At 47.2% G+C, this 144,179-nt stretch overlaps 1 non-coding gene across 1 annotated transcript; it reads right to left on the minus strand.

Annotated features, from left to right (window-relative positions):
• Positions 1-6,064: 6,064 nt before the first annotated feature.
• Positions 6,065-6,137, minus strand: Trnat-agu (transfer RNA threonine (anticodon AGU)). Its single transcript has one exon. It is a non-coding gene; the product is annotated as a tRNA-Thr (tRNA).
• Between the last annotated feature and the right edge of the window lie 138,042 nt (positions 6,138-144,179).

Below are 144,179 nucleotides of genomic sequence, written 5' to 3' on the forward strand. Positions count from 1 at the left end.
CCTGAGGAAAGCAAGTTCTCTTTGCTGAAACGTAGGCCACAATCGTGCTTTTACCTTGTTCGAAGTTTTTCTTCTCTTAATATATATATATATATATATATATATAGGGAGCAGAAAAACTTTGAAGATGGTAGAGAACGCAAGAAAAGAAAACTTCGAACAAGATAGAAACCACGATTGTTGCCAACGTTTCAGCAAAGAGACTTGCCTTCGTCAGGGCAACCTCTCGCCTTGCTGGCACGATTTATATAGGGGTAGGTCCCCAGGTGAGAGGAGAGAAGGAAAGAAGGAAGTATAATTGAGAAATTGGATTGGTTTGGGAGTATGTCGGGGGAGACATTGAGGGGGAAAAAAGGTTGCATAGTTTGAGCCGCGAAGTAGGTCAGACGGAAGTCCGCCGGTGGTTGATATTCCGGGAAATTTTTGGAGAGAAAGGATGAAAGGGTGTTTGTTGACCCGCCGCGCGGTATACCGAAAGGTTCTCAGAACCGGCGGAAGAAGAACAGGTGGTGAGAGGGGTCCTCATCAGAAACTACCTGCAAGCCTCAGGTCAAAAGAAAAGCTAGAGAAGGGGCGAATAACTAGGTCACAGAAAAAAGAAAGGAAAACCGGGAGGAAAACCACACAAACACACACACAAAAGGAAAATAACCCCACAACTAAATGGCACGTGTCGCCAACAGCAACATTCCTGGAACAGCCCTGTCCTGAAACTCAAAAACGAAAAGATAAAGTTAGAGTGACGTACAGGGTGCAAGACACAGCCGAGCAAAAAAAAAGAAATAAAATAGAATTCCACAGAAAAGGTTGGAGGGATGTGGGCGCGTAATAAACTGGAAGCGAAGGAATGAAAACAAAAAGAATTAGGTGACCAAGTAAGGAGCAGAGATAGGGGTCATAGTCTTTGGATAAGGTATATGCAAGACAATGTCTAATGCAGTATTCCCTGCGAATATCGCAAGGATTCCAAGTTCCCCTAGACGCATTAATTCCAGCAGATTCCATGGAGTTGAATTTGTGAAATAAATGGGATTCTCGGTATTTCCTGTCCCTAGGAGACTTAAAGTTTGACTGAAGTATATACAACTTAAGGTCCTCACAACTGTGGCCTGGTTGGTTGAAATGCTGCGCTACAGCTATGGAGGATTTGCTAAGAGTATCTGCCGGGTGGCCGTTAAGACGTAGGCTCATAGGCTGACTCGTTTCACCTATATACTGTTTGTGGCACATTGAGCATTCCATCATATACACATTGTTGGATGAAGTGTACGTAAAACTTGAAATAATCTTGTGGACATATTTACTGGCTGTGCTTTTTACAATGCAGTCGGTCTGCAGGTGTCTGCAAGTCTTGCATCTGGGACGGGAGCAGCTGGCTATGACTGGTTTCTTTGAAGGCCCGGTTTCAGCACGCACTAAAATATCTTTTAGAGTCCTGTTTCTCTGGTAGGTAACCCTTGGTGCTTCCGGGAATGTGTTTTTAAGTCGGTCGTTACTGGCTAAAACGGGGTAGTACTTCCGCAGTATATTCTTTACGTATGGGAGGGCGTTTGAAAATTTAGTGATTAGGGCAGGCGGCCTGGCGCTTTTGTTTTGTTTTGTCGCTGTTTGTTGAGCACGTCATGCCTTTTGAGATTAGATGCACGTTGGTACGCCTGATCGAGCCAGTTTTTGGGGTGGTTCCTGTTCATAAGGGTGGCCTTGAGTTCGTCAAGATGCTTTACATAGTCACTGTCATCACTGTCATCACTGCATACTCTTCTAAGCCTGGTTTCTTGTCCTACAAAGATCCCTTGCTTGCAGTGTCTCGGGTGATGGATTTTATAATCTAGGTACTGCTGTCTGTCTGTTGGTTTTCTAAAAAAGTGTGGTTTTAAGTTTACCGTTGTCTAGAATGACGGTAGTATCCAGGAAGTTCACTTCTTTTTCGGAATACCGGCACGAGAATTTAATAGTCGGATGCGAAGAACTGAGATGAGACATACAAGTTTCTAGAGTCCCGCGACCGTGTTCACAAATCATGAAGATGTCGTCTATGTAGGGGAGGTAAACCTGAGGTTTATGCGGAAAAGAGCTTCATAGGGTGGCTTCAAGTTGCCCCATGAAAATATTGGCATAGGTCAGCGCGAATGGAGTACCCATGCTTGTTCGAAAAACTTGCAAAAAGTATGGCGATTCAGATTCAAAATAATTGAGAGTTAAACTAGTTTTAACAAAGTTATGTACACTTCTGGCCATATTGGTGCGGGTTATGTGATAAAGCTTTTGAAATAGCTTCGATTCCTTCGACGAAAGGGATGCTTGTATACAATGCTAATACGTCAAGAGTAACCAGGAGTGTTCCACTGGGTAGGCGCCAACCCTTATTTATCTCTTCTATTATGCGGAGGAAGTGGGGGGTGTCTTGAACGAATGAAGAAAGAGCCGGAATGTCGGATACGTAATAATTCAGAAACAGACACAATGCTTCGGTTGGGGTATTGTTTTTCGAAACTATGGGTCTGCCAGGAATGTCGGCAGTGAACAATAATTCTACGGGGACTTTGTGGACTTTTGGGAAGAGGTAAAAGCATCCTGCATGCTTATTATTCGGTTTCATGAATTTTAAGTCAGTGGTCGTTATTAATTCTCCAGATCGCAGATCTGTGAGTCTCTGAAGGATTTTTAGGCTGTACTCCTGGCTAGGATCGTTATCTAAAGGCTTCTAGTAGCAAGGGTTATTGAGCTGGCTATAAGCTTCATCTTTGTATTTTCCTATAGGTAAAACAACTACGCTACCACTTTTGTCAGCTGGATTTATGACTATGTCGGTTCTGGCTGATAGGCTATTCAGGGTAATTTCTTCCGACGGAGTTAGGTTCTTGCGCTTGTTTGATCGTAGTTGTGGCGAAAGTGGTTAAAAGTGGTGAAAAATGCCCACCGGCAGCACTTTCCTTCTGAATAAAAAAATTCTTCATCTCTTTCCATCACCTAACGCATTTTCCCGTTTGCATTAACATAATAGTTTGAAGCTGTGTTGGCGGCGCGCTGTGTTGTGGTCATTTGTGGGCATACCTTAGACGGTGGTTTGTTACAGGGCATGCAACCAGTAGTGTGTCTTCGGCTCATGCTAGATTTAGTGAGAACATCGCCCAAATTTTTGCTGCGTCTATAAACAATTATTATGTTAATGTGAAAGGGAACTTTAACTGTGATTCCGCCAACGTCGTATACCTGCTGGAATGCACCCTCTGCGGCAAACAATACATCGGCCAGACTGAAACACCCTTTCGTTTGAGGTTTCACAATCACCGTTCTCATGCAAAAACCTGCCCTTCTTTGCCTCTGTCAAAGCATGTTAACACTCATGGTCATTCTTTTGAACAACTGAAGGCAACAATTATTGAATCTAGTTTTAAAACGCATCACGATCGCGAGATTCGCGAGTCCTACCTCATCTATAAGTTTAAGTCAGCGTCGTTTGGCATCAATGAAAGTTATGGGAAATTAACGTGTCTTTCTTTCGATTAAAATTTCGGCTGAATTTCTCAGGCTAGTGTTACGCCTGTTCAGTTCTTTCCCTCTATAATATTCTCCTATCAGTTGGCGAGCTCCCGTAGATGGGTATAGTTTCGTGCTAGCACCGCGTTTTTTAGCACAATGGCTTCACTAAACCAAATCTTACAAACAAGTCTGGACATTGTGATCTGGGTAGAAGGCTGCAGTACCGTTCTTTGATACTCTCACCTGATATTCTCACCTTGATATTCTCAGCTTTGATATTCTCACCTTGTAATCAATTTGTGTACGCGAGCGTGTGTGATTGCTCTCGTGTCCTCTTTCTTTGTAATTGTTGTTTTCTAATATTCGTTGCTGACCGCCTCGACATTCCCGGAACTGGTACCATGTGCCGGCCAGATGCATACGCGTGCACCTGCCTGTTTCCTTTCTTTTCATGACTTGTTTGACCTGTCCTTTTTTTTTCTTCCCCGCTATTTGTATACCAATGTACACTCATTTCCTGTCAAAACTGCCTGTCCTACTGCTTTTGAGCGTGACTCTTGCCTCCCACCAACAGAAGCGAAATGTCTCATTTTTCAATGACCTTACCGTGATTCTTAGAACGGGTGTGTATGGGCAGATGTTCGCCCTTTGTGTGCATGGGCATATCTTCTTTGGACCTTCTTCGTTCCGCGTGACTAATTTTTTTGCCCTTGTCAAACATGTGCATGGGCATATCTTGTTTTGACCCCTCTTTCCCCCCTGTTGTCACGGGGGAGGGGGCAATTACCTTGTTAATTTTTTCTGTTTGGTTCTTCTCTTTCTTTCCCATGTGCGTACCGCGTGACTGTGTGTTCTTATTATCCTTTTCATAATTTTTTTCCCGCTCTCTCTCTTCATTCTTTTACTACACACCAACCATGAACCAATTGAACAAACAGTCCCTTCTCTTACCTTGCCCTCGCCCTTTCTACATTTTTTTATATATATAACTCTGAAACGAACTTATTCTGTACTTTGAAGAAAGGAAGTCCTCTTCCTGAAACGTTAGTAAACTTAGGTCTGTTTCCTACGTCTTTCTCGTGTGTCTCTGTCTCTACTAACCTTATTTTTTTCGCGCTCTGTGTGAGTTTTTATCTTTCCAGACTCTCTCTCTCTCTATATATATATATATATATATATATATATATATATATATATATATATACAGAAAGATAGGTCGGCAGTCTAAAATGCCAAAGGAGGCATAGGGGTGCGGTTAGGCTCTTTTCTTTTTCACTACGGTTAATTAAGTAAACATTTTTTTTAAATATACAAAAGAAAGAAAGAAACAAAAACACGCGCACAGAGTGGGGACCGAGCCCACGCCTTTCGATTACATGTCGAATGCCTTACCAATTCGGCTATCTGGGCGACTGTATATTTAAAAAAAAATGTTTACTTAATTAACCGTAGTGAAAAAGAAAAGAGCCTAACCACACCCTTATGCCTCCTTTGGCATTTTAGACTGCCGACCTATCTTTCTGTATTTCGTCAACGAGCCCCTCATTTCCTTACTATATATATATATATATATATATATATATATATATATATATATAAATATATATATATATATATATATATATATATATATATATATATATATATATATATATATATATATATATATATATATATATATATATATATATATATATATGGGGTTTGGAAATGAGGGGCTCGTTAGAAAATACAGAAAGAAATGCCGGCAGTCTACAACGCCAAAGAAATCATAGGGGAAGGTTAGACTATCTTTTTTACCGTTAGTGACGTTACATTATTATTATTTTTTTATTAATTATGTGAGAAAGAAAGAAAAGAAAAACACGCGCCCAGAGTGGGGACCGAACCCACGCCTTTCGATTAGATCTCGAATGCCTTACCAATTCGGCTATCTGGGCGACTGTGTTCTGCTTCACTTTCTGGGGTATTTATATTTACTACAACTGTATCTGACGCTTGAGGGTGGTAGCCAGCGCCACTCAGACTACACGGGGAGAAGGGGACCTTCTTTTTCAACCCCCGGGGCGTGACGCGAACGTCTACAGCCTGTCATGAGCGGTCAACTGGCGGGAAACCCTCTTATGCTACCGTGGCAACAAGGCTGCCAGAACCGAGGCCCTCTCTAAGCTTTCGCGCGATAATAGGGTTTGGAAATGAGGGGCTCGTTAGGAAATACAGAAAGAAATGCCGGCAGTCTACAACGCCAAAGAAATCATAGGGGAAGGTTAGACTATCTTTTATATATTTATAAATATATATATATATATATATATATATATATATATATGTATATATATATATATATAAATATATATAAATATATATATACATATATATATATATATATATATATATATATATATATATATATATATATATATATATATATATATATATAATGGGTAATGAGGGGCTCATTGAAAATAAGACAGAAATAAGAGTTGGCAGTCAAGAAAACCTCGAAAGCAAAGGGGAGGATGTGGCAGGTCATTGAAACAGATAAGAATTTGGAAAAGAAGAAACAAAGTGGAGAAAAATGCCCGCCAGGTGGGATCCGAACCCACGACCTCCAGAATACTGGTCTGGTGCGATAGCCACTACGCTACCGGTGGTGGGATCAGATAACACCCGGCGGGCATTTTTTCTCCACTTTCTTATTTTCGAAATTCTTTATCTTGAGCTACTACATCCTCCCCTTTGCTTTCCGAGGTCTTCTTGAGTGCCAATTCTTATTTCTGTCTTATTTTCAATGAGCCCCTCATTTCCTATTCTGATTCACTACATGCATAGCGAGGGCCTCTGTTCTGGCAGTCTTGGTGCCATAGGGAGCTTAAGAGGGTTCAAGGCTGGTCGACCACTCTCGACATGTCGTAGACGCTCGAGTCACGGCCCGGGGGTTAAAAAGAAGGTCCCCTTCACCCCTAGTAGTCCAAATAGCGCGGGCTACCACCCCCAATTGCAGGGTACAAAAAATACCTTAACAAAAATACCTAAAAAAGAGGTGGGGAAACAGCCCCACCGGTAGAGTAGTGGTTATCCCCAGACCGGTATTCTGGAGGTCGTGGGTTCGAATGCCACCCGGTGGGCATTTTTTCACCACTTTCTTTGTGACTAAAAAAATTCTTCATCTGCTTCTATGACCTACCGCATTCACGCCTTTCTTTCCGAGGATTTCTTGACTGCCAAGCCTTATTCTGTCTTAGTTCACCGAGCCCCTCATTTCCCATCTCCGATTCGCTACAGGCATAGCGAGGGCCTCTGTTAAGGCAGTCTTGGTGCCAAAGGTAACTTAGGAGGGTTTAACGCTGGTCGACCACTCTCGACATGTCTTAGACACTCCAGTCACGGCCCGGGGGTTAAAAAGAAGGACCCCTACACCCCTCGTAGTGCGACTGGCGCTGGCTACCACCCCCAATTGCAGGAAACAAAAGATACCTTTAAAACATTCCCGAGAAAGAGGTGGGGAAACAGCCCCGCCGGTAGCGTAGTCGTCATTGCACCAGACGAGTATTCTGGAGGTCGTGGGTTCGGATCCCACCCGGCGGGTATTTTTTATTCACTTTCCTTTTGACTCAAAAAGTTCTTCATCTGTTTCTATGATTTGCGAGGTTTTCTTGACTGCCAACACTTATTCTGTCTTAAATAACTGAGCCCCTAATTTCGCATTTCTGATTCGCTAATGCATAGCGAGGGCAGCTGTTCTGGCAGTCTTCGTGCAAAGGGAGCTTTAAGAGGGTTCAAAGCCTGTCAACCAGTCTCGACATGTCGTAGACACTCCAGTCACGTCCCGGGGGTTAAAAAGAAGGTCCCGTTAACACCGATTAGTCCGAGTGGCGCTGGCTACCGACCCTAAGTGCAGGAAATACGAAATACCTGAACACAAATACCCGAAAAAGTGGTGGGGAAACAGCCCCACAAGTTGCGTAGTGGTCATCACTAGACAGGTATTATCGAGGTATTGGGTTCGGATCCCACCCTGCGGGTATTTTTCCACCACTTTCTTTCTGACTCACAAAATTATTGATCTGTTTCTATAACCTAGCACCTTCCCCCCTTTGCTTTCCGAGGTTTTTTTGACTGGCAACCCTTATTCTGTCTAAATTCACCGAGCCCTTCATTTCCCATTTCTGATTCGCTACATGCATGGCGAGGGCCTCCCTTCTGGCAGTCTTGGTGACAAAGGTAGCTTTAAGAGGGTTCAAAGCTGGCTGACACGTCTCGACATGTTGTAGAAACTCAGATCACGGCTCGGGGATTACAAAAAAGGTCCCCTTCACCCCCACTAGTCCGAGTGCCACTGGTTGCCACCCCCAAGGGCCGGAAACAAAAAAATATCTTAACAGACATACCCGGGAACGTGGTGGGAAAACATCCTCATCGGTACGTAGTGGTCATCACCAGACAGGTATCCTGGAGGTCGTGGGTTCGGATGCCACCCGGAGGGCATTTGTTCTCCACTCTCTTTCTGACTAAAAAAAATCTTCATCTTTTTCTATGACCTACTGCAATCCCTCCTCTGATTCCCGAGGTTTTTTTGACTGCCAAAATTTATTCTGTCTTAATTCACCGAGCCCCTCATTGCCTATTGCTGATTCGCTAGATGCAACGCGAGTACCTGTGTTCTAACAGTCTTGGTGCCAAAGCTAGCTTAAGAGGGTTCAATTCTGGTCGACCACTATCGATATATCGTAGACACTGGAGTCACGACCCGGGGGTTACAAAGAAGGTTCCCTTCACCCTGAGTAGTCCGAGTGGCGCTGGCTACCACCCCCAAGTGCAGGAAATAAAAAATACATTAACATAAATGCCCGAGAACGTGGTTAGGAAACCGCTTCCCCGGTAGCGTAGTGGTCATCGAAACAGACCGATTCTGGAGGACGGGGGCTCGGATCCCACCCGGCGGGCAGTTTTTCACCACTTTCTGACTAAAAAAATTCTTATTTGTTTCTATGACCTACCGCATTCCCAACTTCGCTTTCCGACGTTTCGTTGACTGCCAACCCTTATTACGTCTTAATCCACCGAGACCCTCATTTCCCATTTCTGATTCGCAACATGCCTCTATCCTAATAATCTTGGTGCCAAAGATAGCTTAAGAGGGTTCAACGCTGGTCGACCACTGTTGACATTTCGTAGACATTCCAGGCATGGCCCGGGGGTTAAAAAGGAGGTCCCATTCACCCCTAGTACTCCGAGTGGCGCTGGCTACCGCCCCCAATTGCAGGAAACAAAAAATACCATAATAAAAATACCCGAAAAAGAGGAGGGGAAACAGCCCAGCCGGTAGCGTAGTTGTCATCGCACCAGACTGGTATTCTGGAGGTCGTGGGTTCAGATCACACCTGGGGGTATTTTTTCACCACTTTCCTTCTGACTCAAAAAATTCTTCATCTGTTTCTATGACCTACCGAATTCCCCCCTTTGATTTCCGAGGTTTTCTTGACTGCCAACACTTATTCTTTCGTAATTACCCGAGCCCCATATTTCGCATTTCTGATTCGCTACATGCATTGCGAGTGCCTCTGTTCTGGCAGTCTTCGTGCAAAGTTAGTTTAAGAGGGTTCAAAGCGGGTCGACCAGTCTCGACATGTGGTACACACTCGGGTCACGGCTCGGGGGTTACAAAGAAGACCCCCTTCACCCCGTGTAGTCCGAGTGGCGCTGGCTACCCCCCCCCCCCCCCCCCCCCCCCAAGTGCCGGAAACAAAAAATACATTAACAGATATACCCGAGAACGTGGTGGGGAAAAAGCCCCAGCAGTAGTGTAGTGGTCATTACCAGGCCGGTAGTCTGGAGGTCGTGGTTTCAGGTCCCACCCGGCGGCAATTTTTTCACCACTTTGTTCCTCAGTAAAAAAATTCTTCATCTGTTTCTATACCCTACGGCATTCCCCCTTTGATTTCCGAGGGTTTCTTGACTGCCAACACTCATTGTCTTAATTTACCGAGCCTATCATTTCCCATTTCTGATTCGCTACATGTATAGCGAGAGCCTCTGTTCTGGAGGTCTTGGAGCCAAGGGTAGCTTAAGGGGGTTCAACGCTGGTCGATCACTCTCGACATGTCGTAGACACTCGAGTCACGGCTCGGGAGTTAAAAAGAAGGTCCCCTACACCCATCGTAGTCCGAGTGGCGCTGGCTACCGCCCCCAATTGCAGGAAACAAAAGATACCTTTGAAAAATTCCCGAGAAAGAGGTGGGGGAAACAGCTCCGCCGGTAGCGTAGTGGTCATTGTACCAGACGGGTATTCTGGAGGTCGTGGGTTTAGATCCCACCCGGCGGGCGTTTTTTCACCACTTTCCTTCTGACTCAAAAAATTCTTCATCTGTTGCTACGACCTACCCTATTCACCCCTTAATTTCCGAGGATTTCTTGACTGTCAACCCCTATTCTGTCTTAATTCACCGAGCCCCTCATTTCCCATTTCTCATTCGCTGCATGCATAGCGAGGTCCTCTGTTCTGGCAGTCTTGGCAACAAAGGTATCTTAAGAGGGTTCAACGCTGGTCGACCACTCTCGACATGTCGTACATACTCCAGTCACGGCCCGGGGTTAAAAAGGAGGCCCCTTCACCCGAGTAGCCCGGGTGGCGCTGGTTACCACCCCCAAGGGCCGGAAACAAAAAATACCTTACAGAAATGCCCGAGAACGTGGTGGGGAAGCAGCCCCACCGGTAGCGTAGTGGTCATCACCAGACGGTATTCTGGAGGTCGTGGGTTCGGATCCCACCTGGCGGGCATTTTTCACCACTTTCTTTCTGACTAAAAAAATTCTTCATCTGTTTCTATGACCTACCGCATTCCCTTTTGGATTTCCGAGGTTTTCTTTACTGCCAACACTCATTTTGTCTTAATTCACCGAGCCCCTCATTTCCCATTTCTGATTCGCTACATGTATAGCGAGGGCCTTTGTTCTGGTAGTCTTGGTGCAAAGATAGCTTAAGAGGGTTCACGCTGGTCGACCACTCTCGACATGTCGTAGAAACTGAGTCACAGCCCCGGGGTTAAAAAGAAGGTCCCTTTCACTCCTAGTAGTCCGAGTTGCGCTGGCCTACCACCCCACAATTGTAGGAAACAAAAAAATACCTTAAACAAATACCCGAAAAAGAGGTGGGGAAACAGCCCCGCCGGTTGCATAGTGGTCATCACTAGACAGGTTATTATGGAGGTGTTGGGTTGGGATCCCACCCTGCGGGTATTTTTTCCCCATTTTCTTTTCTGACTCAAAAAAGTTTTCGTCTGTTTCTGTGACCTAGCGCATTCTCCCCTTTGCTTCCGAGGTTTTTTGACTGCCAACCCTTATTCTGTGCTAATTCACCGAGCCCCTCATTTCCCATTTCTGATTCGCTACATGCATAGCGAGGGCCTCCCTTCTGGCAGTCTTGGTGCCAAAGGTAGCTTAAGAGGGTTCAACGTTGGTCGACCACTCTCGACATGTCGTAGACAGTCTAGTCACGGCCCGGGGGTAAATAGAAGATCCCCTTCACCCCGAGTAGTCCGAGTGGCGCTATCTACTACCCTTATGTGCAGGAAACAAAAAGTTCTGTAACATAAATACCCGAGAAAGTGGTGGGAAACCGCCCCGCCGGTTGCATTGTGGTCATCACTAGACCGGTGTTATGGAGGTGTTGGGTTCGGATCCAACAGGCGGGGCATTTTTCATCACTTTCTTTCTGACTCAAAAAATCTTTATCTGTTTCTATGACCTACCGCATTCCCCCCTTTGATTTTCAAGGTTTTGTTGCCTGCCATCCTTTATTCTGTCCTAATTCACCGAGCCCCGCATTTCCCATTTCTGATTCGCTACATGCTTAGCGAGGGTCTCTGTTGTGGTAGTCTTTGTGCCAAAGGTAGCTTAAGAGGGTTCAACGCCAGCCAACCACTCTCGACATGTCGTACACACTCTAGTCACGGCCCGGGGGTTAAAAAGAAGGCCTTCTTCACCCAGAATAGACCGAGTGGCACTGGATACCAACCCCAAGTGTAGGAAACAAAAACTACCTGAACACAGATACCCGAGAATGTGGTGGGGAAACAGCCCCGCCAGTTGGGTAGTGGTCATCCCTAGACCGGTAATATGGAGGTGTTGGGTTCGGATCCAACCCTGCGGGTATTTTTTCACCATTTTCTTCCTGATTCAAAAAATTCTTCACCTGTTTCTATGACCTAGCGCATTCCCCCCTTTGCTTTCCGAGGTTTCGTTGACTGAAAACCCTTATTCTGTCTTAATTCACCGAGCGCCTCATTCCCATTTCTGATTCGCTACATGCATAGCGATGGCCTCCCTTCTGGCAGTCTTGGTGCCAAAGGTAGCTTAAGAGAGTTCAAACGCTGGTCAACCACTCTCGACATGTCGTACACACTCAGTCACAGCCCGGGGGTTTAAAAAGAAGGCATCCTTCACCCAAATAGACCGAGTGGCACTGGATACCAACCCCAAGTGTAGGAAACAAAAAAATACCTGAACGCAAATACCCGAGAATGTGGTGGGGAAACAGCCCCGCCAGTTGCGTAGTGGTCCATCCCTAGACCGGTCATATGGAGGTGTTGGTTTCGGATCCCATCCTGCGGGTATTTTTTTCACCATTTTCTTCCTGATTCAAAAAATTCTTCACCTGTTTCTATCACCTAGCGCATTCCCCCCTTTAGCTTTCCGAGGTTTCGTTGACTGCCAACACTTATTCTGTCTTAATTCACCGAGCCCCTCATTTCCCATTTCTGATTCGCTACATGCATAGCGATGGCCTCCCTTCTGGCAGTCTTGGTGCCAAACTTAGCTTAAGAGAGTTCAACGTTCGTCAACCCACTCTCAACATGTTGTACACCACTCCAGTCACGGCCGGGGGTTTAAAAAGGAGACCCCCTTCATCCCGAATAGGCCGAGTGGCACTGGCTACCAACCCCAAGGGGAGGAAACAAAAAATACCTGAACACAATACCCGAGAATGTGGCGGGGAAACAGCCCCGCCAGTTGCATAGTGGTCATCACTAGACCGGCATTATGTAGGTGTCGGGTTCGGATCCCACCCTGCGGGTATTTTTTCACCATTTTCTTCTGACTCAAAAAATTCATCTGTTTCTATGACCTAGTGCATTCCCCCTTTGCATTCAGAGGTTTTGTTGACTGCCAACCCTTATTCTGTCTTAATTCACCGAGCCCCTCATTTCCCATTTCTGATTCGCTACATGCATAGCGAGGGCCTCCCTTCTGGCAGTCTTGGTGCCCAAGGTAGCTTAAGAGGGTTCAATGCTGGTCGACCACTCTCGACATGTCGCAGACACTCGAGTCACGGCTCGGGGGTGAAAAGAAGGTCCCCTTCACCCGGAGTAGTCCGAGTGGCGGTGGATACCACACCCAAGTGCCCGATACAAAAAATACCATAACATAAATACCCGAGAACGTGGTGGGGAAACAGCTCCGCCGGTAGCGTAGTGGTCATCTCCAAACCGGTATTCTGGAGGTCGTGGGTTCGGATCCCACCGGGCGGGCATTTTTTCACCACTTTCTTTCTCACTCAAAAAATTCATCGGTCTCTACGACCTACCCATTCCCCCATTGCCTTCCGAGGTTTTCGCGACTTCCATACGTTATTCTGTTTATATATATATAATGAAAGAATTTGACTGACACGTTTCTTGTTTTTGTCGCCAACAGTTTCGGAGTTAGAAACTCCTTCTTCAGGGCTGTATTTTAATTTCTCACACTTCGCATTTATACAAAAACTTCTGTGAGGGAGGGTTACTTCCCTCATCCCTGCAGGAGAGGTCGCGCGTGAGAGGTGTTTCAAACAGTTTGAGCAAGTGAGGCATTCCGATTGGCTAGAAAGGAGTAAGGTGAGGGAAGGAGAAAGAAGACGGACGAAAAGGCAGCACGAAAAAACGATAACAAGAAGCACACAAGCAAACACAAAATGAAAAACAAGAGTGAGTCCTTCGCGCTCCGTAAATGGTGTAAAAGTAGTCAGTGGGAAATGAAAAGGGGCAAAAAAGGGGGGTGAAGGGAGACGGACATAAGATGGCGGCACAGGCATAAATCTTTGATTCGGTCAAACTGCAAGGCCGCATGCATGCACGCCCCGCCCAGTCGACACATGGTCCCCGCGCCATACTCGGAATTTCCTGTCCCATTTTCGGTTTTGTTTTACTCCTGGTCAAGCCTGCAGCAGCTCTCGTCGTGGCGGCACTTCGACGAAACCGAGTGGTGCATTAAAGCTTTGCCGCGCGGCCAGCGAGCCGCGGAACGAGTAACACTAGGATTTGGCTTCGTTTGCGGCGCATTCTTCGGCAGTTTGTCTGTCAGCGGTGCGGTGGTCATAATTCAGGCCACTGTGCGTCGGCGGGCCCGCGGAGCACGCTCACAGCTGTTCAAGGTCACTGATGAGACGAGGGTACGGACGACTCGTCGAAAGACAATTCGTAATAGGGCAATTTGTAGCAGGTCAATCGGTCGCGTACGACAATTCGTCATAGGGCTACTCGTCGCTTGGGCATTTATTCGCTCAGAAAAAAACTTTTTTGTTACATTTCCAGGCTTACAACATAACGGAATTCGGGAAAGAGGGGCATGGTACGTGCCTGCACAAAAGAAAATGCTCAGAAGCCATCCCAGAAAAGTCCAATTCACCCTGAAACTGACAGTGCACTGGAGGCTGCGCGTTCGCCGAACCAATCTTATCATTCAAGGCCGAAAATTCAATGGACCTTCCAGTACGAACTATCAAGGCTTACGCGATAAAGTTCCCCAGCGAAATACTATAACATGACTGGTTGAAGCGCTCGTTTTCGCAGTCGCTATGGAAGTTATCAGGACAGAAAGATGGGGGGAAATGCTGGTTTGCAAAGGATTTTTATATACTGTTAACCGAAGGACTGAGCAAAGAATTTACTGGGTGTGTAGAAAAAGAGAGACCTGCAAAGCAAAGATCGTGACTGACGTCTCGAAGCTACGCGTTCTTAGATTCTCAAATGACCACAGCCATGCTCCAGACCCAACCGAGATTAGCTGCCTGAAAATTCGTTTAGAAATGAAGGCGAGCGCCGGTGAGAACGCATGAATATTCGTCAGTGTGTTTTGTTGTGAGGGCAATTTTTGTTGGATAGTCATCGCATACTGCCTTGTTAGTTGGGGGACGGGTGTCAGTACAGCAGATTCTTCTGGACGCGGCAGCAAATGTCACGGACAGCACCTCATCCTCGCTGCCCTCTACGTCAACGCTTCGACGAACAGTTAGAAGGCAAAGGCAACGTGCAACGTTTGTCTACGATATTCCTCCCCGCAGAGAATACATACATCTCCCGCCTGAATTCAAGGTTCGTGTACTAAAACTGTAAAAAAATAGTTTTAATGAGTTGTTTATGCAGGTGAATTTCAAACAAGGGGCGCTCTTACTGCATCATAGTGGCTAGAGTGACGTCAACCGCATCATTGTGTTTGCAACTAACCGGAACTTGGAGTGCTTAAGGAGAGCAGGTGCATGGTTCTGTAATGGGACGTTTAAGGAAGTGCCCTCGCTATTCTACCAGTTTTACATAGTCCAGGCTCTTTGTAACGGGATTGTCGTGCCCTTGGTGTACGGCCTACTGCCCAACAAAACTGAAGAAACCTATCGGAGGTACGTCACTATTCATTGTTACCTTATCAACTGCTGTTCCAATGCGTAGTGATTGGTTGGTTGTTGAAATCGTTTTCGTTCCGTGTTACCTTACCAGGTTTTTCTCAGTCATCATCGACAACGTCGGGCCGATCGCTGTTCGCATTCTGTACAAGGATTTTGAGGCTGCTGCTATTAACGCTGCTCGGGTACGTGATTTCAGACATCCGGATTCAAGGGTGTTTTTTTCACCTGGCCCAGCCGGCTTATCGCAAGCTGTGCGCGTTGCGATTCCAAACACTTTATGGCATAGACGAGTCATTTGCAGTCAATGTGAGTTTGTTGTTATAGGCCTCCTGCGCCGAAGTTTGCCTCAGGAGCAGCAGCGCCAATTCGCACATCCTGGTGGCTCGAGGCGTCATTAGATGGATAGTACATCAAGCGTTCGTTATAGCCGTCTTTCATTGAATTCAGAAAACGTGAACATCAGCACATTTTCCTAGATAGGAATCGAGAGAGTTATCAACAGCCAAGCCACCAATGCATTAAGTGCAAGGCGCCCGTGATAACGTCCTGAAAACGTAATATGCAACAAAACTGCTACCATGTTTTGCTCTTGCTCTGCTCTTACGAATCGGCACTGTCATTCATCGGGGTGTACAGCACCGATCGGGGTGCACTACACCAATCGGGGTGCATCCCGCCATAATCTGGGCGATAGTAGGTTGAGAAGTTAGCGCATAGCGCTGGGTGGTGCATGTCTGGATTAGCAATGGTCTCTGTCCACCGCAAGATGCCTATATATAGATATATACCGTTTTCTTTAACACAGCTCACGTAACAGCTGTTTTATTTCCAGATGAAAATGCTCCCGGCCTTGGCGTTTCTGCCTGTTGGTGCTATCCTTGAGGCTTTTCAAGATATGTTAGAAGTCTTTCCACAGGAGGCGATCGAACTCGCCGACTACTTTGAGGACCTGTACGTCGGAAGGCCTCGTCGGAACGGCACCTGCTCGGCTCAGTGTCCTCCAAAACTGTGGTCCGTGTACGAGTCGGCACTTTATGGAATGCCCCGTACAAACAACAGTGGGGAGGCGTGGCACTATGTGCTGCAGGTAATTGTTCATAATTTGTATGAGACTAACTTTATCGCGCAAACTCCACTGACAATTTTAATATTGTATTTCTTATGGTCCTATTCTCGTTTTTCAGAGCAACGTGAGGTGCGCTTCACCGAACTGGTGGGTGTTCCTGCACAGTCTGAAGAAAGAGCAGGCCCTTAGCGAAATGAAGCTCAGTCAAGCGACAAGCGGGATCACTGCTACAAGGGTGTCGCGGAAGCAGCAAACCTACAACAAGCGCCTTCAAGAATTCTTCAACGCTTCGATGGAACAGACAACATGGGTATCCTAGAGGCTTGCGCCAGAAGTATTACGTTGTAAGCGGAAAGTTATATCCAGAGTTGCGGACGCAAATAGAACTCTTCGTGATCTGACACCAGTTTATTGCAGGGCACAAGTTCACGCCAATAAACGTCATTTCACCAAAATCTTGTATCGTCACTGTGTGACAATCTTCTCGATAGCAGCGAGATAGCTCTTCGTGATTCAGGATATAGGAATAAGGGTACCTCGTGATGTATTTGCGTCGCAGCATGATGTATATAGTTTGAATAATTGTTCATGTTTTTAATGTACGACGCGGTCATTTTGCGCACGCCCGAAGGAATTGATTTTCTTAAATTGTTTTCCCTAAATAAAAATCCCTTGTTAACCTGCACTGTGTCCTATGTTGTGTATGCCTAGGTCTTTGTTGTTTCGCGTAGTCTTAGAATGAATCCCTACAAACTAGTCCAGTTCACAGCACTCCCAAACACACAAGACACTTATAATAGGGTGAAGAATTGTCATCTTGATGAATTGCCCTATTACGAATTGCCCTATGCAACGAATTGCCCTACTACGAGTTGACCTGCTACGAATAGCCTTTCGACAAAATGTCCTAGAGCCGATGAGACGGGTGGTGGTTGCCGAATGGGCGGGGAAGGGGGGGGGGGGGGCGTTTTACACGTTTGTTTTGCTTGACTTAGTCCCTAAAGCGGGGTTTCCTTTTTTCCTTCTTGCTTTCTTTTTTTAAGTTGTATGCACGGTCCCGGTTCCGCGCTCACCCCCTCCATCGCCCGCAAGGCCCCGATATTTCCGTCTAAGGCACAGCTTTTTGCCGCAAGAATGAGAGGCGGCCCGGGTCCTCATTGATGCCATGGGTGAATCCCTGGAATCTATGTATAAAGTAGGACTCCCTCTGCTCGCGTTCGAGGGAAAAGCGAAAGCCGGACTGCAGGAGAGTAATTCTGATATGCTCAATGGAATGCTCCAGCGGGCGCATATGTTCGGAAAATGGTAGATCCGGCTGTGAGGTGGCGTGGGATTTGTGGTTGTTGAATCTGAGCCAGAATGCATTCTCGTTCTGGCCTATATAGTCCTTGCCACACATTTCGCATTGCAGTCTGTATACAACGTTACTGGAATCACAGTCGACGCTTTCACTTATTCGGAAGGAAAATTTGGAAAAGTTAGATTTTGCCGTGTCGGTTGGGGTGATGAGGGGACAGATTTTGCAGCGCGTTTTCCCGCATGGGCGGCGCGCCTGAGTTTGTTTCGTGACCCCAATTTTAGCCTTAAGAAGCATATCTCTTAAGTTCTTGTCTTTACGATACACTACACGGGGTGGTTCGGGGAAGATAAAAAATATAGTCTGAAACAAAGTGCGACACTATAAAGTAAAAGAAACAACAAAAAATATCTAAAAAATAATGAGAAAAGAAGAAAAGACGTGCCGTGCTACAGAAACGATAGATTCTTGGGTTGTTCAAGCAGAAAAAAGTTAAGTACATAACAAATTTACAGGATATGGCAGAAGAGACAAAAAAGTGGAATGAATGAAAAAATGTGGAAACAATTAGTGGGAAAAAAATGCCCGAATGCAATCCGGAACTAAGAAGAGCCCCTTAGTTGAACTCAGCAAGAGTTTTATCTCTATGTCGGAGTCAGACAGACGAACCCGTTTTTTCGTCAACACTTCATTGGCAATGTTGAAGAGCCGTTCAACGGAAACGCTTGAGGGTACTGACGTGTTGTACTTGAAGGAGAGTTGGTTCAGTCCCTCGAAATTTTTCATCTGCGACAGCGGGTAGACATCAGGTACCAGGAGATACCGCGACAGCTCATCCTGTGCCTCGGCTGGAAGGGTTTGCTATCCAAAGGGAAAGAATCCTTGGGCGTGGATGACGTGGCAAAATCTGCGCTGGCTGGCTCAATCACCACAGCCAGCTCTGTCTTCACGTCGTTGGTCGCCTTGTCTCGCATAGAACTGTCTGGGGTCCATGATAGCTTAAACCTTGGATTAAACAAGTGGCGACAACCGCTCCCGCTGTCCTTTGAGGTGTCCAAGCCTCCAATCCCGAACAATTCCCGGTGATCGGGTGACCCTTGGAATGACCTCACAGCGAGAGCAACTCCATCGACAACAACGCACCCACGGCTTGCGCACACTAATGCGGTAATTACCGCTGACCAACGCCGCCTGTATAATCCTTGCCTAACGCGTGAGCAAAAAAATGGCCAAAGAGCTACTCTCTTTTTGCTGTCTCCTACCCTTTCCCGCTCCGTAGCCTTCCTAAGTGCTTTCATGTCCGCGAGCGAGCGCCGCTTCTGGGACACTATGCAAAATAATTGACGGTTTGTCTAGCGTTCCCCAGGCGGCGCTCCGGTGCGTTCGACGCAAGCTGACACACACACGCTGTAGAAGTGGATGCAGTGTTCGCGACTGTGCGAGCAGGGACGTAAGGCGAGACGTCCGCCGGCGCGCGTCACATAGCGGATGAGTGCCTGAACTAAGCGTGCCTACCGCTTCAATTGGAAAGCGGGCGACGCGTTAGGCAAAGTTTATACAGGCGGCGTTGCCCTGACAATATACGGTGGTTTCACAAGGCAGCTTAGGCGCCGCTCGGACTTAGACAACCTTTCCCTGGCACACAACAATTCTATCGGCCAGACACGCATCCTCCCCAGACAAACGATAAAAGGTGAAAAGAATTCTCGCGTCCGTGCTATTCGCACGTCAAACCCCGCGTAAGCTCATGCCGGCATGAAAGCAAGCACAAGCCGCGGCCCGCTGCGCGGTTATTCTTCTGCCTTTGACCTTCGAGAAAGCACGTTCCGCTGAAGGGCGGGCAAATTGGAAGAGAAACACAGTAGCGAGTTATGGATTTTTATACTCGATCCTTGGCATCAAAAACAGCCAAATCCTAGCAATGTAACATTTGCAGAAGGAACACCGTTCCTGCCGTTCCTTCATAAACCTAACTAGTTACCGTTACAGTTCCATGGACCCTTAAAAGAACATTGGCGTTCCTCCGTTCCTCCAAAAAGGAACTAGTTCCAGGAACGCCGTTCCTTGGAACGCCATTCCGTACAACACTGGATGGTGGGAACATCATACATTATGATTCATCCTCTCTTCCCCGCAACCGGGCCACGTTCAAGGGAATGATGCTCATGGGACAGGAATTCCAACATTTCACATTGCACGTCTATTGAGACACGGGAGGGTGCTTTGACCTGCTCATTACCTCAGGATCAACACAATCTGATTAAGAGGGCAAGGATAGAAGCTGCTTCATCTGGGGCCACATGTTTCAGGTTCCACCTTTGAGCTGGCTACTATCTGCTTACCCCCTTTTTCAAAACCCCCATTCACTATCTCTTTTAGCAAAGGATCAAAAACAGTCAGTCCGGCGTAGACCTTACAGAATATACTCTTTAAAACAGTTACACTGCAATCACCTCGCTCAAAGTGACCAACACTCCGCAGCCGCAACCTTTCAAGCTCAGATGTTAAGCCACAAAAGCACAAACTCAAGCGGCCGAGGCTGATTGCCAATGATAGGAAAACTCTGGGGTCCCCATTGGCTTCCGAGCTATCAGCCACCCATCGGTAACTCGGTCGAAAAATTAATTGAGCGCCAAGCAAACGGCGACCGCAAGGAGCGTCAGAGGGAACGCCCATCGGAGGCCGACCTTTTTCAAACCCATAAAAGCCGTTCTTTGCCAAGCCCATGCCGTGTGCGTGGGGTGTGCAGTGATAACGGTTAGCAAGGTGGACAGGCAACAACGCAGGAAAAAGTAGTTACCTAAAGAGCCACAGCACCGGGTCATAAAACAACGCCTACTCAAACTGGAGTGCAGCGTATTCAAAATTGTGTGCTAGATGGAGTTACACGTTCCGTAGAAATGGGTCATTTGTATGTCGTAACGAAAGGGTTTCCGGCGGACTATTTCGGTGGGCACTGCTTCCACGCTCCCTTCGTCTGCGCGGCTTCGAACCGGACGGACGCATCACTGTGAGGGTTCCGTCTGTGTTGTGCATACAAAACGCCGCAGTATGTAGGTGTCTGTGAAGTGTGCTTTGGTGTCGGTGGCTGTGTTCGATGTATATCTGTTTGTTGGAATAACGCAGTTTGCCTACTGTGACCGGCAGCTGAAAACGTGCGTCACCATTTCATTTTTCCCTGCGCGGTACGCGAGAGCCCGCGCTCGTTCCCGCCCAAACTTCAGTTGTCGTTCATAACGGTTGACGCGCTTGGGTGCTGCTTAGTGTTGTTGGCTCTTTTGAAAAATTAAGTGTTCTCATACTTTCGCTTCCGTTTGTGGGACGCCAGCTCTAGGTATTCACTTTCCGGATTTGTGTTTCCGAACAAGGTGCCGCTCTCCCACTGCAGGTTGACGACGTCCAGTATACGTCAATGCAGCACTCGTGTGCAGTATAAGAGTTACCGATGTTTTAAGCTGGCGTTACTAAACGTTAGCTTTATATGAAGCTTTCGTTTCATTATTTTCACGAGCTACGGCGCTATTTCCAAGCGACAAAGTAATTACACTGCCGTTAGGCTTCTCCGCAGGTTCCGTTCACTTCTGGCGCGTCTCACGAGGCAGAAGTGGGCGACGGATGTATGTATCATGTTTGAGAGCGAGTGTAAAAGAGCTAAAAGTCTACGCTGGATATTTTCACACGTGCATGGGTTAAGGATGGTGCTAGGGGCAGTATTTAGTGAGCAGCGTGCATTTGCCCTAGTAGCGAACGATTTTTAAAGACGATAGTCTTTCTTGGGCTACTTAAACCCAGAAATTTTGGTCTGTCTGTATGTTTGTCCGTCTGTCTGTCTGTGACCCGATTCAGCCACCCGGCCAAAGCAAAACAATGCCTGCGCAATAGTCTTATATAGTCACAGCTAAATCTACCCGTCTATGTCCGGTGGAATGTTCATAATTGTCAACATTGTTGAAGAAGAACAAGACATTACGCAAATATTACGCAACAAATCGATACAGAAGTGATATTTGCAGTGTTCCTTTATAAAAAAATCAAACAAGCTTGAATTTGCGAAATTAAATACTTCATCAACTGCAGAAAAAGAATTCACTCCGCCGTCGCCTGCTGGCGCCCGCGCCACAATAGCTTCTGGGGCCATTTTAAGAAATCAACCGGCAACAGTTACGCAAGGTTCCACTAGGTAGGTTCCACGTTCAATTGCAACGCACGTGGAGTAGGGAAACGCGGTTCTATAAACGCTGAAGTAGGGCGCCTCGATTAACGCGCGTCTTCGCCGTACGGCAGCGTTCGCATCGAGTCACCCGGTTTGGAGCAGTGAAACGCGGGAAATTTAAAATGATTTAAGCAAATCTTTGGCGTCTTTACCTTGGGAGGAGCGCGACGCAAGAGGAACAACATGAGAGGTGAGCGGGAAAGCGAAGGGAGGCATTTACTTCGCAAAAGCCGATAAAGACTATCGTCTTTTCACGGCATTTGCAACGAAAGGAGCAGATACGCGGCCAATTTTTTTATTTATTACAGGCGCAACAGCGTAAGGGTGTTTCCCTGGACAGATGGTGGATGCAGCAGAGAGAAGAAGCCTTCCAAGCTAGACTATTCTAAAGTAGTGCTGCTTAACTACATATTGTGATCTTGGCAGATCGGCTAATTACCGAAGAAAATGTTCTTGTTTTCATTTACCTGAATGCTTCGCTTTTGTAGGCATCTGAAGCAGCTACACCAATCATGGATCGGTTCGCGCTTCATGAGCTTTTTCATTTTTTGTCTACTATTGTGTTTGTGTTTAGCTTTCGTGTTTAAGTTTTGAACAAACGTATTTCGTATTTTTGTCACTGTTAAGTCAAGTTTCTTGTAGTAGATTTCATGTGCATAATAAAAAGTAAGCAAAGAGGTCTGCTGTGTTATGGTGCTCAATTGCTTTTGGGAAGTCACGTAATTGCTACCCAAAGTTGATGCAGTTCATTATTCTGCTTTGCGGCTTGATTTCTGTTTTCTGGTGGCATTCTATGGCAAATTATCTAATGCATGCGTGTTAAATACTTTACGGTATAATGGCACGTATAAAGCAGAAATCGGGCCGCGACGCAACTCATAGGAAAGGCGATGGGCATAAGGAGTGGCCAGAAAGCGAAAAATGCGCATTGAAAATGGCATGTGGTCCACGCACAGGCATTAACACAATACTATGCTTTGCCAAGCATTATCCAATGTTGTCCAGAGCTTGCCAACTTGTGGGCTTGAAACCTTTCCCTAGCACCAGCCAGTAATGCCAGCAGTGGTATTGCCAAGCTCGGACGCACTGGCAATTGATAATTGACCATGCTTGGGCTTGGAACATTCTGCTGCTTGGAAAGGCATCTGTCTCTCATGGGCCACGGCGACTAAACACTTTTGCTGCTCGTCTTTCTCACTTCGCTTACATTAAGTGCTCGTGAAGCATACATAGGAAATGCAGCAATTCCGTCCGAGAACGTTTCCTGAGAGTTGATGTAACGCTATCAAGTCCTTCATCTTAAGAATTTAACTAGGAATCCACCTGCAACTTTTTCTCAATGAAAGAGATATAGGTTTGGATATATTTGAAAGATCTAACGAAAGTGGAGAAAAAGTGGAGCGGGCAACAAAGAACACATCCGCGGGCACGCACCTTCTTGCAGCTAACAGCGACGGATTCAGTCACCGCTGACGAACGCGAGCGGCAATGCAACCGTGACCACTCTGTAGCTTAGCGCGGCCCTTCTAAAACTGTTGCGCCAAGTCTGAAACTCCGGCTGAGAAACGATAAAACATATCAGATACGGAACCGGTGCCAGTGCGAACGCACCGAGAGAACGTCCAACGAGCTCTGTCTGCAACCTTGGTGTAGGGGGAGTGACTAACAAATTTCACTGGTTTGCAGTGTTTGCCACGAGACGTTTCTCGTAAGGATTACTTCTTTACACATGCAAGAGTCACACTGGTGAAAGAAGCCCTTCGTGTGCAGCATTTCTAAGGAAACGTTTGCTCGGAAATATTGAAAAAACACATGGTGGTGAGTGCCGAGTGCCTGCTCCTTAACCGCTGCATAAGAGTGTTGCAAAAGCCTCATGTCATGTAATGCTACTACTCGCCGGAAGAACTACATATTGGAACGATTTGTCGAGAATCGTTCTGATGAAAAAGCTTCTTTGTAAGCCACGACAAAATATGGCAACGATTCAATAAATTTTAATTCTTTTTTTCCAAGTGGTTGCTGAGAAGGCTTCCTGGGCCAGAATCTGTGGTACACAGCTTGACGTGGCCCAAGAAGATGCTTAACTGTGAGCTTGCCGATCTACCGCTGTGTGCTCAAAAACGCAATGTACAGTCATTGTGGGAACAGGTGTGCTGCTTGAACAGTCTTACCAGGGTTCAGATGTTACTATTTATGAGACAGCAAATTCTGGTCATGATGCGATGCGTTGCTATAGTTTGAAAACAGTGCTTGGGGCTCATCAGCGGTGTACCAAGGTGGACCAAGAGGTGGACCATAGAGGTGGACCAAGGGTGGGCACAGGAGTGTTGTGCTACGTGCGACCCTGCCTTCAGGGGTTGCAAGAAATGCATGCTGCAAACCGGATGAAGGTGAACAAGCAGTTTAATAGTAGCTAGCATGAAACCATTGATTCAAACAATTTTCGCGTTCGACTGGTGATATAAACGTTGCGGACCATGGAAAGCATGTAAGTGGCGAAAACAAACTTATCCCTTTAATTTTATTCCAAATAGCCCTAATTACTTTAATAAGGTTTGGTTGCTGCACGTTATTGATTTTATCTTGGGTGTGATATTTTCATAATTCTTGAAAGTTATTCTGCTCCAAAAGTGTAACAAACAACTTAGGCCTTGTGCTGACTGCTTGCATAGTTTGTCTCAGCTGAAACTGACCAAGATATTGGCGTGTGAATGTGCAGGGCTATTGCTCCGCACTATCACAAAACGGAGTTGCTCGTTTCCGTTTTCCACACTGCCTTCCCTTTACCCACAACCACTCAAGCGTTAGTAATGAACGGCCACAGGCAAATATGACTTCCTCCCATGCCTGCCACCTAAATGTTCTGACCGCTTACAACTGCGGCGTTAACCTGTCAAAAATCCCAACAGGAATAGGAGTACAAAACCTTTCGCGCTACAAAAAAAAAAATTGCGCCAATCCACCCCGTGAATGTGGTTGGAAAGCAAAGCTTTAAATGGCACCCATAACGATTACCCGTGCGACGTCACTTACATTCACTCACATCGCTCTACATATAGTAAAACCAGAGAGAAGTGAAATGCACTTAACCACATCATTTATTACTTCAAAGAGATATTCTTGGTAAGGTTAAATCAATGCATGATGCATGAACGGTGTTTGGTTGGGTTGTATTGGTGTAGCACAGGAGTGGAAACTTTTTTTATAAAATTAAATTAAGCCCCAACCCGGTGTTAGACGATCTGAGTTCTCCGTCTCTGCGCCGCGGACGGAGGCGACGAGATTTGCGGCAGAGAAGGAGGAGGAGGAAGAAATACTTCTGTTCAGATTTCTGAAGGGCCCAGAATGCAGCCCTGGGGAGTGATTCTTTCTTCTGTGGGGCCCATATGCAGTCTGCGCTACCCGTGTTCTGTCCACCCGCTGAAGCTGGGTAGGTAAAGAGGGCCTGAATAGCAGCATCTCCCATTGCTCTTGTTGGGTAGTTGACAGAAAGAGAGGAGGGTGCTCAGGGCTAAAGTCGCACACCCCGATTACGGGGCGGAGTGTTCCTACTTCTGAGCAAAATTTACATTCAGCGTCGTAGCGATTCGGATACATTAAGTGAAGACGCGTAGGCTGTGGGAAGGAGCCCGGATTGTATGAGACGTATGGTAGTTTGTTGTTCTCTGGAAAGGTCAGGGTAAGGCGAAGGTACAGTCTGTCTCATAAGGTGATAATGCTGGGTTATCTCCCTGAACGTGCCAAGCGGGTGACTGTCCTCGTGCAGCTGTGTAGCGCGGGGGGTAAAAGCACAGGCTTGTTGGTGGGCGTATTCGTTGCCCTCCATTGAAGCGTGACGGGTGTCCAGATGAGCTGAATGGAACCGTTTGGGGAGTGGGTTTTTAACACGGGCAGTGCAAATCAGCACACCCAACCTGACTGGCAATTCCAGTAGGCTTGTTCAGAATCGGTGACTACCCTCCGAACCCCTGGTTGAGTGAGAAGCAAGGTGATGGCTGCCTCTTCTGCTGCCGTCATTTCTTGGGTCCTAAGCGCGGTACACGCAAAGGGATTGGTTCTGGAGGTAGCCACGATGATGGCGGATTGCTTCCATGGATGTTTGGAGGCGACTGTTTAGATAACTGCATGATCCCCACTGAGGGTGGTGAGCCTGTGCTTTTCGGTGACCCTCGTCATGCGATGGGTTCATGTTTCTAAGCAAAGGAAGCATCGTTAGTTGTAGTCGCCAAGAGTCTGGGAGTACGTCAAGCGGAGTGACATTCTAGGCTGCCCAGCCAATCTGGTGAAGCATGCGGTTACCCACCGCAGATCTGAGGCGGGCCTTCTGGTTAGAAAGATGGCCTTCTATCAGCTCTTCCACCCGGTTGTGGAGCCCCGTGCTAAGCAGCCTCTGTGTGGACGCACTCATGAGAAGACCAATGGCCTGCTCGACCGCCTTTCTAATCGTTATATATAGCATCTCTGTCTTCCTTGTCGAGAAGAGACAGGGGGTTGACGTAAGTGACTCTCGAGAGCACAAAAGCTTCAATTAATCGAAAGGTACCGGATTCCTTTAGGCCTCGCATCTTGGTGGCAACTCGCCTGATCATGTGTATGATTTGATTAATGCTGTTTTTGAGGCGCTGCAAGGAGACGTCACTCTTGGTGTTAGCCTCGAGATGTAGGCCCAGGCATAGAGTTTCATACAAAAAATAACTAGAGGGGAAACTGGCGCTAGTGTCAATGCGAACATGGCCGCGGCGCTTACGCTTCAATGGGAATGATGGGTAGTTGTGGAGCCGGATTGCGTAGGATCGAAACAAGCTTCTGGCTACCCAAATTGTGTTTTTTGACAAAAAAACTCTTATTGTCCGGTTCTCCGTTTACAAATTACATGGAGAACAAAAAAGTTAGTGACAAAAAACTGGTTTTGTACGAAACAAAACGCCGCCAAATACAGCAGGACGCGGACTTCTTTAAAGTCTACTTGTAAAACGTTTCGGCGCTGGTGGTTTGTAATAGTAAGCGAAAAGTTTTGTGCTCATAAAAAATAGAAACCGATTACCTTTCGAGAAGTTATTCTTGCCTGAATTGGTGACATTCATCAAGCTGCGTTCCTATCAACCGCCGATACTGCTGGTCTACGTTGTAGGAGCCGGCGTTCGCACGGTAGGTGTGGCTGTTCCAAGCGATTCGCAACCGTCGTTAGCTTCGACAATACATTGCTCTGCCGAATAAGCAGCGCCGCAACTCCTTATTCGCAGACAACTTCGCCGCACAGAGCGCCGTCGTTTGTGCTTTCGTGCTCGCTGCGCCGGCAACGAATTGATAACCCACCCTATTCGCAACTCTAGTTATAAAACTTTCTACTCAGGGTGGCGTCAGTGGGCGTGCGGCATGCAGTTCAAGGAGAAACGTATTTTTGATAGATTCTTCCAACACACCGCATAGGCCAATGCGTTCATGTAAAACCAAAACGAAAACGAAACTGCCTGCAATCCATAGTAACTTCCGCAAACCATTGAGCGCCAATCCGAATCCACAACTACCCATCACGCTCATTGAGGCGTACGATCGCAGCACCAGTTTCCCCTCTAGTTATTTGTATGGAACTCTATGGGCCCACGATCTTGATGCTGGGGCTTGGAGTGATGGAGTGACGTTCTTTCTCTTTTTTTTTAGTTTGTGAGTTTAGTTTTAGCAGAGTGAGCGGAGCTGCCCGGGAAACGATGGAAAGAGCTAAAAGAAAGCGGACTAAGGGCGCGTAAAACTGCATTCTGTTTATGTGTGTGGATTTATTTTTATTTACTGCCTTTCTCTTTGAACTTGTTCTTTGTTTCTCTAGCTGTTTCTTTAAAAAAATAAATCTGAAAATCTTGCCATCGCATTACTTTAAGTGTATAAAATAAAGTTGTAAATAACTCCGCATTGAATTGCCGTGAATTTGTCCCTGTTTTTATTTGTTTTTTATGCTTTATTACTATAGCGCAGGGCTGCTTATTGCAATTTTTTTATTACCCGTTTGATTGGGTTTATACGATGGCCATTTTTTTTTATTTGGTCTATTCCCTTCTTCCCTTTTTTGTTTTAATTTTTTTTCTTTTGTCTTTGCTGTCGTTTGGTGTTGAACAACGCTCTTGACTGAAATCTTATAATAAATGTATCTGTATTTTTTCCCTTAGTGTGGGATAGATGAGACCATTGTCGGATGCACACATTCTTCTAGGTATCTCCTACTACGATTCCCTGTGGGTGAATTTAGTAATCTGCATAAATAAATAAGGGCTTACGGCGGAACGACAACGTGACCCGGAAGTGTCTCCTAAAAGTCAGAACAACTAACTTTAATATGAACCCCCATAAAGAGAACAAAAGGACGGCGTGTTTGGCAGATCACTGTTTGCGGCTTTCAGCACATTTTTGACTCCGTTGCCACAATTCATGTTCAGCGCCATAATTTAAAGGCAGCCTGTTCATGTTTCACTCAGCGCAGATTATTATTAAAAGGTGAAAAGATGTGGAGACACTCAGACAATTCCATAGTAACGGTAATGCATACTTTTCTTACGCCACTTGTATTCATTGTGAGCTCTTTCTAGCCTGATTGGATTAGCTATATATATAAGTAGAGGTATTTTATTGTTTTAAAATTTTGTTTTGTTTCTTTTCACCAGTAATGTACAGTTGCACTAACATTGCGATTAAGGGCCTCAACTTCGCCAAGTATGCATGTTGGTGCCGATGCAAGGGGCAGTGCACGGCTGGTGCTTTTCACAATTTTTATGCGCGTTTCCGTCATCCTGTAAATAATTTATTTGTTTTTGTCTTTGGTTTTTGAGGGCTGTTTATAAATGCGTTTTTTTGTTTCATAAGTTCTTTTCGTGTATACTTTCAGTTTTTTTCGGTTTTCGCATGTATCTTTTGTTTACACTCCCTGCGACCATTTCTCGCTATCTACGCTATTATATGCCAATTAAAGGTGTTACTTCTGCCGATTCTGCATTTTGTGCTCATATTAGGCATTAGGCGATAAGTTCTGACCATTCTTATTCACGTTTGCGTAGTTGTTCTGGGTGATTTTTTATTGTCTTGGTTTCGGGGGGATACATCGGGTGTACGCAAGTTCACATTAATATCTTCATTTCTTTTTTATTTTTTATTTTATTTTTTCTTTTAATTTTGTCCAACCAAGTATTTTCGCTTACGTTAAATATAACGATCGAATCAAATTTAACATAGTTTGGTTTTTCTTATTTTTTTGTAATCTCGTTCGACCCATTATCTGCATTTGCGCTATTATAACAAGTGAATGTGTTTATCCTGCTAACTGCTTATGCTAGAACCGACATTTCTGCTTTTCTGTAAAGTTATACAGCCAACCAGGAACTATTACGGAGGCTCGAGCGACCATTTCTGTAACGTAATCTTTTTATTTAAGTCATTGATTTGGAACTGCGGTAACATTTTTTTAGGCGGCCCTTTCTTTTCGTACCTCCTGGAGTATGCGCGCCAGAAACGCGCTTTTGTGTGTGGGATACGAACGTTTTCTGACAGTGATGCCACGCAATTTTTTTTTGTCCACCAATATTAATGCAACCCAAACCTTTTCAGATTTCCGTAACCCCAATTACTGCACTAAACTAATCACTATTACAATCGGTCAGATTGCCGCGGTAGTACAAGATTACTCGTTTCACAGGCATCCCAACAATACAACTCTGATTGAATGACATTGCAAACATAAATCATATTAGGCAAATTCCCACTATTGCTCTATCCACGACCCCGGCTTTTGCTTGTAAAAAATATTTCCAAAGCAGTTAGTTGGACGAGGTTTTATTATCTGTCGGCCGTCCAGATCAAGTTCCCGGACAGTTTATTGACCGCCTATTTTGGAACCTCTGTTTATAGAATATTTTTGCCTGTTTTATCGAAATTGAGCTTCTGTTGCTTTAATATCCATTTCCAGTAATTTATTTCTGCGCATTTGTCATTTCAATTTGTTTCCATTCCATCGTGTGGCTACCGTGCACTACACCGCATCAGTCGTATCACGATGATATTGTCACGAAGCCAAGGACAACGCAGTTGTCTTGAAGGAGAAACAAGTTTTTTGGAGCGAAGTTGTGCTCCCCTAACAACTCAAAAGAATACAGAGGCGGCGAAGCAGCGGTCAACAAAGTGACTTGCGTCGGCGAGCGTCGCAGAATCGAATGCCCCGGCGTCCGCACTGCAGGCTTTTTATCTTTCGGCGCGCGTGGTTCTCGAAACGTCGATTCACATCGAGAACATAGTAGATCCAAGAAAAGTATTCTGGGCTGTTCACGTTAGATCGGAATGCTCTCCCTATCACAACAGATAACACATGCGGCACAGAAAGAAAGAATGGAACACGCGCTTCCCTTGGCGCAGAGATAACACAGACCAGCGCAGCCGGGCGGTAAAAGCAAAATACAAATAAACAAACCCAATGTATGGTTCGCGGCATTACCCCCCCCCCCTCTAAGAGTGCATCGACCCGATGCTAACATAAGCGACAGTCCGAACAAATGAAAATAAAAGTTCGTCATCGTCCGTAGAAAGGTTTTAAGCGAACCACGTGGACGACTTCAGGCCGCGTGCGTTGTCGGGATGTGCCGGAGTCACAATCGGGGATCACTTCGTAGGTAAGTTGGCCAACACGGCATAGAATCTGGTAGGGTCCGAAATACCGTCGCAGGAGCTTCTCACTGAGTCCGCGTCGTCGGATGGGAGTCCAAACCCACACACGATCCCCTGGTCTGTACTCGAGGCCATTCGTACGTCGGGGTTGACGCTGAAGCCTGAAAAGTGCCGTTTCGCATACGGGGAACTCAAGTTCTTGGGCCACGTCGTCAACGCCGCGGGAGTACTACCTGACCCGGCAAAAACTTCAGCCATTGCGAACTTCCCAAGGCCGAAAGACAAGAAGGGCGTGCGAAGATTTCTCGGGCTGTGCGCATACTACCGGCGCTTCGTCGCAAACTTCGCACGCATTGCAGAGCCACTCACGCGTTTGACGAAAGATAGCAGCCCTTCCAGCTGATGAAAACGACCAAGAAAAAGCATTCTGCGAGCTGCAAAAACGCCTGCAAAGCCCGCCCGTGCTCGCTAATTTCGACGAAAATGCCGAAACGGAAATGCACACGGACGCCAGTGATATAGGCTTGGGTGCCGTCCTTGTTCAAAAGCAAAGCGGCTGCGAAAGGGTAATCGCCTATGCCAGCCGTGGTCTGTCGAAGGAGGAGAAAAACTATTCTGCCTCTGAGAAAGAGTGCCTGGCTATTAATTGGGCGATTTCAAAATTTCGCCCATACGTGTATGGTTCGCGGCAATATTGTTCTATGCGGTAGCAAATGTGGTTGCCATTCATCGCCCTTACAACGTATACCAGGCAATTCCTTGTACTACTATCAGCTGGTTCCGTTCTAACGGCACCATTTCACTTCAACAGTCTACTGCCCCCTCGTGCAGCAGCTTGCCAGAATGCTACGCGACATCACTGCAGAAGGCCGCGCCCACGGCGGCCGTGCCTTTGCACGTCGGCCTGAATGGCAACGAAGCGGCCGAGAGCGTAGCCAAAGCAGCCACCTCTTCGGCAGGAAAATTGGCCACTCTGCCTCCACTGCGGCCAACTGGGCACCACAGAACAGTCCTTCCGCGCTGCTGTCAAGGCCGCGCTGCTGCTACGCGGCCCTGAAAATTCCACGCATCCCCAAAAACGAGCGCCCGCCCGCAGCAACCACTTTCTTGTGCTTCTTTTTTACAGAGCAGTGCCATAACTCACGGCGGGGCGGCGTCCCCCTGTTCCTCCTTTGCGGGAGAAGAGGGAAGGGAGCAACGTGCAGTGTCGCTTAGAACGCGGGGCGTTTAAAAAGGGGGGCAAGCCCGCGAGTGGAAGGACACAGTTGGACTGGAACGAGGGAGTTGGGATTAGGTGGAACCGTGCACAACCCTAAATTCTTTTATTTGTTCGCTGGAGTTTTCTGGTGACACCAACGGTCGCGAAAGAATCCTTGGGGGTAGAGGTAAAAAGCTTTGCTTTAAAAGCTTTGTTGTGACAACGGAAGTCCTGTTGTTACGACAAAGCCATCTGTTGTTACGACACACATTTATCCTGTAACGACAAAGTTAATTTTCTCAACGACAAACATTCCTGTAGTCACGCAAAGTCAATTTTTTCAATGACAAACATTCCTGTACTCACAACAGAACTGCCATTTGCGCTACCCTTCACAATAGGCAATAACATTCAGACCATGTGCAACTACTGATGGAGCATCAGGGCCACGACAAGACGGGAATTCGGCACGACGGAACATCAAAATCAGTACAGGAATATCACACACGACAGAACGCCAGAATCACGACACGACAAGAATACGACAAGACGAGAGTACGCCACGTGAAAATACGACAAGCTACAGGAATTTCTCTTGATGTCTTTTTTTGACTGGGTATCAAACACGTGGCGGCGGCAACAGAAGGTATTGAGATTAAGGACGAGCAGCACCGACCACCCTGTTTATCATGAAGGCTGCATTGTCGATCCATCTCAGCACCAACTGCCTGCTGTATAGCAATACACGTTTGTTCTACAAAAGCACGCCATTCCTATCCTCCAGACAGCACACAAGGCACTGACAGCGGTGAAAAAACCTCTCGGAAAAGAGCGGCATCTTATAGAACCGGTCTCAAATCGTAAAGGTAGATGAACCTAGAGACTTGGGAAGTCCCTTGGTTGCGCACTACAAGGATGGTGTGCTTCGTGTTTGCGTCAACCTGAGAGCAGTGAACAGTATCAAGAAGCACTATCAAGCGTTAGCAGTACCATATGCTTGGCAAAGGAGAGAAAAGAAACATGAATGTAAGAAAAACAAAAAAACCTACACGGAGTTGCTCTAAAATAAAAAGATTAAAAAAACCGTGGGATGACATGGGCGTGTTCACCACAATTTCTTAATTATTCCGCTCGGTCATACTTCTCTTAGGGGCATTGTAATCATCCCAGTGAGAGAAAACATCAAAACCGTTTGTGTGGTTATACTTTGTCAAATGTGAACTTGAGCTCAAAGTTCATTGCCCTAAGAACTAATGGGACATAAGGTTGCACTATTAATCATAAAATGCTTTACTACATTTAACAAAGTAAATGCGTGTTGGTAGCCCGTTTTCAATTTTTGACAGATTGCATCTATTTGCGTGTGGTTAGTATTTGGCTCTCTCTATTGTCAGCTCAACCAAATATGTTGTAACACCATTCAGTGCACTACTCATTCGGAGGTGGCTATTAGTTTGAAATTGGTCCTTTTTAAATGCAAACTACCCTGCAAAAGAAGCCCTGATTTCCACCAAACAAAGGGGTGGGGTGGTATGCCTTATTCCTAATGTGAGGCAAGGTGTTCTTTGCTGTCTTTTTAACTTGGTCGAAGTGCGTCATAATCCTGTGCACACATTTTCATGCTGAGGGTGGCCTGTAGTATTACTTCCATGGCTGTTCAAAAGTGCATTGTTACTTTACTCAATATGCAGAATCAACGGTGCGGTCTTCACAAAATGGCTATTTTTGAACATCAGACACTTTCGATACATTTAAACTGAGGAATTCGAATGGTTCACCCAGCAGGACGGAAGAACCCCCTGAAAGGAACCTTGACGTGATTTGCAAGCATTGCGGGATTACTAGCGGAAATTGTATTTTGGAGTTTCTAGGCCATGTTTTGTCCACTCTTGCTTCGTTTACACGTCTATTTCCTGTAATGGAGTGTAGTGGATAAACTTTATGTAGACGAGCTTCAGGCTCCGACGATCCAGTAGAAAAATCAATTGAGAAGTTCTGTCCTCTCTCTACATCCCCCTTGGCTATTTTCCTATAACTCTTCATATCACGTTAAAACGAGATGGTTTGGCCTGACTGCGCCACTGCCCGGCTCGCTGACCCTCCGACAGAATCAGTCCGCCCTCCATATAGTCGCCCGGCTGCCATTTTGTCATCGCAGTTCATTCTCTAAGTTGAAACTAAGCCACGACACGTTTGTGCCCGGAAGAATGTGCCTTTAGTTTTCTAGTTTGTGGACTGTATCAAGCTGTAAATTCAAGTCGCTGCACAGAAGCGTACATGCGACGCTTCGCTCGTACGCTAGTAGTGAAATCCAAGGCCAATTGAAGGTGGCAGAAGAGTCAGTGAAGTTAACATAGGTACTAAGTAATTAAAATCAACTTATACTTTTATTTGCAGCATAAAGCCAATGTACGAGAAGGCCTTTGGCGCTGTGTGAACTAGCATAGCCGCTAGCAGCAGCACCACACATTTGCGATCGCTTTCCTAAAACCCTAAAGAATGCAGTTGCTGGAGATAAGGTATTCGTGGGAATTTGGAGTACGCTTACTGCACAAGCGTTAATCAAGGACTAGTCATCTGAGCTGCTGGAAATGCTGAAACTAAAGAAAAATGTAAACAGGCTATAAAATATATTCTTTAGTTATTTATTATTAAAACACTCTCAAAGCCCGAAGGCGTTACAGAGTGGACTGGTTAACAATTCATACAATATTAGTTACAGTCGTTTGGAATAATGTAGGATCCGAATAGTTGGCGGGGGAGGTGGTGAGGTGGTTCCAGTCGTCGCAAGAATTTGGAATGAGCGAGTAAAAAAAGGGGTGTGCGCGACTGGTAGGAACCCCTACCTTGAACCTGTGATCGTTACGTGCGGAGGTGTAGGATGGAGAAGAAATGAAAGCCTGTTTTAGAATGGGGTTATTAAAGTAAATCGCATGAAAAAGGCGCAAGCGCGAAATTTTCCTACTAGCAGCAAGGTCACTGAGTTTATGCAAAGATTTACTTTACGTGATGCTAGCGGTTCGTGAGTAGTTTGTGACAAGGAATCGAGCAGCCCCGTTCTGAACAGCTTCCAAGGATGAAGACAACACCACCATATGAGGGTCCCAAACCGATGATTCATACTCCAATTTTGATCTAACAAGGGTTTTATATAGTAAGAGCTTTAAAGACACTGGAGAAAGAGCCAAATTACGGCGTAAGAAGCCAAGCATGCGTTCAGCATTTTTAGTAAAATAATTAATATGTTCATGCCATTGCAGATTAGTGCTAATGTAGACGCCAAGTTACTTATCAGAAGAGAGAGAAAATAAATGTACATTGTTAAGTTCGTACGGAAATGCGCCAGATGGGTTATACTGCTTCACGCCAGAAGAAACTCTCATTATTTGCATTTGTTAACGTTAGGTTGCATCAGCCAATTATTGCACCGATAACGATATTAATGTCTAATTTGAGAGAGACGGAATCTTCCGGGTTAGTTATTTCACAATAAATCACGCAATTATCAGCAAAAAGTCTCATTGTGGAAGAAAGTTTGTTAGGAAGGACATTAATATAAATTAGGAAGAGTAAGGGACCTAACACACAACCTTGCGGTACTCCAGATGTTACGTGTTGCAACGGTGAATTACAATTGTTAGCACTTACATATTCTTTTCGGTTAGACAACAAACACTCTATTCACTTGAGTAAGCGCTGTCTGTGTTAAGAGCACTTAGTTTTAACGAAATAAGTTGGTGCGAAACTGAATCGAACGCTTTTTGAAAATATAAAAAGCTGCAATCGACAATGGTGCCCCTGTCAGTTATGGAAAATAAATCATTAGTTAAAACTAAAAGTTGCGTTTCATATGAAAAATACTTTCTAAAATTATGCTGGCGGTTATAAAAAAATTGTTGACTTCGAGAAAAGTTGCCAAATTGGAATGGATTACATGCTCAAGTAGTTTGCAGGGGATACTTGCGAGTGTATTGGGCATATAGTTGAAACGGTTTGAGGCATCACCTTGCTTCGGAACTGCCACCACCCTCCCCCCTTCCAGTCGCTCGGCAGCAGAGAAAACTGCAAAGATTGCGAATACAGCTTTGACAATTATTAGCGACGAGTATGTTTCGGTTAGGTTCAAGAACTGCTCAGTGATACCATCAGCACCGGGGGAGGATACCTTTAGGTTTTGAATTATTTTCTAATACCAACTCAACGAACAACAGGTGCGTCCATAGGAGGAAAATACACATTATCAAACTTGGGTAACAAAGTAGAAACACGATTACAAAAAAAAAACAACATATTTCGACTCCTGACAACTTCGCCCCTGGGCCGAGCAGAAAACCTCCCCGTCAAAACATGGAAGGAAAAGGATTTTATGTACCCTGGCCAACTAATTTTTATTTAGTACATACTGCAGGCCCAGTTTGGGCCCAAGCAGGAGGGGCAATACAGCACATACAATACACTCAAATAAACAGCACAAAAATATAGCCGCACATTATGGCAAACAAAATATCAAACATAGAAACAATAAAAAAAAACAATTCACTACACAAATCTTTTTCTGTCAGAAACCAGAGCCAAAAGGGCACGTACTCATCACGTGTAGAGACGGCATGTTTTTGAAAGTCCTTCAGAGGGCTTTAAAAAAGATTTCCCAATCACAACGCAGGGTAACCGGATTCTTTCAGTAGAAAGCCTTAATGGTTTACCAGGTGGCCTTGTCATGCTGTTGGGCCTGTACGCAATATGGCGAAGTCGAATGGCTGTGAGGCTCTCCGACGTGGATGGGAAGACAGCCTCCCAATATATTGCAGAGAATTTTAAGTTGTTTTACAAAGTGTACCAGATTCAATATACATAAACCGAGTGGCTGCATGATTTTGGTAACCTCGTAAGTTTCTGCGCTTTTAGCAGTTTTCCACAGCCAAAGCCTCGCCGGTGGGTTTTGAACCTACAATAGTGTGTGTAACCTCAAAAATGCCCAAATAAAGGGAAAGAAAGGCTTGATGCCGAGTAGTCTGGAAGCTTGGGTTCATTTTTCAATTCGCAAGTTTGAATCCCCAACAGTAATTTTTTTAAAGTTTTGGGCAGTATTTTCTATACTGAATTCACCATTTTTTCGCGGTAACGTTCGTTACCAGCGAGTTCGCAGAACGCGTGCAGACTGCTTGCCGGCCAGTCCCCAATCGGCCGACCCTTGGCCTGGTGTGGACACGCCTTTAACACAGGCACAAGCCAGGCCAGCTCTAAAGGTGTGGGAAAAGCGCATCGAATCAAAGCGCCTCCAGGGACGCGGCGAGCGTTCATCCACTGCGTACGCCTCGGCTAGAGCTCGTTACCATTCCAAGCCGTGCTTACATGCTTATGTGAAGCATTTTACACCCAACAAAATGGCAGAAGCGTGGTATGCCGATTACCGAGATATCAAGAATGCCCAGCCAACGATAAAGTCGGATGCCAAGCATGTTGTTTCATGGAACCGAAAACAAAACTGGTTTGAATTGTAATTTTTGAGGTAGTGCATTCTGGAGTGAGTTCATCTTGACTATAAACAGTGTGCAACTTAAAACTCACCCTTAAGGCACCCCGTTTTCCTGGACATGAGTCCCTGAAATTGGACTGCCCACTCTCACTCGAAAGAAACTTTTTGACAGAACCTTTTTGGCAAGCGTATTCAATATGTTTCCTGACAAACCAAGAGAATTAAGGTCACTGAGAATACCGTTGCGCCTTGTGATATCGTAAGCCTCCTGGATGTGAAAAAATGCCGTCATAGAGTATTATTTATGAATGAATGTATCTTTGATATTGTATTCTAAGGCAACCAGGGGATAATTTGTATATCGACCAGCCGTGAAGCCTGCCTGGAAGCTCTCGAGAAAGTTGAAAGTTGAAAGTTGAAAGTTTATTGCGACAACATGTACAAGACTGGCTATACAGTTGTCGAGGGGGACGGTCAAAAAGGCTACAGGAAAAAAAAAAGCCTGACAAGGTGACGTCCCCCTCCCCCCCCCCCCCACGTGTTGGCGCGACTCTGCGGGAAATGGCACGTACTTTGTGACAATAAAAATTAACAAAATAATGCACACAACTAACACATAGAAAATCAGCTTTCAGTTTACAGAAAGACAATAATTACAATGACAATTCCACTAGGAAAAAACATACACATCAGCTCTCGGATTTCAGGAAACAATGAGTAGAATTCAAGAATTCACAGCAAGAAAGAACAAAAAAAGACCATTGTACAAAGAAGACCATTGTACTCTAAAAAGTACAGTATCCTCCTGTTAATCATCGTCTCGAGGAGCTTGCACACACCGCTGGTCAGGGCAATGGGACGATAAGTAACTTGCTGGGGAAGACGGGTCTTTCCCCTCTTTAAGAAAAGCCACTACAACTTCTTCCCTCCTAGACCTTGGTAGGTGCGGTGAAAGCAATGTTTTATTGTATAGGTGTAGAAGTGCATCCAGAGTGTTGGTGCGTAAGTGCTCTGTCATAGTGTATGTAATGTTGTTTGCTTCCGGAGCTGAAGGCTTACACGTGCTCAAAGCAGCCCTCAGCTCACAAATCGAAAACTCTGAATTATAAGACGTCGCTGACCTGTTGTTATCCGGCAGGGGTTTTTTCGGTAGATATTTTATGTTGCCTGAAAGTTTTCGTGTAATGTGCAGAGATGGGACGTGTTGGAGGTGTTGTGCAAGTGTATTAGCCCGGTCGTCAAGTGTGTCCCCTGTGGGCTAACCAGGGGTAGGCTGTATGTTTGCTGTTCTTTGAGTTTACGTATTCATGTCCATACCTTGCGTGTGTCTGTGTATAGATTAATTGATGTTAAAAAAGAGCTCCAACTATGTCGTTTGGCTCATGGTGCACGCGCTTGCCAAGTGCCTTTGAACGTTTGAAAAATATAAGGTTCTGTGACGTGGAATACCGACGGAGGATACTTTACGCCCTGTTCTGGACCTCTCTCGCACGTCTACATTCCTCGTTCCATCAGGGCCCCCGCAGGTTGCGTGGAGCAGCGGAGGCTGGGGAATGGACTTTTTGGTGGTGTCGAGGATGCGTGACGTAAGGATTTAGCTCGCCCCTTTAACGTGTAGCTGTTTAATGGACATGTGGTAAAGTGCAGATGCCTTTGCAAATGTATTCCAGCTTGCTCTTGCCTCATTGACCTTTTAAGGGAAGGTGAACTGTATTTGCCTTTGCCTATCTGTGTTAATGTAATAGTGAAGGGGTCCCTACCATTTGCGTCTGTGCCCACTTCTCACTCCAGACATAGATAGAGAATCGCAGACCCGATAGCAAAGTGAAGATGTGAATATGTGCTGTGTCCTATGTTACGGCATGTAGGCGTTTTTTTTATAAGCATGCTCCCATGGACGGTAGAAACTTTTTAACAAGGCAACCTCGGTCATCCGTGCGGGAAGAACCCCTAAAGCTGAGGTAGCTAATCTACCAGCCCCTCGAAATCAGAGCTCGAGAGCAGGCAGCCAGGAGAGATGTAAATGGAGCATACAGTTATTAACCTGATAAATAATATGGTATGGATTGCTACAGCCTCAATTGATTAATTGAATAACTTTTATTGAGCTTCAAACAAAGAATAGTGCACTCAGGCACCAGATGGTGTTTAAGATGGTGGTACTACATGCTAATAATTTCCGGGCGACACTCTCCACACCAACCGCGGCCCGTGTGAAGCCATACCTGGCTTTTCTAAATATCATGTATTTAAGAAGTTCGTCTGCTTGCTATTAACATGTGTTTCTTGGAGACACATCACGCTTGGCTGATTGGAGCTTGAAATCTCATAAACATCATCGAGTTTTTATAATTTTCTTTTCCCATTATTTATATTTTGGAGCAACTGGAATACGTGTTTCTTGATGTGTCGTCTTTCGGGGGTTGGACTCTTAGAGGGGGCTTTTTTACCTTCTCGATTGACCTTGACTCCGCAGCCTGTTCCTTCGGCGGCGATGCAGGCAGGAACGGTAAGACGTCCATCTCATCGTCATATGTCCGTGGGGTGCCCGGCCACCCAGATCACCTGGGCTTGGCACCCTTTTGGGTGCCCTTCGGTTTTGCCACCACCGCCACGGCCATCGGGTGTGCCACGGGCGGGGCAGGCAGTGGGGAAAGGATGGGAGCTTTTGCGCCCCCCCCTCCCGTGTCTATCTCTTCAGTTCCCTCAGGTGTACGGGGGGCTGACGGTATGGCGACGGAAGGAGTTGCATCGCTCCAACGGTGTTTGTAGCTACATCAACCACTGCCGGCTCTGCATGCGTCATGGAGCCGAGAGCCTCCTATTGGAGGCGGGGGGTGTAGGGGCAGGACGAAGTTCGTCCCGCGGTGCTGCGTCCCTGCCGATACCGGGAACCCCCCCCCCCTGGCGAGCTGTGTCGGAGGATCTTGGAGAAGCGAAACAGGCAAACGTTTTTCGCTCTTCCGAGTAGGTGGGGTTTTGTGTCGCTGTCCAGTTGATTACGCGCTTTTCTCCATTTAACTTGATGCAGGATCTGGAGAAGGCCGCGTGGGGCGGGCATTCACAGATGGGTCATTTCAAAACATTCGCTGTACAGTTGCCTCGTGGGTGGCCGCGGCTGGGGCACTTGGAAGTTGACTCTAGTGAGTTTTCCACTAAATGCATTGCTGCCGCGGCTATACCGTTGACATGTAAAGCAGCTGCATGTATTTTGGATGTACGGTCTTATTTGACACCGGAGGAAACCTGCAGCCGCGAATAAGGTTGGAGCGATCTAATGTAAGGAAGATGTGCTTTGTTGCAATTTCTTGGCTATCTCTGTGGATTGTAATTGTCTGACAGTTGTCCCTCCTTGGTCACCCAGGCCCTCTAGCAAATCAGCGTCGGTTTCATTTTTCAGGTTTAGCTCAGATATGACAGCTTGAGTGGTGTTCAGAGTTCTATGGGAAGTTACTTTGATTGAAAAATCCCCAATAACGGTTGGTTCAAGAAGGGATTTGGTTGTGACTGGTTATTGACCTCGACAAGAATTTCACCAGAAGTAAGTTTCTTTGCGTTGTAGTCCTTGCCCACTACACTCTCGATAAACACAGCAATAAGGAACACTGATTTCGATGTTAGAGAGTTGGACTTATCAGCAGATTCGATGATCAAAAAGCCATATAAGCTGTCAGGGTTCGGAAATGCTAGCTCATGTAGCGGTGGATAGTCGACTCAGGTGCGGTCCCTTTTATGAGGCCAATCTTGTGATTTTGGTATGCAAAAGAAGCAGAAAACGGGGGTAATCTCTTGGCTCGGTTTATCCGGAAGCCGAGAGAGGTTCCGGAGCTCCCTGCCTGGTAAAGAGACAGGGCGCCCACCCGCCGGATCTTGACAGACTCCGACGGCCATCGTTCGTGCTTTCTCATCCTCCACCTATACACACATCGCAACGGTTGGATCCAGATTATGTTTGGGGGCTCGGAGTCTGCGGTGTCGCCAATACCGTCACCATTAACACTCGGGGTGCCCCACACGGGGAGTTTCACTGAAATGTGATTTCACTATAGAGTTAGAGATCTTTACAAGAAACATGAAAGCAGCAAGTCTCGCTCTATGTATGAGGTGGTTCAGTTTACAATATATTATGTTGCTGAAAAGACCTAATTAAAAAATTACATGCAGAGCTCATATGCCAGTTTGGTTCAGTCTCTTGAGTTTGGCAACAGTGTACTGCCTGTCATAGCTTGGTGCATTACTAGGGGACGTGTCCCAAAATCTGTGCTAGCGTGAGCCCGGCCCGGTCGGTAATGTCCCACCACTCATTCACGGTCTGCACTCCAGTCATTCACAACCACCCCTTACCAACGCGACCATCATGCTTGCTCCTTGCACCCTTCTTTACCGAGAATAGAATGTCATCCCAGCCTCAGATGAGGAGACTCCCCACTTTTTTGAGGATACGCCTAGTGTTCCTTATCAGGAACCTAGTACAGCTGACGAAGTTTCTCATGTTAGCAAGCAACATTATCCCAATTCTTCCTTTTGATGATTGCGTCATTTGGCCACGGGGCATTTAAAACATGGGAAACCTATCTGCAGAACAATCTCGATTCTCATTCAGATCTCCAAGCCAGTGTGGAGAGGGTAAAAAAAACCGCTACTCTGCCCTTTATGCCGACCTTTCTATTGGTTATAAGCACAGGATGCCCTAGCAACAAATGGTCACAGAAATGCTATTGTGACGCTTCCATCACTGTGCGATCGCATTGTTCAGCAGGGTGGAAGAACCTTGACTAAGGCAAGTACCCCGCCTATGTGCTTACGTATGGTCCCATCCATTTAGGAGGGTATTCAGACCTTGTGCAATGGTTAGTGTTGCATACCCCATCCACTTTGGATGAGGTGGTGTCCTTGGTTTGTGGCTTGACCACAGTGGTTCTTGAATGCCTGTCAGGCTGCAGGAGAGTAAAAACTGCTTCGAAACTGTGTCGTTACGAACTAGCTTAATACCATTGACGCCCTTGGAAAACCCACCATCAAGAAGGCTGCTTCCGACAGCGGAGCACCACATGCTTCTTCCAACCGCAAATTAATCTGGCTTATGAAAACAACATAGAAACGTCCTTTTCACGTACCATAGTAGCGCTTATGCGTGCCCGTAGAGCTAGCAAGCTGGCCTTAGTGGCTCAGCAAGTCTCAAAGCCTCCAGAGAGCGTTGCCACAGAGACTCAAGTGGCACAGAAGGTGAAGAATGCTGGAAATAAAAATGCGGTAAAAGGGCAAGACGAACAGAAGAAGACACACCGCACAGCCCGAGCGGGCTACGCGCCAGGACGGGCTGCGCGCCACCGACGCAGTGGCGCGTAGTTCCAGTTTTCCGTGGCGATCACTTGCGTTCGAATTAACTTGGCTTGTTATACATGGACTTATAAGGGAGCTGGGCCGGACCATATCCTACAGTTTAAATTGCCCATTGAACTGAATCAGAAAATTGAACTCAATTCCACTTCCTGAGGGGCGCAGTTGAATAAATCCCGTTCACCTCTTTATACGTTTTTGAGAAAAAAATCCTAAAATTTTTTTTCGGCAATTTGAAGGGGCAGTATGTACTTGTAAGCAACAAAAATTGAATCTGTTCACTTATGATAAAAAATTCGTAAAAACATGTAACATTCTCGAAATCCTGTTTTTCCGATGAGGTGGCTGTTATGAAAAAACCTTGCACAACGGTTTTTAGACTTTTTGAACTGGTTACCTAATCACTAAAATGCTCTTAGATATACAAAAAAGTTTGTGAATAAGAATTTAGCGCTTTTTATTCCCTCGGGGTATAGTATTTTTTTTTCAATGCAGTAATATTGAGCTCTACACACCATAATAGGAATGCACGCATCAACTTTCAAGCCTTTAGAACAATCAGTTTGGCTGAACGTTCATATCCCCTCTTGCACCTTTTCGGCCCTTCACTGGTGTAATTACAAAAAATCTTTTCCCCCCTCTTAGCAGATCGTAGGGTGATATCCTTAATTATGTTTGTGTATTTGTAGGACTAACATTCATTAGCAAGAACCAATTTGGTATATCCATCAGTGAAACATATTTCGGGATTCGGAAAAATGGCGAAGTTGCTCCTAAATTGAGTTTCGCATCATTACGGTTAATTAGCGCAAAACCATAGAAGTACTTTTTAGATGTTCTTACAGACTACATATATCAGCAATAAGCACTGGAATATTTGAACGGGTGAGTGAGGTAATCCAAATTAAAGAAAACCCAATTTTCCCCTTGTCCTCTGTTAGGAGTACAGTTTCCGAGGACCGGCCTTAGCGAGCCCCTACACCGCGACACAAATGTACTCCCGAAGTTTCACTTTTCGAGGCACCAACCCAGTTAGCCCAAGACTCCTTGGCCTAACTCAAGCCGATGTACTTTGGCCAGTGATTTTCTATCCGATTTTTCCCGCAGACGTGTTCGGGCCATGTCCAAATGTGGGCCCTTTGGCCGTGTACGGCCGTACTCCCATGGCTATCCAACGGCCAGTCTCTGTCGGCAAATCGACCGGATTACGTTCATACGGCCCGACCCTAGCCGTGGGGCTCCGGCCATTTGAAACCCCCCCGTGAACGGCTGAAGTACGACCACCGGAGGTCACTGCGATGTGGTCGTCAGACTCCAGCCGTACTACAGCTGCAGGAGTTCGACCATGCTAGGGGCATAGGAGTTCAGCCACGGTACAGTAACTGTACTAGGCCGATGGACGACCACTGCAATGCAACCACCCGCAGATGACTCAACCGTAGTGTGCAGCCGCCCAAACCTACCACTTTGGGTCCCCTGCACCCTCATCAAATTGAGACCGCATGACACCACCAGCTGTCCAGCAGTCGGCGCAGCCCTGCTTATTGATCAGCTTAAGTTGACCACAAAATTTATTTGATAAACACTGCTTACAATATGTTGTTCCTGTATTTGCTGTACCTGTTTTACTGACGGATGCATAAATTATTAGTTTATTTGCTATAACTGGAAGAAGTGTATTGTCCATGTCCTGATAAGTTGTGTGCGGCCTAGCTGTAATAAACAAAGAAGGGGGGTCAGGGGTTAAGGGGGTGCATACATTAGTGGTTTGAATGTGGGAAAAAAGGAAGTGCCGCTTTTAGCAAATTTCTTTTAACACAATCTTCGTGTACACTTGCATGCTCTGACTAAATAAGCTATTTTTACAACAGTAGGCTAACCGTTTCGTTGTATATAAAACCGGCACGCATGCCTTTACGAAGCGTTTTGGCTCTTCAGACAACTTATAATATAACAACTTATATAATTTCCTTCACACAAAAAGTATGTCCAGTTTTTGCCATGTTTCTCAGAGATAAATTTTGTACTAGATCAATTTTACTGATGAGCTTTCACAGGGTGGATTCTAGGAGAGATCGAATAAGTACGGTTATTTTCAATTTATTTCTGACGTTATTTTTATGAGTTACATGCACATCACTTAATAGTCCAAAGGAACCTAATATTCCTCTAATGTCGTACTTCATTAAAAAAATTGTACACGTTGCGAATGACGCCCTGCTTTTCGGAGCTGCCGTTCTTCCAACCTTATGTTCACGCAAGAAAAGGCGTAAGAGTAGTGCTTCATAATTTGTTTCAAACCAAAGACATATTAATGGTAGTATGCCTACAGTAACCCTTGTACTATGCAACGAATAAAACAAATCAATATTTCATTGCACGGATTTGAATGCGTAAGGCTCTTAACCCCTCGGACGGGAACTTGCGGCTCGGCCTTATGTATACTACACACCTTCCTCCAGCTTTGAAGTCTAACACAGCATTTCTCGCACGCCTCTCGGAAACAGCGCCTGCCGGGCTTTGCACTCTAACCGTCTCAGTGGCCATGTTTTATCACATTCAGTTGCGTCAATGGCTCGTGTTACTGCTTTTTTGTTACGGCAGTTGACACTCAGGGATTGATTGATTGATTTCAGTTTAACGCACCGACGCAACGCAGGCGATGAGGCGCGCCGTAGTGGAGGGTTCCGGATTAATTTTGACCACCTGGGGGTCCTTAACGTGCGCCGAAATCTCGCACACACGGGCGTTTTCGCTTTTCGCCTCCATCAGAAAAGCGGCCGCCGCGGCCGGGAATCGAACCCGCGACCTCGTGCTCAGCAGCGCAACCCCTTAGCCACTGAGCCACCGCGACGGGTCACTCAGGGAAACCAAATTTTGTAACCTGCTATTCCCATTTGCTGAAAGGATGTCCAGAAAGGGACACTTTTCACCGGGTGTTATTTTTATTTATTTATTTATTTATTAGTTTATTTATTTATTTATTTGACACCTGCGTCGCCTTGCAGGAATTACAGGAGGGGGATACACAAAAAAGTATCCAATTTTAGACCAAATAAGAATAATATAAATACTCAAAGCGTGGTAAAAATCTTGATTAGAAACAAAAAAAAAATGCAATCATAGGTGGAAGATCGTTCCACTCTCGTACTGATGTAACAACAAATGAACAGCGGAAGGCGTCATGTTTAAAGGAAATTTAATATTTGACTTTACGATGTGGTCCCTTTTTTGGGATATGTAGGATGGCGCTTAAATACGCTTCTTATTGATTCCAGTCTTCGAGTGGTAGATAGAAAAAAATTTCAACCTCAGGTTTCACCTGATATTTTTCAAGTCCTACAATTTAAGTTCAGTTTTGCTTTCTGTATACGAAGCCGACGATCCCAATTACCCAAAACAAATCGCCCTGCGCGTATTCTGTGTTTTTCAATCGTATCGGCCTGCTCTTTGGTAGGCGGATTCCAGTGAACACATGCGTACTCCAACAATGAGCGCACATGAGTGAAATGCAGTTCCTCTTTTAGGTTAGATAGAAGTTCACAGAATCGCGGGTTCGATTCCCGGCCGCGGCGGCCGTTTTCTGATGGAGGCGAAAAGCAAAAACGTCCGTGTGTACGAGATTTCGGCGCACGATAAAGATCCCCAGGTGGTCAAAATTAATCCGGAGCCCTCCACTACGGCGCGCCTCATCGCCTGCGTTGCATCGGCGCGTTAAACCCCCACAATCAATCAAGAAGTTCACAGAATTTTTGTCTTGGAAAATCCAGAACGCATGCGGCCTTAACGTTTATGTTGTGAGCGTGGCTAGTCCACCTCAAACCACCTGTTAAATAAACTCGGAGATATGTATATTTCCTTGGTATGCTTAAAGCAGCATTATTTACGCGATACGTATTCAACTGATATGAACACTTTTGCATGTAAAGGCGACGAGAAGACACTTTTTTACCTTTCAACTACATTTGAATGGACACACGAAGATGCTATTACATTCAAATCATGCTGGAAATATTCCAAATCAGATTCATTCTCTATATTCCTCTAAACTACAGTCATCCATGACAACTCTGAACAAAGGTGTGAAGGCAATAGTAAGATTTATATATACCAGAAACAAAAGAGGGCCCAGAATTTGCCTCTGGGGAACTCCTGATGTCACGGGAATATATCTGGAAGAACACCCGTTGAGAACGATCGGCTGCTGCTGTCTTAACGGCATACTTGGCTACCCATGCAAGAAGAGTTTTGTTCAGTGTATAGCCCCACAATTTACTAATACGAAGGTCATTAGGAACAACGTCGAATGCTTTTTCGAATGTTCAACAAAGTGCAGTCTACTTTATGCTTATGTATTGCTACAGCCGAATCATGCATGAACTCAACCAGCTGCGTTGAGCAAGGAAAACCATGATGAAATACGTGTTGACTAGGACGCAGGGGATTATGTTTAACCAAATGTTTCATATCCTTATTGTGGCTGAGCTTGCCTTCAGGTACTGCAAATAAGTTATCTGCCTTCGTCATTGACAAGGCTCTGTTGTCATCGCAAATTTAAAATAACACTTATTTTTAAAGACGCGGTCATAAAATCGGATTAAGAAGCTAACTGCAGGGCCCTAAGTTGAGCCTATATATGCACGAGCGTAGCCTATCCTACGTTTAGTTAGAGAAAAATATTGTAACATTGTTTTTGGCAGTATTACTGCCGGAAATTTGCGCTTTTGCGCACCCTTGCCTTTCTTTGGTGAGAGTCTTTGACATGCCGCTGGTGGAGCTCCTGCGTGGTGATGCCCTAAGGCCCTAGTTCGGCCGTCATTTTTGTGAACATCGGTCGCCCAAAGTAAACTGAATATCTGGCAGCCAGACCCCTGCCGTTGTGTGTCCGAACAAAGGCGGCCGGGGAAATACCAAAGTGATGGTGGCCGAATGTTGGCTGTTCAACGTATGATCACTGGCTGCCAGAACCTGGACGCTGGCCAGACATTCCAGAAAGCGGCCATAGGCGGGCCGCTGTACGGACACACTTTCTGTACTGCCTGGGAAATGTATGCTCCGCACATATGGACATCATCCTCTCGCGCCTCCCTGTTCCCCGCCCCTCTCCTAATGTATAGGCGGCTATTTGCCTCATGGGACCATGAGCCAGACTGAAGGGGCAGTAATCATTATCCTGTTTCTTGGTTTGGCTCCACTCTCCCAGCGATGCCTACGGCGCCACTGTCGTGTGACTCACTGGTACTTGGGTAGGGCAGTGTTAGCAGTGTTGGATACCTCTCTACCCACAACCGCATGCGACGAAGTGCTGTTGTATGTGCCACCCTTAAAGGAACACTTAAGTGATGTGTAAACTTTGTGGGATTACTCGCACAAATTGTAGTCTGGAGTTTCTAGGCCATGTTTAGACCACTCTCGGCGCGTCTACGCGACTTTATTTAGTAGATAATTCGATGCAAGAGTGCCGTTCTCCTCTCTGCACCATCCTTGACGATTTACTATGACGTTTTGTGAGACGCTTACGCCAGGCACACTTGGCTTGACTGGGCTATTGCGGGGCTTGTCTACCCTCCGACGACTCATTCGGGCGGCCGCCAGTGCAGTGGAACTGCGGTAACATTTTTTTAGGCGGCCCTTTCTTTTCGTACCTCCTGGAGTATGCGCGCCAGAAACGCGCGTTTGTGTGTGGGATACGAACGTTTTCTGACAGTGATGCCACGCAATTTTTTTTGTCCACCAATATTAATGCAACCCAAACCTTTTCAGATTTCCGTAACCCCAATTACTGCACTAAACTAATCACTATTACAATCGGTCAGATTGCCGCGGTAGTACAAGATTACTCGTTTCACAGGCATCCCAACAATACAACTCTGATTGAATGACATTGCAAACATAAATCATATTAGGCAAATTCCCACTATTGCTCTATCCACGACCCCGGCTTTTGCTTGTAAAAAATATTTCCAAAGCAGTTAGTTGGACGAGGTTTTATTATCTGTCGGCCGTCCAGATCAAGTTCCCGGACAGTTTATTGACCGCCTATTTTGGAACCTCTGTTTATAGAATATTTTTGCCTGTTTTATCGAAATTGAGCTTCTGTTGCTTTAATATCCATTTCCAGTAATTTATTTCTGCACATTTGTCATTTCAATTTGTTTCCATTCCATCGTGTGGCTACCGTGCACTACACCGCATCAGTCGTATCACGATGATATTGTCACGAAGCCAAGGACGACGCAGTTGTCTTGAAGGAGAAACAAGTTTTTTGGAGCGAAGTTGTGCTCCCCTAACAACTCAAAAGAATACAGAGGCGGCGAAGCAGCGGTCAACAAAGTGACTTGCGTCGGCGAGCGTCGCAGAATCGAATGCCCCGGCGTCCGCACTGCAGGCTTTTTATCTTTCGGCGCGCGTGGTTCTCGAAACGTCGATTCACATCGAGAACATAGTAGATCCAAGAAAAGTATTCTGGGCTGTTCACGTTAGATCGGAATGCTCTCCCTATCACAACAGATAACACATGCGGCACAGAAAGAAAGAATGGAACACGCGCTTCCCTTGGCGCAGAGATAACACAGACCAGCGCAGCCGGGCGGTAAAAGCAAAATACAAATAAACAAACCCAATGTATGGTTCGCGGCATTACCCCCCCCTCTAAGAGTGCATCGACCCGATGCTAACATAAGCGACAGTCCGAACAAATGAAAATAAAAGTTCGTCATCGTCCGTAGAAAGGTTTTAAGCGAACCACGTCGACGACTTCAGGCCGCGTGCGTTGTCGTGATGTGCCGGAGTCACAATCGGGGATCACTTCGTAGGTAAGTTGGCCAACACGTCATAGAATCTGGTAGGGTCCGAAATACCGTCGCAGGAGCTTCTCACTGAGTCCGCGTCGTCGGATGGGAGTCCAAACCCACACACGATCCCCTGGTCTGTACTCGAGGCCATTCGTACGTCGGGGTTGACGCTGAAGCCTGAAAAGTGCCGTTTCGCATACGGGGAACTCAAGTTCTTGGGCCACGTCGTCAACGCCGCGGGAGTACTACCTGACCCGGCAAAAACTTCAGCCATTGCGAACTTCCCAAGGCCGAAAGACAAGAAGAACGTGCGAAGATTTCTCGGGCTGTGCGCATACTACCGGCGCTTCGTCGCAAACTTCGCACGCATTGCAGATCCACTCACGCGCTTGACGAAAGATAGCAGCCCTTCCAGCTGATGAAAACGACCAAGAAAAAGCATATTGCGAGCTGCAAAAACGCCTGCAAAGCCCTCCCGTGCTCGCTAATTTCGACGAAAATGCCGAAACGGAAATGCACACGGACGCCAGTGATATAGGCTTGGGTGCCGTCCTTGTTCGAAAGCAAAGCGGCTGCGAAAGGGTAATCGCCTATGCCAGCCGTGGTCTGTCGAAGGAGGAGAAAAACTATTCTGCCTCTGAGAAAGAGTGCCTTTCTATTAATTGGGCGATTTCAAAATTTCGCCCATACGTGTATGGTTCGCGGCAATATTGTTCTATGCGGTAGCAAATGTGGTTGCCATTCATCGCCCTTACAACGTATACCAGGCAATTCCTTGTACTACTATCAGCTGGTTCCGTTCTAACGGCACCATTTCACTTCAACAGTCTACTGCCCCCTCGTGCAGCAGCTTGCCAGAATGCTACGCGACATCACTGCAGAAGGCCGCGCCCACGGCGGCCGTGCCTTTGCACGTCGGCCTGAATGGCAACGAAGCGGCCGAGAGCGTAGCCAAAGCAGCCACCTCTTCGGCAGGAAAATTGGCCACTCTGCCTCCACTGCGGCCAACTGGGCACCACAGAACAGTCCTTCCGCGCTGCTGTCAAGGCCGCGCTGCTGCTACGCGGCCCTGAAAATTCCACGCATCCCCAAAAACGAGCGCCCGCCCGCAGCAACCACTTTCTTGTGCTTCTTTTTTACAGAGCAGTGCCATAACTCACGGCGGGGCGGCGTCCCCCTGTTCCTCCTTTGCGGGAGAAGAGGGAAGGGAGCAACGTGCAGTGTCGCTTAGAACGCGGGGCGTTTAAAAAGGGGGGCAAGCCCGCGAGTGGAAGGGCACAGTTGGACTGGAACGAGGGAGTTGGGATTAGGTGGAACCGTGCACAACCCTAAATTCTTTTATTTGTTCGCTGGAGTTTTCTGGTGACACCAACGGTCGCGAAAGAATCCTTGGGGGTAGAGGTAAAAAGCTTTGCTTTAAAAGCTTTGTTGTGACAACGGAAGTCCTGTTGTTACGACAAGGCCATCTGTTGTTACGACACACATTTATCCTGTAACGACAAAGTTAATTTTCTCAACGACAAACATTCCTGTAGTCACGCAAAGTCAATTTTTTCAATGACAAACATTCCTGTACTCACAACAGAACTGCCATTTGCGCTACCCTTCACAATAGGCAATAACATTCAGACCATGTGCAACTACTGATGGAGCATCAGGGCCACGACAAGACGGGAATTCGGCACGACGGAACATCAAAATCAGTACAGGAATATCACACACGACAGAACGCCAGAATCACGACACGACAAGAATACGACAAGACGAGAGTACGCCACGTGAAAATACGACAAGCTACAGGAATTTCTCTTGATGTCTTTTTTTGACTGGGTATCAAACACGTGGCGGCGGCAACAGAAGGTATTGAGATTAAGGACGAGCAGCACCGACCACCCTGTTTATCATGAAGGCTGCATTGTCGATCCATCTCAGCACCAACTGCCTGCTGTATAGCAATACACGTTTGTTCTACAAAAGCACGCCATTCCTATCCTCCAGACAGCACACAAGGCACTGACAGCGGTGAAAAAACCTCTCGGAAAAGAGCGGCATCTTATAGAACCGGTCTCAAATCGTAAAGGTAGATGAACCTAGAGACTTGGGAAGTCCCTTGGTTGCGCACTACAAGGATGGTGTGCTTCGTGTTTGCGTCAACCTGAGAGCAGTGAACAGTATCAAGAAGCACTATCAAGCGTTAGCAGTACCATATGCTTGGCAAAGGAGAGAAAAGAAACATGAATGTAAGAAAAACAAAAAAACCTACACGTAGTTGTTCTAAAATAAAAAGATTAAAAAAACCGTGGGATGACATGGGCGTGTTCACCACAATTTCTTAATTATTCCGCTCGGTCATACTTCTCTTAGGGGCATTGTAATCATCCCAGTGAGAGAAAACATCAAAACCGTTTGTGTGGTTATACTTTGTCAAATGTGAACTTGAGCTCAAAGTTCATTGCCCTAAGAACTAATGGGACATAAGGTTGCACTATTAATCATAAAATGCTTTACTACATTTAACAAAGTAAATGCGTGTTGGTAGCCCGTTTTCAATTTTTGACAGATTGCATCTATTTGCGTGTGGTTAGTATTTGGCTCTCTCTATTGTCAGCTCAACCAAATATGTTGTAACACCATTCAGTGCACTACTCATTCGGAGGTGGCTATTAGTTTGAAATTGGTCCTTTTTAAATGCAAACTACCCTGCAAAAGAAGCCCTGATTTCCACCAAACAAAGGGGTGGGGTGGTATGCCTTATTCCTAATGTGAGGCAAGGTGTTCTTTGCTGTCTTTTTAACTTGGTCGAAGTGCGTCATAATCCTGTGCACACATTTTCATGCTGAGGGTGGCCTGTAGTATTACTTCCATGGCTGTTCAAAAGTGCATTGTTACTTTACTCAATATGCAGAATCAACGGTGCGGTCTTCACAAAATGGCTATTTTTGAACATCAGACACTTTCGATACATTTAAACTGAGGAATTCGAATGGTTCACCCAGCAGGACGGAAGAACCCCCTGAAAGGAACCTTGACGTGATTTGCAAGCATTGCGGGATTACTAGCGGAAATTGTATTTTGGAGTTTCTAGGCCATGTTTTGTCCACTCTTGCTTCGTTTACACGTCTATTTCCTGTAATGGAGTGTAGTGGATAAACTTTATGTAGACGAGCTTCAGGCTCCGACGATCCAGTAGAAAAATCAATTGAGAAGTTCTGTCCTCTCTCTACATCCCCCTTGGCTATTTTCCTATAACTCTTCATATCACGTTAAAACGAGATGGTTTGGCCTGACTGCGCCACTGCCCGGCTCGCTGACCCTCCGACAGAATCAGTCGGCCCTCCATATAGTCGCCCGGCTGCCATTTTGTTATCGCAGTTCATTCTCTAAGTTGAAACTAAGCCACGACACGTTTGTGCCCGGAAGAATGTGCCTTTAGTTTTCTAGTTTGTGGACTGTATCAAGCTTTAAATTCAAGTCGCTGCACAGAAGCGTACATGCGACGCTTCGCTCGTACGCTAGTAGTGAAATCCAAGGCCAATTGAAGGTGGCAGAAGAGTCAGTGAAGTTAACATAGGTACTAAGTAATTAAAATCAACTTATACTTTTATTTGCAGCATAAAGCCAATGTACGAGAAGGCCTTTGTGCGCTGTGTGAACTAGCATAGCCGCTAGCAGCAGCACCACACATTTGCGATCGCTTTCCTAAAACCCTAAAGAATGCAGTTGCTGGAGATAAGGTATTCGTGGGAATTTGGAGTACGCTTACTGCACAAGCGTTAATCAAGGACTAGTCATCTGAGCTGCTGGAAATGCTGAAACTAAAGAAAAATGTAAACAGGCTATAAAATATATTCTTTAGTTATTTATTATTAAAACACTCTCAAAGCCCGAAGGCGTTACAGAGTGGACTGGTTAACAATTCATACAATATTAGTTACAGTCGTTTGGAATAATGTAGGATCCGAATAGTTGGCGGGGGAGGTGGTGAGGTGGTTCCAGTCGTCGCAAGAATTTGGAATGAGCGAGTAAAAAAAGGGGTGTGCGCGACTGGTAGGAACCCCTACCTTGAACCTGTGATCGTTACGTGCGGAGGTGTAGGATGGAGAAGAAATGAAAGCCTGTTTTAGAATGGGGTTATTAAAGTAAATCGCATGAAAAAGGCGCAAGCGCGAAATTTTCCTACTAGCAGCAAGGTCACTGAGTTTATGCAAAGATTTACTTTACGTGATGCTAGCGGTTCGTGAGTAGTTTGTGACAAGGAATCGAGCAGCCCCGTTCTGAACAGCTTCCAAGGATGAAGACAACACCACCATATGAGGGTCCCAAACCGATGATTCATACTCCAATTTTGATCTAACAAGGGTTTTATATAGTAAGAGCTTTAAAGACACTGGAGAAAGAGCCAAATTACGGCGTAAGAAGCCAAGCATGCGTTCAGCATTTTTAGTAAAATAATTAATATGTTCATGCCATTGCAGATTAGTGCTAATGTAGACGCCAAGTTACTTATCAGAAGAGAGAGAAAATAAATGTACATTGTTAAGTTCGTACGGAAATGCGCCAGATGGGTTATACTGCTTCACGCCAGAAGAAACTCTCATTATTTGCATTTGTTAACGTTAGGTTGCATCAGCCAATTATTGCACCGATAACGATATTAATGTCTAATTTGAGAGAGACGGAATCTTCCGGGTTAGTTATTTCACAATAAATCACGCAATTATCAGCAAAAAGTCTCATTGTGGAAGAAAGTTTGTTAGGAAGGACATTAATATAAATTAGGAAGAGTAAGGGACCTAACACACAACCTTGCTGTACTCCAGATGTTACGTGTTGCAACGGTGAATTACAATTGTTAGCACTTACATATTCTTTTCGGTTAGACAACAAACACTCTATTCACTTGAGTAAGCGCTGTCTGTGTTAAGAGCACTTAGTTTTAACGAAATAAGTTGGTGCGAAACTGAATCGAACGCTTTTTGAAAATATAAAAAGCTGCAATCGACAATGGCGCCCCTGTCAGTTATGGAAAATAAATCATTAGTTAAAACTAAAAGTTGCGTTTCATATGAAAAATACTTTCTAAAATTATGCTGGCGGTTATAAAAAAATTGTTGACTTCGAGAAAAGTTGCCAAATTGGAATGGATTACATGCTCAAGTAGTTTACAGGGGATACTTGCGAGTGTATTGGGCATATAGTTGAAACGGTTTGAGGCATCACCTTGCTTCGGAACTGCCACCACCCTCCCCCCTTCCAGTCGCTCGGCAGCAGAGAAAACTGCAAAGATTGCGAATACAGCTTTGACAATTATTAGCGACGAGTATGTTTCGGTTAGGTTCAAGAACTGCTCAGTGATACCATCAGCACCGGGGGAGGATACCTTTAGGTTTTGAATTATTTTCTAATACCAACTCAATGAACAACAGGTGCGTCCATAGGAGGAAAATACACATTATCAAACTTGGGTAACAAAGTAGAAACACGATTACAAAAAAAAAAACATATTTCGACTCCTGACAACTTCGCCCCGGGGCTGAGCAGAAAACCTCCCCGTCAAAACATGGAAGGAAAAGGATTTTATGTACCCTGGCCAACTAATTTTTATTTAGTACATACTGCAGGCCCAGTTTGGGCCCAAGCAGGAGGGGCAATACAGCACATACAATACACTCAAATAAACAGCACAAAAATATAGCCGCACATTATGGCAAACAAAATATCAAACATAGAAACAATAAAAAAAACAATTCACTACACAAATCTTTTTTTGTCAGAAACCAGAGCCAAAAGGGCACGTACTCATCACGTGTAGAGACGGCATGTTTTTGAAAGTCCTTCAGAGGGCTTTAAAAAAGATTTCCCAATCACAACGCAGGGTAACCGGATTCTTTCAGTAGAAAGCCTTAATGGTTTACCAGGTGGCCTTGTCATGCTGTTGGGCCTGTACGCAATATGGCGAAGTCGAATGGCTGTGAGGCTCTCCGACGTGGATGGGAAGACAGCCTCCCAATATATTGCAGAGAATTTTAAGTTGTTTTACAAAGTGTACCAGATTCAATATACATAAACCGAGTGGCTGCATGATTTTGGTAACCTCGTAAGTTTCTGCGCTTTTAGCAGTTTTCCACAGCCAAAGCCTCGCCGGTGGGTTTTGAACCTACAATAGTGTGTGTAACCTCAAAAATGCCCAAATAAAGGGAAAGAAAGGCTTGATGCCGAGTAGTCTGGAAGCTTGGGTTCATTTTTCAATTCGCAAGTTTGAATCCCCAACAGTAATTTTTTTAAAGTTTTGGGCAGTATTTTCTATACTGAATTCACCATTTTTTCGCGGTAACGTTCGTTGCCAGCGAGTTCGCAGAACGCGTGCAGACTGCTTGCCGGCCAGTCCCCAATCGGCCGACCCTTGGCCTGGTGTGGACACGCCTTTAACACAGGCACAAGCCAGGCCAGCTCTAAAGGTGTGGGAAAAGCGCATCGAATCAAAGCGCCTCCAGGGACGCGGCGAGCGTTCATCCACTGCGTACGCCTCGGCTAGAGCTCGTTACCATTCCAAGCCGTGCTTACATGCTTATGTGAAGCATTTTACACCCAACAAAATGGCAGAAGCGTGGTATGCCGATTACCGAGATATCAAGAATGCCCAGCCAACGATAAAGTCGGATTCCAAGCATGTTGTTTCATGGAACCGAAAACAAAACTGGTTTGAATTGTAATTCTTGAGGTAGTGCATTCTGGAGTGAGTTCATCTTGACTATAAACAGTGTGCAACTTAAAACTCACCCTTAAGGCACCCCGTTTTCCTGGACATGAGTCCCTGAAAGTGGACTGCCCACTCTCACTCGAAAGAAACTTTTTGACAGAACCTTTTTGGCAAGCGTATTCAATATGTTTCCTGACAAACCAAGAGAATAAAGGTCACTGAGAATACCGTTGCGCCTTGTGATATCGTAAGCCTCCTGGATGTGAAAAAATGCCGTCATAGAGTATTATTTATGAATGAATGTATCTTTGATATTGTATTCTAAGGCAACCAGGGGATAATTTGTATATCGACCAGCCGTGAAGCCTGCCTGGAAGCTCTCGAGAAGACCATTGTACTCTAAAAAGTACAGTATCCTCCTGTTAATCATCGTCTCGAGGAGCTTGCACAGACCGCTGGTCAGGGCAATGGGACGATAACTAACTTGCTGGGGAAGACGGGTCTTTCCCCTCTTTAAGAAAAGCCACTACAACTTCTTCCCTCCTAGACCTTGGTAGGTGCGGTGAAAGCAATGTTTTATTGTATAGGTGTAGAAGTGCATCCAGAGTGTTGGTGCGTAAGTGCTCTGTCATAGTGTATGTAATGTTGTTTGCTTCCGGAGCTGAAGGCTTACACGTGCTCAAAGCAGCCCTCAGCTCACAAATCGAAAACTCTGAATTATAAGACGTCGCTGACCTGTTGTTATCCGGCAGGGGTTTTTTCGGCAGATATTTTATGTTGCCTGAAAGTTTTCGTGTAATGTGCAGAGATGGGACGTGTTGGAGGTGTTGTGCAAGTGTATTAGCCCGGTCGTCAAGTGTGTCCCCTGTGGGCTAACCAGGGGTAGGCTGTATGTTTGCTGTCCTTTGAGTTTACGTATTCATGTCCATACCTTGCGTGTGTCTGTGTATAGATTAATTGATGTTAAAAAAGAGCTCCAACTATGTCGTTTGGCTCATGGTGCACGCGCTTGCCAAGTGCCTTTGAACGTTTGAAAAATATAAGGTTCTGTGACGTGGAATACCGACGGAGGATACTTTACGCCCTGTTCTGGACCTCTCTCGCACGTCTACATTCCTCGTTCCATCAGGGCCCCCGCAGGTTGCGTGGAGCAGCGGAGGCTGGGGAATGGACTTTTTGGTGGTGTCGAGGATGTGTGACGTAAGGATTTAGCTCGCCCCTTTAACGTGTAGCTGTTTAATGGACATGTGGTAAAGTGCAGATGTCTTTGCAAATGTATTCCAGCTTGCTCTTGCCTCATTGACCTTTTAAGGGAAGGTGAACTGTATTTGCCTTTGCCTATCTGTGTTAATGTAATAGTGAAGGGGTCCCTACCATTTGCGTCTGTGCCCACTTCTCACTCCAGACATAGATAGAGAATTGCAGACCCGATAGCAAAGTGAAGATGTGAATATGTGCTGTGTCCTATGTTATGGCATGTAGGCGTTTTTTTATATGCATGCTCCCGTGGACGGTAGAAACTTTTTAACAAGGCAACCTCGGTCATCCGTGCGGGAAGAACCCCTAAAGCTGAGGTAGCTAATCTACCAGCCCCTCGAAATCAGAGCTCGAGAGCAGGCAGCCAGGAGAGATGTAAATGGAGCATACAGTTATTAACCTGATAAATAATATGGTATGGATTGCTACAGCCTCAATTGATTAATTGAATAACTTTTATTGAGCTTCAAACAAAGAATAGTGCACTCAGGCACCAGATGGTGTTTAAGATGGTGGTACTACATGCTAATAATTTCCGGGCGACACTCTCCACACCAACCGCGGCCCGTGTGAAGCCATACGTGACTTTTCTAAATATCATGTATTTAAGAAGTTCGTCTGCTTGCTATTAACATGTGTTTCTTGGAGACACATCACGCTTGGCTGATTGGAGCTTGAAATCTCATAAACATCATCGAGTTTTTATAATTTTCTTTTCCCATTATTTATATTTTGGAGCAACTGGAATACGTGTTTCTTGATGTGTCGTCTTTCGGGGGTTGGACTCTTGGAGGGGGCTTTTTTACCTTCTCGATTGACCTTGACTCCGCAGCCTGTTCCTTCGGCGGCGATGCAGGCAGGAACGGTAAGACGTCCATCTCATCGTCATATGTCCGTGGGGTGCCCGGCCACCCAGATCACCAGGGCTTGGCACCCTTTTGGGTGCCCTTCGGTTTTGCCACCACCGCCACGGCCATCGGGTGTGCCACGGGCGGGGCAGGCAGTGGGGAAAGGATGGGAGCTTTTGCGCCCCCCCCCCCTCCCGTGTCTATCTCTTCAGTTCCCTCAGGTGTACGGGGGGCTGACGGTATGGCGACGGAAGGAGTTGCATCGCTCCAACGGTGTTTGTAGCTACATCAACCACTGCCGGCTCTGCATGCGTCATGGAGCCGAGAGCCTCCTATTGGAGGCGGGGGGTGCAGGGGCAGGACGAAGTTCGTCCCGCGGTGCTGCATCCCTGCCGATACCGGGAACCCCCCCCCCCCCTGGCGAGCTGTGTCGGAGGATCTTGGAGAAGCGAAACAGGCAAACGTTTTTCGCTCTTCCGATTAGGTGGGGTTTTGTGTCGCTGTCCAGTTGATTACGCGCTTTTCTCCATTTAACTTGATGCAGGATCTGGAGAAGGCCGCGTGGGGCGGGCATTCACAGATGGGTCATTTCAAAACATTCGCTGTACAGTTGCCTCGTGGGTGGCCGCGGCTGGGGCACTTGGAAGTTGACTCTAGTGAGTTTTCCACTAAATGCATTGCTGCCGCGGCTATACCGTTGACATGTAAAGCAGCTGCATGTATTTTGGATGTACGGTCTTATTTGACACCGGAGGAAACCTGCAGCCGCGAATAAGGTTGGAGCGATCTAATGTAAGGAAGATGTGCTTTGTTGCAATTTCTTGGCTATCTCTGTGGATTGTAATTGTCTGACCGCTGTCCCTCCTTGGTCACCCAGGCCCTCTAGCAAATCAGCGTCGGTTTCATTTTTCAGGTTTAGCTCAGATATGACAGCTTGAGTGGTGTTCAGAGTTCTATGGGAAGTTACTTTGATTGAAAAATCCCCAATAACGGTTGGTTCAAGAAGGGATTTGATTGTGACTGGTTATTGACCTCGACAAGAATTTCACCAGAAGTAAGTTTCTTTGCGTTGTAGTCCTTGCCCACTACACTCTCGATAAACACAGCAATAAGGAACACTGATTTCGATGTTAGAGAGTTGGACTTATCAGCAGATTCGATGATCAAAAAGCCATATAAGCTGTCAGGGTTCGGAAATGCTAGCTCATGTAGCGGTGGATAGTCGACTCAGGTGCGGTCCCTTTTATGAGGCCAATCTTGTGATTTTGGTATGCAAAAGAAGCAGAAAACGGGGGTAACCTCTTGGCTCGGTTTATCCGGAAGCCGAGAGAGGTTCCGGAGCTCCCTGCCTGGTAAAGAGACAGGGCGCCCACCCGCCGGATCTTGACAGACTCCGACGGCCATCGTTCGTGCTTTCTCATCCTCCACCTATACACACATCGCAACGGTTGGATCCAGATTATGTTTGGGGGCTCGGGGTCTGCGGTGTCGCCAATACCGTCACCATTAACACTCGGGGTGCCCCACCCGGGGAGTTTCACTGTAATGTGATTTCACCATAGAGTTAGAGATCTTTACAAGAAACATGAAAGCAGCAAGTCTCGCTCTATGTATGAGGTGGTTCAGTTTACAATATATTATGTTGCTGAAAAGACCTAATTAAAAAATTACATGCAGAGCTCATATGCCAGTTTGGTTCAGTCTCTTGAGTTTGGCAACAGTGTAGTGCCTGTCATAGCTTGGTGCATTACTAGGGGACGTGTCCCAAAATCTGTGCTAGCATGAGCCCGGCCCGGTCGGTAATGTCCCACCACTCATTCACGGTCTGCACTCCAGTCATTCACAACCACCCCTTACCAACGCGACCATCATGCTTGCTCCTTGCACCCTTCTTTACCGAGGATAGAATGTCATCCCAGCCTCAGATGAGGAGACTCCCCACTTTTTTGAGGATACGCCTAGTGTTCCTTATCAGGAACCTAGTACAGCTGACGCAGTTTCTCATGTTAGCAAGCAACATTATCCCAATTCTTCCTTTTGATGATTGCGTCATTTGGCCACGGGGCATTTAAAACATGGGAAACCTATCTGCAGAACAATCTCGATTCTCATTCAGATCTCCAAGCCAGTGTGGAGAGGGTAAAAAAAACCGCTACTCTGCCCTTTATGCCGACCTTTCTATTGGTTATAAGCACAGGATGCCCTAGCAACAAATGGTCACAGAAATGCTATTGTGACGCTTCCATCACTGTGCGATCGCATTGTTCAGCAGGGTGGAAGAACCTTGACTAAGGCAAGTACCCCGCCTATGTGCTTACGTATGGTCCCATCCATTTAGGAGGGTATTCAGACCTTGTGCAATGGTTAGTGTTGCATACCCCATCCACTTTGGATGAGGTGGTGTCCTTGGTTTGTGGCTTGACCACAGTGGTTCTTGAATGCCTGTCAGGCTGCAGGAGAGTAAAAACTGCTTCGAAACTGTGTCGTTACGAACTAGCTTAATACCATTGACGCCCTTGGAAAACCCACCATCAAGAAGGCTGCTTCCGACAGCGGAGCACCACATGCTTCTTCCAACCGCAAATTAATCTGGCTTATGAAAACAACATAGAAACGTCCTTTTCACGTACCATAGTAGCGCTTATACGTGCCCGTAGAGCTAGCAAGCTGGCCTTAGTGGCTCAGCAAGTCTCAAAGCCTCCAGAGAGCGTTGCCACAGAGACTCAAGTGGCACAGAAGGTGAAGAATGCTGGAAATAAAAATGCGGTAAAAGGGCAAGACGAACAGAAGAAGACACACCGCACAGCCCGAGCGGGCTACGCGCCAGGACGGGCTGCGCGCCACCGACGCAGTGGCGCGTAGTTCCAGTTTTCCGTGGCGATCACTTGCGTTCGAATTAACTTGGCTTGTTATACATGGACTTATAAGGGAGCTGGGCCGGACCATATCCTACAGTTTAAATTGCCCATTGAACTGAGTCAGAAAATTGAACTCAATTCCACTTCCTGAGGGGCGCAGTTGAATAAATCCCGTTCACCTCTTTATACGTTTTTGAGAAAAAAATCCTAAAATTTTTTTTCGGCAATTTGAAGGGGCAGTATGTACTTGTAAGCAACAAAAATTGAATCTGTTCACTTATGATAAAAAATTCGTAAAAACATGTAACATTCTCGAAATCCTGTTTTTCCGATGAGGTGGCTGTTATGAAAAAACCTTGCACAACGGTTTTTAGACTTTTTGAACTGGTTACCTAATCACTAAAATGCTCTTAGATATACAAAAAAGTTTGTGAATAAGAATTTAGCGCTTTTTATTCCCTCGGGGTATAGTATTTTTTTTTCAATGCAGTAATATTGAGCTCTACACACCATAATAGGAATGCACGCATCAACTTTCAAGCCTTTAGAACAATCAGTTTGGCTGAACGTTCATATCCCCTCTTGCACCTTTTCGGCCCTTCACTGGTGTAATTACAAAAAATCTTTTCCCCCCTCTTAGCAGATCGTAGGGTGATATCCTTAATTATGTTTGTGTATTTGTAGGACTAACATTCATTAGCAAGAACCAATTTGGTATATCCATCAGTGAAACATATTTCGGGATTCGGAAAAATGGCGAAGTTGCTCCTAAATTGAGTTTCGCATCATTACGGTTAATTAGCGCAAAACCATAGAAGTACTTTTTAGATGTTCTTACAGACTACATATATCAGCAATAAGCACTGGAATATTTGAACGGGTGAGTGAGGTAATCCAAATTAAAGAAAACCCAATTTTCCCCTTGTCCTCTGTTAGGAGTACAGTTTCCGAGGACCGGCCTTAGCGAGCCCCTACACCGCGACACAAATGTACTCCCGAAGTTTCACTTTTCGAGGCACCAACCCAGTTAGCCCAAGACTCCTTGGCCTAACTCAAGCCGATGTACTTTGGCCAGTGATTTTCTATCCGATTTTTCCCGCAGACGTGTTCGGGCCATGTCCAAATGTGGGCCCTTTGGCCGTGTACGGCCGTACTCCCATGGCTATCCAACGGCCAGTCTCTGTCGGCAAATCGACCGGATTACGTTCATACGGCCCGACCCTAGCCGTGGGGCTCCGGCCATTTGAAACCCCCCCGTGAACGGCTGAAGTACGACCACCGGAGGTCACTGCGATGTGGTCGTCAGACTCCAGCCGTACTACAGCTGCAGGAGTTCGACCATGCTAGGGGCATAGGAGTTCAGCCACGGTACAGTAACTGTACTAGGCCGATGGACGACCACTGCAATGCAACCACCCGCAGATGACTCAACCGTAGTGTGCAGCCGCCCAAACCTACCACTTTGGGTCCCCTGCACCCTCATCAAATTGAGACCGCATGACACCACCAGCTGTCCAGCAGTCGGCGCAGCCCTGCTTATTGATCAGCTTAAGTTGACCACAAAATTTATTTGATAAACACTGCTTACAATATGTTGTTCCTGTATTTGCTGTACCTGTTTTACTGACGGATGCATAAATTATTAGTTTATTTGCTATAACTGGAAGAAGTGTATTGTCCATGTCCTGATAAGTTGTGTGCGGCCTAGCTGTAATAAACAAAGAAGGGGGGTCAGGGGTTAAGGGGGTGCATACATTAGTGGTTTGAATGTGGGAAAAAAGGAAGTGCCGCTTTTAGCAAATTTCTTTTAACACAATCTTCGTGTACACTTGCATGCTCTGACTAAATAAGCTATTTTTACAACAGTAGGCTAACCGTTTCGTTGTATATAAAACCGGCACGCATGCCTTTACGAAGCGTTTTGGCTCTTCAGACAACTTATAATATAACAACTTATATAATTTCCTTCACACAAAAAGTATGTCCAGTTTTTGCCATGTTTCTCAGAGATAAATTTTGTACTAGATCAATTTTACTGATGAGCTTTCACAGGGTGGATTCTAGGAGAGATCGAATAAGTACGGTTATTTTCAATTTATTTCTGACGTTATTTTTATGAGTTACATGCACATCACTTAATAGTCCAAAGGAACCTAATATTCCTCTAATGTCGTACTTCATTAAAAAAATTGTACACGTTGCGAATGACGCCCTGCTTTTCGGAGCTGCCGTTCTTCCAACCTTATGTTCACGCAAGAAAAGGCGTAAGAGTAGTGCTTCATAATTTGTTTCAAACCAAAGACATATTAATGGTAGTATGCCTACAGTAACCCTTGTACTATGCAACGAATAAAACAAATCAATATTTCATTGCACGGATTTGAATGCGTAAGGCTCTTAACCCCTCGGACGGGAACTTGCGGCTCGGCCTTATGTATACTACACACCTTCCTCCAGCTTTGAAGTCTAACACAGCATTTCTCGCACGCCTCTCGGAAACAGCGCCTGCCGGGCTTTGCACTCTAACCGTCTCAGTGGCCATGTTTTATCACATTCAGTTGCGTCAATGGCTCGTGTTACTGCTTTTTTGTTACGGCAGTTGACACTCAGGGATTGATTGATTGATTTCAGTTTAACGCACCGACGCAACGCAGGCGATGAGGCGCGCCGTAGTGGAGGGTTCCGGATTAATTTTGACCACCTGGGGGTCTTTAACGTGCGCCGAAATCTCGCACACACGGGCGTTTTCGCTTTTCGCCTCCATCAGAAAAGCGGCCGCCGCGGCCGGGAATCGAACCCGCGACCTCGTGCTCAGCAGCGCAACCCCTTAGCCACTGAGCCACCGCGACGGGTCACTCAGGGAAACCAAATTTTGTAACCTGCTATTCCCATTTGCTGAAAGGATGTCCAGAAAGGGACACTTTTCACCGGGTGTTATTTTTATTTATTTATTTATTTATTAGTTTATTTATTTATTTATTTGACACCTGCGTCGCCTTGCAGGAATTACAGGAGGGGGATACACAAAAAAGTATCCAATTTTAGACCAAATAAGAATAATATAAATACTCAAAGCGTGGTAAAAATCTTGATTAGAAACAAAAAAAATGCAATCATAGGTGGAAGATCGTTCCACTCTCGTACTGATGTAACAAAAAATGAACAGCGGAAGGCGTCATGTTTAAAGGAAATTTAATATTTGACTTTACGATGTGGTCCCTTTTTTGGGATATGTAGGATGGCGCTTAAATACGCTTCTTATTGATTCCAGTCTTCGAGTGGTAGATAGAAAAAAATTTCAACCTCAGGTTTCACCTGATATTTTTCAAGTCCTACAATTTAAGTTCAGTTTTGCTTTCTGTATACGAAGCCGACGATCCCAATTACCCAAAACAAATCGCCCTGCGCGTATTCTGTGTTTTTCAATCGTATCGGCCTGCTCTTTGGTAGGCGGATTCCAGTGAACACATGCGTACTCCAACAATGAGCGCACATGAGTGAAATGCAGTTCCTCTTTTAGGTTAGATAGAAGTTCACAGAATCGCGGGTTCGATTCCCGGCCGCGGCGGCCGTTTTCTGATGGAGGCGAAAAGCAAAACGTCCGTGTGTACGAGATTTCGGCGCACGATAAAGATCCCCAGGTGGTCAAAATTAATCCGGAGCCCTCCACTACGGCGCGCCTCATCGCCTGCGTTGCGTCGGCGCGTTAAACCCCCACAATCAATCAAGAAGTTCACAGAATTTTTGTCTTGGAAAATCCAGAACGCATGCGGCCTTAACGTTTATGTTGTGAGCGTGGCTAGTCCACCTCAAACCACCTTTTAAATAAACTCGGAGATATGTATATTTCCTTGGTATGCTTAAAGCAGCATTATTTACGCGATACGTATTCAACTGATATGAACACTTTTGCATGTAAAGGCGACGAGAAGACACTTTTTTACCTTTCAACTACATTTGAATGGACACACGAAGATGCTATTACATTCAAATCATGCTGGAAATATTCCAAATCAGATTCATTCTCTATATTCCTCTAAACTACAGTCATCCATGACAACTCTGAACAAAGGTGTGAAGGCAATAGTAAGATTTATATATACCAGAAACAAAAGAGGGCCCAGAATTTGCCTCTGGGGAACTCCTGATGTCACGGGAATATATCTGGAAGAACACCCGTTGAGAACGATCGGCTGCTGCTGTCTTAACGGCATACTTGGCTACCCATGCAAGAAGAGTTTTGTTCAGTGTATAGCCCCACAATTTACTAATACGAAGGTCATTAGGAACAACGTCGAATGCTTTTTCGAATGTTAAACAAAGTGCAGTCTACTTTATGCTTATGTATTGCTAAAGCCGAATCATGCATGAACTCAACCAGCTGCGTTGAGCAAGGAAAACCATGATGAAATACGTGTTGACTAGGACGCAGGGGATTATGTTTAACCAAATGTTTCATATCCTTATTGTGGCTGAGCTTGCCTTCAGGTACTGCAAATAAGTTAACATCTGCCTTCGTCATTGACAAGGCTCTGTTGTCATCGCAAATTTAAAATAACACTTATTTTTAAAGACGCGGTCATAAAATCGGATTAAGAAGCTAACTGCAGGGCCCTAAGTTGAGCCTATATATGCACGAGCGTAGCCTATCCTACGTTTAGTTAGAGAAAAATATTGTAACATTGTTTTTGGCAGTATTACTGCCGGAAATTTGCGCTTTTGCGCACCCTTGCCTTTCTTTGGTGAGAGTCTTTGACATGCCGCTGGTGGAGCTCCTGCGTGGTGATGCCCTAAGGCCCTAGTTCGGCCGTCATTTTTGTGAACATCGGTCGCCCAAAGTAAACTGAATATCTGGCAGCCAGACCCCTGCCGTTGTGTGTCCGAACAAAGGCGGCCGGGGAAATACCAAAGTGATGGTGGCCGAATGTTGGCTGTTCAACGTATGATCACTGGCTGCCAGAACCTGGACGCTGGCCAGACATTCCAGAAAGCGGCCATAGGCGGGCCGCTGTACGGACACACTTTCTGTACTGCCTGGGAAATGTATGCTCCGCACATATGGACAAGCCGCTGGGATCATCCTCTCGCGCCTCCCTGTTCCCCGCCCCTCTCCTAATGTATAGGCGGCTATTTGCCTCATGGGACCATGAGCCAGACTGAAGGGGCAGTAATCATTATCCTGTTTCTTGGTTTGGCTCCACTCTCCCAGCGATGCCTACGGCGCCACTGTCGTGTGACTCACTGGTACTTGGGTAGGGCAGTGTTAGCAGTGTTGGATACCTCTCTACCCACAACCGCATGCGACGAAGTGCTGTTGTATGTGCCACCCTTAAAGGAACACTTAAGTGATGTGTAAACTTTGTGGGATTACTCGCACAAATTGTAGTCTGGAGTTTCTAGGCCATGTTTAGACCACTCTCGGCGCGTCTACGCGACTTTATTTAGTAGATAATTCGATCCAAGAGTGCCGTTCTCCTCTCTGCACCATCCTTGACGATTTACTATGACGTTTTGTGAGACGCTTACGCCAGGCACACTTGGCTTGACTGGGCTATTGCGGGGCTTGTCTACCCTCCGACGACTCATTTGGGCGGCCGCCAGTGCAGTGGAAAACTTCTAGTACACTGTACCACCAGCGTGTCGTCGCAATTGGCTCGCTCAGTTAGAACTAAGCGCACGGCACCATTTGGCCCTGGAAGAATGTTCCTTTAGTTTAAGAGGTCGTCGACTGTATCAATCTTAGTCAAAGGCACAGTCAAAGTAGCTCTACACAAGTGTACACGCGACGCTTCACTGACTGGTACGCTGGGAGGAGAGAGAAAAAAGGGGGAAAGACCTGCGAAGTTGAATAAGTACTAAGGAATTTAAAGTAACCCAAACATTTATTGTAAAGCGTAAAAACAAGGTACGGGAAGCAATTTTAACGCTGGGTGAACTAAAAGAGCAGTCAGCAGCACGACCACACATTTTCGATCGATTTCCTTGTCTAAGCAATGCAGTCATTCCAGATAATATATTCGTGGGAATTCGGGGACGCGTACGGCACACAACAGTTAGTTGGTGAAGAATAGTCATCTAAGCTACTAGGAATGCCGAAAGTAAAACAAATGAAACAGGCTATATATATATATATATATATATATATATATATATATATATATATATATATATATATATATATATATATATATATATATATATATATATATATATATATATATATATATATATAAATTGTCTAAGTTGTATTTAAACTTATATATGTATAAATTGTCGCGAAGTGGGCATTGGGTTTGTTTGTTCATATTTTGTTTTTACTGCCCGGCCACACCCGGCTGTGTACGTGTTCCATTCTTTATTTTTATGCCGGACGGGTTATCTCATTCTGACACAGATAGCGTTTCGCCCTAAGTCACTAGCCTCGAATAATCTTCTTTGATCTACAATGTTCTAGATGTAAACCGACGATTCGAGAAACACTCGCGCTGAAAGATAAAAGCCTGCAGAGCAGACACCACGGTATTCTAATTCCCGACGCTCGCTTGCGTACGTCACTTTGCTGACTGCTGCTTCGCGAAAAATGCACAGGGAAATGCACGCGGACGGAAATGCGCAACAGAAATGCACACGGACGTCAGTGATGTAGGCTTGGGTGCCGTCCTTGTCCAAAAGCAAAGTGGTTGCAGGGCGCTGATTGGTGTGGTCGGGAGGCCATTTGGATCGCCGATTCGTTCTGGAAAGCACATATATCGCAGGCAACCTATTGCGGAGTAGTCTCGTGGCTCATCGTCATCGTTGTCGTCCGCGCTTCGTCGTTCCTTGTAGCCGGGGTGGCAGCCGCGCCGGCCGCTGGGGGCGCGGCAGCTGTGGCCGATGGAACACTTGATGAGCGTCGCAGCCGGGCATTTAGGCCTAAGTGGCGGCCACCGGGGGGTACGATACTGGCGGGGTCGATTCCTAATGTTTGGTAGGCTTAATCGGGGCCATCTTGATGTCGATCAAGTCAGCGCATAATTATAAACAAAACAAAACCAAAGGCGGTGCCAGGAACGCGTTATTTACGCGCACAGGGTCGAAAACAGCGGGAGCACATCTGGGGCGCACCAGTTCGGCGTTCCAGAGCACGTGCCTCCCCCCTTAGAGAAAGAAGCCAGGAGAAAGAAGCCACGGTGTTCGCAATCTGAAGCGTCCTCAAAATGGGAACACTCACGAAATGTACTTCGACTGACGCCGGCAAAGTTTTCTAGGCCCCCAATGTTTTAAGCACATCACCCTGTATCACTGCTACGCATATATTTGTATACCTTCTTGTCAGCCATATCGCCATAGGAACGCTGTTCATGGGTGAATTTGCTAAAGGGGGCTTTCCGTGCAAGGTAGTCCCTTGTCGGTTTTGACAAACTTTATTTTTGGGGCAGTAAAGGGGGTGGAAGCAAGTGTCTTTAACCTCGAAAATGTTGGAATTGACCTCGTCGTAATTTGAGGATTGTGTTCCTCTCTTTTTTTGCAAATTGTGGTTTGAATAGATTTTCCTATTTTAACTCTAGGGACGCTGCCCCTTATATTTGTTTTTATTCTAAAAAAATCATGCCACTTGTGTTTTATTTAGTTAGGGGCTGGGAACGCATCTTTTGATTTAAAAACCTGTTTTTCTATTCCTTGTTAATAACACTGTTATTGCAAAGGGAACGTTTTTATACATCTCTTTTTGAACTTTTTTCAATACGTAATTGTGCATACATAAGCCTAGGAGATTTCGGGGAACAAACTTCTCGGGGAGAGCCTCGCCTGGTTTGTTGTTCAAGACTATCAGTTATTTTGATTTTCAGGGTATATAGTTTGCGGATAGCTATATACTGCAGTGATTTAATTTTTGTTGCATATGGCTGTTTGTTGAATATTACCAAGTTTTCATGTCCTGTCTTTTGATTGTGAGTGATTTGGGTGAGCGAGGCGAACGATGTAACTCGATGGGTTCAATACGCAGGTAGTGGGGGTGAAAGGGAGAAGCAAAAAAAATTTAATAGACTGCTGCCGGGGCCTCGATCTGTCGCTATCGCTCACTTGTCGGCCGCTTTTGGCCGTCCAGACGCCTGCGACGGCTCGCAGCTGCCGTTGCAGCCGGTGGCAGGGTATTATTATGGGCTAAGCCCATTAGGGTCTCGGGCTGTTGGCGTCTAATGTTGTCGTCGCAACCGTCGTCTCATGTAGTCACGGTACTAACGCTCCGCGACACCCGTTTACGCCTCGTGCTAGAACGTACCGCATGCTAAAAAAACACCGGGACACTCGTTTATGCCTAGTGCTAGAACGCTTCGTGATTAAAGACACGAGACTTTTACTGCAAATCTCTATACCTCTACCGCTCAACGGTTTCATCTCAATTGGCAAGAACGCCAAGGCGCCAAGAATACGCCTGTACTTGCATGCTTCGCCCCTCCCCAGGTTTCGTATTAGTGGAGATGTCCCGAGATTTTTCTTTTTGGCTTGTCGCTGTTCCCCATACTGCGTGTTTAAAGTGCCCTTTAAGTTGCGTTTCCTTCTCGCTCACAGATATTGCTGCATGTGGTTACCCCTTTACATTTGCACGAAAACCTGCAGAGAAAGGCATGTTAACAGGCCAAGGCATGCCTTTATGGTATCTAGCCAAGCCCATCGATAACCATAAATTGAAAATCCTCAGTGTCGCATTTTCTAGTTCGTTTGTTCTCTTTTTTTAGGTACAAGGGGAGGGTCAGAATGAACAAAAGCAGTAACGCCTGTCAGTATTGTGGGATGGGCGGTACAATGATCTGCGACCAAGGTATTTGTATTAACAGCGGGTGCCTGCTGTCGAGAAAGGTAGCTGCTCTCTTTCATTTCACCTGCAGCAAATCAAAAGACCTTTTGATCAGCTGTGTGTTTTATTTGCAGTGTTGGATTGCAAATTGTCCATACAAATGTAGTTTTCAAAACCCATTATTAAATAACATCCAATTTGTTGGATGCAAAGTGGAATTTAAAGTAACGGAAGCAAAGGACAAACATGTCAAATGGAGCATGCACGCAGGGAACTGAACAAAATTTTTAGGTCATTTTCATAAAAATTTCCAATAAAGCACGCATAATGCATCAAGGTATGCACAAACGTGTTCCAAGGAACCGACGTCATCCCATCTGATGGATTGAGACGGTGCGGTCATGTATTCTAGTATCCCTTCACTGAGTAGTTGAGCGGATATAGGTGAAATCGGTGAGGTGGAAACAAATTCTGCGAAGGAAAATTAGACATCCACCAAGAACGCAGGCATAAGGCTACAGAGGACAGCTATACAGCCGTTTGTCAGAAACTTCACACTTGAAGGAAAGTCGTCCTGGTCTCAGATTCTAAATTTGGTCAATTACACTTGTCACCACTTGCAGTTAATCCCTTCCCTCTCGAACTGAAATGGCTAACCAACTGGTAAGCTCGGTGGGTAGGGCGACTGCAATAGTCTGAGTGGTGATCCTGGACCAAGAGAAAGTTTTCTTCAAGTGCAAAGCTTCTGAACAAGCTGTATAGCTTGCGTATGTAACTGTAGGGCTTCATTCCAGGTGGGTGTCTAACTTTCCTTTCACTGGGTATCCAGGATTCATGGAGGACAAACGTTAGGGGACTGGATGGCGTATTGCTGCCAGCCTTTGCAAGCGCACTTTTGTTGACGCCGCTCTCGCAATGTTTTTTTTTTCTGAGCCACCGCAATAGGCCGCACGTGTGGCCATGCACGTGACCTCTTATACGTCTTTCTCGTATGTTCGAGCTGGCGTTTGTTCGGTTGAAGCGAGCACGCTGTCACAACCGGGATCACATGGCACAGTAACGTCCAGCCAGACTACGATTTTACTGTCTATGACGAGGCTATATCCTTCTCCAGTGGCGCCGTCTCCTATCTTTTTCCGTCCGCCATGCCAGGATTTGAAGTGCCATGGCACACAGGGGCCGCGGACACACATGTTCAACACCACATGCTTCCTAGGTACAGCTCAATGTGTACTGCAAGGTTAGAGGGGCGGAGCCAATTAAGGAGTGGTATGGGATAATTGTGGTTGCTTAAATATATTTTCTGAAAGCTCTATGGTACAAATTAGACTTTGTCTCCTGGGTGACTAACAGGACTTCTCTCGGCTTCACAACCGGTTCTAGACATTATATAGGGCCACAATCGGGAAAAGAACATGAAACCCGTGGTAACAAAAACTTGCACTCATGTACACACCTAACCCACACATAAAAGCACGTCACCGTGTTAACTTTATGGCTTTGCAAATTGTGTTTTATGACCCGCCGCGGTGGCTCAGTGGCAATGGCGTTGCGCTGCTGGGCACGAGGTCGCGGGTTCGATTCCCGGCCGCGGCGGCCGCTTTTCTGATGGAGGCGAAAAGCAAAAACTCCCGCGTGTACGAGATTCCGGCGCACGTTTAAGATCCCCACGTGGTGAAAATTAATCCGGAGCCCTCCACTACGGTGCGCCTCATCGCATTAAACCTTACAGTCAACCAATTGTGTTTTGTGTATACTTATTTAGTTATCTTTTCTTCAAAGGTAGATGGTGTCCTTGTGGATGCGGGCACCCTTTCCCGCATAACGGCAGGCAGCAAGGAATACGCGTGGCCCTTTGCCTGCCCCATAGTGCGGCCTTTGTTTACCCCGGAGGAGCTGTTTGGAAAGTCTGTTTATGGACAAAAGTCCAACTATGATAAGGACGCCACTGTGAAGGACGCCTTGAACCAAGTGAGGTGGCAGGTCATCCTCAATACCGGAAAACATTTATATAAATTCATTACTCTACTGTACAAACGCAGTAAAGATGAGTCCTGTTCAAGAAAATATACAGAATTTCCTTCATTTGAAGTCGGCACACCGACTTTCGCAAAAGAAAGTATCATATAAGTTTAGAGACACCATTTTTGTTTCGTCTGAAAAAAATTAGCTTTTCACATGTTCCTCAAAGACGTTTTTACTACAAAATTACAATGGTGGAAAAGTTAAACTGTTTCAGTACCAAAGATTAGCAGTCAATTAGCTGCAGAACCAAAGACACTTCAGTTTGCTAACTGCATGCCATCATTCAAGTGCACCCGCCGCGCTATAGCCCAGTGGCTAAGGCGTCCTGCTGCTGAACATGACGACGCGGCTTCGATTCGCGGACGCGGCAGCCGCTTTTCTGATGTAGCCGAAAGGGAAAAACGCCCTTGTGTACAAGATTTCCGCACACGTTCCAGATACCCCGGTGGTCGAAATTAATTAGGAGCTCTTCGCTGCGGCGTGCCTCACCACATGGCTTGCGATGAGGTGCGCCCTTTATTGCGGCGCGTTTAATCGCCTATACCCTACAATCAATCAATAGCATTCAAGTGCTGCGGTCATAGTTTTCATTGGCATGGTTGTTTTGCTGATCGCCTAGTCCTTTTAATAAACTATACTGTATTTTGTTGTGGTTTTTCCCTTAAAGTGGAAGTATTTTAAATATAATAATAATGAAAACAAGAATGTTGTGTTTAGGTTTAGAGCATAGTACCTTGGTTCAAGCCAATTTCTATTTACCTTTTGGAATTTTTGTTCGCATACGCATTTTGATACACCTACTCTCAAGTCTACGATTACATTGTTGGGAAATAAAAACCTACCTGTTGGTCACGCGAAAAAAGCTTCTGGGGGATAGCTCCAACAAAAGCAGCCCAAGTACTTTTGATCGGATGAACATATTGTCACAGGCTTTGGCCAGCTTCCCGAGAAACTTACACGAATCACAACCGCATATCCATGTGGCCGATCTCTCCCTATCTGGGTATGTGCTCCGGTGGAAAGACGCTGGTCGATGACCAACGGAATTAAGGGAAGGTAGACGAAGTCCGAGCTCCCGCTGGACTGGGTTTGCAGCATGACCCTGCCTCTGTCCCGGTGGCTAGGGTGTCTTTTGTAAATGCCCCTTCTTCCCGACAACCTATTTAAGCGTTGTCACGTAACATCTTTGGTAGAGGTGCTGGACTTCCTGTTTCCTGTACCTCTTGCCAGCGAGGCTTCATACCAACACGGAACTTCGGAGTCGGCGCAACGCTCGCGGCCACGCGATGCCTATTGATGAGCCCGGATCCCCTTCACTGTTCATCGTTCTGTCCCACCCTCGGGACCCCGGCGACCTCACTGGGACAGACGACACTGATGTAGAAAATTGGCTCCGCTGGTTCGAACGTGTGAGGGCTCACAACAGATGGGACGACACGCTTAAGCTCGCCAACGCTGTTTTTTCCTCAAATAAACAGCTGAGAAATGGTTTGAAACGAATGAAGCACGACTAACCAGTTGGGATATTTTCAAAGAGCTTCGAAAGGTGTTCGGGAAGCCAACTTGCGGCAAAGCAAGAGCTCTCAAAGCGTGCTCAAACATGTACTGAATGTCACGTCACCTACATCCATGACGTTTTGGCCCTATGCTCCAAAGTTGTCTCAGGAATGCCAGAAACGGACGGTTGGCCATATTCTTAAGGGCATAGCCGACCACGCTTTTCACCTGCTCATTTGTAAGGATTGCGCTACCGTTGATTCCATCATCAAGGAGTGTCGGCGATTTGAGCAGGCCAAGGGATGCCGAATAGTTCACCGATTTGCCCGGCTCCCGCAAACTGCGGCGACTTCTTCCTGAGCTGACCTCCATCTACCCGCTCCTGTTTCACGCAATACGGACCCTGTCGCCCCGTCTGCCGATATCACCAGAATCGTGCGTTGCGAAATCGAAGCTATGGTCCCGACCCCCACACTGCCATATGCAGATGATCGCTGCCAACTCCCTACGATCGCTGCAATCCTGGCCGTCGTTCGCGATGAAATGGCGAGCATGGGCTTTCATCAAGTGTGCAGTATCGGACATCCCCATCCTTCTTTTACCCAACAGTTTTGGCCGCCCACGCACGTAAGCCCCCAAGCGACTTTTGTAATCGCCACCGCAATCCTCCTGAATGGCGAACGCCTGACGACAGACCAATTTGCTTTAACGGCTCCCGTATTGGCCACATCGCTCGTTACTGTAGGAACCGCTGGACTCCTCTCACTCTCAATGCGTCCCCTCTTTACGGCTCTCGGTCTTTCTTCGGCTACACTTCCGATACGCAGTGCCGTACTGCCCCAAGGTGGATACCCAACACTTAAATGCAGACCCTGTGCACACCCGGTTCAGCCACTCACCCTCGCCTCAACGTCAGCAGTCCCGATCGCCGCAACCTCGCCGCTCGTCCCCGATGCCCGACCGTGCCTCCCGATACTCCTTGGAAAACTAGGCAGTGCAGCTCCCAGACCTGATGCTGCATATCCGACCCGGTTCGAAAACCCTCTACCTCCTCATTCTGGAAAGCAAATCTTATTAGCCCTTCATGTTTATGGTGTACCGGTAACTGCTTTAGTCGATACAGGTGCGCAGTTGTCCGTCATGAGGTCAACCCTTCGCCGCCGCCTACGGAAAGTCCTCCCGCCTGCCCTGCCCCGTGTTCTGAGGGTTGCCGATGGTGGGATGACCTCCGTAGCCGGAATGTGTACTGCGCGTGTTGGACTGGCCGGCCATGAAATCCCTGATATGTTTGCTGTCCTGGACACGTGCCCTCATGACGTTATTATTGACCTGGACTTTCTCGCTGACAACGCGGTCGTAATCGATTGTGCCTCGGGTGTTCTTCGACTCGAGCTACCGAGCCCCCTTGCTACATATGCAGAACCTCAGCCCCGGCTTCGTTCCACTGAGCACATTCGCCTGGCCCCAAAGGCAGTGACCTACCTTCCGCTGACCTCATCTCCGCCCGTGCCGGATGGTGATTACATCGTTTCACCGGTTACAGACGTGTTGCTCGACCGACACGTGGCTCTCCCGTTTTCGGTCGTAACGGTTGCCCAGAATCGGATCACACTGCCGTTACTAAATTTCGGACTTTCTACACAAGTCCTACCGCAAAGAATAGCGCTTGCCCTGCTTTCACCATTGGATAACTGCAAAATTTCTGCCATGGCCCTTGACACAGCCCAAGGTGACAAAGCAATCTACCACAACCTCGCAAAATAATAGGAGTTTGTGAGAATCATTTCCCCGCACCTTCCAGCGCACCCAGCTCACAAGCTCCGCGGTCTTTTTGCCAGCCATCGCGATATTTTTTACTTCGACGGCCGGCCCTTAAGTCAGACGTCCGTTGTGACGCACCACATAAACACCGGGGATGCCAGTATTATACTCCGACGCCCATATCGCGTGCCTCAGACCGAGCGAGGTGTCATTCAGCGGGAAGTCAATGAAATTCTCAGAAGGGATGTTATTGAACCCTCCTCCAGCCCATGGTCATCACCGATTGTTTTGGTGAAAAAGAAGGATGGCTCCTTGCGCTTTTGTGTTGATTACAGGCACTTGAACAAAATTACCAAGAAAGATGTATACCCGCTCCCTCAAATTGATGATCATTGCGATATGCTTGCAAACAAAGGTTGATATTGGTGGAAGTTTTTCCTCCCCAGATTACACGGTCAAAGAATACAAAGTGCCTGGGCTACAGGCGAGGAATTCTTTGTCCGCACTGCTGTCTCAAGGTTATTAGTATTCGAGAAATCACACAAAACAAACGAGAGGAATGAAGAATTACTTGTGTTAGCTTTTCGCAAGGCATGTTCTCTTCAAACTTATGCATGTCTTACTCTTGAGTGCTTCTATCTAGAACAGTTTCAATGCCTATAGAATGCATGACGTTTTGAGTGTACCGCTAAAAATGCTTTGGTTAGCAATGCCGACTGAGTGGGAACGTTACGCTAACCTTCCAATAAAAAGTCTACAGAAAATTTCAATTCGAACACGGTGGTCAATGGTTGACAAAAAGTCGGTAGGTGGTTGCTAGGAAGTCTGTAGACAGATTGTAGACAGTCTACGGGATGTCGCTAAATCCTATTGATATTTTGCAACAACAATAAATTAAATGTTGGTAAAAAGTTTTATGAGGGTACTGCGCTCGAGCAGCGTGAAAAGCACCGGGGAAGCGATGTAGAAATTAAATGCTTTCAGTGCCCGAAACCAAACCACTCAGGAATCTCGTAAGGAGTGCTGCTCTGCTGTAGTCATACATGAAGCTCGCCCACAAAGGCGAGCTTCATCTCTCGCCCTTCAGTAAACTGCTTACGTTTTGCTTTCGTCTTTTGACCTCAGCATCGAAGCAACACGTCTGCTAGCTGTTCGTTCACCACACTACTACCATATGACGGAGGCGACGAAGCTCTGTGCGGGGTCGATTCCGCCTGTGTAGGATCCCAAAGCATTTTTGCGGGTGGGACCGACCCCTTACTTCCGGCTTCATTGAGAATTTTGGCGCAACCTGTAGTGTATTGATATAATAAATTCATTTACATCCCCAAGAAACCGAAAAATGGCGAGCTGTTGCCTTTGCTCTTACGGTGGATGGCTAATGCTCCGCAAATTTCTCGTGTGCTTTGACCGCAGCATCGCCTTAAAATTACTTTTCTTGATTACAGATCTTTTGATCTGTAATGTAGAACAGGAGTATCAACCCCCAGTTTCTTAGTAAAATTGTTAGTTGGCAGTCAGCGCTGCGTGATGTCTCGTCCTTCTTAGACCCGTCTTTCCGCCAGTCGAAACTGTAAACAAAAAAGCAGAGTTAACAAAGAAATATACACAGGTAAAAGGCGAAAACTGCAGTTTCGATTCAGCGCCAACCAAGGTCCTCGAACATGGCGGACTCCGCACTTTTTCCTCCCCGCGGTATGGCTCGCTTCACCAATTCACAAAGGTTCTCCGGTGAACGAACCCCATGAAAAAAATATTTGCCTCGCGTTGTGATACCGACACAACAGCGTGTATAACGATGACTGTGATGATAGCTTCGATGACTGCGGCGCCAGCAGCTTCACGCAAACCTCTGGAAAATGGGCCCATCTCCCCGCGAGGGGGACTCGAATAAATGCGTCGCATAGGGGGTGGGTGTATTGCGTTAACGTTTAGTATTTGGGGAGTTGGTGGTAGTGAATGCGTTGTATCAGCAGCTTCTTGACGTAGTTTGAATGAGTCAAGGAAATTTCGTCATTCTTGCGTGTTTCGCTTTGTTTACAAAGCAAGAAACGCAAATGCTTGTGGAGTTGTTAACTAACTAACTAACTGACTGACTGACTGACTGACTGACTGACTGACTGACTGCAACGGCTTACTTGCACGAATGCTTTGCTCTGTGGACAGCCAATGCACTCGCCATTTGTACAAGTGCGGCACGGACACAGACAGCTGGCTGGCGCCGCATCTTTTCAAAGTGCTACGAGTTGTGCTGCGCCTCCGCCAGACGGCGCCACGGGTCCCGCGACCGAGAGAAGACGCAGTGAAACATCACCCTCGCGAGGGGCACGATCAAATGCAGAGCATTTCCGGGGGCGCACGACGTTAAGTAGTTTGCGTTACGTTAATGTTCTCGCACTTGTGGCAACTGCTGACGAGAGAACGCTAGTCAGCAGAAATTTGAATGAGTCAAGGATATAAGGCGCATTCGTAGCGTCCCATTCTGTGTCGGCTTTGTGGCGCAGTGGGTAGAGTACCATGTACATTGCCCGCAGGGTCGAGGGATCGAAACCGGGCGCCGGGTAGTATTTTTTTATATAGTAGGGACAATGACGGTGCGGACTACGGACGTCGACGCGGGTGACTTCGTGAGTTACTGAAATGCTCTGCATTTAAAAATTGGGATAGCAAAGTTTACGGCGTAGTAACATATTGTACAGAAATTCTGAGCATTGCCTACTGGCACGAAAGCAATCTTAAGCCGCTTTTGTTACAGCAAAGCTGTCTACGGCTGGGATCCAGCCGATTATCTCCGGCGACAGAGCAATGTAGACAAGAATGGCGCGTTAGCGTAGCGGCACCTTGCAGCGCGCACGCAAATCCTCGGGCTCGTAAAATTGTGCGCCGCACTTTCGCCGTGTGGATAACATTCATAAAACAGTTAAAAAAGATTCAGAGAAACTTGCACTCCCGCGCGATACTTGAATGCGGAAAATGTTGTAGGTGAGCATTGCCGAACACAATAAAATTTTAGTGTCACTGCTTATCTGCATAGTTGCGGTGCTACCAATCGTCGTCATATGCATCGAAGAAGTCGCCGTGTTCTTCGCGACGAGTGGTAAATGCAAAATCATCCTCATCATTGTAGACTTCCAACAGCTGTTTGTGATCGATTCGAAGCAGTGGTGGCGGGATCTACGAGTCGTCTCCAAAATGAGGGCACACTCGTAGCCATGTCTGTAATTATCCACAATGTCTTCTAGAGGATGCGGCGGCCACAGTAACCTCTTCCAAGCAGGGTGTCTTTTAATATTTAGCATTAGGGCGGGAGTTTTTCTTTTTCCCTTAAAGCCACTGGGCTAGCCGGGAACTCGGCGGCCGCCGCGATGCACGCTCGCACGAGCGCTCGCCCTTTTCGTAGCCAGTGACTCGGCGGTCGCCGCGAGGCACGCGCTCCGGAACGCTGGCTGTTTTCTCGCTCCTGGAGGATTTTGCCAGATTTTTTCTTGTTAAAACCACTGCGCGTTCTAAGGACGCTCGGCGGTCGCCGTGAGGCACGCGGTCACGAGGTTTTTAACCGAGCGCAAGCTGCGCGCTGACGCACAGCTGGCACGGCGACGGGAGCGAGCGCAGCCGAGCACAAGCTGCGCGCTGACCGCGCGGACGCACAGATGACGCTGCGGTGAGAGCGGCGGAGCGCGCAGCTGCCGCGGCGATGAGAATGGGGGAGGGATGCGGACCACGCCGCGACAACGACGCGGGACAAGGCGAGTTAAAAGATGCGTTGCATCTAAAAAATTCATTTATTGCAAGTATCAAAGCTACTGTCCGCCTTAACTGCCCACGTTGCAAAAAAAAAACGGTGATTTTTGTTTCCACCTTGGTTTCGGCGGCTTCAACTAGGATAGCATTCTCTACACGAAACATTGTTTGCACCAGTTCGAGTCCGCGTCCTCAAAAATCTAAGAAGCATTGGCGGAGCACATCGACTGCCGAAAGCGCTTCATTATAAGCTTCGGACGGATTTCACAGGCGACATCATCGCGAACGTTGGCGAGTTCTTCCCACAGTTCACCGATGCTGCTGTCTTGGTTGGCACCCACTGACTGGGCGGGTTCCGTCGCGAGTCCCGCGCATCGGAAACAGTTCCGGAAAGTATTGGGCGTCACGTCGCTCCGTGCGAGGCACAATGTCTCAGTCGCGGTTCTTGCTCCGTGGTCGCGGCCAATCCACATCTCAATCGCCGCTCCGAGATCATGCATTTCGGTGGCCATTCTAGGCGTCCAGAGTTCGATATATCGGATGTGAACTTCGTTATAAGGAATATGTTTCCCATGTATTTCCGTAACTGAATTATTTTTGTTCGTTATATAGCATAATTCGCTCTATCCGGGTTAGTTATAGCCGGGTTTGACTGTAGTTCCTTTTTGGACGAACGGAGGAACGCCACCGTTCCATTAGGGCCAGTGGAACTGTAACGGTAACTCGTTAGGTATTTAAAGGAACGGTAGGAACGGCGTTCCTTCTGCCAACGTTACATTGCTAGGAATTGGCTGTTTTGTATGCCAAGGCTCGAGTACAAAAATCACCGAGTCGCTACGGTATTTCTCTTCCTATAAAAGCTGGCCAATTTGCCCGCCCTTCAGTGGAACGCGCCTTCCCGAAGGCCAAAAACAGAAGAATGACCACGCAGCGGGCCGCAGCTTGTGCTTGCTTTCATGCCCGTTGAGCTTACGCGGCGTTCGACGGGTGAACAGCGCAGCCGCGAGAATTCTTCTCACCTTTCATCGCTTGTCTGGGGAGGCCAGGATGCGCGTCTGGCCGATAGAATTGTCGCCTGCCGGGGAAAGGTTACGGGCGGCGCTGCAGGTGCCTTGTGAAACCACCGTATATTGTCAGGGTGTTGCGACCGGGCGGGGGCACCCGATCCGTTCTCCGTGGCCTCCAACATACGAAGGGTAGCGTGTATGATGCGAGCGGCCAGCCGCTGTTGCAGCCGTGAAGAAGTCCAGAGCAGTAGAATAACGTAACTGTTTACTTCATGGCGAGAGGTGAGCCGAAGCCCAAAAAAACATACAATGCCCCGACGGGCGAGGTTACAATACAGGACACGAGCAGAGCGACCGCATGGATTCGCTGCTCAGACAGGAATGAATTTCAACGTTTGTGCTGCTTCTATTTATACCCAAAAAAACGCCCCCAAGAGTAACACGCCACGAACATCACAGACGCCCACACGCTCTGTCCATCGTTCGTGAGTCACCCATGGCTTCGTCCCACATGGCGTTCGAGAGGGGGGGAGAGAGTGTCCTTGAAAGGTGCCGGGGTCGCGCTATCAACTGCTGATCGTGCCGATAGCGAAACGTCTGAGCCGGGAATGTCAAGGCGGGACTCTCCGACGCGCAGGGGCCTGAAGGGTGTGGCGCTGGCAGCCGCCGGAGGCACGTTGCAAAGCGAGGTGACTGACCCGGCATGGCGAGACACGAAAGTATGATTCACCGACACGCGGGCGCTCATGGTCGATTCCCACGTGGTCGCTGATCCGGGAAAACACGTGGCATTGGCTGATTCGTAACAAGGGGTGATTACCGCATTAGTGCGCGCACGCCGCGGGTGCGTTGTTGTCGGGGGAGTTGCTCTCGCTGTGAGGTCATTCGAAGGGTCACTGGTATTGCAGGGTCACCGGGTCACTGGAATTGTTTGGGATCGCAGGTTTGGACCCCTCAAAGGAAAGCGCGATCTCGTTGTCACCACTTGTTCAATCCCACGACCCCTTCAACCAACTTGTTATCAAGAACTGCTCGACCGTGGATGAAGTCCTTGCTGAATGCCGACGCTTCGAGGAAGCAAAATGCCGCCACATTGTGCAAAACTTCACTAGGCTCCCCAACACAGCGGCCACGTCGTCCTGCGAGAGCTCACCACTTCCTCCGCGTGACTCTTCTTCGCCCGAAAATGTGGTACACATTGTGCGTCGAGAGCTGGAAGCAATGGCTCCACCTACTCTCATTTCCCCACCAGACCACGTAACACGCACGCTATCCCTGATCCAGACCATAGTACGCCAATTCTTCCAATTCTTTTTCCATGTTCCCCCCCTCCCAAAAATAAAAAGAATAACCTGGGGAACAACACCCGCTCCAGCAACGCTATGGCAGGTTTGCAGCCAATCAAAAATAAATGAACAGGGGTTATAACCCAAACGTACTTTTTGTAGTAAAAGCCAATTTGTAGAATGCAAAATTAAATACACCCCCATATTGGTACACTTTCGGCACGCACTGTTTGAACACACGGCAGCAGGAGCACAGCACAAAGGAGCAGCGTCCGGAAGAATTACGCAGCGGATGACTGTACAGACACAGTTGACACCATGAAAGTTCCAGAAGCTGTAGAACTTGAGTTCCGTCTTCTTCACATGTCTCTATCTTCAGGCGTCGCCCAAAAGGTCGTAGGGGAAGGCAGATGTCACGTGCAGAGCCAAGAGGTATCGGCTACTAGATGCCAAATTCACTGTCGCGAAATGTCCGGCATGCTGTTACCGACAAACTCCACCAGTCCTATTAAAATTTTCACCGCTTCAGCGTTGTCCAGTGCCTGACGCAAATAAGGAGGTTCCAGTGGGAGGCGAACGAGGCGACTTAATCTGGACACAAAGGGAACTGTTTTTGCACAATCCAGGAGATAGTGGCTGATGGAAGGAGCACTGAGACCGCAGAAGCACGTGTTGTTATGCAGCAGATCCACCCGGTGGAAATAATGGGGAAACCGTCCATGTCCGGTTAAAAGTTGGGCGAGTCTTCGGGGCGGAGGAAAGAATGGCGGTATGGCCAGAACACTTGGTACCCATCGAAACAACTCAGTGTCTGTGTTGTCGGAGCTCCACCTACGTTGCCACTCCAGCCGACCTACCTTCAAGAGCCGTGCTCTTACAATTCGCTTCGAAGTACGCCCCTCCACTTCTGCACCCCTAGTTGCCGCACTTGTAGCGACGAGATCGGCGAGCTCATTGCCCCACACACCGGAGTGGCTGGGAACGTGGAAGAGGGAGACTGGAACGGAAGAAGCCAGTGATTGATAGTTTACTTGAATTTCATGAACAGTTTCCGAGGGGTTGAAAGGATCTCCTAAAGCCAAAAGCAAAGACAGACAGTCAGAATAAATGAAAACGGGACAGGAGGGCTTGTTGTTGTTGAGGGAACAAACGGTGTAAGGCAATAGCTTCTGCGCCATAAGAGCTGGTCGGTGGCAAAATTCGAAACCTTTGCGTCACCAAAACCTCATCAGACGAGCTGAGCACAACGAACGCTGCACCGGCAGATGTCGTGGTAAAAGAGCCGTCTGTGTACGCATGTAAACCAGGGCTCAACTTTATCTTCTCAGCTGTACGGCAGTCTATCCTGCGATGTGGAATCGCCAAGCGTAGAGCGGGATGACAGCAGGTCCAGAGAAGAGGATGTTCCACCTCGCCCGGGAAAATGCGTGTTCCATGCAGCTCAGTGGACTGCCGCCGGTGAAACAAATCGAAAAGACCTGTCTCGATGTCCAAGATGATCGACAGCGGAAGGGAGTTTGCCAATACTTCCAGCGCCGCGGTTCTAGTTGTGGTGTAAGCTCCGGTGACCACAAACAGTGACGAACGCATCAAGGAGTGAATTTTAGCTTTTAACAAATGGTGCTGATGATCACCCCACCATGCCGCTGCAGCATAAGTTACAGTCGGCAGAATTGCTCTGTGGTAAAGAAGGCGAAGGTGACTGCGGTCCAGAAAGGAATGAAGACGCGCAAAACCGATGAGGGCGGCGGACATCTTCTCAATGCGGTTCCGCAAATGATTCGTGTGGGCAACAAAGGTCAAGTGGCTATCGAACACCACACCCAAGAGCTTCATCTCAGTGACTTGCCGCAAAGTCGTGCCGCACAGCTTAATGGTCGGCTTCCGCTGTGCACCTCTCTGTCCTCTCGATACCAGCAGACATGTACACTTGGTGGGGTTCAATTTTAACTTCGCAGCACCCGTCCATTTTAATATTTTCTCTAGAGTCTCGTTGGCGAGATTCTCAAGCGCCCGCCGTGTACCTCCCTTGATTACGACTACTGTATCGTCAGCGTAGGCCTGAATATGCACATTAGGTTGTACAGGAAGGCACAGTAGGTCATGAATCGCGATGTTCCACAATAGCGGGCTCAAAGGTGAGCCCTGGGGGCTGCCCATCGTTGTCTGGACACGCACACTCCCCGCATGACTTCTGTAGTGCACCGACCTTCCATGTAAGAAGGATTCAAGCAAGCGGTAAATGTTAAAAGGGCAGCGGTGGGCTCGCAGGAAGTAAAGCAAGAAAGGGTGCCATATTGAGTCAAACGCTCCTTTAAAGTCCAATGAAATGAGCAGAGCCAACGATCCCTCTTCACGGCAAGCCTGGAGACGCAAGCGCAGGTTGTGCAGCGCCGATGTCGCACTCTGTCCCTGAGTGAATCCATACTGATGTTCGTGCAGTAGGCTGGACGTGTGCAGGAAGAAGTAAAGTCGACCGTTCAGCATGCGTTCCAGTAACTTACCGAGTAGAGATGAAATGCAAATGGTGCGGTATGAAGAGGGGTCTTGCGGCGGGCGGTTCGGTTTCAGAAGAAAATTTCCTGGCGTACCATAGTACGCCAGGAAATTGATAATAGCGGCCTCGGTTCTTTGTGCTCCCTCAGTCGCCCTTGCACCCACGATCTTCCCCCCGCCACTGCTCTCCGTGCCCCGTACATGCCTCCGCGATATCGCAACCCGGATGAATGGCGTACTCCTGACGACAAACCAATTTGCTTCACCTGTCACCGCGTCGGTCATGTTTCTCGATACTGTCCAAGCCGCTGGCCAACAGGACCCCGTTCCGGGTTTTATAGCTACCAACGCCCAATGACGACCCGACCTTTTGTCCCTCGCCGAAACCAGGACGCCCCGGATTCCCGCTCGCCTGTTGAACAACCTATTGGCCGAAACAGTCGCTCACCGTCCCCTCGCCATCGCCTATCGCCGTCGCCCCGGCTCCGCCGTTTCTCTTCTCCCCCCTATCCTGGACGCCCCATTCCGGAAAACTAGACGATGCAGCGCTTAGAGGTGACGCTGCCATGATGACTCGGCCCGAAAATCCTCTTTTTACTGCTTAGCCCCGCCCTAACCTTCTGGAGATCACTGTCGATGGTGTATGTGTTCAGGCGTTAGTGGACACTGGTGCGCAAATTTCTGTAATAAGTTCGGACCTTTGCCGACGACTCAAAAAAGTTCGCACTGCTTCCCCTTCCTGTGTAGTTGCGAGTCGCCAATGGGGGCACGCTACCCATTCTTGGAACGTGCACCGCTCGTGTCACCATCGCAAATCACCACATCCCTGTATTGTTTCATGTCTTACCGCACTGCCCTCACGATATCATCATTGGACTCGACTTCCTTACAGAAACTTCTGCGCTCATCGACTGCTCCACGGGTGAAGTTCGACTTGGACTGCCAGTTTTTCCCCTTATCACTGATGAAGTAGAATTTCGCCTTCGGTCGGAGAAGTTCACCCGCTTGCCGCCAAAAACTGTCACATACGTTAATTTTTTTTCTACTCCTGCCGTACCCGAAGGTTCGTACGTCCTTGCCCTGATCACTGACGTTCTGCTGTTACGACAGGCGACTCTTCCTCATTCCCTCATTACAGTCACCAACAATCATCCCACCCTTCCGCTTTTGAATTTTGGTTCTTCCCCACAAGTCGTCTACGAAGGAATGCCCTTCTCTGTGGTCACAGATCAGCATGCTCTTTGCTGGCTCTCATCATAGAAGGACCCCACTGGAAGGCTGGGCCGCTGGGCTCTCCGGCTTCAAGAATACTCATTTACTGTTATCCATAACTCCGGACGGTTACCCCAGGACGCCGACTCCTTGTCGCGCTATCCCGTCGACAGCCCAGATGCAAATGAGATTGAAGGCCAAGTCTGTTCTATCTCATGCCTGCCCAACATCGCGGTCGAACAACGACGCGATGAATGCTTGCGGCACATCATCGAACGCCTACTCAACCCAGCAGGATGCTTCCCTTCGTCACTATCTCCCTAAGGACAGGACTTAATACCATAGAAATCTTCGTACAGATGGCCCCGATCTTTTTCTCGTCGTTCCTGAACAGTTGCGACTGTCCATCCTTCAGCAACTTCATGACGAACCAACTGCAGGCCACCTAGGCATCGCGTGGACCTACGACCGCGTTCGCCGCCGGTTCTTCTGGCCGAAGATGTACCGATCGGTGAAGCGCTATGTAACATCATGTGATCCCTGCCAACGACGGAAGACCCATACCGTGGCCCCCGCCGGCCTCCTGCAGCCCATCGACGTCCCCATTGAACCCTTTTACCGTGTCGGCCTAGATTTGCTCGGACCTTTTTCTACTTACACTTTGGGAAACAAGTGGGTTGCCGTTGCCATTGACTATGCAACTCGTTTTGCAATCACCAGCAGTGTTGCGGAGTTACCAGTCCGGAATCGAAATGAATCCGGAATCATTCCACATTTTCGCGACCCCGGAATGGAATGGGAATGGAAGGGCGACAATACTTGAAGGAATGAAATGGGAATGGAATTAAGTGCCTTTTGCCCGGAATGGAATGGAATTACATGTATTTTCCCAAAATAAAGCACACGTACTTTTTCCGTCTACGCGCGGTTTATGTCAAAATATGCATAAACACGCAAAAGAACCCACCAGCCCAAGTTCAAACATCAGCAAGCCGGTGCCTTGAATTTAACAGCAACACAGTACTGTTAAAATCGATTGACTGGTTTCAAGCACGGTATATGTATAAGCAGCGACCCTACTACAATTCTGCCCTTATACGCCTCGAGCGCGGCCTGTAGGGGCGCCACTGAAATCCCCCTAGCGGCCCGTTTCGAAAGCAGGCGCGGGAGTCGGCGTCCCTCTCCCCAGTGCCGCGGCTGCTTTTGCGGCACGTCCACGGCTGAGATTTACCGTGTGTGGGCGTTTGAAATCCAAGGTTATGTGGAGCAGTCACTCTGTTCGCAAATGAGGTGTGTTTACGAGAGTGTAAATGTTTCTGACGCGATATTAGTGTGGTATATTCGGTCTGTATAAGCGCCAGGTGTGTGTCACAGGCATGCGGCGTGGAACCGGCGTGTGATGGAGCCGATTGTAGTTACACTGACCTGAATTTACTAGCAGTGTCTCCGTAACCACCGGTTCCTCAGATGTTCATGCTACGGCTATACACTACGATTTAAATTGGTTTAGTGTGCTTACATTTACATATTCAGCGGGGCACTCATACCTGACAGCACGTCAATTCGTTTGCCAATATTATACCTCACATATTGATCACCACCATTTACAAGCCAGACTGTGTTAATTTCGGGAATATTCAACAAAAGTACGATGGACAATGCATAATTATACTCGGGTATCAGTACACGACAAAGTCCTCTTGTTGTGAGGTGAGCGCCCGCAAACATTCATCTGCTCCTCTGCGAGCAGCGCGGAGACGAGCTTAGAATATATTCCGCGTCCGCGACTAATGCTTCTTCGAAATATCGTCGTACGGCACAGGGAGCCAGCAGAATAAAGCAGAAACTGAAATCATAGGGCCCTATAACATACTACTCTCTTCCAACGACACCTTTCATCGCTTGTTGAATAGCCTACCCTGTATACTTCCAAAAATGCGGCCGCCGTATGATCAGCTGTTCGTTGAAGTAGAAAAACAAAAGGAAAGTGAACGCGAGATATGTGTGTGTGCGATTACTAAAACGTTCATTGCTTGATTCCGCTCCGCATTTGTACACAGCATTCCCCCCCCCCCACCCCCCACCCCCCCCCACATCGATGCCTCGCGAAATAGCAGTGCATTTCGCGTATAGTTGGTCTAGTGAACCCTACCTGGCTTAAGTTTCGACGAACGTCTTTAGCATGTCAGAAGCTGCACTGTTTTTTTTTTCGTTAGAGAATTATGTTTCTTAATTCCGCACTTGCACCGCATTTATTTTTGCGTGGTTTCATTGCCTTGGTGTGTGGGCACATATTTAACGACGCACAGCTAGGCTTGGAATATACTTAACATTTTTGTATGGTTTATATGCCTATAAAAGGCATAAGTTATTGTCCGGGATTGGGTAATCACATCCCCGAAACATAGTTTTCTGCGACGTATATATTCGAAACGAAGCCGTATTCGCTGTCCACGCTGCAAAATGAAGCCAACCTCTCATTGTGCCAGTATCAGGTCTAAACGAGGCGACAGTAGAATTCATTTGTGCCTGATGTTTTGGAGGTGACAGGGGTGATCTGTTGCTACCATCGCCGACGCCCGGAAGAGCGGCGACGAAGCGCGCAGCACCGCGTCTCCGGGTGGCTCTTGCAGGCGATCGCGAACTCTACGAAGACACAGCTGCTTTTTAAGTGACCTAAACGTACTCTTTGCCTATAGACGTCACCATAACAAGTTTTTTAGGGCGCGGAAAGGCGAAAAGAAGCGAAACAGAACCAAACACTGCACGAGCCCCTATCAGCCACGCAGCGCAAATCCCGTCAACGCCGCGGAGAAGCGGCGGCAGGCGGCGCAGCGATCGCGAAGCTCGAGGCGTATATACAGCGCTGCTACGACATTCGTCGCGATGCTCCGCGTAATAACCGCGGCTCTAAGCCGTTGGTATGCGTGGTGGGGAACTACCGCGGATGCATCCCCCCTGAACCCCTTCTGTCCCACTAACTTGGCCTTGTGATTTTTTACCTAGGCGGCGCATCCGCCCCGGCTGCGAGCTGTCTCCGCCCCCCCCCCCCCCTCAACTTTTGTTTTTTGCTTCTGAAACCTTCGGCGACTCGCATCCAACCTTCCCGTCAGCGGGACGCTGGCGCGGTGCTTGTGTTCACTGCAAACTTCCCCATATCAGCTTACGCCTCGTCTCACCTCCCGCTCCCCAGTTCTCTCCCAGGAACGTTTGCAATACTGTCCCTCCTGTCTAGATACTTGGACGCCTTTGCCCGAAGAAGCGTCGACGAAGGCCTCAAATATTGGTTCGGGGATCCACCCGAAATAGGAGGGCCCACGAAATAGGAACTGCGGCGACGGCTGCGCCTCCCAGCTCCGACGCGGCAATTAGCGGCTGAATAAAGGCCGAGTTCGCTCTGTTCTAGGGAGCGTCTGCAAAATCAGCGAACAGCTCGTGGCACAAACGAACCTCTCACCAGATAGAAGAAGCTCTTAATCGACCAGATTTAGGGGAAATCCTCAAGGTGGAGTAAGTTTCTATGAAGAAAAGTTTGACATCCATCTGAATGCCGCCATACGGATACAGAGGAAAGCTACAAAGAAGGAGCTCTCCGTCACCTGAACAGTCGCTACTGCAACCGACAAAAATATAATAAATAATTCTCGAGACAGCAAGTAGAGCTTTGATGACGACTTCTGCTTCCCCATGCTGAATGTAAGACTTAAGTAACCGCACACCTGGCGCCTGAAGGGAGGGGAGGAGGAGGAGGGGTGGGGGCTCTTGTTGGCCCTGCCGCCGCGCTGGCGCCTGTGGGCGACAAAAGAAGCCCAATGATTGATTTAGGAGCACGCTTATACTGTAAAAGCTGGGCGATGCTTCCCCCTTCACTTTCTGTGCTACCCCCCTCTTCCTCCTAGCTTTTTATGGGAAATAAACACCGATTTCATAGCACACTGCCGCACACTTGCTCCTGCGCCCAGCGGCTCACGTATACGCACAATACGTCCGCCAACATGGCACATTGGAAACAGTTTTTTTTTATATTACCCGTGAAGAAAAAAAAACAAGCTGCACGCTGCAAGCTTTGTTCCGAAACGGTTCCGACCTATTGGAAAGCGAACGCTAGCCGCTTTCCCTTGCTTTCCCGACTCTCAAGGGCAGTTTTCAGTGTAAATGCGACGTCAGCTGACGTGGAACGCGTGTTTTCCACGGCATCCCTGATAATGACAGCAAAGCGAAACCGGCTCTCAAACGTAAAAGTGTGAACGATCTGCCAATTTGTAAAAGAAAAAAACAAGACTCAAATTAGTATATGAACAAGTGCACTATCCCAGTATACACTCACGAGAGAAAAAAAATTATCCCGGCGCACTGGTTTCCACCGAGACACCCATACAAAGGTCGCGCATACTCTAAGCACAGCCTGAACTTTCGATCGTGTGCAGTGGATGATACCAGACGCACGTAACTAAGCTTTTCGGCAAGGGCGACATTGCATGCCTGCACACACGCAAACACAGAAAGTTCTCAACCTATCCATGCTTTCAACGCGCGCTTGACATCCGTGGGAGCTTACGACCTCTGCGGCCCGTGATTCGTATTTGGTGCAAAGGCAGCACAAGGTGCTGGAGCGGTAACTCTTCCAACTGATACCACCAAATCCAGAGGTTCTGTTCCCCGTTAACAAAATTATAGTTATAACCATACTCACGACCGCTCCATACTCGTGTAAACTACTACGCGTGTAATACGCGTTTAAGGAATATGTCTTCTTCAACCATACTTTTGTCAGTACAAAAAGAACATGTCGTCACTTTAGCATTAACACATTCAGGCTTAAGCAATGTAAAAACACCGCAACTCGTAAAGACATGCTGACCATGGGAATCCTATAATAATTAACGGGAGAACTGCCCCTGTGGGAATTAGTGGGGTGATCGCACTGGGAGAGATCAGCCACAAAGCCCCTATCCCTTGACCTTGGGGACGTGTTTCGCGTGTTTTAGCAGTTCTTAACGAGTGTAATAACATCAGCTTAATGGTGTGTTCATTGGTAACTTGATAATCACCCGATAAAACGGGGAGGAATGGAATTGAACTGGCCGGTCATTCCCGGAATGGGAATGGGCGATCTTTTGGCATTCCGAGGAATTGAAAGGAATGGAATTTAGGCGAATTGTCATTCCCCGGAATGGAATTGGAATGGAATGTGGACGCCCATTCCGCAACACTGATCACCAGAGCCCTTCCAACCTCCTGTGCTACCGAAGGGGCAGACTTCCTTTTACATGACGTCATTCTACACCATGGAGCCCCTCACCAACTTCTCACCGATAAAGGGTGGTCCTTTTTAGCCCAAGTTATCGAAGACATCCTGCGTTCGCGCGGCACTAAGCACAAGTTCTCTACTGCGTATCATCCTCAAACGAATGGGTTTACTGAACGCCTTAATCGTACGATTACCAACATTATAGCCATGTATGTTTCACCGGACCATCGCAACTGGGATGTAACGTTAGCGTTTGTGACATTTGCTTACTACTCGTCACGGCATGACACCGCAACATATTCATCAATTTTTCCTTTTGTACGGCAGGGAATCTTCCTTGCTGCTGCTTTACTTCCTTCGTCCAACGTTTCTGTGACAGAAATACGCGACCGATGCCATCGCTCGCGCTGACTACGCCCGACAGATTGCCCGTGCCCGCATTAACCAGTCCCAAGCTCACCAAAAGGCTGCTTACGACAAGCGCCATCGTCACGCAGACTATGCCCCACGATCCCTCGTCCTTCGGTGGTCTCCTCGCCGCCACGTGGGTCTGTAATCAAAAGTACTTTCACGCTACACCGGCCGTTACAAAGTGTTACGCCGGGTTACCAACGTGACGTACGAGATCACCCCGATTCAACCTTCCTCTTCCGTCGCTACGACAGACATTGTCCATGTCGCTCGGCTCAAACCCTACACCTCTACGTTGTCGGCTCCCTCATAGAACACGCCGGGACGGCGTTTCCGCCACCGGGGGTTATGTTACGGTGTAGCCTTCCTTAGCGAAGTGGTGAAGCCACTGCTATGGAGAGAAATCCCCCTGCACGCCATCAGGCCAATCGTGGAGGACGAGAAAGACGACGATTGGTGTGGCGCCCAGCAAGAGCTACAGCGGTCATCTGCTGTGTCTCTCATTTTCCTCTTTTGTAAATAGCGTAAATACATATAATTCTAACCGCGTCTACCCCGTCTCAATATGGTATTAGTCTTCCCTAGTCTGCGGGCAGCTAATATCTTGCGGCCTGGAATGTAAAGCTCTTCACGCAGGATTTCCTCTGGGACGTCGGTAAAGATACCATGAGTTGCCCCACGAGCATTGGAGGGGCCATTTGCTACATTAGATCGAACTCCATGGCACTTGCCGTTGATGAGGACTTCTTGCATTGAAATGATGTTTTGTACAGCAGTGGGGCGGTATGTGTCGATGGCAAGAAGGTTCTGTGGAGGTCGAAGCTTGATAAAGGCATCGTTTCTTTCTAGTTTAGTCAGGTCAGCAGTTTAGAGTATAGCGTAGCATAGATGAGGGAAGTTGAGTGCGGATAGATTGGTGTTATCCAGGAATTTCAGAACAACGGTGGTGGACGTAGCTTGGCGAGGAGCTGTAGTAGGGAACTGCCAAGGATGGGGATTTGTGCCAGCCTCCATGTCATGCGAGGCGACGTTCTGGTTGGTAGAATCCATGGGGATGATAGAGTTCATGGAGGCGGAAAGCGGGTGGCAACAGCCGCTCCGCTAGTGCTATGGCTGGAAGTTAGGCTTAGGCCGGAGCTTTCCCCGAGGGAGGCTGCAGTTGTCGCTTTGTCGAAAAATACGGGTACGCTGGGCCGGGATTTCCAAATCCCGTTGTGCAGAGCTCGATCACTTGCCTGTGTGATCAGTTTGGCAGGGCTCTGTTGTGAAGAAACGGGGTGTTCAGCAGTTTGAAGCGGGAGCCCAATGAAAGCGCGATCGCTGGCATCAAGATCTTCGTCTTCTTCCGAGATTTGTGGGTAAACCGCAGGCCTCGCCACTTCAGTACCTCCATGCAACCAGGGGCGCCGCCGCAAACCAGTGGCGCCGCCGCAAACCGCAAACCAAACTCCAGGCTTCGTCTTCCTCCTCCCCCTCGCACTCTAGGCTCCGAAGCAGCAAATTAACAGGTAAATTTGCACAATGTAAAGGGGATTTCTGCATAAATGTACACTTTGTTGCCATTGACCCTTTTGTTGCCCGGATCAAGATATAATCTTGCTTTTTTCTCCAAAAGAGTACATTTTGGCGTATTATTTGCGTGACTAATTTTGGTGCAGTTACCCCAGTACACGACGGTTGACAGGCTGCTCCTACGCAGTATATTTGAATAAAAGACAGCGGCCTTAAAGGGGCACTGACACAAAAATTTTCCATCTTGTTTTTTTTTTTGTTGCGATAGTAGCCAGTGACCTACTTATGACCTGTAAAAACCTCATTTGCTTCAGCGTGCAACCGTTGTTTAATTAAAGGCATTTTCAATGCGGCCAGTCACAGTTTCGGTTTCAGCGGGTGCCGCGAAACGATGGATTTTGTGGGAACAAAGCTGACCACGTGAGCGTCGGAGGGATATCACAGAGCAAAGCTGCCGTACCCCTGTCGAATCCGTGTCGTCGGCAGTTTCTGCCAATGCCCCCACGTACTGATCTCGTGAGCCGCTTAATTAAAAAGCGACCGTGGAGGTGACGCAGGCGCTGCGAGTGCAAATGCTTCCGCGGCTAGAGAACGACGGGCGCTGGGAGCAGCCGGGCGGTCTGCCTACAGGTCCGGCTACAGATGTGTTCGGCTTAGCACTGCGGCGGATATTCGATTGCCGCTCTCGTAATCGGCGCAGATGACAATGTTTAATGCAACTCGCCATCACATCATTAAATCCTTTCTCATATAAACTGCCGTGGTCGGGACTTAAGCACAATTTCGTGCAGCTGTAACAAGCTATCACTCGAGCTACCGCCGCCGGCCCGGGCCACTTCGCGGCCGTGGCCGCCGCCAGCACAGCGACCGTGCGGCTCGCTCAGTGGGCTTTTTGTGTCTCCAGCGCGTTTTCGCGTCCAATGTAAATCAAAAGTAATAGAAACAGAGTGCCTGGAATCGCTGTCGAACTTTGGTCGCGGCAAGCTGCCCGATGAGATGAAGAATTCACGGCGCCTCCGCCGCCAACGATCGGGTCGTTCGTTCTCGAGAGCAGAAGCTCCGCCCTCCGGCCCTCCGATTGGAGCTGCGAGCCGGGCGAGCCGGCGAAAAGCGCCGGCAGTGCGGAAGCGGCAAACACAAACTCGTGACGTGTGTGGATGTTGTTTATTTACAAAATACCCACGGGATGTCGATTGCGCGTGGTCCTCTGCTGGCTGCTCGGTTGCGTTTCTCACACTTTAAAATTGATTTTAAATATGTTCTAGGCTGTATTCACTGCTGATATGTTGCAGATGATGTATATTTGTCCACACCAATCGATTTCCGATGTTATCTCGCCTTCAAAATTTTGTGTCAGTACCCCTTTAAGATTTGTCTCTAACCGTCACAAGTGCGCAAAAATGAAAAAAAAAATTAGAAGACAAAGCGAATTTAAAATAAGACGCCACCCAAAAGTTGTTTGTTTCGTGCTTATCACGTTTATAAAATTCGCGCCATGATTTGATAGTTTTAGATGAATGAGTTTTTTACCTCCAAGTTTTTTGCTACAATCGGTTTTCAAGCACATCATCACTTATTATTCCCTTAAAGGCCCCATCCGGGGTAGTACATAAAAATGGGGGTGAAACAAACACATTCCACATAGACGATATCCAGTGTGCGCAGTGTCTTGTTCGTGTACAGGGCATAGACAAGGGCTTCAGCACCAAAAAAGCACAGATCGCACTAAGACACCTTGATGTACTTCAGTACGTCATTTTGCACGAGGCCCTCGGCATTTAAATCCAATGTACGGAAATCAATCGCACAGGCTCGAAAATCAACGAACTGAGCCCTCTGTTTTAGAGGAGTAGGGACGCCAGCAATAGCGTTCCAAGCGAATTGCGGTACGCTGTGTCAAACACTAACCTTACCAGAACGAGCCGTTTCAAGGTGGTGCTTTTTGGAATGGCCGCCAGAATATTCTTCATGGAAGCGTGCTTACACACCTAACACTACAGGTCCGCAAGGGTTGTGCTCTTCCTCAGCAGATTGCAACTGCCGCGAGCACTTCTCACTCACTTCCATGAAGTCCAGGCAAAGCGTTCGCAAGTTCTTCGCCATTGGTAGCATGCCGGACATGAGCTTCAACCCAGGGAGCTTGCACCACGGAGTTTTCAGAGAAAAGGTTAGTGTCAGCTTTTCAAGCCTACCGCGCTCGTATATGCCGCTCATCAGGCTGTCAAAGGCACTTTGTCGAGGCGGAAGTTCGAAACAGTAATCGCCGTGACGGAAGTAGCGTTTTCCCGAAAGTAGTTCTGCATGCGTTAAAGCCAATTTGGCGCTCAGTACGAGCGCAGTGAGTGTAAGCTTCTCGAGTTTCCTGACCGGTCCCAGGGCATCGAGCGCCACACTCCAATCATACAATTCTGGCAGCCTATTAATGTAGATGATACGTAGGTGAGAAAGACACTGGTCAATGGAATGAAAAATGCCGCCCAGGAGGTCATGTGGATGGAATTGGGTGAATTTGACAGCCACGACGCAATGATGCTTCCTTGGAGGCCATGTGGTGAAGAAGGTTGCATTGTAGGTAGTCTGCAAAGAAAGATGTCTGTCGTAAGTTCTCTTGCGCTGATATGGCATTTTATTGCGGTAATACTTGTTTTACAAGAAACCTGTAAATAAAAGCAACTGAAACAAAAATATGCAGGGATTGTCGAGGAACCGCTACTGGAATGCCTAATGAACGGACGTATTCCCGCACGCCTTCTTCATCTCTCTGGTAGGGAAACGATCTAACCGTGTGTATGTACCAACGTAATTTGCGGGATTCACAAGCCACGTTCGCAAGACGGTTACAAGCGCAGCCAACAAGTAAGTTGCAGCAAAGCACAGCGATGTCATGCGTCAGCAGTCTAGGACGGGCCCCGCATCGATGTGCTTTTTTCGCACCCATGCAATCCAGCACTAAACCGCCTCCCGGATGGAAAGAGCACCAAGGACGCTCCAAACATTATCTGTCAGCCGCTCCTGACGGGCCTCCACTGATACAGCGCTCTGTTTCCCCGTTCTCTGCACTACTCCTGCTCCACTGCTCATGCTTCGCTGCAGCTTACATCGCTCGTGCATTCGGGCGGCCTTCGCTATAACGGTCGTTCATTCTTCGCTGTGCATCGCGTTCGTTCTCTTTCATACCCTTCTAGCCATGTCGCTAAACCGTACGGACTTATGCTCGGTAGCGCCGACGCCGAAACAGATACCGAACCCACGAATGGGAGATTAAGACCTGAGGCCATGCCCGCACTTCCAACTTCCCTGTTTCCTGTCGCGAGCACTGGTGAAGAAGTAATATTTTTATGCGGCTCTGAGGTTCCCTTTGGCTGTAGCGGAGCACATTGACTGACCGGATCTCAATATAGCCACTTGTCCTGAGCTTCGAAGAGCACGAAGACACGCAGATTCCAACCTTAAGGCGGCAGAAACATGTTCACCCCAGCAATCCGATTTCCGACGCCACGCTGCAAAAGTAGGTTGTACGCGCGCGGTAGAAGGTGGTCAAACCAGTTTTCCGAGCGGGAATCACGTATGCCGACGCGTTCTTTCCACTCATTTGTTTCTCCAGGAAAGCACTTCTGACACGAATTTTCGTGACGCGTTTTCTCGATGGTATGGGTGCTTACTGGCCCACTAATCATAGACTGGCACGTTAGATGACGTTTCTGAGTGGGAACAATTATTTACAGCCTCTTTTATTTCTCTTATTTTCGGTTTCAACCAAGCAAACACAGACGTCCCTTGATAGGAAGGTGCCCCTAACGGCACTGCTCTCGTCGCATCATGGCCGGTCGGTACGCGCGTTTACTGGAAGTATGACGTCAGTCTCAAAACTGACCGGCTGCACAAGGCGTTGCAGCATCAGCCAACAGGTGCCAGCGCCTTGCCTACGTCACGAAAGCCCTGACATAGGCATTTTGGAGAAAGGTGCTCAGTGCGGTATACAAATGCCGATTTCGAAGCAGTATTCGTTGTAAGCTTTTTCTCTCATGCAATCATGAAAATAGATTTAAAATATGTTATATAAACTTCACGATTGGACCTTCCTGGAAGATATATTTTTCTCATATTTGCAATATCGTGTTAATACTCTTCGAAGATGCAGTCCGTTTCCCCGTTGGTTCGATGCAGTGCCATCAAAAAGATCTGTTCAAATAAAAGCATCTGGACGGAGAATTTATGCGAGAGCTGAGCAGCGCACTGGTAGAAAGTGGGGCTGATCGATTTACAGTGCCGGACTCACCGCGGACAGTCCGTGGGCAGTCCGAGGATTCCCCGAAGCCTTAGAGATACATGGATAACCGAATGCCGGACTGCTTCTCGGGGAGTCCGCGGTGAGTCCCAGACTAAATCGAAGAGCCCCAGTATATTAACAAGCGGGACGGGCACGACACCTTGGCGAATTGGGCCAGGACGCTGAGCGTTTGCACGGACGGCTGCCGGTTGAAGAGGACCACGTCGCCGTTGCACAGGGGCCGCTCGACGATGTCACCCGGCTGGAGGAAGCGTGCCAGCTGGACCAGGTGGCCGTAGCGCAGGCACTGGTTGGACTCGCTGCCCAGCTTCGTGAGGAAGTTGGCTCCCGGGTGCACGTCGCTGCCGTTAAGCACTAGCTGACGCAGCCGCTTCAGGTTGTGCGGAGTCACTCGCTCGGTGTACGTCAGGGACTTCGCCACGAGCTCGAGAATGCCCTCCTGCAAGGGAGGATCGAGGACAACCCGCTGCGCACTCGCCTCGTTCTCCAAAAGAACCAGGCGCCGGTTCAACCCGATATGGCAAAGCGCGTAATTGACGTAATTATACACGCACACATTCGGACCCTCACTCACAGACATCGTCAGCATAATAAATATCATCATCACAGTCTTTTCGATACAGCAGCAGTAACTCTGCAGATCAACATCACGCTCTGTTTCCTTGGGCGGGGCACGGAGAGCACGCACTGGTCAATGCGCCGTTTCGGGGCCGCCGAGATGACCGAGCGGATCGTCAAGTCGACCCTCTTTACGGACAGCTTTTCCCGGAAGCGGCCCTTCTTTCGTTTCAGGCGCTGGACGAGACCCTGCACGAGCGTGGGATGCATGCTGACCGAAAGGCTGGAAGTTTGCCATTTTGGTACAGTCCACCGCTCGCCTGCAGCTCTTCCCGGCGGGGTATGATGATTGACCAGGTTCTGTTCTGCTCAAGCTCCCGCCTGATGCCCCAGTTTCTTATAATTACCTCCGATAGCATCCGTGTGAAGTCACCCTCGGCTATCGTCCATTCCGATACGTAGAAGACTGATGGCCGGATGCAGAAGGGTAACACGGCCACGCTGGCCCACAGAAGGCCCTCGGAACGTGCATGCCAGCGGTCCATCAGAAACAGCTGCACATCTTCGTCGGGAATTCGACGAAACAGATAGAGTACGGTGACTACGTTCAAAACATCCGTAGTCAATTTCTCCACGAGGCATTCGAGATCGGTGTTGTAGATACGAGGAAAGAAGACGGGAAATCGTGTGATCGTGTGATAATCAATGAAATCGTGTCATAATCAAAGAAATCGTGTGATAATCAATGGTTGTACCTTCGAAGTACAATGTTGGAAATGCTTAAGGGCTATGTGGCACTTCTACTTTTTTTCTTGTCACCTGCGTTCCTGTCTTAAGGCGGTAACATGCGAGTAAGGTATTTCACTCTTGTAAGAATAGGTCTTTCTATTCTTCAGCAAATCTAGTTCTGTGCGAAGCATGCCTCCATACGTCCCCATTTTATCACGCCATTTTTTGCTATGTGCGCCAGCTGCGTGGAGGATTTTGTCGCAACGGACGCTTAGCCTGCTGCAGATGAAGATTTTTAATTCTGCACCGAATTTTTACTCTCACGAACGTCTCCAAATATCCTTTCGAACCACAATATAAGAATACGTTTACTATGGCGTCGCCTTTTCGCCCAGTACTGCTTATCACTCCAGCCATTAACACTCTGCGGCAAGAAAATAAAAACGATATCTACATGCAGCAGCGTATGTCGGACCCAGGAGTTCGGTCTTCACCTTGATGCTGAGTGGACCTGATTTTCACGATCCTTTTCTTCGGGGTAACTTCGGATTGCCGCCTGTTGTCCATGCGGGCCGTCTTCCGGGATTTGGAGATGCCCCGCATTTCGCTCTGTGGGAATGGCCCGACGGATGCGAGCCCCCACTCCCCAGTGCCGGTCTTAGGGCCACAGTTTAATCCAGCGAACTATGAAATTGTTGGAACCTCCCCAGACTTCTCTCTTCGTCACGGCGAGCTCTCCTGTACGCTTTCCCGTTCCTGACGAGGCTTCCCGTCTCTCAAACGCAACATGAGGCCATTAAGCAGTGTTTAAAAAGTCCTGTATCTGAAGGGATCGGCTACTGTGGAACGCCTCCCCTCTAACCTTTTTTTTCTACTTTCTAATCTTTACTTCCATGACCTATTGTATTGTAGTATGTTCTGACCCTTGGACTGTGTTGGATGCCGCTAACTCCCCTGATGAGTTCAATTATATACCCAGTTCATCTGTTTTTCCTTTTCCTTTAGAACACAAACCACCACCACTACTACTACAACGGTCGGGCTCACACATAATAGACAAAGGACCTTTTGTATCTACCAGAAGACATTGTCGCTCACTAGTACCTGAGAAAGTTTAGTTAGCTGACTGGTTACACGTTGCTGTGTGTGCGGTGTTAGTAGGACCTTGCGAGCAAGGGTGCCCTTCTCCTTTTGCCTTTCCCTCGGGTTCCTGACTCCGTTCATTTGGCTGTTGGACGCCATGGTAAAGGCTTTTTAACGCAGTGCGTACATTGTGAGTTTTGTGTGTAATGAACGATCAAAGAAGAAGGACGCACGGTAGCATTTCGGCTGCCGTACCCGCAAATTTTACCACCATTTTTTCGCGGGTCTAACATGGTTGCCAGACCCTCACTGCCCTCTGTTGATTAGCTCGCATCATCCGTAAAGGCCGCGGATCTGCAGCCCGCTCTGGTTACAAACCCCTGCGCGCTCGGGCTCGAGCCCGGGTTTTATTTTCAATTCGTCCCTACGGGAGGTACTACAAACGTATGGAGCCCGTAAAGGCAGTCTGTAAAGGGTCTGGCAACCATAAAGACGAAGCGAAAAAAACCCGGGCTCGCGCGGCGCGCGCGCAGGGGTTTGTCACCAGAGCGGGCTGACAGATCCACGGCCTTTACGATTGATGCGAGCTAATCAACAGAGGGCAGTCCTGGTCTGGCAACCCTGGTAGCCCCGCGAAAAAATGGTGGTAAAATTTGCGGGTACGGCAGCGAGGGAACAAACTTTATCGATCAAAGGACTTAGTACCAAGCCGTAATTGGTGTCTTTAATTGACTGGGACTACGTGGTGTTGAAGAATATTCGTGTGGATCTTTTGCCTACATGTTAACGGGCAGCTCTCTGGGCATCCTGAATGTTCAATGTCAGCGGAAGAAACAGAGCTCCTACTGGAAACGATGGAGGCGAGGTATGGGTAATAGATGGTAGCCTGAATTTCCGATAAGAATGAGATGTGGATGAGTGGCAAGAACTGGTAGAACAAGGAGGTTAGCCAGGGCGCCGGTAGATGCGGCGAAGTCTGGGATAAGAGGGGAGTGAGGCAGGCAGCCTCTCGAGCAGGCGAGGGCTGGGTGGTGGGTAGAGGATGCGCGATAGGCACTGGGGGTGTAACTGGAAGCGGCGAGAAGCGCGGTGCTGAGTGCGAACAGTCAGCGGGTTTACAGGGTCAGCCCAAGAAAGGTCCCGGGCGAACTTGGGAAAGGTACTCGGATTGCTGCGTTTCCTCGGGCGTTGCCGCCGATGCCAGCGCGGTGTTAATTAACGTGGAAAACTGGGTGTTTTGGTACAAGAAATGTGCCTTACAATTCGAAGCTAGTATAGAAGTGCCGAAGTAAGTGGTGAATGGGTGGGTCCGAAGGTGACCGTAATCCCGAAGGGCTCACTGGTAGTCGCAGCGACTTTATAGTGGCCCGTTGAAAAGGAGAGAGTAGCGTGGTCTATTGCAAGGGCATCGGGGTCTTCGTCGAGGAAGGTCGACGGTACGTGGTTACGAGAATATAGGGATACACCGGGCTTTTTAGAGAGGTACTTTACAAATTGCGTGTGGATTTCGTTATGACCACTTATATGCCCCCTAAAAAACTGTTTCCGGCATTGCACCTGGTTACGGCAGTGAAGCCGACTTATGTTACTCGCGTATATATTTGAGTGGTTTACACAGGCATCTGTTTTCTCTTTGTGGCTACGGTGGTTTGTAGTTCAACATATTGAAACGAATATTGCTGCTGCAAATACTTGCGTTTTCGTTTGACTATCGGATTTCGGTATCGATGGTCATCGCGGTAGATGATATTGTTGAGGATACAAAATTGAGCATCTTTGTCTGAGGAGGAGCCGCCGTTCGTATAATGTCGATGTTACATAAAAGCTTTAGGTATGCCGTGAAAATTATCGCCGAGGGCGTATGAAGTTTTTTGTTCATTGGGTAAAAAGTATTCGTAACGCCTTCGCACCAAGACAAATATATTGGACTGGGAAAGACATGAAAAAAAGAAAAACATGGGGCTATGCCCGACCATGCCCCTTCCGGCAAATACAGAGCCTGAATCAGCGTTACACTGCTTCCTCCATTTACTCCGCGGTCTGCTCGTAAAGTGGACGGCGAATGTAAATTTCTTAGAACAATTGGTAGGGAATCGCGGCCCTGCCAGGCCAGCCTTGGGCCAGTAGGAACTGGTAATCAATTCGGCCCACTAGTTGTTACTCTATACGGAGCACCGCTATGACCTCGTGTTCATCTCACAATCTTGGCTTAAGGGAAGCTCACTGCGCAAGCGGGATTCGATAAATGAACACAACCCCCCTTGTGGTATACATGCAGATGCATTTGCTGAAGCTTCGCCATATGGAATGGCCTGGGTTTACTGAGATGAATATTACAACACAGGGACTGGAACGAAGCAAATTCGTCCAGTTAGTCTTAGTATACTCAGCGCAATTCGATGCGAACAGTACCAACTGGCCGCATTCTACGTCCTTCTGAAACTACGTAGTTGCCATGAATGGCAGCCACAACATTGCCTTGGATTTACCATGTTTACTGAACCATTCGACGGCATGCGCAACGTGTTCCCGTTTCGCATTTTATACATACAATATAAACACCGTGTCTTGCTGTTTCATTTAACGTAGGACATTAAGTATTGTCAATTATTTACCCATCGGAGTTTCACAAATGGGACGCGCAGCCATAGTTGCGTTTGGTAGTGGCTTCCCGCAGCGCATCGGAGCAACTAAGAAAGCCTAAGCAACACCAGGCTTATCCGCTATAATAATGCGATCGCTCAAAATTGTTGAAGACAGAAAATCTCATTCGTCACCGTCCGAACTTCGTAGACCGCGACGAAGACAACGCCCCTGTAAACTTGGCTCACCTGCAATAATTCAAGGCAATGCTTTTCTCCTTGGGTCCCCGGGTTCCTGATTCTTTTGCACTGTCTCGATGAGTGCGTCTCGTGGTGCCGCTGGTCTGTTTTGCGATAATGCGCACACTTTTCGTCGGATTCACAACTGTCTGGGGGAGATGCGCTATTGTTATCTTGAAGCCCCGCACACATTTCTTGTAGCCGCACTGCTGATCACTGGATAAGGCGATGGGCCGCCGATTTCCCGGGATACGGTTTCATTCCAGGTGGCAGTAGCGGTAGCTGACGGGGGTGTGAAATGATTATGTGCGTGTCCAGAGATTTTGGCGCGCCATAGAAATTTAGAATTTGTAGAGATTATTACCTATCCACTACGACGCCCCTTGTCACCAAGCATTAGCATTTTCACGCCTAAAACCCAGAACTGCAAGATGCAATATATGCGTGTGTTACACATATAAGCCCAGCACGATTTGTAGCATTCGCCCTCCATTAGCAATGACATCCCGGAGAAGAGCCGTATTTTTATCCGGTGGCGAAGCTAACCCTTCAAAAATTGTTCAAGCTGACCTCCCAGAAGTTTGCCAGTACGGAACCTACCTGCCGACGATAACCGCTGCTGGCAGTAATAAAGCGGTAACGATTTTCTTCTTGCCTAGATATAACACGATCGAGAGGTGCGTATAACTGTATGCTATGCTCATCACTTCGAAGACTACCTCGTTCAGGGGATTGATAATTTTCCGTATTAAGGACTTTCTGTGATTACTGAGCAAAATAGGAGTCATTTCGTCGCAATGACTACACCAAGAAAGAGACCGAGTAAGGTGCTATTCCAGCTGCTCCCTTCCTCTACCGAGTACCAAACAAATAAACGCATCAAGTAAATAACGACATAAGTAAAAGCAAAACGACGTCATTAGTGTGCATTTTCAAGTACGCGTTAAATAACTATGTGACTTCTACGCAGTGGAAAAATCGCGCGCTGAATATATGGCTGTCCACCAAAATAGGAAAAAAAAAACACCTCGCCCAACGAAGTTCACGTACCAGAGATTAAACTGGTATTGAGACCAACCACATGGCGTGGCGCACCGCGTCCTAAGCACGTGCCAGTTCCCGTCTGAACGCTCGCCCTAATGCGGCGACGAACGTCGTGCTCCGATCCTGACCAGCGGTATTGATCAGCCTTCGCGGGGGAGCAGCACATTGAGACGTATCGAAGCGCAGCAAAGGCGATTACAGGAACACAGAAGACGACACACAGAGCGCTCTGTGTGGTGTCTTCAGTGTTCCTGTCCTCGTCTTTGCTGCGCTTCGATACGTCGCTATACCAACTCGCCCAAAGCAATACTCTCCTGAGCACATTGAGGTGAAACGAACCCAACCGCCTCCGACCACAGCCGGCGCCAAGGATATACGTCGAACAGCCGGCTAGACTCCACCCCACCGGGTCAATGCACCCGAAGCTATCCAGGTTTCCATCGCTACCAGTTGCCCTAGGCTCGGCAATGTTTGCCTGCGCGAGGCATAGAAGAGGACAGAGCTACTTACGGGGCGGGCTCAATGGCATCGGCGGAGGGCTCGGCTGCTGCTGCTCGGGGGGGTGGGTGTCCGTAGTGTGGCTCGAGCTGCCTGCATTGGGCAGAGTGATGATGATGATGATGATGATGATGATAACAATTATGATGATGATGCCCTAAAGACTCAGGGACGTACTCTTTTTTTACTTCGTGTTTTTGCCGCACGTTATATGAGAGGCGGTGTAAAAATGGGAGGAGAGAAGACAATATGAAGGCAAGAGAAAGACAAGAAATTAGGGAGAGAGGGGCTGATAAGAGCACAGATGGTCCCGAAACCGATAGGTTTTCGAGTCTACAGGTATGCATGTCGTCCAGTGGCGTGCAGAAAGTTCATCTGCGACCTGCAGAATTTATCTTCCTGCACCCAGAGGTTTTAATCATGCAGTTCATCCCGCCGGAGACAAACCTTTCTGAGCACATCGTCTCGAGCTGTCCTTGTTGCTGCGCACGTCCACAAAAGATTATCGGCATCAGCTTCAACCGCCGGAGATGGACACTTCGGACACGTTCCTGGGTCGTTTCGTGAGTGCCCCCAAGTCCAAGTGACTCAAGGTGTGAGGGCCACCCCAGCCCGAAGCCTCCTGAGAGAAACTTCCTCCACTCGGGAAGGATTAGGGGGCAGGGAGCAGACACATGGGGTAATTAGGGCACGTGTGTCCCTTCTCAGGAGAGATTTCCGGGCTAAAAGACGGGTGCGCGCATCGCAAGGAAGGGGGCTAAGAGAGGATTAAGGTGGGGGGGGGAAGAAGAATGGGAAATATGGTCCGCTAATTGATTCAGTATTTTCTGACCGTGCTTCTGTACCCAATGTACACAGACCATTAGCTTTGATTTTCCACCCGCCGCGGTGGCTCAGTGGCTAAGGCGTTGCGCTGCTGAGCACGAGGTCGCGGGTTCGATTCCCGGCCGTGGCGGCCGCTTTTCTGATGGAGGCGAAAAGCAAAAATGCCCGTGTGTACGAGATTTCGGCGCACGTTAAAGATCCCCAGGTGGTCAAGATTAATCCGGAGCCCTCCACTACGGCGCGCCTCATCGCCAGCGTTGCGTCGGCGCGTTAAACCCTACAATCAATCAATCAGCTTTGATTTTCTGTGGAGGTTGTGAATCTGCTGGCAGATCAGAGGTGTCTTCTGTACTTGCTTCAGATGCTTCACAGCACTGAGCGAGTCTGTGTATATATGCACTCCCGTGATGTTATGGAGTGCACTTACAGAATTGACTGCGTCATTACAGCCGTCAGCTCCAGTAGCAGCGGGAGGTGAAGAAAAAACTAAACAAAACTTCGCCACGTGGTGGTGGTGCTGGCCCATAAACTGAGCATTCCCACTCAGGGGGATTGGCCAAGAACATTTTTTTTCAATAAAAAAAACCGCCTGAGGCCAAACAGTACAATCGAAAAAATAATTGAGTATGTAGATTCACGAGAGAAATATAAAAAAGAAGAGGAACAAGATCTGGCTGATCGGAATCAGTTTAGCAAGGCAGAAGAGGCGCCTCTGAAATGAGGGAATGGATGGCGTTATAAACATCCGCTGGGGAGCCTTTAACAGTCTTCTTCGACGATAAGGGAATCGACAGAAGAAAAGGGAGAAGTGTTCATCCGATTTAATTTCATGGTAGAAGTGGCAAAAGGGTGAGGTTGCTAGATCAACCCGATATCGGTACCGATTAAAGGGGGGGGGGGGATACTGCAACGAAGTGAGGTCAACGAAACTTCGCACAAGTGAGATTAGCAGAGGCCTCTTTTCCAGCGTAACCTGAGATGTTCGAATTCCGGATAAGTGGGCAGCCCGGCATCAGGCATGTCCCAAGCCAACAGGTATTGGGGGTAACGGGCTAGCAACACGCAAGCAAACAGGGGAAGCACCTCCACAATTGGTGAAGCAAATTCCATTTTCGCAAACCTATCAGCGGATGCACTAAGGGCTAATCCACAAGGACCATGCACACGGAAAGGGAACCAGTGAGTACCATCACTGAAGATTGCGCCGAGGTGACATTCAGGACGGCAAGAATATTAGCAAGAAATTCTGCATAATCTATGGGAATATAATCTGGTAGACGCAATTATATAACAAGACGAATTCAATGCCGGAGAGAAGATACCCACCCCACCTTTCTTATTTTTTCAATAGGGGCCAGCTGCAATAACCACGTGCGGCGCGTACTCAGACTCGTGAGCCAAGAGAATATTTTTAATTAAGTCGGTTGAAAGAAACGTACCATTTTTTGGAGACATATTATCAAAATAAACCTCCACTACTCTGGATTGTGACTGCAAGACGGGAACTGAAAGGAGCGAGAAGTTTAATGGTTGAAGTAAAGAATTGCAAAAATGACCTGTATGCACCGGACACGAGACAATAAGAACGGAAAAACGCACTTGCGTGTTGAATAAAAACAGCCCCTGGTCTGGCATGCGGTGAATCAAGGAACTTTGAAAATACAAAGCTTCACCATATGGAATGGCGCTGGGTTTACTGAGATGAATAGGACAACACAGGGACTGGGACGAATCCAATTCATCCAGTTGGTGTTACTATACCCAGCGCAATTCCATACGAACAGTACCAACTCTCCCCATTCAACGTCCTTCTAAAACTACGTAATTGCCATGAATGGAAGCCACAGCAATGCCTTGAGTTCAACATGTTTACTGAAGCATTCGATGGTGTGCGCAACGTGTTCTCGTTGCGTATTCCTTACATACAAATAAACACCGTGCCGCACTGTTTCATTTAACTGTAGCACATTGAGGATTGTCAATTATTTACCCATCGAAGTTTCACAACGGAACCCGCAGCCATAGTTGCGTTTGGCTGTGGCTTCTTGCAGTGCATCGGAGCAACTAAGAAAGCCTAAGCAACACCAGGCTTGTCCGCTATAACAAAGCGATCGCTCAAAATTATTGAAGGCAGAAAATCTCATTCGTCACCGTCCGAACTTCGCAGATCGCGACGAAGACAACGCCCCTGTAAACGTGGCTCACTTGCAAACATTCAAGCCTATGCCTTCTCGCCTTCGGTCCCATGGTCCCTAATTCTTTTGCACTGTCGGGATGAGTCCGTCTCGTGGTCCTTTGGTCTGTTTCTCGATAATGCAAACCATTGTCGTCGGATTTGCAACTTTCTGGGGGAAATGCGCTATTCTCTTGAAACCGCGCACGCTTTTCTTGTAGCCGTCCTGCTGATTACTGGATGAGGCGATGGGCTGCCGATTTCACGGGATACGGTTTCATTGCAGGTGGCAGCAGCGGTCGCTGACGGGGGTGTAAAATGGCTAGGTCGGCAAACTCACTCATGAGTGCACTCACACATCCCCCCCTCACCACTCATGAGTGGTGAGTGGGCTTCACCGTCATTTTGGCCTGGTGAGTGCAAGTGCGAGTGAGTGCGAGCACCACTCACGGTGAGCCCCGTTCACCACTCGCGAGGGCGAGTTCCACTCGCGGCGAACCACGCTCAGCACTCGCGAGTGCGAGCGCTACTAGCGGCGAGTTCAACTCGCCACTCGTGAGTGCGACTCGCGGCGAGCCACGTTTAGCACTCGCGAGTGCGAAAGCCATTCACGGTGAACCCCACTCACTACTCACCACTCGCGAGTGCGAGCTCCACTCGATGTGAACCCCGCTCACCACTCGCGAGTGCGAGTTGCACTCGCGGTGAGCCCCACTCACAACTCGTGGGTGAGAGTTCCACTCGCGGCGAGCCCCGCTCACCACTCGCGAGTGCGAGTTTCACTCACCACTCGCGGCGAGCTCCGCTCAGCACTCATGAGTGGCGAGTGAACGCGCGCTTCTTGCGCGATGTGCGTGGCTTACCGCGGTGAGCGTCACTCGCTGTTGGCATTGGTTGCAGGAGCCGCTTGGTGTGGTAATTGCTGCTGGTGATATCCACTCGTACGCACAGCCACTAGTTAGTGGAACAACTGCATTTAGCTTCTCGAATATGTGGCTACTCCCCTTTATAATTAAGGCACCGTGGAACCAAATCTCCAGTGACCTGTTGAGATTGAGGAATACAATTTGTATGGACGTATGACGACATAACGCTCTGATACTATCACTGCCATGACTTATTGAGGGGCTGTTGCGCTCACACTCGCCGAATGATGCTTCTGGCTCGCAGCGTTTTGTGTTGGAATTAGTGTCGGTAACGTCGTCGCAATAAAGCGATATCGCTTCCCTACCGCTGAGCGCTGCGATGGAGGCATTAGGATGCACCGTGGTGTAGTGCCGTAGTACTTGGTGTACATAATTGGCCAGCTTGCTGCAGCTGTCAAAGGGTCGGCTGTTCTGAAGCGCAAATTTTGACTGCCCGTATTCGTTTGAATAAGACTACAAGTTATAAGTTTTTACTCTATGGCATCTTGAAAAAGTTGCCAGTCAAGACTTGGTCTCCTGTAGTAACAACTTCCTTCTAACATCTAAGAACTTTTCTAGTAACTTCGGGGCTACAGGTGTCCACAACCTAGATGCATAAAAAGGTTCGCAAATCACGCGAGAACGCGTTAGATATAGCAGTTTAAATAAGTTCTTACCCCACCTGTCGCGCGAAACCCTCTACTAGGCCAGCATTTACCCGCACCCCGGTCGTACGACACCCCGGTCATACGATACTTTCTCGTGGTCCCTTGAGAGTCGTATTATCGGGGTTCCACTGTATGCGTATCTGAAAATTCAAAGCTCGAACACAATCATCAAAGGTTGCTATAATGGCGCACTAAATGCCGTAGTTGCAAATTTTACTGGGAAGGGAAAATAGATGTGATCAGTTGTAAGGGAAACACATTCAAACCGTTTTTCGAGACCACACTTTTTGTAGGCAAGCCCACCTGATAGCCTCACGGTTTCGGTTGAACTACTCACTTTTGCGAACTTCACACAGCCGCACTCATAAAAGACATCCCCCTCGCGAGGGGCACGATCTAATGCACAGCATTTCCGAGGGGGTGCGCCGGCAAGTCGTATCTCTCGATCGCGTGACCCGTGTCGCCATCTTTCGGAGGCGCGGGACAACTTGTGGCGCTTTCGAAACAAACCAGAAATGAGTGAAGGATATAAGGCGCGTTCGGTGAACGAAATCTGTGTCGGTTTCGTGGCTCAGTCGGTAGTGCGCCGGGCACCTTGAATTCCGCCCGGAGCGTCATGGGTTCGAAACCGGGCTCCGGAAACTGTTATTTATTTTATAGTGTAGTGGCCTGGCTGCGGACTACGACAAGGCGCGCCTGCGGACTACGACAAGGCACGCCAACGCCGCGTGACATCGTGAGTTACTAAAATGCTATGCATTTAAAAGGTGTCCCAGATTTTTACAGATTCGCGTATCCCGATGGCAAAACGGTTCGGATAGGCGAGTTGCGTGTTGTGGAAGCAGTAGCTTATTTTCAAGGCCTTGGCGTATTAAACGTCCTTACTTGTACGGCGGCGCTCTGTTATGATCCTCGCTTTCAAGCGGACTTCGTCGTCGTCCGCGTGCCCATGGCGTAGGGGTACTGTGACCCCTGAGTAGTGTGACGACTAGTAAGCGTTCTCGGCAGTCGGATAGCGTAATTTGTGAGTGGGTGAGTGAGTGAATGAGTGCATGCGTGCGTGTGCGTGTTCACATGAGTGGTTCTGCATGCGTGTGCGCGTGCGTGCGAGTTCGTATGGGTGTGTGCGTGCGCGCGCGTGTTCAAGTGCGTTGGTGTGTGTGTGCGTGCATGTGCGTTTCTGTGCGTGTGCTCGTGTATGTGTTCGTGTGTTGTGGGCGTGTTCGTGCTTGTGTGCGTGCGTGCGTGTGCATGCGTGTGCGTGCGTGTGCGCGTGTGTGTCCGATGTCTTATTCTCCCCGTTATTTCGTATAAACTTTTGACGTGAACTTGTTTTGGTGCCCGGTGCGGGTGCATGACGGTGTAATTTAGGATCAAGCTGTGGTTTTGCTCTGCGGCAGGCTGGCGCCGTTTAAGCAGGGGGACGGGGAGCGAGGCGGGCGCCAGGCAGCTCGTCTCCATGAGGACGCCCGCGCTAAAGTCAGGCGGCGCCGATTTGGCGCCTCCACGCGGCGCCGCCTCTCTCCCTTGCCTTGTCTCTGCCAAGAGCTCAAGGCCAAGCGCTCCAGTAGGTAGCCTACCTCCACCTTGCTTGCCGTTTTCAATCTTTTAGTGGCGGTGTTGTGCTGGACACTCTCGCTACGCGCCCTTTTCACCTGGGATTACTCTTGAAATAAAATGTTTGGAGGGTTGCCCAGAGCACATTGACTGCGGCATTTTAGTGGCGGGGATAGGGCTCTTCGAGATAGGAATATTTGCGCACGCTAGCCAGTATTTTGAGAGATGGCAACAGGTTTTCTAAGCTTTTCTTCCGAACTGGACTATTTCTTTTATGTTTGCCAACGCTGTGAAAATTTTCATTCTTTATTTTCTTTTGTAGAATCTGAGCGAAATAGCATAGACAATAATAAAAAGTAATGATGAGTGGCTTCAGGCAAATTTGGGAGAATTTGTTCATTTAGTAAAAAAATCCAGCGATTACCGCTTTGAAAGTGACATATCGACATGTACTTATAATACCCGAATACGTACTTAGGAAAAAGGGAGACCCCATTCCTGAGAAAGGTAAATTGTAGCTCAAATCAGTAAGTATTTCATGCCCGAAATCATTTCTACGTGAGTGTGAGGGGAGGAAGCGAGTGGTGATTCCGAGTGAGTGTGAGTGGCCATTGCAAGTGGTGAGTGCGAGTGCGAGGGAGTGTAAGCGGCGAATGCGATCGTAGATCGTGAGCGCATGAGTGCGAGTGTTGAGCGCGAGCGAGTGTGAGTGGTGGGGATGAGTGGTGAGCGTGAGCGTGAGTAAGTGCGAGTTGTGACGACGAGTGGTGAGCGTGAGCGTGAGTTAGTGCGAGTGGTGAGGACGAGTGGCGAGCGTGAGCGGGATTGAGTGCGAGTAGTGAGGCCCGAGGGGGCCAGCGTGAATGCGAGTGATGGGGAGTGGTGGGGCGCAGGGGTGAGCGTGAGCACGAGTGAGTGCGAGTGGTGCGGATGAGTGGAGAGGGTGAGTGGGAGTGAGTGCGAATGGGGAGGGTGGAAAGGTGAGCATGAGCGCGAGTGAATGCGAGTTGTGAGGGCGGAGGGGTGAGCGTGAACGTGAGCGAGTGCGAGTGGTGGGGGCGAGTGGCCAGCATGAGCGCGAGTCAGTGTGAGTAATAAAGGCGGAGGGGCGAGCTTGAGTGCGAGTGCTTGCGCGTGGTGAAGGTGGAGTGGCGAGTGCGAGTGCGAGTGAGTGCGTTAGGATAAATATATTTTTTTGAGTGAGTGTGAGTGAGTGGCATCCAGTTTTGCCGAGCTATGGTAAAATGATTATGTGCGCGTCTAGAGATTTCGACGCGCCATAGAAATTTAGAATTCGTTGAGATTATTCCGCACCTATCCTCTACGACGCACCTTGACACCAAGGTGCAGCTTAGGCACGCCTAAAACCCAGAACTAGAAGATGCAAAATATGCGTGTGTTACACATCCAAGCCCAGCACGATGTGTAGCATTCGCCGTCCATTAGCAATGACATCCCGGAGAAAAGCCGTGTTTTAACCAGTTGCGAAGCTAACCCTACACAAATTAGTCAAGCTGACCTCCCAGAAGAAGTTTGCCAGTACGGAACCTAGATGGCGACGATAACCGCTGCTGGCAGTAATAAAGCGGTAACGATTATCTTCTTGCCGAGATATAACACCATCGAGAGGTGCGTATAACTTTATGCTATGTTCATCACTTCGAGGACTACCTCGTTTAGCGGATTGAGAATTTTCCGTATTAAGGACTTTTTCTGATTACTGAGCAGAATAACAGTCATTTCTTCGCAAATTACTACTCCATAAAAGAGTCCGTGTAAGGTGCTATTCCAGCTGCTCTCCTCCTCTACCGAGTACTCAAGAAATAAACGCATCAAGTAAATAAAGATATAAGTAAAAGTAAAACCATGTCATTAGTCTACATTTTCAAGTACGCGTTGAATAACTATGGGAATTCTCTGCAGTGGAACAATGGCGCGCTATATCTATGGCTGTCAACCAAAATAGAAAAAAAAAAACAGGGGAAAATTCCTGAATAATTCAAACACATCTCGCCCAACGAAGTTCACGTATCGGAGAATAAACTGGTATTGAGACCAACCACATGGCGCGGCGTACCGCGTCCTAAGCACGAGTCAGTTCCCGTCTGAACGCTCGCCCTAATGCGGCGAAGAACGTCAGGCTCCGATCCTGACCAACGGAATTGACCAGCCTTCGCGGGAGAACAGCCCATTGAGGTTAAGCGAACCCAACCGCCTCCGACCAGAGCCGGCGTCAAGGATATACGTCGTACAGCAGGCTAGACTCCTCCCCGCCGGATCAATGCACCCGAAGCTATCGAGGTTTCCACCGCTACCAGTTGCCCTAGGCTCGGCAATGGTTACCTGCGCGAGGCATAGAAGAGGACGGAGCTACTTACGGGGAGGGCTCAATGGCGTCGGCGGAGGGCTCGGCTGCTGCTGCTCGTGGGGGTGGGTGTCCGTGATGTGGCTCGAGCTGCCTGCACGGGGCAGAGTGATGATGATGATAATGATTATGATGATGATGCCCTTACAGTTTCAGGGACGTAATCAAAAGAGCCGATTCGCCAGGGCTAAATACCTTACTGTCATTCATCAGGCCCTAAAAAGACTAGCTTATCTCTGGAAAGACAGAGGCCGCATAAAGGAAGTTCTTTATGGTCCAAACACCAATCGCCGAAGTGCGACCTTCCTGCTTCATACTCCTTCAGTCTTGCTCTTCCATCGCTCCCCGAAAACAGCCCGCTCAGCTGAGTAGCTGACACGCTTCGGGCAACGGAATTCCACGGCCCGTAAGCTCGCTGTGAGGACAAGCACCAAGAAATAAGGGCATCGGATATGTTATAACCGTTGTAACTAGGTATACGGCGATGAGGAAGGCGCGATATCAATTAAAATAAGAAGGTGAAGAAGAAACTAAACGAAGCGTAGCCACGTGGTGGTGGTGCTGGCCCATAAACTGAGCATTCCAACTCCGGGGGATTGGCCAAGAACACTTTTTTCATTAAAAAGAACCACCTAAGGCAAAACACTACAGCCGAAGAAATAATTTAGTACGTAGTTTCACGAGAGACATATAAAAGAGAAGAGGAACAAGAAAGGCTGATCGGAATCGTTTGAAAGAAATGAAGGAATGGATGGCGTAACGAACATCCGCAGGGGAGCCTTTAGCAGTCTTCTTCGATGATGAGGGAATCGGCAGGAAAAAGAGAAGAAACGTTTATTCGATTCAATTTCATGGTAGAAGTGGAAAAACGGTGCGGTTGTTAGATCTACCCGATATCAGTACCGATTAAGGGGGTAACTCTGCAACAAAATGAGGTCAATGAAACTTCGCACAAGCAAGTTTGGCAGAGGATTCTTTTCCAGCGGAACCTGAGATGTTCGAATTCCGGATAAGTGGGCAGCTCGTGATCAGGCACGTCCTGGGCAACAGGTTTTGGCGATAACGGGCTAGCTGCACGCAAGCAAACGGAGGAAGCACCTCCACACTTGGTGAAGCAAATTCCATTTTTGCAAACTTATCAGCGGCTTCATTAGGGGCTAATCCACACTGGCCAGGCAGTCAGACAAGCCTCATTGCCCGCACACGAGTGGGAACGTAGGAGTAAAAAGCTTTAGGCATAAGACTGACAGTTTCCGAGGAAAGGACCATGCACACGGAAAGGGAATCAGTGAGTACCATCACTGAAGATGCGCGGAAGCGAGATTCAGGATGGCAAGAATAATAGCAAGAAATTCTGAATAAAATATGGAAATATAATCTGGTAGACGCAATTAAAAAGACCAATTCAATGCCGGAGAGAAGATACCCACGCCAACTTTCTCATTTTTTCAATAGGGGTTGGTTGCAGTAACCACGTGCGATGCGTCCTCAGACTGGTGAGCTAGGAAAATGTTTTTAATTAAGTCGGTTAGAAGAAACGTAGCATTTTTTGCAAGAAATATTACCTAAAGAAACCTCCGCTACTGTGGATTGAGACTGCAACACAGGAATTGAAAGGAGCGTGGAGTTTAATGAATGAAGTAAAGAACTGAAAAAAATGCCATGTATGCACCGGACACGAGAGAATAAGAATCGAAAAACCTACTTGCGTGTTTATTTATTTATTTATTTATTTATTTGCAATACCCTCAGGGCCAAAAAGCATTACACAGGGGAGTGGTTGCAAAAGAAAACACAAAAGTTTTACAAAATGCAGCTGTGAATCTTACATTGAGCTGAAGTTCCTATTGATACAGTTTTACCTAACAGGCTTTATATCAAACAAAGGCGCGGTAATTATGAAAATTAGACCAAGAAAGGAAAAACGACAAGAAAATAAATACTCTACAGGAACAACACAACATCAGGTAATACACAATACTTTGATGACCTAAATTACACATAATTAGCTAACGCACTTTTGAAGTGAAGGTGATTTTCAATGATTGCCACTGATGCGGGAAGGCGGTTCCAGTCCTCAGAGGTGCGTGGTATGAAAGACTGAGAAAGCGTGAGCCTTGAAACGGGGCAACCCGCCTTTATGGGAATGATCCAGGCGAGGTGAAATATAACTAGGAGCCAAGATAAGACCGTACCGTAGCGATGGGTGATGAAACAGCTTGTGAAACAAGTGGAGACGGAACATTTTACAACGGGATGAAAGTGAAGGCAAGTTAAGGCTGGATTTCATAGCTGTTATGCTTGCTGTCCGGTTGTAATTACAAAGTATAAAACGAGTTGAGTTGTTCTGTACAATTTCAAGAGAGTGTATTAGGTTAGCATGACTAGGATCCCATACTGCAGCGGAATATTCAGGTTTAGATCGTATTGGTGTAGTGTAAAGAAGAAGTTTCAAGGAAGAAGGGGCCGTCGAAAAGTTGCGGTGGAGATAACCTAACATTCGGTTAGCATTTTTAATTACGTAATTACAGTGAACAGTCCAGGTCAGGTCGGTTGTTATATGCACCCCAAGGTATTTATAGTTTGTCACGGATTGAAGATGTGTGTTATCAAGGTAATAGGTTGGAAGTTCATGGTTTGCTCTCGAAACGCGTAAAAATGTTCATTTCTTACTATTTAATTCCATGAGCCATGTTTTACACCAAAGAGAAATGGAGTTAAGATCATGTTGGAGCGAGGTTATATCACCATCACAAGTTATCTCCCGGAAGATTACGCAGTCATCCGCGAACAAATAAATATTAGAGGTAATGCAGGAAGGTAAATCATTAATGTATATAAAGAAGAGCAGTGGACCTAGTACGGAGCCTTGTGGTACGCCGGAATGAACGGCACTTGGCTCAGAGCTTACATTATTAATAGAAACAAATTGAGAGCGATTTTTTAGAGAGCATTCGAGCCATGTTAGAAGCCTGGGATCTATATTAAGTTCATTTAATTTGTGCAACAATAAGTTGTGACAGACTTTATCAAAAGCTTTGGAAAAATCTATAAATATGCAGTCAGCAAAGCTAGATTGATCAAGAATGACGTTTAATTTGTGTGTAAAGGCTACAAGCTGAGTTTCGCAGGAGAATGTTTTCCTAAAGCCATGTTGGTGACGCGTAAAAAATGAGTTAGACTCCAGGAAGCTTGCGAGGTTAGAGAAGAAAATGTGCTCAAATATTTTGCATGGAATACTAGTAAGCGAGATGGGTCTCTAGTTTAAAGGGGAATGCTTGTCACCCGACTTGTGAAATGGTACAATTTTGCAATCTTCCATTCGATTGATAGTATGCCTTCGTGAAGCGACTGTTGAAAAATTTTAGCAAGCATAATGAATGAGTCCACACTGAGGCAAAAAGGACTAAAATAGGGACTTAAACACAGCCGTTAGTCTTCGCGGGCGACCGTTCATGTTCAAGGGGAGTATCTGCGGCAGAGTACGTGCCGTGTGCATAAATGCGGACTAACTGTTCGTCCCCGCCGATCTATAAGGAGTAACGGGAAGACGAAACGCATGCAGTTAGTCTCTTTGCTGCGTCGTTAATCCCCTAATGGCGTCGTCGTTGCCCTTTCGCGCATATGTCTGCGAACAGTTTTATATTTCCAAAACACAAGCCATTGCAGTCACTGGGTGCTTTAGATGGTGCCACGGGAGAAAATATTGATGTTAGTTATAAGAAAATCGCCTAGGGTTAGTAGAGCGGCTGGTAATGGCAATGAGCGGCGAAGCGCGATTGCCATACGCTTCTCGGCGAGGTTATGTTGATACGCTGTGTTGCATACGATTCTTGCGAGGTAATAACGGCCAAAAAAAGCTTTCAAGCGCCTTAACAGTAACGCCAAAATTAGTGACAATAGCAAAAGTGGATTCCTGAGCGTAATGAATATGTATATGTTTACCAGACGAGAAAAAACGCATGTTGCTGATGACAACTGCAAAACAAAATTGCTCGCTACAGGTAAGCGTCTCGAAGTTATCTTTTACACTCGGTACATAATTGCCTTGGGCTCCAGAGCTATGACAATGCTGCAACTGCTGTAAAACCCGCTTGCATTTCCCAGTCGCAATCGTCTAGCGACGCGAATTTGAAGAATCCAGGCTAAGCAACACCGAATTCGCTTTCGCCGATGCAGGAAAATATGGCATGTTTCCTTATTCTGACACTCACGCAGACGACACCTTTCCCATACGTTACATAGAGCACTTAACATATGTATCGAACACTAAGAAAGCACTTAGCTTGCGCTAATTTGTGCGGAAGCAAATGAGTCGTCCGATCGCCCAGCTACCTATCTCAACTAGGCGACGACGAGTTGATTGTTATTTACGAGAAAAACTATGGTTGTGAGGCTCTACTTCTAATCGAACTGAGCAATAGTCCCTAAACCTAGCAAAGCGCTAAGCGCAAGGCGCAAAACGCGGTCACGTTCGCTTGCACAGATAGAAATTCGGGCACCAGTTGCAATGTATCTGTTGCGTTATGCACAGAACTACATGCTGTACACTTGAATATTATCTACTGCAGCTGCCACCCAGCGGCGTGGCCCAGCGGATAGCACGTCGGATTCCTTGTGTATATATCCGGGCGTCAGGGGTTCGATCCCTGCTGGGGCCAGAGCTTTTTTTTTTTTTTTTTGCACTCTACGCAGTTCGTCCTTGGGGAGTATCGGAACGGACCATCCGGGTGGGGCACTAACCGTTCGTCCCCTCGCAGTTAGTCCCCAAAGGGACTAATGATTGTGGCAGAGGCCATTAGTCCCCGAAAGGACGAACTTTTAGTCCTTTTTGCCTAAATAGGAACAGGTACCTTTAAGGAACTTGGTGGTAATCAGGTCGCAACCGGGGGCGGATGAAAGTTTCAGGGACTTAATTATGTTTTCTACACCAACAGAATCTATCATTATTGGGAACATGACGGGGTAGTTATAGCATTTCTTGGGAGGCACAGGAACATTAATGGTGCGACAAAAATTACGAGTGAAAGAATTGTTGAGAGATAAAGCGCACTACCCGCCGCGGTGGCTCAGTGGCTAAGGCGTTGCGCTGCTGAGCACAAGGTCGCGGGTTCGATTCCCGGCCGCGGCGGCCGCTTTTCGATGGAGGCGAAAAGCAAAAACGCCCGTGTGTACGAGATTTCGGCGCACGATAAAGATCCCCAGGTGGTCAAAATTAATCCGGAGCCCTCCACTACGGCGCGCCTCATCGCCTGCGTTGCGTCGGCGCGTTAAACCCCCACAATCAATCAATCAATCAAGATAAAGCGCACTGCTCAGGGGCTGTACGCCTCGAGCGCGGCCTGTAGGGGCGCCACTGAAATCCCCCTAGCGGCCCGTTTCGAAAGCAGGCGCGGGAGTCCCCGGCCCGCTCCCCCCTGTCGCCGTTGCTTTTGGTGCTCGTACAAGACAGCGATTTACCGTTTGTACGCGTTCAAAATACAGAATAATTTGGAGCAGGCACTCTGTTTGCAAGCGTGGTGTGTTTACGAGAGTATAAATGTTTATGACGCGATCTTAGTGAGGTCTATATGAGCGCCGGGCGTGTATCACAGGCCGGCGTCCCGAAACCGGCATTTGCATGTAGCTCATTGCAATTCCGCTGCTTTGAAATTTAGTGGCAGTGTCTCCGTAAGGAGTGTTTCCCCCGATGGTCATGTTGTGGCCATACACACTATGATGTAAATCGGCTTTGGGCGCTTACAAAATCTAGCGGAGCACTCATACCTGACAGCACGCAAGTTACGCTTGCCAATATCACATACCAGATATTGATCAGTACACTGAACAAGCCAATGCGGCATAAATTTCGCAAATATTGTACCAAACAAGTACGATGGATAATGCAAAATTACACTCTGGAGTCAGCACACGAAGACAAATTTAATGCTGGGTCGTCTTGTCACGAGGTGAGCGCTCGCAAAGATTCATCTGTTACATTTATCCTCCACGAGAAGCGCGATGATGGGCTTATAGAGTAATCCGCGTCCGTGTCCAAACTCTTCTTCGAAACATCGTCATATGAGTCATGACACAGGGAGACTGCAGAATCTAGCATAAACCGAAATCAGAGACCCTTATCAGATACGACACTCTTCCAACGAGCCCGTGTGTACGAGATTTTGGCGCACGTTAAGGATCTCCAGGTGGTCAAAATTAATCCGGAGCCCTCCACTACGGCGTGCCTCATCGTCTCCGTTGCGTCGGCGCGTTAAACCCTGCAATCAATCAATCAATCAATCAATCAACTCTTCCAACGACACCTCGTATCGCTTGTGAACTGCCTACCCTGTATTCTTCAAAAAATGCGTCCGCCGAGTGATCAGCCGTTCGTTGAAGGCGAAAAACAAACGAAAAGTGAACACGCAGCTTGTGTGTGTGGTTACTAAAACGTTCATTCGTTGATTTCGCTCCGCATTTGTAAACAACGATAGTTGAGCGTCCTCCTCCTCATCCCCCCCCCCATGTCTAGCGAAATATCAGTGCATTTCGCATCTACTTGGTCTGGTGAATACTACCTTGCTCAGACAAACGTCTTCAGCATTTCAGAAGCTGCACTCGGTTTTTTTTTCCTTCCCGTACGACTATTCTATTTATTCCTGACTTGCAGACCATTCATTTTCCCGTGGTTTTATTAGCTCATACCTTGATTCTTACTATAAAGCATGAGTGGGCACATATTTGACAATGCACAGCCTTTGAGTGTACTTAAAATTTTCGCGTGGCTTATATTCCCATAAGACGCACTAGTTTTTGTCAGCTATTGGGTTATCACATCCCCGAAACATATTTTTCTACGACGTACATATTCGAAGCAAAGCCGCATTTGTTGTCTGCGCTGCCAAACGAACCAACCTCTTACAGTGAGAATATCAGGTCTAAACGAGGCGACAATAAATAGAATTAACTTGTGCTGACGTGTTTGAAGGTGACAGCGGTGATATGCTGCTTCCGTCGCCGACGCCCGCAAGAGCGGGCAAGAAACGCGCAGAACCGCCTCCCCGGGTAGTTCTTGTTGGCGTTCGAGCGCTCTACCAAGACGCAGCTGTTTTTTTAAGTGCCCTAAACGTGCGATTTGCTTACAGACGTCACTATACCAAGTGGTTTAGTGCGCGGGAAGGCAAAGAGAAGCGAAAGAGAACCAGTACACTGCATGACTACCTATCAGGCAAGCAGCGCTAATCCCGCAAACACTGCGGAGAAGCGGCGGCAGGCGGCGCAGCGATCGCGAATCTCGAGGCGTATAGCGTCTCCAGAGCTATCGGTAAGGGTTATCGTATGTTCACTGCTTCGGTTTATGACGCCCCAAAACTTTTTAGGATCTTTATACTGGAGAGTGGCATTGATAAATGTGTATTTAGCAGATTGAATCGCTTTGATGTACTCAGTAGACGCTAATTTGTAGGTATTCCATCGGGCAGGGTTGTTGGAACGCTTTGCTAATCCGTATAGACGCTTTTTCTTGTTAGATAGTCACTTAATGTGGATGTGGTTATTAAACCATGGAGCGTGTAAGTTTGCAGTGATAGAGCGGACGGGAATGTATTTGTTGGTTAGTTCATCTACCTTACGTACAAACAGATTCCAATTAGTGTGCACAGTGCGCTCGTCGAAACCCTTCAGAAAAGTGTCAAGAAAATTGCACAGGTCATGATGAATGCCTTCAAAATTTGCTTTATTATAATCACGAATTATTTTGGTGCTCTTAAGCGGTTTCGGACGCGCGAGCTTAATGTTGAACGACAGCAATGAATGATCACTTAAACCGGGTGCGTAGGTAATGTTCGAAACAACGTCAGGTCTGGTTGTTGGCACGAGGTCAAGGGTATTGGCGGTTGAAAGTGTTGTTCTTGTTGGTTCATGAACTACTTGACAGAAGGAAAATACAGAGCACAGGTGTTGTTCTAATGTTGATGGTGGAAGGATGGTAGGTGGATCGGTAGCCCAATTTATATTGGGAATGTTAAACTCACCCAATAAAAATAAAGGCAGGTGAGGATAACGAGAAGAAACTGTGTATGTTATGTCATGAAGGTCTTTTATGAGGTCGGAAGTATGATCAGGGGGCCGATAGCAAACGCCCACGATTATTTTCTGATACCCGAGTTCAAAGATGGCCCATAAAGGTTCTAAGTTGGTTGGGATATGAATACAGGGGGATTTGAAGTATTTCGAAATGGACAAAAGGCACCGCCCCCTTGGCGGTTATTTCGGTCGCAGCGATAAACTGTGAAGTTATGAGCGGTTTGGAAACTTTCGTTGTTTTGTACGTGCGAGTGCAGCCAAGTTTCTGTTAATACGACTATATCGGCGCCAATCGTATCTATGGCAGAAACTAAGATATCTCGTTTCTTTGTAACACTCCGAATGTTGGTGAAGAGAACTGATACGCAAGGAACGTGACGACCACTTCCCCTTACGCCTCCCTATGCGCTAGACGGATGCGCAGCAGTCCCGTTGTGGTTTGTTGGCGCCACTTGGGGAGCGTTGCACTCACGGTATCAGTTACAGGATTGTAGATGTACTGTTTTTTGTTCATTACGAGCTTGTTGTACCGAATCTGGAAATCGTCAGTCTGAGTCTTGGCAAATTCGTATAATTTCTTTCTTGTGTGACGTGTACTGGGCGAAAAGTCTTCGCTTACTGAGACATCTTTTTCCATCAGTTTTTTTGCGCACGGACAGTAGTTTGTTTTTAGTCTTAAAATTTAAGAATAGAACAGAAATTGGGCGACATTTCCCTGGATGATATTGCCCCAAGCGATGCGCACGCTCAATTGCAGTCTCGGGTAACGGGTCTAAAACGCCACTTAAAACTTCCCTTACGCGCACCTCAGATTCGACCCACGTTTCGCGGTCATCCGGTATACCTCGAAGAATGATGTTATTGCGTCGCGACCTGTCCTCCAGATCCTCAACGCCTGATTGCAGGCTATTTTGTTGAGTTGTTAATGAGCCAACGGAGCTCTGAAGGTGTATCATGTCCTCATCCATGCGATCAAATCGTCTAACCTCTTCTGAATAGCGCCGATTTTTGTTTCAATGCTTTTCTGCCCAGTTGTTATAGCTTTTATGTCGGCTATCAGCTCGGCGTAGTTCTTTGACGACTCCCTCTGCTGTGCATGAACCTCCTTGAGAAGACGAAAAAGAATATCTCTATGCTCTGCAGGGTCCTCGGTTAAATTCTCTAGATCAAGCAGGGCCTGAGAACGGGTATTACGTGGCCAGGGATTTGTCTCGACGTCACCAGAACAGAGCAAAATGAGGATCATAGACAAGCACTCGGACAACGTTTCACATAATACGTGTGGGCAAGGGAGCAGCAGTAAATAGTGGTCATCACTTCGCTTAGCATGTAGCGAAAACCGTTTACACACCTGCGAAATGCAGAAGCGGGATGCGTGAGACATGATTCCGGCGCTGCCGCTTGCCCACTGAAGCGGTAGTCGCAAGGTAAATATAACTGGTAGCGAAGCTTCCATAGAAGCCCATACGTTCAGAAAATGGCGGCTCTTAAGCTGCTCATAAGGTCCCTAAAATTACTAAGGTAGCGCCATCTTTAGATCTCGCCGCCTTTCGCCCTCGCCCGCGCTCCTTTCCTACTTCGTTTTTTGCTATTTTCTTTTTCGCCGGCGAACGCCGCGCGCCATTGGCCAAGGGAAAAGTCACGTGGTTTTTTTTTTTTTTTTGCTCCGCTGCCGGGTCGCCTCGCCGATGCCTCGCCGGCTGGGACATTGCGCAACGCCGCCGCTGCGACGCCATTGCTGGCTTCCGAGCCACCGAGCTTCAGTACCGGCTTTATCGTAGGCGCCAGCTAATAGCAAAGTAAGAATTAGCTGCTCGTTTCGAAAAAATGTCGTAGCGGTGTCGTTTTATGTTGCTTCTCGGTGCCGATGTGTTGTGCCTTAGGCAGCGCGAATATCGTCAGGCAGGGCACAAGACTTCGTTATTCCGTCCGGGAAACGCGACGCAGAAAGGAGAAAAGTTTGGTGGCATAGATTTGAATAGGCATACTTCAGGCCGACGCTGCCATCACTCTTTAGCGAGGTAAGTTTCTGAATGTTTGTTCTTGCATGCTCTGTTAAATTCTGCGCGAGCTTGAGCGGTCACTTACGAAGAAATGCGTATTCCCTTCGCGACCGTCGTCCACGCTTTGTTCTGAGTAGGCATTGCGCGCAGCGCCGAGTTCGTCCCGTCGTAAGCTTTGCTTTGGATAAGAGGCCGTGTATTTGTCATGTGCGCGCTTAACTTCCAGCATCAATATCAGCGGCGTAGCATGTTCAGTCAGTTGTCGTAAGGTTTTCGTGATGCGAGAATTGTTCACCTGAATTCATGCTTGTTTTGGCCGACGGCAGCTTGCGTCTGACCATGTATCGTGTGCGTTCCTAGTGCGTGTACGCTCTTTTTGGCGTGAAGTCATGTTTTGTGTGTTAGCGACCCGGGTGGTATTGTAATCCCGTTGTTATGACATTGGAGTGATTTGCTGCGTAATATGGGCTTGGTCGGTGCGGCGCAAATTGAGGCTGTTGCGAGAAAAAAAATGGCGGCTAGGTAAAACAATTGAAGGCCAGCTAATATAGTGACCGCGCCGTTGACGTACGTTTGATTCGCAATTTCTGTTATCGCTTTATTAAATTCGTGCACGTTTGAATGAGCACTTCAAATACATATTTGCACCGTTACGGCTGTACGCCCTTTCTTCCGTGTATGCACAGAGGAACGTTAATTACAACTTACGTTTGCATTACACGTGATGCCGTACATTTGCAGTGTGCGCGCTTACTTCATCTTAGTAGTCAATGGCGCTGCGTATCCAGTCATTGCGATTTGAACCAAAACACACTGGGCGACTATATTATTTTCAGCACACGTATTTTTGTCCAGCAAAGCGCTTGCTAAACGGGTTTAGTGTAGCGAGTTGAGCGGACGCGGCACTGAGCAGATGCGCGAACACGAATTTGACCATGCTACGGTAGAACGGTCACTAACTCCCTTCTGCAATGCATTATTGCCTATATTTGCGGAGTGTTTGTGGCGCATCTCAAACTCGGTGGCGACATTTTTTTCCCTTCTCAATAGGATTATTTCACGGATCAATTTGAGCAACAGATATTGGAGAAGCTTGGCGTTAAAAAAACTAAACCCAAATGCCACTCCCAACATTTTTTCTCACGGGAAGCCACGTCATCAGCACAAGCCACCTGCACGACGTCATCACGGACGTTTGTTCCAATAAAATATCTATTTGGTGGCACCAATTCATTTTTGTGATTTATTGTTTTCTCTTGATAATCATCGTGACATTGGTCCTCTTTCGAATTTCTTTCGGGTGTATCCCTGTGTTAGTGTAATGTACAAATATGCCAGAATAAATCCCAGCACAAAACAATTCTGTCCAGGCGCCTCCATTAATAACGGCTGTAAAGGACCGCGCCCGGTGAAAAAACGTATTGCATGATTAATTAACTGCAGTAACTAGTTACATAATTTGTAGCTAAAGGGACTCGATCTCTGGTTCGTATGAGAAATAAGAGGCCACAAATCTAATTTCAGTTTACCCGATCGATTGATCGCAGTCTTCTCTGGCGCTTATTCCCAGAATTACAAGTCTGCGTTTTTCACTCGGTTCGCGCATGAACGTACGGCCGCGAGTGCAGTTTAGTGTATCCGGCTGCGAAGTCGGGGAAGCAGGGGCTTTTCACATCGCTGTACGTGCACACACGCACAACAGCATGTGTATGTTTTCAATCTACTAACAGCAGCCTATAACGACATGAAGGTGAAGGAAACATTTCTACAAAAAAGGCAAAGCACTCTAAACTGCGCGGAATTAAGATAGGATGTAGGTCGTTAGTAAAAGCGGGCTCAGAGTGAACGCCGCTGAGGATTCACAATTATCGCAAGAAAGGCGAGTGCAAGGACGCCAGCGCAGCGCTCGAACTACGGCTTTTGCGAATGAAGCGCTCTTTATACTGCCGCGAACCGTGCGCAAGACCTCTGTGCAGTGATTGCACGACCACAGTCACGCGAATGCAAGAACGGAACTACCGTACCAGAGCAGTTTGAAATGTCCACGCTCGATCCTTTCGCATTCACGAGCTATCCTGAGGTGTTGCAGAATGCCGCACACGTAAACAAAAACCACGCTGTGCGTATGCGCCAGCGGCATCCGCCCCGCAAATATCCCCTTGTAGAAAAAATATAAAACAAAACCCTATCACTCAGTGCGTGTTGGTAAAACGGGGCTCTAGAAATCCTATAAATGCTACCAAAGAGCGATTTCGGCGCGAAAACAAGAGTAAACTGCAGCGAGCGCCCTGAAGCGTAGCGAGGGCGTCTGCTCTCAAGTGGCCAACAAATATGGAGGCACCGGCACGGAGTTAAAGGGACCGCGGTGCCGCGGGTGAGGGGAAAGAAAAAAGAGGAGGGCAGCGGAGAAGGAAGGAGCAGTTGGCGCTACCTTAGTTCTTTCAGGGACCTTAGCTGCTCATGGGGCTTATCGCCATCTGTGTGAGGAGGGAACACTTCCGGGGGAACAAAAAATAAACAGGATGTGACGCAAGATCCGGTCAGAAAGTGACGTCATTTTGGTGGCATTAGCGGGAAAATTTGACTTCAAAATAGCCTTAGCAGGACTCGGATCACTGAGGGCTCATGTCATTGCCATCTGACGCAAGTTGGCGAGCTCTTGGCGTGTGTGCTTCAAGTCAACGCCAGCTTATACTCGTGACTAGAGAAACGTACTTTAGCATACTGTCGTATGATTCGCCTCGGTGTTTATAAAAGCATCGTGCATCTTCTCTGAACCTTTATTCTGTATTCATGCCTTCCACTGCTGTATAAAAGCAATCAGTTGTTTATTTGGATTGCAGCGGGTGGCAAGCATCCCCCCCCCCCCTCCCGCCCCCCGGCCAGAATTTTTTTTCTGCCTTGGGATACAGAGCCCAAAATGACGCTTGACCACTCTCCCCGGCACCCCTTTTATATAAAAAACGTGCCCACTCCTTACCCCGATACCAATTTCTACCGACGCCACTGCTGGGTTTAATTGCGTCACACATACGCAGGTTGCGTGCGTGCCTTAAGTATAGATCAAGGTTATATAATGCTTGCTCAGTTTGTGTACTTCTGTTCTAAGAGAAGAAATAACGCATATTCATGCTATAATCAAGACATTTGAATTTTATTCCAGGATAAACATAAAACAAATTTACCACACTGCACAAAATCAGCACGTATACAATAAGTACAAAATGTTGGTGGGCACTTCATGCATTATGATTTTCCTTACGCGCCGAAAAATTGACTTTACCCGTAACACATAGCATTATGAGCAATGAAAGCGTCACAGCAGAACTACTTCGAAACAAGAGAAAAAAACTAGGCACTGCATCTTGACACAGAAAACCGGGCCGCAGGAATGCCGATTCACGAAAGTGCAGCGAGCACACTGCAGCTGTCCCGGCGTCTTATCAAGTAGACAAGGGTTTCTACAGAAGTTCACTCAGCATTCACGCCTGCAATTTCCTGGTTGCATTATTAGCCAAGTGTCGCAACAGATAAGTAAAAAGAGGAAAAATAGATCAATGCAAACGAAAGCGACGGCAGTATATAAAAGCACATAGCAGGAAAGATCTGGCAGCAGCGCAGCACGGAGCAGCACAACACAGTACTGCGATAGAAATAATGCTTGCGCATACAAGTGCGGGAAGCAACGAGCACTACAAGCGTTGTAATGCAATAGAGAAGACACTGAGATAGACAATTAAAGCGACTCGTTTAAATTCGAGTAGTACTATGCCGATAAGTCCTAGAGTAATTGACACAACTTGCTCTGAGCCAGCCTGAGGTGAAATCAAGAGATAACTGTGACATAACAAAGCTTTAGACCCATTTTTTTCGAAGCACCGCCACGTCCCCTTACACAACACCCGTGTACATATTAACAGTACAATAGTTTCGCATTACCTGTAGAAATGAGAGGAAAATGGTGCAGTAAAACGCCAGGTGTACGGGAGTTGCTGTTGCAACCTTGTACAGCACATCGTTTCTGTAGGTAGCGACGAAAGCGCTCCGCTCCAACCGTTGGCAGCATCGTCCCGTAGTTCACCGTGCCCGCCGGGCACGGCACTACACGTGTTCACCGACGATACAACGCACCTCGCAACTCCACGCACACCAAAAATTAGGTGCACACAAAATTAACAAGGAAAAACGAATGCAAATGCGCACCACCAAAACACGCGAGGGGCGTTTCCTAGCAGACGAACTTTAGGAGTGCCTTTTCCAACACTACAAGGACTGCATCACAGAGCAATGACATGTGCCATTCTTCAGAGGGCACTACAAAAAAGATTTTTGAGAATGAACAGCATTTTCATAAATTATTTACACACTGTGCCTAAATAAATGTGATTCAGAAATAAATATCGTTCGTAAAATATAAATGTTGTTTTATTGTTGAACAAAACTTGGTTTTTTGTTACCAGTGTTTGTTCCCTCCTCACCTAGTCGCGCTTCAATCGCCACTCGCATAAGCCCCCATGCTGATGTCGCTGGCAATAGGTTCTGAACCGCTTTTTGCGCGAACCTTCGCTACCATTTATATTTACCTTGGTAGTCGTGCCAGCAGCTGTTTAAGTTGGCCGCTGGAACTGGCGACTTCACCGACGATGGTGTTGCGCAGGAATCCCGGCGCACCGTGTCAGGCCAAGCGTAGAAAAAAACGTGTTCTTGATTGTGGTCGTCAGAAGGTTGGCTCGGCGGTGGCAGCGGGACCGGAGTGCCCGTTGCAGTGAATATCGTCGATGGAGACGGCAGCAGTAGCAGCGTAATCAAAGCCTGCCAAATGCAGAAGCGGGATGCGTGAGACATGAGGCCGGCGCTCCTCGCTTGCCACTGCTGCTCGCTTGCCATAAGAGGCTGTTCCATAAATGGCTGTTCTTATGCCGCTGCTCGCTTGCCATAAGAACAGCCACTGGTGTGGCATGCGGTGACTCAAGGAACTTTGAAAACGTATTGCTGACGATATATTTGAACCTGGAATTCAGCGTTGGGACTCCGGCCTCGAAGTACAATACCCGAATTGGGACGTAACCGTGTAGGCCTAAGCAGCAACGCAATGCTTGTCGTTCCAGCTTCACCAAAGGCACGAGTTTATAGGTCGCATAGCCACAGAACAAAACACACCCAAATTATAAGATTGGTCGAACATACATGCTGTAAATCATCGAGAGGGTATCTACCCTCAGACATTTTCGCTTGGGGCTAAGACCCCTTAGTAGAGAGAGAGCACGTGAGCCTTTCGCAGCTATATGTTCACTCTGTAGGCGCCAATTTATTTACTCTAATGTATGACTCCAATATATATTTTAGCGAATAAACCTGGCGAATGGATTGTTGCTGATACGATAACAAAATCGATATTTGGCCTGTAAGAGGTCACACGGCGATGGCACACTTATTAATGTTTAAAGAAAATTTCAAAAATCCAGCCATGCTTCTAGGGCATTCAAATGTTATTGAAGAGAATGAAATAGGAACTATTGTCTTGCGACGAAGAGAAAAAGGCAATGTCATATGCATAAAAACATGTATGCACATCTCTGTGAATAGGTATGGAGCTCAACAGCACATTCAATAACATAGGGGTGGTAACAGACCCAAGAGGGACTCCACGTATTTCCTTATACCGAGAAGAGGTGTAATCACGTTGGTAAGAAAAAAACTGTTTTCCAGAAAAGCCGCTGCCCATGCAGTGATGTACCCCGGGAACGAATAACGAGCTAGGAGATCTAGAAGAATGCCATATTCCACATTGTCGTAAGCTTTTGAGACCTCAAGAGGGACCAAAGCTACGATCTGCTTATTCCGTCGGGCCCAGTGGATGCGACTTTCCAAGTTTATCTGCGCCCACCCGATAGAGCATCCTTCCGTGGGACTCGGCCGAGTGCACCTTTTTCTTCCTTTGCCGCGGACGTTGTGGCATAGCCACGTAAAATGGGTACCCTTGTATCTCAGATACGGGTGGGTGGATAGAGGAACGAGAGCAGGGCAGTAGCGGTACGCAGGAGTGTCGCCATATTATCGCGTAGGTATTTCATCGTGCGGAACGCCTGCATAGAGCCTGACTTGATGCATATATCCGTATCTCATTACCCAAATATATACTACAACAACGTAACGCATATATCCGGATATCCCGCAAGTATTGTTGTACTTATGTTAGAGAGTTACAGGTAAAAATAAACGATTTTCGTGTCATATTTCACTGCAAACGAGCCACGAACCGCCAAATGGATCCCATAACCTAAGTTATCCTTTCGTCGGTCAACTTGTGTGTGCGCACATTAGAGGGTTTGCACGCACAACCCCTATAAATATCATTGGGTGTATACCGCAGTGTACCTCTACTGTGGTCGCAATTGCCGAGGCAGCTGTGTTTTTGATTGACATGCTTCTTTTGTGCGAACCCCTTCGACTCTACCTTAGATGTTTCACAAGGCATGAACACCATTTATTATCCGCTCTTCCTACCACGTGTTCTAGAAGACGTTTCAGCAGCAATTTTACATCGAAATATATGTTCATCAAGTTTCGCCTCGATGGTGGTTTCACAGTGTCCGCTGTGGGTAGTGGGTACTATATAAAAGCCATCGATTCACCTTTCCATTGCAAGAATTACACAAAATGTTCGTTGTCATTAGTGGCCCTCAAACAATTGACACTAGGGTTCTTTACAAACAAACAAAGTCTGCGACTTAGCACAATTCACTGCGCTCATACCCTGTGCGCGCGTGCAGCAAGTGTTGTATAGTGTGGGAAGCTCCCGGTATTTGGCGGCAAAGCACAGATTCCTCATACGTGTTGCAACAAGGCTCGGCCAGCGGTGATGCACACCGCGGCAGTCGCAAGATACAAAACAAACTGTTATACGCGCAGAGACATGCATCTGCGGGCCGACGTCATTAGCCGAGGTCACCACTTCCTCTTTCTCTTAGACTCCAAGTTTTCCGCTACAGCCGCTGGTTTTGAAACAGGGAAACAGTGTTCTTGTGCGTCTCTACGAATTCTCCACGAATGGTGAAGCGGCTGAAGCAGATGCTCGTCAACGCTGAAACGGCACCTGCACCACCAGTCGTCGATACTGCACAAGTCGGGAATCTTTTTTTTTCGGCTTCCACAGTAGCTCACAGTATTGGTTACTAAACAAGAGAGGATGCTGCCTTGGAGAAAGAAGCCAGGATGTTTGAAGTCTGAAGCGTTCTGGAAATGTGAATACTCCCGAAATGTAATTCGACTGAGACCGGCAAAATTTTCTTGGCCCCAGGTGTTTTAAGCATACGCATATCTTTGTATACCTTTTTGTCAGCCAAATCGCCATAGGAACGCTGTTCATGGGTGAATAGGCTAAAGGAGACTTTCCGTGCAAGGTAACCTAGTAGTAAAAGTGATGGGACTACCCTTGCGGCTTTTGGCAAACTTTATTTTGGGGGCAGGAAAGGGGGTGGAAGCAAGTGTCTTAATCCTCAAAAATGTTCGACTTGAGCTCGTCATAATTTGAGGGCTGTATTCTTCTGCTTTTTATTTGAAAGTGGTGGTTTGAATAGATTTTCCGATTTTAACTCCCGGGACGCTACCCTTTGTATTTGTTTTTATTTAAAAAAAATTCATGCCACCTGTGTTTTTGTTAGTGGGGGCTTGGAATGTATCTTTTTATTTTTAACCTTTGTTTTTCTGTCCCTTGTTAATAACACTTTTATTTTAAAGACAACGTTTTTTACATCATTTCTTACATCTTTTTGAGTACGTAATTATAAACACATAGGCCTAGGCGACTTCCGTGCACAAAGTTCTCGGGGAAAAGCATTGCGTGCTTTGTTTTTCAAGACTATCAGTTATTTTGATTTTTAGGGTTTGTAGTTCGCAGATAATAATTTACTCCACTGATTTATTTTTTGTTGAATATTGCTATATTTTCAAGAGTCTCCTTTTAAATTTGAGCATTTAACATCTGTTTAATACTTGCTCCAGCTGAATACATGTTATTAATCAGCCTACTTACTGCGTTCTTTAGTGCTTTTTATTTATTATTTGCGATGTGTTGGGGCCGCGGGTAGGATAGGAAGTTATTCTAGCTGTGCTGTTTTTAGAGGGGGGAGCGCACAGGAAATGTTCGAAAAGGTACCGTCCTGCCGTGTTTTGTAAAATCCCGTGATTTACTGGCAACGTTCAGTAGTGTATTTCTGGTCGCATGACTACTGCACATTTATCATCATCTTAGCAGATCAGTTTAACTGAAGCAATGCATGTTTACAGATGTACGGTTTCCTGCAAAGCTAACATTCTGCTGAGACCAGAAAGCAGTTTCATAAACGAGGCGAAGAACACAATATAAGCCACAAGGAAACCCTGAATAGAACGACCGTGCCTTAGGAGGGAAAACTTGCTTTTTAAAATTATTTATCGAGGGGGGGTTTTGAATGAGGGGATTTCCCACGTACACGAAAACCAGCAGTTGTTGGTGGCATTGTGTGAAGTCGAATAACAGACCAAGTTTTCATGTCCTGTATTTTATTTGGGTGTTTTATTTATTTGGATGAGTTATTAGTTATTTGGGTGAGCGAGGCGAACGATGTAACTCGATGGGTTCTATACGCAGGTAGTGGGGGTGACAGCGACAAGCAAAAATTTAATGCACTGCTGCCTGCGGCAGTTGCCACTATCGCTCACTTGTGGGTAGCTTTTGGCCGTCCAGACGCCTGCGACGGCTCGCAGCTGCCGTTGCAGCCGGTGGCAGGGTATTATTAGGGGCGAAGCCCCTTAGGTTCTCAGGCTGTTGGCGTCTAATGTCGTTATCATAACTGTCGTCTCATGCAGTCATGGTAGTAAACCTCCGCGAAACCCGTTTACGCCTCGCGCTAGAACGTACCGCACGGTAAAAAAACACCGGGACACTCATTTACTCCTAGTGCTAGAACGCTTCGTGATTAAAGACACGAGGCTTTTACGGCAAAGCTGTATACCTCTATCGCCCAACGTTTTCATCTCCATTGGAAAAAACGCCAAGGCGCCAAGACTACGCCTTTACTCCGGATGATTCGCCCGTCCCCAGGTTTCGTATTAGAGGGGATGTCCCGAGATTTTTCTTTTTGGCTTGCCGCTTTACCCCACACTGCCTGTGTAATGTGCCCTCTGAGTTATGTTTGCGCCTCGCTCACAGATATTGCTGCTTATGGTTACCCCTTTACATTTGCACGAAAACCTGCAGAGAAAGGCATACCAACAGGCGAAGGCATGCCTTTGTGGTATCTAGCCAAGCCCAGCGATAACCATAAGTAGAAAATCCTCAGTGTCACATTTTTTTGTTTGTTTGTTTCCTTTTTAGAGGTTCAAAGTGGGGGTCAGAATGAACAAAAGCAGTAACGCCTTTCAGTATTGTGGAAAGGGCGGTACAATAATCTGCGACCCAGGTATTTCTATTAACAGCGGGTGCCCACTGTCGAGGAAGGCTAGCTTCTCTCTTTCATTTCACTTGCAGCAAATCAAAAGCCCTTTTAATTAATTGTGTGTTTTGATTTGCAGTGTTGGATTGCAAATTGTCTATACCAATCCAGTTTTCAAGACCCATAATTAAATAACCTCCAATTTTGTTGGATGCAACGTGGGAGTAAAAGTAATGGAAGAAAAGGACACGCTCGTTAAATCGAGCATGCACGCGGAGTACAGAACAAAACTTCTCAGGTCATTTTTATAAAAATTTACTCTGAAACATGCAGAATGCATCAAGGTGTGCACAAACTTGTTCCAAGAAGCCGACGTCATCCCATCTGATTCTGGTATCCCTTCACTGAGTAGTTGAGCAGATATAGATGAAACCGTTGAGGTGGAAACAGATTCTGGAAGGAAAATTAGACATCCACCTAAAATGCAGGCATAAGGCTACAAACGACAGCTGTACAACCGTTTCTCAGAATCTTCACACTTGAAAAAAAAGTCTTCCTGGGCCCAGATTCTAACTACGGTCAATTACACTTGTAATCACTTCATCTCGCACTGCAAACGGCTAACCAGCTGGTTAGCTTGGTTGGTAGGGCGACTGCCTTGGAACAGCAGGAGAACGTTTTTGAGTGCAAAGCTTCTGAACAGGCAGTATAGCTTGCCTATGTAGCTGTAGGGCTGCATTCCATGTGGGTGACTAAGTTTCCTTTCACTGAGTATCCAGGATTCATTGAGGACAAAAGTTAGGGGACTGATTGACGTATTGCTGCTAGCCTTTGCAAGCTCACCTTTGTTGACGCCGCTCTCTCGCTGTTTTGTTTTTCCTCCCAAGATTACACGGCCAAAGAATACAAAGTGCCTGGGCTACAGGCGAATAATTCTTCGTCCACACTGCTGTCTCAAGGTTATTAGTGCCAGAGAAATCGCACAAAATAAACCAAAGGAATGAAGAATTACTTGTGTTTGTTTATTTCAAGGCGTGTTCTCTTCAAACTTATGCATGTCTTATACTTGAGTACTGCTATCTAGGATCACAGTTTAAATACCTAAATAATGCATGGCGTTTTGAGTGTACCGTTAAAAAAGCTTTCGTAAGCAACATCAATTTAGTAGAAACGCTACGCTAACCTTTCAATAAAGTCTACAAAAAATTTTGAATTCAAACACGGTGGCCAGTGGTTGACACGAAGTCGGTAGGTCGTTGCTAGGAAGTCTATAGACAGTCTGTAGACCATCTACTCAATGTCGATAAATCCTATTGACATTTTTAATAAATATTATATTCAATGTTGTTAATTTTTATGAGGATACTGTGTTCGAGGTTCGGGCAAAGCACTGGGACAGTGGTGTGTAAATTCAGTGGTGCCAGTTGGCTAAACCTGACCGCTTCGAAATCTCGCGAGGAGTGCTGCTCTGCTCTCTGTAAGCTCGCCCGCAAGGGTGTTATTCGTGTATCGTCACCGTTCATCTGTCGACATGGAGTAAACCAGTTACGTTTCGCTTTCGGCTTTTGCCGTCAACACCAAAGCAGTAACTCTGCTAGCCCCTCGTCCACCACACTACCACTATATAATGGAGGTGACGGGGATCGGCGCGAGGTCGCCTTTGCCAGTGGAGCACACCCAAGCATTTTAAATGCAGAGCATTTCTTTAACTCACATGTAGCGTCCGCCGTCCGTCCTCAACAGCTCAGCGCGCAGGTGCGCCCTCTCCCCCACTCCTCCTTTCCCGCATCACGCTACCCTCCTCGCTCTCAACAACAGGTCCGCACCCCTCCCCCTACACTACATAAAAAAATAATAGTTATCGGCGCCTGGTTTCGATCCCACGACCCTGTGGGCGGAACACGTGGTACATGGTGCTCTTCCCAATGCGCCACAAAAGCGACACAGAATGAAAGGGTACAAACGCGCCTTATATCCTTGACTCATTCAAACTACGTCAAGAAGCTGCTGATACACGGCAGCAGTTGCATCGATCTCGTCTTCACCAGTTGCTGCAACGCACGACCATTGCTTAAAGACCCCTTAACAGTACACTTTAGGGACCACGAAGCCGTCGTTCTCAGCGTCCAATACAACGACAACAACAACAAATAAATAAATAACGACTTACAACCTACTCCTTCCCTTCACTTCTTGCGTCACAAAAAAAAAAGAAAAATTGGGCCCAGCTCTCCACGAGGGGGGACTGGAGTCGCAAAATCACGAAAGTAATAATCAATAAATGAAACAAATAATAATAATTAATAGTAATAAGCAATACTAGTTAACACATTCACTTCCACCCCACCACCACCCCCCAAACACTAACGTTAACGCAATACACCCACCCCCTACGCGACGCATTTACTCGAGTCCCCCCTCGTGGGGAGATGGGCCCAATTTTTTTACTTGCGGGCCCACTCCCTACTTCGTCCCTAATTTACAATTTTTGCGCAATTTATAATGTACCAATACAATAAATTCCTTTAAATCCCCAAAAACTGAAAGTAGGCGAGCTCACGCCTTTGTTGCTCTGGTAGTGGGTGGCAAATTCTTCGAACATTACTCTTGTGCGTTGACCGTGGCATAGCCTTAAAATTGTAATAACCCCCCCCCCCCACTTCGTAGTAAAACTGTTATTTTTTGTTGTGGTTGGCAGTCAGCGCTGCGTGGTGTGTCGTCCTTCTTAGAACCGTATTTCCGCCAGTTTGTACAGTAGACCAAAAATAATGGTAGCAAAGTTTATGGCGTAATGACATATTCTACACAAATTCTGAGCATTGTTGCTAGCGCTCAAGTAATCTTAAGCCGCTTTTGTTACAGCAAAGCTGTCTACGGCTAGAGTCCAGCAGATTATCTCCGGCGACAGAGCAATGTTGACAAGAATCGCACGTGAGCGCAGCGGCATCTTGCAGCACGCACCAAAATCCTCGGGATCGTAAAATTGTGCACCGCACTTTCGGCCTGTCGATAACATTCATAAAACAGTAAAAAAGATTTAGACCAACTTGCACTCACGCGCAATACTTAAATGCCGTAGATGTAGGTGAGCTTTCCAGGCGCAATGAAGTTTCAGTATTACTGCTTATTTGCATAGTTGCGCTTCTAGCAATCGTAATCAATGTATCAAAAAGGTCGTCGTCTTCTTCGCTGCAAGGGGTGGATGCAAAGTCATCCTCAGCATTGTAGACTTATACCAGCTTTTTGTCATCGACTCGAGGCAGTGGTGGCAGGATCTGCAAGTCGTTTCGAGAACGATGGCACACTCGTAGCGATGTCTCCAATAGTCCATAATGGCTTCTAGAGAGAGAGAGAATAAACGTTTTTATTGCGAATAAAATAAAATAAAACAGAGTGTTCGAGACGGTTTTTTTAGTCAAGTTCACCTTGACCTCGGGCCGCGTCCGCAGCCCTCTCGACCAGATGACGCTGATACTCAAGGGTGTAGCTGACCAAGGCTCTCTCCCAAAGCTTATGGGTGGGATAGGGATTGGGGCAGGGAAGTGGGGCTGGTTCGCAGCCTCCCACATTGTGATAGACTGTCCCAGTGGCCTCACAGAAGCGGCACTGCGGGTAGACACAGGTAGGAGCCACAACATGACTTCTGGTGGAGTGGGAGAAAGTGTTCCTTTGAAGGGCACGGAGGAGTCGCTCCAGATCTTTCGGAAGGGTTTGTGCACTGGGGGGTAATACGTTTGGTCTAGTCGGTAGTTTTGCGTGATTGCTTGGTACGTGACCATCGGGTGCAAGCGCTCAGGCTCACTTCCAGCAACAACCACTCGGCGGGATAGCTCTCGAGCCAGGTTATGGGTGGTCTCGTTTTCTGGAATGTCGAGATGACCGGGGGCCCAGATGATCTTGCTTGAACACCTTGGGGGGCGTTGTGCAAGAATCTTGAGGGTTTCCTTTATTGCGGAAGTTTGGCATCCAGCACAAAGGGAAATTGAATTTACAGTTACGCTTCGGATTCCCGAAGGAATAGGAGCAGGGCGCCGTGATGTGGACCTTATATCTACGCCATTAATTCTGGCGGACGTCCGGGGTGCGGGCCGCAGGTGGCGATGTGCACAGCGCGTAGGCTTCGCAGGGCAGGGAAACTCCACACCAGGTGCTCTGCTGTAGCCCAGTCAATAGGAGAGGGGCAAAATGGGCACGTGGAGTTGAACGGGACATGGCATTGAGGTGGCCAGAACCTCGTCCCAACTCGCGTGAGGGTGACTCCCACGCGAAGACGTCTGAGCAGAACCTCATCTTCGCGAGACAACCCACCAGGGAGATCCGTACCGCGCGGGGGTATGAGAGCGCGCTCAGTGCGCCGTAGATGTTCTTTTTCACTGGCAAGGTGAACACCGTTTGACGAAGGTGCAAGAGGAGCTGGATATTGCACACGCATGGGTTGTGTCCCGGCAACTGAGGCCTGCATTGCGGGGTACCTGTTCTGTTGGCGCCATGACACGCGCACACGACATTGGTAAGTGTCCACTATGTTCTGGATTTCTAGCAGAAGTTTTTTGGACGTGAGAGTTTTACGGAGCTCTCGCACAGCTGCCGTCGAATCAGTTGTACACTGTGGGTTGCGCGCTGAATTCTTCCGTTGGAGAAATTTCGGTATGCGGGCTGCGAGTCTGTGATGATGACAGTAGTTGTGGTTTGAGAATGCAGCGGCCACAATAACGTCTTTCAATCGGGGTATCTTCATCTTTAGCATTAGCGCTGGGTTGACTGATTGATTGATTGAATAAACTTTATTCAATACAGCAAGCGTGACGTTAGTGCGCCCGCCCGGTGAGAGGCGTAGATGTCTTGGATGTGAACTGCTCGCATTGCCCTCTCTAGCAGCATGAGAGTTTTCTTTTTCACCGAAAGCCCCTGCGGTAGCCGGGAACTCGGCGGTCACCGCGAGGCACGCACTCAGGAGCGCTCGCCATTTTCGTGCTCCTCGAAGTTTTTTCCAGTTTTTTTCTTGCTAAAACCTCTGCGCGTGCCCATGACGCTCGGCGGTCGCCGTTAGGCCCGTGGTCACGACCCCTCAGGAAAGACGTGGAACCACAACAACAATTCACTTGGTGTGTTTTCCTGCAAGGGCGAACGTACGGCTTGTCCAACCGCTCCGCTGTTAAAAAGTTCATAGAGCCATCATACATTGATATAATACGGTGTAGATTCCTCCTTCCCGGGAATGCGTTTGTGCTTAGAGTTGAAACCGACTGTAAGAAATTTGTGTTAGCTTGGGCTTTATAAGCTGGCTTTTTCACATAGCGTGTTGCACAGTGAAACGCCCCTCAACGGAGGGAGCATGATTAGAGAAAGCAGAGCCAGCTCTTGTGTTACCGATAGTATCCCGCAATAAATCAACAAAAATTAGCCGCTAAGGAGGCTCTACCATCACACCGGGTTTCATTTACAGTAAAGTTGTAAACGTGACAGAATTCTGCCTGCATGGCCCTCTACGTAAAGAGTATGGTCACAGAAAACGGCTCTAACAGCTCTAAGGTATCTGGAAACAGCTTATCCGACAATTAGCCGCTAAGACGACTCAAACACAAGGAACCACCGCTTCACTCCGCGATCTTCTTCAGAGAGGAACGACACTGAATTTTTAGTATCCCCAGTCCTGTCTTCATTTGGTTCTCAACCGAAAATTTAGCCCCCATCCGACAGAAAACGCCCCAGTTGACCAACGGGAAACACATAAACAACAAAATGGCGGTTGCCATGATCCGTCACAGCATGGAGGAAAAACTACTTAGGAGAGGCCCCTAGCATCCCAATGCATTGCAAAAAGCGTCGAGGGAGTGACGTCATTCCTAATGAGTCCATAGACAGTGTTCCCTAGTTTCTTATGGCTGCGGCATTTGAATCAGGGTAAATGCCTCGGCCAATTTTTACGTAGCTTTGGCTGTGGCCGCCTCTGCGCTACAGCTGATTTCGCAGCGTTTCTTCTACTACCATTTCCTTTGTGGTCTAATCTTCTTTCGATGGCAACACCCAGTAGCTAATAATTGGCGTCGTCGGGGAGAATAGTTGCAGATCTCTTGCGGCGTTATCTCGTCGATTCCCCGCGGTGCTTTTCCATCCTCATCTGTGTGCCGTTGAGAAGGTGCGCGTTGGTAGCTTCGGCAAGTTTAGAAAACCTGGCAGCCCGCCACTCAACAGTGAGACATCTTGCAAACCACTGCAGCCCTTTATCCTCGTTCGGTTAAATTGATCCCCGCTGATACGCAGCGCACAAAGACCTCCGGGCTGTACGGACCCTCGCATTGCTCCCGTCGTCTGATTTCGCTTTCGCGAGCAGTACGTACCGCGATGCTGTTATCAAACCGTAAACAGCAGAGGCGTATGGGAAGGAGGGCAAAGCTGAGTGGGCTCCTCGACATGGCGGCTGCGGCTTCACAACCGTGACGTCAGGGGTTTTCCTAACATTTTCTTTTATCCATGAGTGTTATAGACCAGTGTGTTGCTATCTGTACACACCCCCTCAACAGCCTAATACGCTATATACCCCTCTCAATAACCGTTACCTGAGAATTCTCTTTTCCCGGAACCCTATAGGTGTGGGAGTGTCCACAAACACCGCACCTCAGCTTCAACCCAGCCCCATACAAGGCGCATTGGATGACTTACTTGACCGGCTCGGAACATTGGAATCAGCAACACCTGGCGACGGCGGCCCTTACAGCCAGCCACACCAGTGCCGGACTACGGGTGCCCTCCATGGCATAGAGTTTCTTACTATATATGCACTGGATAGTAATCTGGCTGAAGCCTCTGTGTGGCTCACCGCAAGACCGCCTGTATCGTCATGGGCCTCCACCATGCTGAACGCTCACTTTAAATTGGCTGTCGGCTTTAACTAACTTTTAGAGGTCGTAAATTCATATACAGTGCGACTAAAAACTCAAAAACAAGGTGTAATTTTAAAAGCACGAAATGAAACGCGTTGTTATATATATTCTGTCCGTTGTTATATATATTCTGTCCGTGAAACATGACAGAAAATAAGGGTTGGCAGTCAAGAAAACCTCGGAAAGCAAAGGGGAGGTTCTGGTAGGTCATAGAAAGAGTTGAAGAATTTTTTGAGTCGAAAAGAAAGTGGTGAAAAAATGCCCGCCAGGTGGGATCCGAACCCAAATGCCCGCCAGGTGCGATCACAACTCAGGGCGACCCAGGCACGCACAGATCGACAGTGCGCTCATCCCTCGTGTCACTTACAGGTTACGGACGCTGTTCTTGGCTGCGCGGCATCACTGCACGTGCCGGAGAGGACAGCTATCTACGTACGGAAGCCGCCTCGGCTATCTCGGAGGTGAAATCAGCGAGGGGATGCTCTGCCTCTTCTGCGCCGACTCCGGGATGAAGGATCACAGCATATAAACCACCCGTGTCTGCAGGCCAGGCATCACAACTCAGGGCGACCCAGGCACGCACAGATTGACAGTGCGCTCATCCCTCGTGTCACTTACAGGTGTGTAGCAATTCTACAGTGTGAAATCAATACATTATTCGCTTGAGCCAGAGTCGCCCTGAGGCAATGGGGGATGAGCAGCCTGACGGGAAGAAGGCAGCCGGGGAAAAAACTTTTTGACAAGATTCCAAATACAGTAAAAGAGCTAGCATGCCTGGTTGTGAAACTCAATACTAAGCTTGAAGAAATGGATTCCCACATTCATGAGGAACTTGGTAGTCTTCAAAAATCAGTTGACTTTATGAGCAAGGGCTTTGACCTTTTTAAGAAAACCTTGAATGACACGCAGAAAGAGCTGCGTGGCGTGAAAGCAGAAAATGCCAGACTGGTAAAAGAAAACTGTGAGTTAACAAAGCAAATCACGGAAACCAAAGACGACCTAGCTGAGATTCAACAGTACAGCCGCAGAGCTAACCTAGAATTAAAAGGCATTCCTAAATCAACCGAAAAGACAGTGACTGAGATTGTTACCGCGCTTAGCACAAAAGTTGGAGTAACGCTATCACCAGCTGATATTGATGTAGCCCACTGGGTACCGACTAAGGACAGAAATGTGTCAAACATTGTCATAAAATTCATGTCCTGCGCAGCCCGCGATAAGCTGCTTTGTGCTACAAAAAAAAAAATGCGACTGAATACATCTGACCTTGGAATTGCCGGATCGACGCCTGTGTATCTTAACGAGCATCTCTGTCCTTCGTATAAAGCCCTACTGGGAAAAGCCATTGCCGCAAAAAAACGTCACAATTGGCGACACGCTTGGGTTGCAAACGGGCGCATATTGATGAAAAAGCCGACAACTCGGACACTATCCGCATCCGCAACGAAGCCGATCTTGCGCAGATAGCATAAGCCCCTTCTGTTATGCTGACTCCTTCTGTAGTTGACAACTTCCATAAAACAAAAGGTACACGCTCCATACTTCACTGTAATATTAGAAGCGTTTCAAAAAACAGCGATGCTCTTTGCTCCCTTCTAACCCAGCATTCATGTATGTATGATGTTATTGCGCTTACAGAAACCTGGTTGAGACCTGGCGAAAGCTATAACATTCCTAATTACTTGTTTATATCCCACCCTCGAGAAGCAAATAATAGGGGAGGAGGAGTAGGAATATATATTAGGAAGCCTCTCGCATATAAAAAATGTTCATACTTACCTGCTGCTACTAGTTGTGAATCCTTGTTTGTAGAAATTGATGATGTCATTTACGGTGCTGTATATAGACCCCCGCAGTCGCATCGCAAGCTGTTTCTGAAGGACCTTGAAAGTATTTTCTCTTACCTAAACGACAATCATAAGAAGACTGTAGTTGTGGGCGATGTGAACATCAATGTCTTAGCTAGGTGACAGCTGTGATGACTATCAAAACTTGCTAAATTCTTATGGGTTCCAGAATCTCATTTCATATCCCACTCGCATTACTACACACACCTGCACATGCTTGGATCATGTCCTATGCAACTTCAAACCTGTTAGTTCCCTTTCAGGACCGTACGACATTCCTGTAGCTGACCACTTGCCAATAGCATTCCTATATCGCCTCGGCAGCAACCACATAACCAGCAATAACTTTCATGGCTATACTACACAGCTCGATTACGACAGGGCTTCGCAGCTGCTCTCTGCAGCCAATTTTGAGGACCTTAACAGTATGGATGTTAGCGAAAATTGTCGGACCTTAGTCGAACGGATAAAGTCGGTTATCAATGACAGCAGTAAAACAATAAAGAAAACGTACCATACTCATCCAATATGTCCATGGATGACAGCTAACGTACTAAATGCTATAAAAACACTAGATTTCTGGTACACCAAAATGAAACAGAACAGAGGGAACTCTTATTACAGTAACCAGTTTAGAATATATAGAAACAAAGCAGTTGCAGCTATGCGTAAACAGAAGAGACTCCACTACAAGAAACAAGTAACTTCAACTGCCAATGACTGCGGCAAACTTTGGAAAGTTATTAACTCTATTATACGTCCAACTCAATCAAAGAGAGTCCTCCCTGAAATGCCGCAAATGCAGAATCTTGCAAATCAGTTCAACGAGCACTTCTGTTCTGTCGGTTCAAACCTGCATAGTGGCCTAAGCCCACCAAAAGAACTACTTCTTAAGCGCCAAAACCTACAGGGACATAGAATGAGACAGCGCGTGTCCCTGTCTCATTCTATGTTCCTGTAGGTTTTGGCGCTTAAGAAGTAGTTATGGAACACCAACTAGCCCGAACGCAAGCCCTTCCACCAAAAGAACCTTCTTTACCTCCTTGGCATGGCCCGTCATTTGGTTACATCGACATAACTGAAACAGAGCTTATATGAACTGCTAAAAATTTGAATTCAGGGAAGGCTAAAGGCATTGATGGCATACCTATTTCGGTCCTTACGAAGAATATAGAAATCCTAGCTCCAACCTTAGTATTACTTTTCAATAAAGCGTTCCATACGGGTATATATCCTGAAATTCTAAAAATAGCTAAAGTAACCCCAATTTATAAAACTGGAAACCAAAATGAACTCCACAATTATAGACCTATATCCGTCTTAAGCTGCATTAATACATTGTTCGAGAAGTTATTAGCGATGCGAGTAAAGAATTTCCTGCATAAAAACGGTATTCTATCGCCGGACCAACATGTCTTTCAGAAAACCAAATAAACTCTATCTGCAGTACTTTCCGTGACAGATGTAATTAATGAGGCCCTCAACAACAACCACTTTGCAATAGGTGTGTTTCTAGACATAAGAAAGGCGTTTGATACAGTTCATCTTGAAATATTAAGCCAAAAGCTTGAGCGATACGGACTCAGAGGCCAGTCCCTCCAGTTTTTTAAAAGTTATCTGAATGGGCGATACCAAAGGGTAGTTATTGACGAGCATGTTTCTAGTTTAAGACCAGTTGATGCGGGAGTACCACAGGGTTCCGTTGTCGGACCCATTCTTTTTACGTTATATATTAGCGATTTAACCAATTGTCTTTCTAAGGTAAGTGCTGTAATGTACGCGGATGACACAGCGCTAGTTTTCACCACCCCGTCACTTCATACTGCCGCATATATTTTAAACGACGAACTTTTAAAAATCAGCGAGTGGTTCACAACAAATAGGCTTACTTTAAACACCGATAAAACCAAATATATAGTTTTTTAAATCACCCTGCAAGCCTGTAGACTTCACTATGGGCAAGCTGAAGGTCAATGATAAAGAAATAGAAAAAGTCGGTAGGATCTCATATTTAGGTGTAATGCTGGACGATGCGTTAAACTGGAAGCCCCATTTGGACACACTGGGGAAGAAACTTTCCTCTGTCTGTTTTACCCTGACCAAAGCTAGACAGCATTTTGAAACTGATATCTTGCGCACCATCTACTTCTCTCTGTTCCAATCTCAGATAACATATTGCATCGAGTGTTGGGGATTCACCTATCACACATACATCAAGCACATAATATGCCTACAAAAGAGAGCCTTGAGAATAATAAACCATGTTCCTCCTCGTACACCCTCTCTGCCTCTATTTTCCAAAACCGCAATAATGCCCGTGCTTACGCTACGAGAATATCGTATAACTCTCTTGGTATATAAAATAATTTGTAACAACTTTCCCTTTCCCAGAACTATTTTCCAAACACCCGGTAAAAGTAGCCGCTCTGCCTCCGAGGGCAAATTTTTAATCCCTCTCTCTCATAACTCATACGGACAACGCCGTCTCATGTACGCCGGGGTTAAAGTTTGGAATGATCTCCCATCATCCGTTTTACAATCAACCAGGGTAGATCAAGCTTTCAAATATTTTTTTTGCATCACACAACATCCAGCATTACGAAGAACAAAAAATAAGAAAAAAAATTGAAAATAACATCAACTTACAATGCCTTGTACATGTTTTTCTTACTGCTGCTGTCTTGGGGACGACGATAATATTTGCAGCCTCTACCACTGACGATGTACTTCATTCCTGACGTGTGGTCTTCTGTATGTGTGTTATTGCAATGAGAACTAAACACAGCTGTCTTATTCATAGTTTAATTTGTTTGTATAGAACCGAGCGTTTGTTTTTAGCACTGTAATTCATCTTGAATCTGTCTTTCCTATTCATACACATGCTTTTTATTGACAATTTCTTGAACACCTGTACATAGTACATTTCCCTCAAACATCTGGTTGTACATAGCATAGCCCCTGATTCCTTTGTATTATGTTTTTAATGGATCCATTACTATCCAATAGGCTAAGGATCCAGACATTCATGCATGTATTTGGTGAAAATGAAAAAGAGACAATAAACAATCTTGAATCTTGAATCTTGAACCCACGACCTCCAGAATACCGGTCTGGTGCGACAACCACTACGCTACCGGCGGGGCTGTTTCCCCTGCACTTTCTCGGGTGTTTATGTTAAGGTATTTTTTTTTCCTGCACTTGGGGGTGGTAGCCAGCGCCACTCGGACTACTCGGGGTGAAGGGAACTTTCTTTTTAATCCCTGGGCCGTGACTCGAGTGTCTACGACATGTCGAGAGTGGTCGACCAGCGTTGAACCCTCTTAAGCTCCCTTTGGCACCAAGACTGCCAGAGCAGAGGCCCTCGCTAAGCATGTAGCGAATCAGAAAATGGGAAATGAGGGGCTCCGGGAAATAAGACAGAACATAAGGGTTGCCAGTAAAGAAAACATCCGAAAGCAAAGGAGAGGTGTATATATATATATATATATATATATATATATATATATATATATATATATATATATATATATATATATATATATATATATATATATATATATATATATATATATATATATATATATACCGTAATTACCCGATTCTAACGCGCACCCGATTTTCCAGGAAAAAAACCGAAAAAACTCGCACTTCCGTTTGTAACGCGCAAGGAACTTTGTGAGCCAGAAAAACGAATGCGAGAGAAACGGGTGATTTATTCCCCGAAGTAATCTCACTCATCTCACTCCTCGTCGCTCTCTGTGAGCTCCTTGTCGCCTTCCGCTGACCGCAACATCTCGTCATTGGTGCCGTCAAGCGCGTCCGTGATGCCACACTTCTGAACGAACGTTCAACCATGTTCGATGGGATCGTGGCCCACGCGTCGCATGCCCATCCCGCGAGCTTCTCCAAAGGCATACGCTTCAGCCAACCGCTCGTTGTGAACGCGTCGGAGCCGCTCGTAAGCCGCGGAAGCGGCGCACCTTCGTTGCCGCTGCTGCAACTGCTGTTATCAAGCACGCAAATGGAATAATTGGAGGATTTGTGTGTACGCCGAAAGAAAAGCCTAGGCGCATAGATCCGAAAAATTGTTGCTAAAAGCTTTGGCGCCATCTTTAGATGGCGATGGCGATGGGTGGAACAAAATTTCAGCTGTTTCGACAGTTTCGGTTTCGTATCCGATTCTAACGCGCATGCGATTTTTCGGCCTATTTTTGCGGAAAAAAATATGCGCGGTAGAATCGCGTAATTACGGTATATATATATATATATATATATATATATATATATATATATATATATATATATATATATATATATATATATATATATATATATATATATATATATAGAACGCCCCAACCCCCCCCCCCCCCTTCCCCGCCCGTTCGGCAACCACCACCGTCTCATCAGTGACCTTGAACATCTGTGAGCGCGCCCCGCGGGCCCGCCGACGCACGGCGCCCTGAATTATGACCGCCGCACCACTGATAGACAAACGGCCGAAGAATGCGCCGCAAACGAAACCAAATCCAAGTGTTACTTGTTCCGCGGCTCGCTGGCCGCGTAGCAAGGCTTTGCCGCACCACTCGGTTTCGTCGAAGTGGCGCCAAGACCAGAGCTGCTGTAGGTTTAACCAGTAA

Source organism: Haemaphysalis longicornis, unplaced genomic scaffold (genome assembly GCF_048455015.1).
Source record: "Haemaphysalis longicornis isolate Haplotype H1 unplaced genomic scaffold, Haemaphysalis longicornis Haplotype H1 scaffold_1, whole genome shotgun sequence".
Taxonomy (NCBI): Eukaryota; Metazoa; Arthropoda; class Arachnida; order Ixodida; family Ixodidae; genus Haemaphysalis; species Haemaphysalis longicornis.